The sequence below is a fragment of the Grus americana genome, chromosome 4 (genome assembly GCF_028858705.1).
Source record: "Grus americana isolate bGruAme1 chromosome 4, bGruAme1.mat, whole genome shotgun sequence".
Classification (NCBI taxonomy): Eukaryota; Metazoa; Chordata; class Aves; order Gruiformes; family Gruidae; genus Grus; species Grus americana.
In genome coordinates this window covers 27,368,395-27,512,573 of record NC_072855.1, presented here as the reverse complement: position 1 = coordinate 27,512,573, position 144,179 = coordinate 27,368,395, and the positions used below count along the sequence as shown (strand labels likewise).

At 38.7% G+C, this 144,179-nt stretch overlaps 1 protein-coding gene across 1 annotated transcript; it reads left to right on the top strand.

The window, feature by feature from the left end:
* Nucleotides 1-34,550: 34,550 nt before the first annotated feature.
* KCTD8 (potassium channel tetramerization domain containing 8) lies at nucleotides 34,551-134,544 on the top strand. Its single transcript, XM_054824476.1, has 2 exons — nucleotides 34,551-35,409; nucleotides 133,243-134,544. Exons 1-2 carry the CDS (start codon nucleotides 34,566-34,568, stop codon nucleotides 133,701-133,703), a joined length of 1,305 nt encoding a protein of 434 aa, XP_054680451.1. The 5' UTR covers nucleotides 34,551-34,565; the 3' UTR covers nucleotides 133,704-134,544.
* Nucleotides 134,545-144,179: the final 9,635 nt, after the last annotated feature.

Below are 144,179 nucleotides of genomic sequence, written 5' to 3'. Positions count from 1 at the left end.
AGCATGCCTAATGCCTTGTAAAAAGGACCACTTCTCAAAAGAGAAATTCACCCTGGAGACACATGAATTTCTGAGGGCAGACATTGAGGTGATATGTTTAACAGAGCACTTTGCAGTTTGCTTCACCACCACAGCTGCCTATATACTTGTGTTCTCTCTTTCCAGCACACCAGTCTGATTATTGATGGGGTCCTGCTGCAAAGGAGGAGGCTCCGACCAGTTGCTAAGGGCAGTTGCCAAGAATACCCTGAGGTGCAGCAAGGATCTCCATGTAAGTGTCCACCTAAGCCACAACCTGTGTTCGGTGAATAATGTAAGGACATTTTTGGTATGATAGATCACACCTATGTTGCTGATGCCTCTCTCCCTACTGCTCCTGGCCAGAAGATATATGTATGCCCAGCAGTTCAGCCTCTGTGCTATGGCTATGGCTTACCAAAGAGCTATGGTCCCCACGTGACCACAGCCCTTACAAGTCCTTTGTCTGGTTCCACCAGCTGAAATATTATATGCGTGTTACATGATTGAGCAGAATGAAAGACATTTTCCTATGTCAGATTAATTAAAACTGAACTTTATAACCGCTATAGCTGCTGAATAATTATAGATTCACAAAAAATCAGTGTAGGAAAGAACACTGAGAGGCCATTAGTCCATCCTCTGCCTCAAACAAGGACTAACATAATTTCTGACACCATGATATGACAGGGTCACTTTCCTTTGAAACTTCACTCTTTCTGTTAGTATATCTTGCAAATGACTATACTGAAGATCTGCGTCTTTTAAGGGTAGGTGGCATATACTGGACAGTGTATGGTTGTTTTGTGTGTGTGTGTATATATATATATATACTGGCGGGGATATTAAAGATACACTAACAATAGCCTGTTGGTTATCTGGTTTTGAGTCATTAAGTTGCAACAGAGATGATGATGCAAATCAAACTGCTAGAGGACACCTGCAGAGTCTAGTTTCAGATTTCACGTACATACTGCTGATTGCTAGAAACCCAAAGGCCATAGCAGGGAAAGAGTCACTCTACACATGCCTGGTTTCTCACGTTTTTTGCTTAAAAATAAACTTCTGACCACTGTTAGAAAAGGGATACTGAGCTAGATGGGGCTTTGGTCTGACCAAAGACCGTAATTCTTATGTTTATAATTATTATCCTCATCCTCATTATCATTATGTAGTGCCTAATGGCTAATCAAGAATGTTACCTAGGCAAGGTGCAAGCAAAGAATAGTGCCTCTTTCCCAGAACAGCCTATGTCAGTAAAATATGACTGCTGTAGCAGTACGCAATTGATGGCAACATTGCATTAACACATTGCAAAGCTTTCCCTCTGTATAGCCTGACTGGTGCACCACAGAAAACATTTTGCTCTGTAATCACTGCAGTATGGTACTAATGAGCTTGTTAGGATTTGTGTGCTTTACTGCACAGTTTGCATACTTTGTGTACTTGGGATACTTCAATGTTTTCTAGCTCTGCCAGTCGTATTTGCATTCTGATTGCTTAACAAAACAATGCTGCACATTTAAGGAAGGTCGTAATGCAAATACAATGCATGGTGACAATAATAATATCCTGTGTGCCTACAAATCCCAATGCACGCGAAGTTGTGCATTCGGATGTGAATGAACGGGACAATGTGAAGCTACAGCCATCAGTTTATACATAAATTCTGTATACATGCGTTTACCAACATTTTTTAAACAGCTCAAGGAGTTAAGGGAAGAAGGTTTTGTCTGTAAGAAAGAAAGGATTGTGGTTAACACACTGGATTGAGACTTGGTCCACACGGGTTCAACTCAGGCACGTTGCTGGATTTCCTATGGAACCCTGGCCAATGATTTGGGCCTTGAATCCCAAAGGTGTTAAGTGACATATCCCACTGATTTCCCTGGGAGGCAGGCATCACTCAGGATCTGGCCCCATGACTCCTCAGCAATGATAACGATACTTTCACATTTCACAAACGTGCTGTGAGGAGAGTTTTGCTCCTTAAAGATTACTGGGTACTCAGGAAACAGTCCCTGAAGTCATCTCTCACAAAATAGTCAAGTGAAGTGCCACTTCCTAGACTAGCAAGTTATCTTTTCACTGGGACACAAGTCCCTCATACATATGACCCCAAACTTTTAAACCCAATGGACTGCATATCAGATGGGACTGCCCTAATAACGAATGAGACTTCTAGCCTGGTGGAGCCAGATCTAGCCTGGTCCAGCCACCAAAATGCTCTCCTTCCTGCCACGTTCTTCTCCTCCTCTGCCTTTTCCCTGTCACTTCTTCCCAGTGGCCACATCTCCCTCGTGTGGGGAGGGGGAAAAAAAGGCCTCAGAGGCAGAGCATCTCTTTCTCTACCTTTGACGATCCTCATTAAAACCTCCAGGGAGCAACCTGAAGAGTGGAAAACGCAGATGTCCCAAGGCCAAGATGGGTATGAACAAATGTGAAAACTCACATTCCTTGCTTGGGAGTCTTGATTTTAAACTATGGAGGACATAAACTACAGCAGGACTGGGAAAGGGTTACGTAGTTTATTGACACGAGGGATGCATCCTATATGGGGCAGCTGAGAGCAACAGAGGTGTTTGTGCCAGATCTTAACCCAGCACTCACACCTGTGTACATTGGCCAGTGTACTGGCAGGCAGGATGAATTGCAGGAAGACTTAGCTGTCTGTCCTACAACAACTAAGTGTTAGCAAATGGACTTTACCAAAAAACAATACTGCTGAAATCCAGACTCCAAGTCTGGGCTACTGAGTGACTCTTACCCAGACATTCAACATCCCCAACGTATTTCTTGTAGGAAACCCAGTATGTCGTAGGATCATAGAATCATAGAACAGTTTGGGATGGAAGGGACCTTCAAAGATCATCTAGTTCCAAGCCCCTGCTATGGGCAGGGACACCCTCCACTAGACCAGGTTGCTCCTGCATGTCTCCTGACTTTTCAGTTCACAGTCACTGTCCGCAGCCACGAGTCCCAGCTATGCAGCATCAGCCTGGCTGGCAGAACTGGATCCCGCACATTGCTCCCTGTTAGACGGAGCTTGGTAAATGGCTCCAGTGACCTCAACAAGGTATTAGTTCAGTAGCTGTGAGCTAACTCAATGACGGGCTTTATTTTATAAACAGTCTGTAATGTTTTAAATAATCAAACATCTGTAACTCTGTCAGTCAGTCTGTTTCTGCAGGTAGTAATCAGTTCAATGAGTTCCAGAAATATTTTTGCAGTAAAATCCACCAATACTTTTATCCTGCAGTCCAGTGTGACAAGACAATGAGCGTGGTCAGCAATAACTCTTTACAACAGTTAATCCATCATATGCTGTTGATATTCTGTTTATTACTATTTATAGCAACTTCTTTGTCCTTGATAGGGCATACTCCATTTTAGCAAATAGATGCACATGTGATTCTTCTGATAGATCTGGTGGAAAGTTTTAATCTGAGATCATTTTTTCTGACAAGTCTGCCTATTTGTTCAAAGCAGAGATCAAATCCCTATTCCATCTGAACAAACAGCAATACAACCTGAGTGCTGGAAATTTGAGGGAGAATTAGGGTTTCAACAGCCATAAAAACTTTGGAAGAATTGGAAAATCTTACTCTGATTTATCTCCGTATGTCCTAGAATGTACTTAATTAGACCAGATTTTTTTAAAAAAATTAAAAATAAAAAAAAATCACTGGTGGACAGCAATTTTGGTGCAGGCATAGGCACAAGTAGGTAAGATAACCAGAAAGGTCAAATGACAAGGCTGGGCTGTTTTCAGTTTCAGGAATACAAAGCTGACTTAAGCTGCTATGTCTCACATTTCAGTTGACTTGGATCACTGAAAAAGCATTGCATAGCTTTGTATTACTTAGAAGTATGGAGAAGACGAAATTGTGCTAGTCTCTATACTTTTGAATATAAACACAAAGAACTGGGTCAATGCCTTAATCACAGGAGTGCTTGTATTATTCTGCTTATCCCTTTTATACTGCAGTGGGCATTTTATAGTTGCATTCCATTATTAAGTAGTTTGAACTGAAATCAAATAGTGACGAAAAGGAAAGATAAGATTTTCTGTCAGTCCAAAATGTTTCTTTCATACCAATTAATCTGATCCCAGACAAATATTTCTATAACATCAGAGCAATTAGACTGAATAAACTATTTTCATTATTTTCAAGTCAGCTGTTCTTTAGATCAATTTCTAATAAACAGCAAGCAGAGAAAATAATTTTCTACCTCATTTGGATCCTGATCCATTGCCCATCAAAGTCAATAGAAATCATTTCACTAGATTCAATGTAGAGCTTTTATTGTTCATTATGAAAACTGAGAACATATAAATTCCCGGTAGTGACGGTGGATACCATTTCAACTGTTCATAAACTGTACACCAAACACAGTACAATAGATATCATCACATATCCCAATATTATTAAAACTTTTGTACAAGAAGTCAGTGAACTTTGGAAACCTTTATGAGGGAGAAGGGAGGTTTGTCTCTCTTTTTTTTGTTCGGCTTGCTAATCAGTTTGATTGGTGGATAGGCTGGGACCAGTCCTTAGGATTTTTATACCGGTGATGACTGGTGATACTCTTGTAACCCTGCTGTACTGGGTCATTTTGTTCAGGCACCATTAGGCATGCACAAAGAGATGCTCTGATCAAGATATATCTAGATCATTCGTTGTCTAATGGGTGTGAGAGATGCCTAGGGGACTCAGGGAGCTGCTAGGCTGGCTGAGCATGCTTACTACACCAAGACGACACCTGAAGAGTCTCTGCTGGCCAGTCTTTCTCCAGTTGCTGTCCTCCAGCTCCTTGTGTTTCCCTTTAGGAACTTATACCCTTCTACGTTTTCCCTGGCCGGGCCCCGAGATACCAGATCATTTGGTATTGTTCAACGTCATATGCATTTACAACGGAAATGCTACTATGGCAGCAATGCCTCACTCACTGTACTCTTACAGCTGCATCCTCATTACATGTAAATCAGTGTATTCTGGTGAAGCCATACCATCTACACTGTCTGTCAATCTGGCTCACCATTTTAGAGTAACAGGGAGCGCTGATCATGTAGGCTGACCTCCAAGCTGGTGCAGAATGTACAATTCCATCCACAGGCTCCTGCAGTAAGGGGAACTACTCTTCCCTCCGAGTCCAAGAATGATACTAAACATAATTTCTAGTGCTCAGGACAGGAAGCTAGTGCAAAGAAGATCAGATTTTACTCTGAGTTACAGTGCAGTAAAATTGTCATTAGCAAATATCAGTGGGTGGATTTTAGGAATATCAAGACCTGACACGTCTGGCCAACATCACATTGCTGGGGAACAGCAGGGTTTAGGTTTAAGGATAGAAAAAAAGGACAGTTTTCGACTTTCTGTGGAGTGTAAAATAGCTGTGACATGCCTGACAAAGAATAGTTTGTGTTAGCAAAATTGCTTTCACATTTTTAATGAAAAGACTTGAAAGCAGATTCCTTCTGGTTCAGACAAACATTAATCAGTAGAAGCAGGTGCTTGTAAATAAATTAACTGATGCCATAGACTCCTCTACACCTTTTTCTCTTCGCAAGCAAAGAAATCACAATATACCTCAGGGAAAATGATCTTATTTGGTGTTAGAATCTAAAGAGGTACTTGGGAAGAAATAAATACAAATCAGAAGTAAAATAAAATGCTTGTCTCTAATGAAAAAAGGGAGACTTTGATTGGTTTGTGATTCTTAGCATCTACAAAATTGAGGTCACTATTGTGAAGGGGATCAGTCAGTTTCTAATCTATTTCTTTAGTGCAGTACTACCAATTCATCAGAAATTTATAGGGAAAAGTCCAACAGAGCTTGAGGCTTGGGCAGAATTCATTATTCAGTACCCAACTTTCTCTTCATGAGATGCATATTTAGTGCAGCAGCTATATTTTTATCCACCAAAGGACTCTACTTGGATCCAAAAGCTTTTCCTTGCTAAAGCTCTGAAAGCTCTCTTGGAGGTGTCTACTCTACAGTGAGTCCATATATATCCTAAAGGGAATAATGAAGTATGTCTTTATTTATTTTTAAAGCTATTTTTGTAAACTATCAATGCAATGCAAAGATTTACAAGTCTGCTTACTGATCCCATAAATCATGCCTGTAAAATCCCTTTCCCAAGCAATGTTTAATGTACAAAGTACATATATTTAGTCCAAGAAAAAATTAATTCTTTAACCTGATGATTTTTTGCTGTCTTGGTGAACGCCAGCCTTGATGTCTTCCTGTAGGTTTTATTTGCTTCTTCACATGAAACTTAAAAATAATGCACCATATGCACACCTTCTTTGTACAGCACATAGGGCAGCAAACACACACTGCATTCCAGAACGTAATGGCCAGTCTCTGAGCCCACACTGCTTCTAGTGATCATTGGCTAATAAATCAGTCATGCTTCTTGAATAATGGGAGGGTAAGAGGCAAAAGAGGATTTTGGAGAGAGACTAAAACATCCCTCATAAACATCCAAGACTCAGAGTTTCAGTCGTATTCCCTTTAGGACCTAGGGCTCCATGTAGCTAATTGTCTCTGCCTTTCCGTCATCACCATATTTTTCACATGCAAAATGGAAGAATGGATTTGAAGCTTTACTGTACAACCAGAATCCTTGTTGCTTTTCATGTATGTGCTTATTTTTTGTAGAAAAAACACAGTTCTGTTAAACTATTTTAACAATGAGCGTAATAGTCTACACTGACTTAAGAAGGGAGAATGACAGAATCACATCACAGTCATAGAAAACTTGTTTGGAAGTGACATCAGAGGAGCGTGTTGTCCAGCCTCTCCCTCAGAGCATTACTATCCCCAGCACTGGGTTATGTCAGCCATCGGTTTGTCTAGCCAGGTCTTGAAAACTTCCAAGTGTGTCTGCATCATCATGGGCACCTTGTTCCATGCTGCACCATGCTCCTGGTGAAGTTTCTCCTGCTGTCCAACCTGAACCTGTCCAACCCATGATTCATGGCTATTGCTTCTTGTTGTGCCATCTGTGACAGCCGAGGAGAGTTTGGCTCTGCATTTTCGTACCTGTCCTTCAGAAAGCTGTAGGATGCTATTACGTTGCTCCTTAACCTTCTCTTTGTCAGACTCTGCTGCCTCCACCTCTCTTCATGGGACATGTGCTGTAGGCCTGCAAATATATCTTCTGTCTTCTAACGTCAAGATAATTATCAACATTTTGTGGAGAACATTTTGTCATTGTTAAAACTGCCAATAACTTGACTAAAGTAAACATCTGAGATGAGACATGAGGGTTTAACATCATGGCCTGCACAGTATACTGAAATATCTGAAGAGGTCTGATTTAATGAGTCTAGCCTTACCACATTTTAGTGAACACTTAAAATTAGATTGTCTGCTTTTCTTATGGGAAGTGGTCGTACAACACAAAAGATTGTTGGCTGAATAAAAAGCAAGAAAGAAACTATGGCAGATATAGAAAATGTTCAGATCAACACAAAAAAGCAAGTCTCTGTCCCAGGAGGACATTATAAGAAGACATCAGCACATCGATAGCAGCATGGAAGCCACTGGGAACATTATAGAAATTCTACAACTGTTTAATTTAGCAGAAAATAAATGAAGCGTTATGAGGTTCCCTTTACAAGTGGAAGGGGGGAAACTTAAACCAGAGCTTGCCACAAAGTATGCTGCTTCTGTAATTTCACAGCAGGACAATCAGAGACCACTTAAAACGGCAAAGCTGTGGAAAACCTCAGTGCTTCTAAAGCACATATCACTCGCTGGGGCGTTATTATACTGAAGGTAACGTAAAACTGTAAACAGCATATGCTAAGCTTCTGAAATGTACAACAAATTCTGTGTTGTGTATCGTCTTCTATTTCGGAAAATGGCTGTAAGAAGTTCAGCTGTAATCAGCAAGGTATAAAATTCCTGCAGATTACAAAAAATTATGAACCCAACCCAAAAGTTACCTGTACTCAAGGCAAGGCATGTGGGGTCTTTCACATTACAACTGGAACTTTAACACATACGAAAACCGGACATGTGCTTGAGTTTTGACAATGAAGCTTGCACATTCAAAACTTATATACTCCAAATTTCCATGTAACCCTGGTGAGGCTATCTAAGCAACTCTAGTCATAAACAGAAGACTGGTAGACATTCATTCTCATCCAGTAAGTATATAAGTATTCTGCACAAAATATATTGGAAGAGATCAAGAGACTTCCACGTGGTATAATTTCTTATTATGCTGTGAGAGATGTGGGTCTAACTCAGGTAAGGAACAGAACTGCCCCTGATCCTCCCCTCCCACATAACCATCAACAGGATTGATTAAATATATGGCATTATTATTTCCGTGTGGCAGCTATCAACCATACTGAATACTGAATTTGGCTTAGCATAAGGGCCTGAATGTTTCTCAGCATTTAGGACTGGCTCGTTTAGCTTGCTGGCCTTCATAAGCCTATTTTTTTGTGAGCTTAGATGTCTAACTGAATATGGATTCTGCTAAAAGTTAAATAGCACAGCTGTTATGATTAGTCCACCCCCTTCATGTATTCCCTCACCAGTTTTAGGGAAAACACCTCACGTACCCCTACTTACCACAGAAAGAAGTCAGGCACACATATGATCAGAGCAATAATGGATTTATTTTCCTTCTCCAAGTGGGATCAACAGAAGGCTGCCCAACAGGTACCCCTACACAGCTAGTTAAATGATACACTTCTGCTTATACTCCCTTTTTCTCCCTTCTTTGCTTCTCAAGTTCTTCCCTTTACCACCCTCATCCACTCCCACATAAACAGTCTTTCCCTATTTACTCTTTCCTGTTGTCCCTAATTTTGGTACTTTATACCTCTTCAGTATTTGTGATATGGTTGCACTGGTAATTTCTACCTCCATCAGCAATTCCTTTAAGTTAGTGACCCCCTTTTGTTATCAATCATATTTCTTGTTTCTACTGCTTCTTGTGTTGCTAGCTTATTAATGTAGCCATGTCAGAATTAGATATCTACATATACATCACCTCCTTTTTGCTCTCTGTAGTATCTTATAATTTCTTGTGTTGTTATTTTGTTAGTGCAGCTGCACGGCAGAGCTGGCCACCTGTGCGTATACCCTAACAAGTGCCAGGCTCATCTGTGTGGTGACTCTAGTACGTTTTAGATACGTTCCTTACTGCGGTGGAAGATTAATCCCTATTACATGAGCAGTACTCTGGGAGAGCTCAGTTGTTAGGTCTCACTGTTGGTTAGCACACCAGGAATATTGCCTCCTTCATACTGACTTTCAGATGTAAGATGTTGGTGCACGCACCATCAGAAAGTTTCTGATAGATTCAAGAAAGTTATATCATCCCAACCTGCCGTGATACATTGAAATGAAGTTAAAGTTACTTTAAGCTGATTTTCCATATCAAGGCAGAGTACTAATTCATACATAGCAGAAGATCATATTCAAAGGGCCATTGACTTTGCTTCTAAATCTTTTGCAGATTTGCCCAGATTGACAAAAAGGATCTTAGGTCTAGGGAGTTAAAAAAAATTAACCAAGACCTGTATTTGGCTGCAATTAATCAGTTTCTTGGGGGTTTGTTGGTTTGTTTGTTTGTTTGTTTGTTTGTTTTTAAAATAATAATAGAAAAAGATCAGCAGCTGTCTCTGTCCTCATTGAACTATCTCTGCTTGGAAAATTACTGCTACTGGCTTTGGGTCCTCATAATTGACTGTATGCTTGCATTCATTCAAGCCTTGGGGCTCTGTCACCCTAAAACATATTCCCTGAATGCCCTTTGGAAGTCAATCCCTATGCCTAGCTCCATGATGAGGAGTCCACCCAAATTACATGGATTGCTGCTAGAATATATATATCTATCTCATAAATATACATATATTTTTCTGTAGCAGATGACTAATGTAAATGGCTTGAATTATTCCATATGAATTCAGCTAATTCAGCCCACATGGTGAATTCTTAAGACTCTTGTCTTCAAGGACAGAGAGCTTCTGAACAGATTGTAGGTGACAATAGAAATCAATTCATGTTCAAAGAGTTTCCATTATTTGTCAAAAGAAATTATATCAAACATGTCACATCAGCTTTTTACTGTCCTGCCACAAACGGGTTGACTGAAAGATCTACTCAGACATTTCAAGCAAGCTCTACCGGTGGTAAAGCTCTCCTGGAGAGAGCTCGTACTACCTTGTGGTTTGAGCTGTCTCTCTCCTCCTGTAGAAAAGCAGTAGATAATTAAACAAATTATGTCTTAGAGGTATTTTTATAGAACATAATTTAAGGTTTTTAACATCTGATTAGCAGAGTGAGCAGCAGTGTGTTCAACTAACTGAACAACAGCAGGAAACTGAGTACTGTCATTTACTGGTCCACTCTCTTGTATAATTTTGTCATGGAGAAGGTACATAAAATATGTGGTTATGTTATTTGGATACTTTCTTTTTTGTAAAACAAAATATTCTGTGTTTCAATTCTTTGTACAGTATATCAAGTATGCTAAGATATGTGTTGCTATTGGTTGATGAATCTGCTGTGAATATGTGAAAAATTTATTAGGGGTTTTTTTTTGCTCATGATTGAGCTTATAAATTGTTCACTCTGACCCCTAATATATGTAACTTCAAAGCGACAACTTATATGCTTAAATTTTGACATACTTTGCTGAACTGCAGTTTGCTGTGACAACATTATTCATGATGAGAGTAAAAATTGTAAGAATAACTTCATGAATGGATGAGTGAATGAACAAATGAATGAATGAATGGTACTGTTCCAGTAAATTAAAAATATACAGTGCCTCTCATTATGTCTACATGCCTATTTCATGTGTTCTTGAAGGACAGCTACTTTTATGGATAAAAATTTAAGTACAGATTTAGCCAAACTGAACAAAACAGTTGGGGGGGGGGGGGTGTGGACTGCAAATGCTCTTTTGTTGTCTTTCATTGGCTCCAATAGAAAAAATCTGGTGACATTTTATAGATGACATGATGGATCTCTCAACTGAAACAAATGTAAGATGAACTTTCCTCTGGAGATGAACCTATGACCAAAGATCTTCAATAGTAGAAAAGGAGCCTAAATGCCCTGATGAACTAGGTCTGCTTGTTTTGAGGTGGATCGAGTAGATTTACGTTTATTCCTCAGGATATGCACCATCTTGAGAAACTGGGGCCACTGAAACTGGCCAACTTGCCTTAGACTTGCTGAACAATCAGAAACAATAGTAAAAAAACCCCAATATCTTTTAATCTTGAATTTTCAAGCTCTATATTCAGTATTTATTAGTAAAAATATCAGTTAGAAAAATTGTGATTAAAATAGTAATTTAAACCAGCAATTGTTACCATTGTCTATATGACTATGGACATGAGCTGAACCTGTCTGGACATTACATTAGTTGCTGAACCGTAATGTTTAATGGAGAAGGGAAGGGATTCCACTGACTGACTAGGGGGAGAATGGATGTAATAAATACAGTTCCAACAGCTTATTTGAAGTTGTCATGCAGTGTATTTTAACATTAATTAACGGTATAAATACAGTTTAGTAAATGATGTATGCATAAAAATAGAGTTTTACTGATTGTAAGTTATGATTTGAGGTACCTGTATTTATGATCACTCCAATATCATATATTGCATCACTTATAGTAAAAAGGGAAAGAACAATCTAACCCTGAGACATCAAACTACTTTAATGAAAAGTAAATAAAACCGCAGTTATATAGGATTTAATTCTTTCAGGCACTCAAAAGCTCCATCAAACTATAGCATCACTATACCATCACTAAAACAAGATACTGAGAGGCGTAGGTCATCACGTGCTCCTCTGCAAAAACCTCTTCTCCACGCTGGTACTTCCTGCAATGAGACAGTACGGGATAATGAGCTTGCTCCCTCTCACTGTGGTACTCTGAATAACAGATTAATTTCCATGGGGATGATTCTACTTGTCATCACTTTTTATCGAGGGATATATACTTTTATAGTACAACAAGATCCAGGCCTTGGTTAGCAAAGAGAAGTTCAGAAGAAGGAAGAATCAAGTGGGTATCTCAGGCTACGTCTGCATCGTGGGATATGGGAACCCTGCCCAGCCCTTGCACTGTGAGGGATGACCTCCAGGCTTTCTGACTCCACGCCAGGATGAGACCTGAGCATCCATCCCCCGAATCTGCACACCTTGATTTCCGCAGGGGCTGGCCAGGAGGCACCCGCCAAGTTCCCTGCTGGGTACCCGACCAGAACCATCAGGGATCTCAATGGCACATCAGGGTCATCTGACCTGAAGGCTGAATAGATGTTTCCCTCCCATTTTTGTGCTTCTTTCCAGCAAGGAATTTAAGTATATGGATGCCTCCTCCCTATTCTGAAAATCCTGTACATATCAAATAGCTGTGGACTGCTGAACTGGTTTTCTGTATAAACATCCCCCATCCCTTTGTCAGCTGGGACAATGTAGCGTTTCCTCAAAGGGAAGGAAGATATTGTTCCATGCCAGGGGGGGAGGAACTAAGGAATGTTATCTGGTTCATAGTGGAAAATTTATAACGTGATTTTGATTGGTTTGATTATAAATCATCAAAAGATTTGATTAAATGGCTCAGGTGTCTTTGTTTTCTTGATTTAAACAGTTTGCTTGTTTCTTAGTGGAAAATACACGTTAAAGAATCACCTGTTTCTGTAGACTAAAAACTTATCAACACTTCATTATTTTGGGGGAAATTTGGGAAAAAATCAAGCATGTTATTTAATAAAAATAAAATATTTAATAATATTCTTTTAGAGAAAACCAAAATCAAACAATACTGATCACCTCTGCTGAGATGTGATTCTTGGTGAGAAGATGAAGTTATTTTTTTATAAGCATATTTGTACTGATAATATTTGAACATGGCTCATTTCATAAAAGCAAACATTGAAATCAAGTCTCTCTCACCAAACCCCATGTCTGAAAAACGATAATCTACTGTAGGATAATTTTGCAGACAGTATATAATGTAAGGAATGTCATTCCTATTACAAAAAATCTTTACAGTAGTAAAGTATTTTAAAGATAGCTACTTCTGTCAGTAATTACTCTGTCCCCTTTCACTACTGGGTAAAAGAGTCAGGCTCAGAAATATAAAAAATGGCATATGTACGTAATTATTCATCTTGAAGTTGCAACAGAAGTGGTAGATAGCAGCTAGTTTATACTCTTTTGTAGTGGAAATTGATGGTAAGTACATTTAATGTGGATAATTGGATTGGTTTGCCATTTAAAATATCTTGACTGATTTTTTTATAATCTTTGCAGTAATTGTATGAAATAAATGACAAATGATATAAAAATAATGCTTAAGGTAGGACCAAATAAACAATTAAAAGTTAGTTCAAGGAGAGAAAAATCGTTTACAAAACATAACTATTTTTTTTTAAATTCACAATTATTTTGCTATCTATTCTTTCCTCCAGTGTAATCTGGGTATTGAATTCTGCTCTGCTTCTGTTGCTTTCACAATTGTTTTTTAATGCAAAGCCTATGAAAGCACACACTTATCTTGCAGGGGATTATAAAAAATAAAACAAAAGGCAAAGAGCAGTAATTTGTGTAGTTATTTCATTTTGCTCAATAGAGAAAAATGGAGTTACTAAAAAATCCTATATAATTTCTGGTGTGTATCACAAGAATAATATGTGTCACCATAACTACATAATAGGTAATGCTCTGGTATTGCGGTGTTGTAACTGTCAAGTTTTACATAACCCCTGGTTTGTTCAGTGTGTTGCTCCAAGTCATGAATTACTGGTGCTAAAAAAAATTAACAAATTAATTTTTGGATATTAGCAAAGCAGAACACATACCAAAATTGCTTTTTCTTTGCTCTTTTTTTTTTTTTCTTCACTGAGGAAATGGCATAGCAGGAACCAATCTAATACTTATGCAGAACAGCATCTATTTTTAGTAAAGCAGTTTTCACGAGATATAATTTGGGCATTCTGAATAGAATATGTGAACCATTACAAGTTTAACTCTTCTGGGTTAGGAAATACAGCCCATAGTGTATGTGACTAAGGTGATTTTCTAATTTTAGCGTATGATCTTGGTTTTGATCTGTTGTTGCAAGGTCACAAATTATAAGAGACTCTGTATTAGCAAACAAACACAATATTCAGGTATGTATCCTATATTGCAAGAGTACACATAGATAAACCATGTGACGCAAATTAATGCAAATTTATGTAACTCGTTTTCATTAGGATAGATTAGCCCCAAATATCTGTGCATGGAGGAGGCACCCCAGCAAAGCATAGATATTTTCATTTTGCATAGCATGAGCATTCTACGCATTCCACGTCTGTTTCTTCCATCCCCAAATACAGCGTAAAAGAAGTGGTTTGTCCATTGTGGGTTCAGCCTATTAACTCTTATCTATTTATTTGCCTGTATACGTAGATTTTTCATATGAAGCCTGTGAAAGTAGTATCTAAGCAACAGCCTGAACATTTCAGCTTTGTCCTGAGGACTCTATTCAGCATTTAGAATGGAGCATAAATGTAGGCAAGTTGTAATGGCTATGGGCAGTTTAACCACCATATTATCTTACCTTGGTTTGTGCTAAGCAGCTGTAAGCAGTGTGTTATTTAAATGGTTACTATTTCCTGCTTGAAACAGCACTCTCGCTGTTGTTAACACTAATGAAACTACCTCAGAGGTGCTCACCTAGAGAAACGTTAGGAGAAAGACGATACTGGAAGCAAAATCACATAAGAAAAAGAAAAAAAAATAATCAATGCTATACTCCGTTATAGTCTCTGCATCTGGTTGCAGGCATATGTGGGATTTAGCAGGATTTACTTTTCAGATATTCAAAGCAGGCTAAGTTTTGAGAGCTTATGATGGTATTTGGATGTTATTTATACATCTATTTCAAGGACCTGCTGTATTTTCTCACCTATAGACCAGTGTGTTTCTTGGAAGGCTTCTCTAAGAATTCCTGTTAATTCATGCCCCTTCCCACCAATACCCGATACAGTGTGGTCCTCAGTACCTTGGCAGATTTGGTTCTCTCGGCTAGAAGGGTTATGTATGAAACATGAGCTCTTTTCGTTGGCCATATACCATGAGAAAGCTATTTGGCAGACCCATCCTGAATTTTTACCAATTGTGATGAAACATATAGGGAAAAATTTTTGCAAGATGTCATGAAAATAGCTGCTAACACAGATGTGCGAGACTGGGTTTTCTGTTGGCTGATTCAGTTGCCGCTGGTTTTGAATAGAAGAAAAAACCCGCGGTCTCAATTGGGTAAGCAGCAAAACAATTTCCTATACATAGATCTCATCTGTATTAGAAAAATCATACTGATTGTATTGCAACTTTGATAGTGCTTCCACAATTTTTGCTGCAAAATGTGGGGACATCAGACGTGAAATATTTCCAGTTTAAAGAAGGACTGGAATATCGCATGAAAAAAACTGGCCCTAGGCTAAAGCAAAGCTGAAGTTTAAGAATATTAAAAGTGAGGGCATGAACTTAGGAGCTTAAAGCAAGAATTTCTTCTATAAATAGTGGGCTTTTCAGTTGGAAATGTCAGAGTAGCAGAAATATTTGGTTTTCTATTAAATAACTCATTGCACAATACCAGATAAAGATAAGATGCCAATGTAATATTGCCATGAAAAAGAAATAGAGGATTTATCTATGAGAGGAATCTAAAAGACTTGGTTTGATATTTTTGCCTGCAATAACGAGCAACCAGTATTGATGTCCTGGGAATTTTCACCTAACGAATTCCCAGTCACTACATGCCTCTAGGACATTGGTGATTCTTTGGACTCTGCATTTTAGCCCTTAGATACAAATTCTTAGTTTGTACATATACGCAGAAGCATTTTGTAGTTTTGTGGTGAGAGAGCAGTACAGATGTACATACACACTTCTGAACTGAATATTTATAACATAGGTTTTTTGCAAAATTTTCTGGGAGAAAAAGAAAGTTGGTTTTGAATGACCAAAATTTTCATGGCCAAAATGTCACCTTTGTATGTGGGAGTCCAAAAAAAAAAAAAAATTCAGCAAAGCAGAGAGAACTTAAGGATGGTTAAGAGAAATAAAGCTTGGAAAATTACGCTTGAATATCTTGGCAAAGGTCCACATTTTTACTGTGCCAAATAATGTCTTTGTATATATTGACAAACTTTGATTATAGCTACACTCCCCTGTAATAATTAATACCACAACACCCTGCTATAATTTTCCATCTTCTTCAATAGGAAAAAAATATCACTTAAAATATATGTTTTAAAACTAATGATCATACTAGATAGCCAAAACTGTGGCTATTGTGTTATGAAGACATCACTGCACTGATGCACAACAAAGGTTGAAGCACCACAGCAAGAAAGTAGTAGTGAGGGAATTCCCCAATAATCTAGAAAAATACTACTTAAGATACCTGGCTAAAAAGGAAAAAAGAAGTTACTCTTCACAGAAAAAGTATGGCAAAGAGTTTAATTGGTACAGGGCAGGAAAATACCAAGGAATGAAAAAAAATAACATAAAAGGGTGACAAGCTTCTCTTACCTTTTTGTCGTACTGGAAATTATCTGCCAACATAACACTATTTTAGGATTTAAAAAAAAAAGTCCCCATTTTTTCCCCAACAATTTGCATTTTAAGAATTTTTTCTCTTTAGATTTTTGCTATTTTCCCTGCTAATTTTCTGTTCACTTCTTAATGTCTTATTTATTCTCCTGTGCTGTTGCCATATTTCTTTCCTTCTTTTCTATTTCATTATTTCCTACTTTGTCTCTCAGTCTCTTTCCCTTACTCAAATCTTTTTTTTTTGGCTGGCCTCCATAGAAAATACTGCAGTATTTTTTTTTTTTTTCATACTATTCTTGCCAGTAAAACACTATCCTTGACAAAGAGAAAAAAATAAGCTGCTGCTCTGGAGGTGGCTAGAAAACTGGCATAATACCAGTGAACATAATCCAAGCCTGGCACTGGACAGACTAGATGACCTAAAAACTTTTCCTTATATTGAACTTCAAAGTTTTTGTGGAAGTAGTAAGGGAAAGGGACCAATTCCAAAACACTAAAATCTGTCAAGATGTTTTAATTGTGAAGGGCTTAAGGGGCTCCAGAGAAACTCTGTCCTAAACCAGACATTTCACTCTCAGTGCTTATTTTGCATTTCATCTTCTTTTAAATTAACTAACAGTAAGATGCCTACTTTAAGTACCTCAGCTCAGCCCGTTACTTTTGCTAAGCAGATGAGAAGAGTTGCTGTGCCAGGGGCAGAGGCAGCCACTCTGAAGCAGGCTTTCCTCTGGAAAAAGCAGTGTACGTCCTGGATCAGCACGACAGTCAGTGCGCATGGGCAAGCCTTCTGGCAGCACACCTAAGGGGGAGGAAGAGCAGAGTCGAAGATCAAGGCAGAGCCCAGAGAAGTTAATACCTTGGGAACTGCAGCACATCCAGATACTTCCTTTCCTTCCTTGCTTGCCTGTTGTCAAGCTTAGCCGCATGTGCCAAGCACCGACTTCAAGACTGTAGACCTGTGCAGAGGGCTCTGAGGGGTTTCTTCTTGCCTTTGTTTTGTGGATCCACGATTTGTCTAGCCTTCAAGAAAAACTACCTATGTGTGTTTGGATACGTCTATTGAATGATTTCAATTCTTGTTTCCAATATTTTGAAACACATGCTTCTGAAAGACTGCAGAGATATGCCATATTTAATAGAAAACAAAATATCCTCTCTCATCCAAGGTCATACTGTGTCAATCCCTCGGGAGACCTCCAGCTCATTTATTAGTACAGGAGCCAGATAAATACATGATAGAAGCCACCACTGACACTGGCACATTAAACAGTCTTATGAAAGTTCAACAAATCTTCAGACACTGTAATTCGACATCTTATTTTTCTTCGTCCTTGGTCAGCTATCCATCTCTATGCAACTGAAGTATAAAACAACCATTTCATTAAGAACTCTTATTGATAGAAATTCAAGGCTACAAACTGTGCAGAAATAAAACTAACAGCACTTGAAAAAGTGAGGGATTCATCCCAGATTTGGAGCTAGTTTGCATTGCCATTTCTAACACATAGGACTGAGCCTTTTATTTTCATATCTTGCTGTAAGTCTTTGCCAGCCTGCTTATATTCCCCAAATAGCTTCTGCTTCACTACATTTCCATCTGTACAGAAAGGGCATGGACATAAACACTGATAAACAGTGAATGAAATCTTCCCTACCTCCCAGCTAAGGCAGGGTACTGGCAGGCCATATTTTTCTTTTCAGAAAGTATTATGCTAGGGATTGAGTCTTTTATTGTGATTTAAGAGGGATTTTTACTAGGAAGCTGGCAGCATCAAGCATTTTTTGCTAGATGTTGCACTGCTCTATGACATATAGGTGTGTGCCTTTTGGCTGCTGTAACGACCTTCCTCGACACTAACAAAGTACCATTAACTATATCGTCACTATTTAATCTCTGTGTTTAGGTTTTAGTCTGGCATTTTTTGTCTGAGTTTTCCTCTGATTAAGAACAAGATGAAAGATTGTCATACGTGTGCCTGCATAAAGGAGGGACGGATTGCAGCAGGGACACATCATCTGGCTGTGAGTACAAAACAGATTTCATGGGATGTTATTTCCCACGTGAAATAAGCAAGAAACACTTGGAAGGTTAGGGTTGGGTGGAATCCTGACTTCTGTTTGCCTATACCATTGCTATACTGGTAATAACCAGTACAAATTTATCTGAGCCAGTCGGACAACAATTAACACAGTTATCCACCCATCTACAGCAGAAATCAAGCTCCTAAATTAGCAGAATTTTAGGACAACACAGGTATAAGGTGTGGTTAGGGAATCATAACTCCAGGTAATAACAATTTGATACTGAGTTTTAAAAATCAGCAGAAATAGATGAGTAACTGAAAAAAAAACCACTTTGCATCTGTAGTTCTGTTTCCTTCGGGAGGAAATTTTCAATACGAGTTCATTCCAATGAGGTGCAGGTGTATCACATATTCAGAACCAAGCTGTTCCAAGTGATAAGAATAACAAGGAAATAAGGATAGTCCATACTATATGTTGAAATGAATACCGTATTGTATTTAGCAAGTGTTAGTGCAAACCATAGGCACATCTATTGATGAAAAAAGGGTACATGTATGTCCTAGAAAACTACAGTTAGATTGCTTAGAAAAGAAAAATGTTTTTCTAAACTAAATTAATATCACCATAACTAAGCTCACATAATTCTCATTAATATCAATAGGAAGCTGATGCCTCGAAAGAAGATAATAGAACCCTTACGCACTTATAAGAAGCAGATTTGCAGCTGATTAATTAATAAAAATGATTAAGCTTGCTTTTATCCTCTGATCCTACACTATACACTTGCAAATGCATGTACAGTCTGTGCCTTGCATTCTCATAAATTAGTGTCTGTTCCTGAGGCCTGAACCTTCTCCTGACATAGTATAATGGTAGAAAACTAGGAAGAAGGGCAAATAATATTCTCCTCCATTTCACTGTTTCCCATTCACTTCCAGCCTGTTCATCAGAGCTGCTCGAGTCTAGGTGCTTCCCCACATGTTCTTCAGAGTCGTGTTCAGACCAGCCCTCCAAGAGTCCCCGCGACGGGCAGCAGAGGCAGCTGCGGGAATGCACGCCACAACACGCTGCGGGTGTCTGCAAGAACGGCAACGCTGCAGTTAATCCAGTGTTTGAGGAAATTATTTTCTTAGTTACTGTAATGAAGGAAAAACACACTGGGGAGCAGACCGCAAGAAAGATTTGTATACTTTAACGATAGATGCATGAATTCGAAAAATATCTGGACTTCAACTCTGATTTTGAATGAAAATGAAATTGTGATTGGAGAGGCTAAGAGTGATAGTTATGGCAAAGGTTTTAAATTGTCTGAAAGATAGATGCCTGAACTGTTGCTGCTGTTTGCCATGACCTTATGATGGAACATGAAGGAAAAGACCATAAGCACTTTAGACATATTATCTTAGTGCTGTTCATTTTTCAAAACCATGGTGACTATAAATCCCCATACCAAAAATCAGTGTGGATCAACCTATCCTTTGGATGTGATTTGTAGTTATTGGGGGTATCCGAATCTCATTTAAACAGAGCTCTGGCATGCACACATTGCCTTAGCTTGTCTGAACATGATGTCCTTCTGCAGCTACACAAGAGCAGAGTGCACAACATGCGCACACCGCAATATGTCATGTGGTGGTTTGACATTGTGGACAATGGTGCTTCGTGAAGTCCTACAAGACTTGTGTCATGCGTCAGTGAATCTTCAGCCTGTTGAAGCCAGAGAAATTAGGAGTGATCAAAACGCTTCAAGGGATGAAGAAAGTAGAAATCTCCCTACCCTCTCCACTAAATTTTGCATGCTTCAATGTTTGGTGAAGTGCCAGACAAAGTAATCCCAAAGAAGAGCATTAATTTTTCTGTGAAGGTTTTTGGCTTCTCAGACTTCCTGCACGTATGTCGTGAAGCAGCAGTCTGTGCCAGGAAAAGAGGAATTTTGTAATTTCTTCTTCTAGGACAACCTCTGTCCTGTCTTGTTTCCTCCTGCCATGCAGGTCCAAAAGGAGTTGAGGACACCGAGGAATTGGAAGGAATTGCCCTGCTTACAAACATTTTGTCCAATTCTTGAAGTGAAGAAGCCAAAAAAAACCCCAAAACCCCACCATTTTCACCTGTTGCTCCTGTAGAAGGTCTCCTGACACTCCCATAGATAAGTGGGAAGTCCCTGAAACTTAAAGAGGAGGGGCAGATAGTAAGGGAGGAGTGACCAGAGACAAAGGTGCAGACTGGGAGAACAGGTAGAGCAGGAACCAGAGAAAATGCAGAAAGGATCTTCTTATGCGTTATATCATGCATCCTCCTGTTGGTTTCTCTCTTTCACCATTCATTCATCACTTGCCAATTGGTTATTTACGTTACCGATATAGTAAGCATGCATGCAGGATCTGCCTATTAGACAAAACATATTCAGTTTGTACTATTGTTTTTAAGTGCCATATTTGGACTTTAATTGGTTTGCCCATTCTCTTCCATACAGTACAACATATGTACAGTAATTAAACTTTTTATTTTTTAAGTGTTTATGGCAAGCTATATCCTACACTAGGAAAAATTTAAAAAGATATAGGAAGAAATGGACAGAAAGAGGAAAGTTAAATTGGAGTGATATACTCAGCAAACCAGGAAGACAAATTCCATCCAAAATACAGATTTAATTGCCAGATATAAAGCCCCATGGCAAAATCCTATGATAAAATATACCTGATTGATATAATGTTCATGATTCTGTGGAGGAAAGGGGCTGACAGAGACTGGCCATTTCTGGTAGATGAATAAACAAACGTAGTTATTGACGCACACAAAGCAAAAGAAACCTTCCTATTGCAAAGACTGATACATGTTTGTTGGCATCTCACTAGGTAGTAATTACATTTGGTTTTTATTTTTTATAAAATCTTTTTCCTGTCCTATCTTAAAATCTCTCAAAACGTAGGAAATTGCACCGCAATTACAAGAATATCTAAATATAGTGAAGACAATTTGGCTTCCTAGTTTATCATACCATTTGTTTTTATAACAAGAATAAGGAAGATGGACCCATGTGTAGTACTTTTCTATCTGATTTTCTAGATCTTCAGTTAGCGAGATGTGCTAAATAAGTTGGACTGAAAAGCGATATTTTTCTGTTTAAGCATTAAACTTCCACTTTTAAGAAGAGCTTGTGGATTGGCTTGGTGTCGGGTTTTTGGTGGGTTTTTTTGGCTTTGTAAAAGGAGATCAGGAAAACTGGGTCAATTAGGATTTTGAAGTTAAACACCCTTGGAAGTACATGACTTTAGTTTCATTTAATAGCCCTTTGGATTAATTTTACTGTATAAAATATCCCCACTGCCTAGTGATAGGATGTTGTTCCAGAGGCCTTATGTTGACAGCATTCTGAACCATGCCTAAATTAATCCTGACCCTGCATTTGTAGTTTCGAGAGCCACTCTAGGTGGGTTTTGTAATTAGACCCTCCCAGGTAGCAGGAAGCTAGAGCTTTGGCTCCTTAGTTAGCAGCTGTGCTCCCAGCTGGGTGTGTTTATTATAAATGAAAAAGACTCCTCAAATTTCCATTCTCGGCATGACCATGCTTGGCTTCAGTCTCCGTTTCTGGACGTCACTGAAGATAAACATTAAAGGCAGTCTGAATGCTGCCTCATAAAGATTTGGTTGACATAATGTACCATAATGATATATTTCTAATCAGGCTATTTAGCGCTATCAAAGGATCTTTTAAAAAATGAATCATGACTTGTCATTTGAATATAAATGTAACCTAACTCAGACAACTCTCTGTATAACGAGCCTATGCAGTATAGCAACTGAATATGAAATGAAATATTTGCCTAAAGCGTGCAGGTGATAACAAAACAATGGGGCATTGTTGACCCATGGTGAGAGTGTTTTACTGCTTATTTGAAGAAAAAATTACTTGTATTTCAATCTCATTACAAAAACTGGAAAATGTGCTCCATAGCATTATTCACAATAGTGCACACAATTTTATTGTCTCACACCCAATTTGGAAGGTTTAAGTGAGATTTAAGGAGTACATAGGCCCAGTACTGCTTTTTAACATGGGAGGATTTCATCATTAATAGCTACAGATCAGATATAAACCTCCATAAAAGCAAGACATGGAAAAACGGCATTTAAAATTAGTTTTCCCTAAAGTCTCTAGAGTATATTTTTGTAGAGCTGGAGGTTTTTGTTTCAGGTGATATTTTTATGTGTTCAAAAAATGATTCCTTTCCACTCTCCCTTCTATTTAATTCTCTAACAGGCAATCTTTCCCTCTGCACCTCCTAGCACTTTCACTGCTTTTTTGCATGATTCATTGAGCTTTTTGTCTCACATATTTCATCCAAGTGTAAGAAATCCCCTCAAGCCAGCACTGGTCTAGAAAAGGCTGAGGATGGGAAAGCAAGTTATTTCATATCAGGGTTAAAGTCTTTAGATTATTGTTCTGCATTATAATAACTATGAATTTGTCTACTTAGTGGTTTGGTTTTGTTTTTTTGTTGTTGGTTTGTTTGTTTGTTTTTTAAAAATAATCAGAGTTCTAGCTGAGATACACACTAGATTTCTTAGGCAAAATCCTATCAAGGTAAGTGGTAATTTTGCAGCTAATTTTAGGAAGGCTAGGAATTAGTTCAATTTCTTTACTTTTTAAGTATCTAAGAGATAAATCTCTGTTCTGCTGTCCTACTCTGCTGCATTCTCCTTTTCTGTCTCCATATGGTTATTCTTATAGATCAGCGAAACACCTTCTTCCAAGGTGACTTCCATGCTATCAAAAGCAATCACTTTCTTCCCTAGAAATATGCCTCCCAATGACCAGGCAGTCTCAATCAACTATTTAGGAAGTATTATTACCCATCAGTCTGAAAATGTATTTGATGCACTGTTCTGTTAGGAATACATCTGGTCCACCACATAATTTATTACCTCTCTTGAACGGTAGGCTCCTCTGGCCAGCATCCATTCTGATCTATGTCCTGAGATCATTAACGTCACTGAACGAATGAAGTAATGCTAAGCATAACCATGAGAAAACTAAACTGGGAAACTTTCAAGAAGACCAAAGGTGTTTTGTCTCTACTTCTTTCCAAATAGAAGTGATTAAAGCTGTTGATCCTTTGATCGTGACACCGTAAAAATGTAGTGTTGTGAGCTCGTAGGTAGGACATTCTCAACCACAGATATTATGTAAATATATGTGAATTTGACACTATCAACAATTTTTCTTTTAATGCAGTAAAAATGCATGAATGGCAGCCAGCCTCTCTACCTCATCTGAAACCAGCCTCTATGATTAGCTATGCAGTAGAAATCTAATTATATGTTGCAGTATAATGCCTACAGGATGAATAAACTGGTGGAGACCATATTCCTTCCACACATGCAAAGTTTGGTCACACTCATTCCTTGTTTAACCTTACTGAAAAAGGTATGCTTTTTCTCCCAGAGATAAACATGATCCCATAGCCCAAATTCTCCTCTGATTTACATGCAATGCAGTCTCTGTGGGTTAAATTATTAGAATATGCTCCTTTATTAGACTGTGTCTCAGCCCAATTCTCTTTTTCTCTCATGCATCTTAGAAATAAGATGTATTTCACTTTGGAAAGGTGAATTCACTCTTGTGTGTGCCAGCAAAACCTGTCATCAGCTTGGCAGATAGGAATTAAACCAAGAAACAGTCCCTAAGTATTCATGTAGGTCACAGTCTGAAAAATTAATCCATGAAATTATACTGAAAGTTTTTTCTGCTTCCTTGTCCACTTCAGTTACAAACAGTGTTTGCAGTAATTTGTTGCGCAACACTAAACCACATGAGAACTAAAGTTAGTTTTAGGTTAATGTAGGCAACTGCACAATTTTAAAGAGCCTCTGGACTACTCTGAATTATGCTACCCTTGAAGAACTGCATACCATATCCTTGCAAGAACAGATGGGAGCAGTGAAGAATTGTCCAATAGATTCTTCTGCACAGAGTTGCCACAGTTGTTGCTACAGTACCTTTCATTACCTAAGTGATGCAAACATCCCACAACAGAACTGAGGACCTTACTTGATAATTTTACATTATAAAAAGCTCTGAGATGATAAAAGTAGGCCACTGAGACCTGTTGTGAGGAAGATAGATCTTATATTCAGCTAAGGTGATGGTTTCAACTTTTTTTTGATTAGCATCCCCTACAAAGGGGTATGACCTACTATGTAGTAAACTTCAAACTCATAACATTAATTCTGCTTAGCCTAGTCACCTTTTAGTGACCCCAAGAGCTGACAGAGCGCAGGCTGCCAACCACTGGTCTAAGACACATTTACAACATACACAAAGAATAAATAAATAAAGCATATATAAAAAAAGAAGTCAGTTTGAAGATTTGAATGTTTTGTGGGTTTTAGGAAAATGATCCTTCAATTCCCAGTCTCCAGCAGACGGAAAAATGAGCAACACTTGCAATGTTTCATGATTTATAATATGAAGTGCGTTCATAAAACCGAAACCAATGGTAAGACAAGGTTTACTAGTCAAATCCAAAATTAGTTGGCCATGTTCTTAATTCTGTGTTAACACTTTATTAGTACCTTTTGTATAGGTATTTATATTACATTTATTACCTGCCTGAAGCACTAAGTACCTTTAGTGTGTTCAATAATTGTATTGAAATCTTTTTGTATTCCCTAGTACCTCAACCCATTGGATTTTAATTATTAGTTCCTGAAACATGTTGGTTGGATGTTTAATAGGAAACACCTCTGTTTCACCTCTGGTTTTGATTTTAATCTCAGGTTTATGCTTGACATCCTCCATACTTACTTCTCCATATTTGTGGGTTTTGTGATTCTCAGCAGTATTTATGCTAAAAGTGTTGTGAAACTTATTGCGTAGAAAATAGCGGCTATGTTTTATTTCCACATATGTACTACCAACTTCATTCCTTCCACTTGATTCTCTCAAATCTATGACTAGGTTAAGAAAATCTCCCATTACTCCTACAGCTTGCTTGACCTTTCCATCTGCCTTTTCGTTTACTCAGCCATTTCACACTCGAGCTACTGTTTCTGGGGAAGGCAGAGTAGAGTGTATTCCTGTAACTAGTTTATTCTCTGAGACTGATTCAGACTCAACCCTGAATGACGGTGCAGCCTTAGGAATGACCAGGTCGCCACTGTTCTTCGCTCAAGGAAGAAGCAAATTGATGCCCGTACAAACACCTGCCATGGGAACGCATGCAGAAGGAACCCTGTGACCCCCCCCTCTGCCTTTTCTCACAGCATGGAGTGGACCAGCTGGAAGGAAAAACCAAACACCTCCTCTCCACATTTAATTTGCTGGCTGATTTAACCTGATATTACAACATCTTTTACCCTTCTCCAGGTTTTCTGCCCCACAGTGAAAGGGAATGAAATAATCTCATTCCTAAACGCTGTTGCTCATAAGGAAGGCACAGGATTCCCATTTCAGAGACTTCCTGTTTCACGTTTCTGCTGGCTTCATCTAATCCGTATCTTTTATTGTTAATAGCCCAGTTAATGTAATCTTCGAGCCAGATTTAAGTTAGGCCCATAATATCCTACTTTTCTTCATATGACTGGCTCTCTCATTCTCCTACCTACTTTGTTAGACTTCTTTCCATTTTTATATAGGCATTGTAACAGCTTGTTATTATTGAGCTTACATTATGGTATATTAATGTCTAAAAATTCCCCATTAATCTCTTATATAGCACATTTCAACCACATAAAATACATTTCCCTGTTAGCATTTACTCTACCTTTTTGTTTTCATCTGTTCTATGTATATTTTGTTAGAGAGGCCACATTCAGGAAAGATTTGGGTTTGCTTGGATAGGTTCAGCTGACTATAAGATACTACCTTATCGATCATAAGGTGTTCTTCTAGCAATAGAATACAAAAAAACCCCTCAGTTACTGGTGCACTCAGATAATTTCTAGAAGTCTTTCCTCCCCCAGTCAACATATTAAATCAGAAAGGGTCAGCAGGAATCAAAGGAGCAATTCACAGTAGACAAGGCAGTTGGGTGGCTTTTATTACATAAAGCCTTAAATATACATATAATATAGTTGCCTATTTTGATATAAAAACCTTGGAACAGTGAAGCAGTTATTATTCTATATCTACCTACTTTAATATAAAGAATATGTATATATTTATATATATGCCTGTTAATATGTTTGTTCCTTACAATAACAAAAAGTCTGTCAGTCACAGCATAAAACAATCAACATGACAGCAAGGAAAAAACATGGTACAGTGTTTCAACTGAAATATGCCTTTTATGGTGTCATTGCCCCCTTATACATGTGTGTTCACGTGTCTGGTTTTGTCTATTTTCCCTAGCAGCTGTGAAAATCCTGACTTTTTTTGTTATGGTCTTCTCAGACGTGGGAGGCAGCCATTTCTAAATCCTTTTGGGCAGTCCACCACTACAAATTTTACTTTATTCTTTTTCCTTTATGGCTTTTATTAATACTATTTTGATCATGACAAAAATTTGGTTGGCTGCAAAACCAACTGCACGTTGTTATTGGTACTTAATAGTGACTTTTGCATTCACATGTGTTAATTTACTGTGCTATTCTTTGGAGCCTTGTCACCTTCATAATTTTTCTTTTAAAGCTATCATTAATTTATAATTATAATGCCTTCTGCAGCTTTCTTTTGTGAATGCATCCCCCTGCGTGACAAAGAAATTCTATCTTTATATTCTGATTTGGTTCTTCAGTGCAACATCAGGAAGAAAATATCAAGTACACAAAGAAAGAAGAAAAAATATATGGAAGTTACAAACAAATATTCATATTTCACGATGCTATTTTGTCTCTTGCAGAATGAAATGGGTAGACAGTAAGCTCTAAAGCATTATGAATTATTATTTTATGCTCTATATAAATATTGTTTCGTACTAATGAAACATCAATGTAACTGACTCGGAAGCAAAGCCCTGGTATAATCTCTGATCCTGCATTGCATGTGAATACTTTTACATTGATCAGTACCCTCATCCGAGCCAATGGGGCTCTTCAAAGATTGCAAAAGTGTTTATGCGTCCAGTGCCAAAATGGTATTGCAGCACTTACGTCTCTTTAGGCACTTCACTCATATTCATTTCAGTGAATCAGGATAGGTTCTTGTATATCCTATTATAGATCTGGCCTTAAGTGTTTTGCAGAATCAGACCCATGCCCGACATTTTCTCTTCCTTTTTCACTTAGCCAACATAAAAGTTGACGTACAATCAAGCAAGTTAGAATATTACCAGAAACGTGACATTTCTTGGTTTTGTGCATTTAAAGACTCAAACACAATCTTACACGGAAAAAATATTGTGTATGATATTTTCTTTGATATTTTCTCCCTTCATGAAGAAGGAAAAGATCATTGTGATCGTCCATTCCGATATTAGATAACCTACAGCAAACAGGAAAAATCCATACTGAGTTTAGTGGAGCCATAATTTGTACTACTGTAGGGAGTTCCTGAAATAAACACTGCTGCATTAATTTCTGTGTGCTAGACTGTAGATATATACCCACTCAGACATTAAGTGCCTACTTATCAGAACTCCTGAATACCACAAACACAAGCTGAAGCCAAAGGGAGCTGCGACTATGTAGACTCTATCAAAATACAGGAAAATCAAAATCGTTATTGACAAAACAGTTACAGTCAGACTGTAGCTGCTCCAGCACAAGCATGTGCCACTGCACAGATGTGCTCGCAGTACCTGATGTTTCGGGGTTTGATTCAACTGAGGTTCATGAAGAAGAGGCGATGAGAGAATATGAGATTCCCCGTTCTGAGGACAGCAAGAAGGAGCACAGTTGCATCAAATCTGTTGCTACAGCAAGTGACCATATTATAAGTTTAACATTCAGGAGCCAAGTGTTAATGAAATATAACCTAACTTCACTATAATGAAACAATATGGTACCAGATAGATATGTTTGTTCCGTCGGGCTGCTGATTTTAGCAGGCTCTGGGAAATTGCTGCTTGAGAATAAGAAAGAAATGAGCAGCTGAGCGGAACATCAATACGCAGTACTTCTATGGAGATCACTTCACATTGATCAACATTTAAAAGATGTTTTTTTAAAAAAAAAGATAGATGAATGAAGAAGGAAAAAATAGTACATTCAAATGCTAAATACAGCCTACACTGAGAAAAGTGAGGAAAATGTCATTGTCATAGTTGGGATACACTTGCATAACTGTTAAGGCTATTAGGCCTAATTAACAGCAAGCTAACAGATTCTTGCTATGGGGGGTTTACACGCAGAATATGCTAAATGTAGAGGTTGCTACACTGAAGTTAGAGCTTTGTTAGGTTTAGGTTAGTGTAAATTCACATAGAAGACACACTTCTGCTCTGAAAAGGAACTATGAGCCTAAGTACTTTGGGAATGCTAATTCTGAGTGCTCATCTTAATGACGAAAGAGAGTTTCTGCATTCTTCCCAGAACAAATCAAATAACATAAAATATCAAATTATTCTCATGTATTTTTGGATAAAATAATATAATGGAAATATTTTAGTGAATCTAGACTGGCTTATAATTCCTGGGGTTGCTCTTTCTTCTGTTTTTACTTTGGTATTGTAGCATAGTGTAGGGAATACTCCAAACAGCTACAGTATGACAGAACAGGCTTTATTTTAACTTTCATAAATGATTCTGGACCCAAGGAACTCATCAGATAAAGCTAATGCAGCTGTTGCTGTGAATAATTCAAACAAATCTCTTCAGCCGCAGTATGACGGAGCTGACTTCACAGTGGTAACCTCCTTAAATACTGTCAGAAAGCAGATATGTTAGCTATCAGTGACGGAAACTTCCAGTCCTTGGGAAGCAAAACTTGCTAAATTCTTTCTTGATTAGCCTGACTGACAAAGCTTCTCACCGAACCTTTTTTTCCTGAGAATGCGTCTTCTTCAAAACCTTAATAACTACTTGCTATGTTTCAAATGCAACTTAAATTAGAGCAATGAATTACTGTGGACTGTAAAGAAGAAAGTTCCCACGTTCTCAGAATCAAGCGTGCAGACTAATTTCTTCTGATTTCAGTCTCAGCAGTGCAACTTAATAATCTATAAAACTAATCTAAATGTATGCAATGTTGTTTAGGTCCTGAATGTACAAATTCCCGCAGCGCTAACTTTACATGTATGAGTGCTTCTGTTTAACTCTGAGAATTAATTACATAAATAAAACCATTTCTAAATTCTTGTAGGACAGAGTTCTGATTATTTTGGAATAATGCAATGTTACAGATAAATACCTTTAAAGTTGAAAAAAGATGAATTTTGGGACTAGAAGGAAAATGTGGTATGGAGAAGTGCTAATAAGGAACAAATGTAACATAGATATTGAAATGATCACTGTTAGGTGAATGAAAAATTGACAAGCTCAGAGTCTTTAGAAAAGCCATTTTTTTGGAATGACGCTTTGTTGCCAACAGAGAAAAAAGTGTAAAGGAACAAGTAAGATCTGAGAATTCTTAACAGGAAAATAGTAATAACTAGGAAAATGACAGATATGACAACCAAAAGGAGAAGAGAATCATAAAACTGGCCAAGACTTTTAGGGCTTACTGAGCCAGAGTACAGAGTGTTAGAAATATGATTCTGCTGGCAGTTTGTCACACTCTTGTCTACAATTTTAATGTCATTTTTTGGGCCGATGACTTTTTGAAAGACAACATAATCATCTTAAATGCTTATTAGGTGATTTCTGTAATTATTGCAGACCTGCTCATAGTAATCATCTGGAACTTTTTCTGCATGATGAACTACTCTTCCTGCCTGATCCTGCAATTCAGGACAAAGGAACAATTCCCTTTGACTTCCCTGGGAGTCTGCCAGAAGAATCTTCTCCTTACTAAAAAAATTCACCTAATTTATTCACTTGTTGGGATTACAGAATTGTCATCACTCTCTCTCTAAGAACCTCTGATTAAGTGTCCAATTTCAGTGTTTGTTCTTCGCCTACACAATATCCTCTACTTTGTTGTTCAGTTTCAGTAGGGAAATAAGATGTGTTTTACAATTTAATTTGAAAAGTGGTTATGTATCCTTCATTTCACGTTATCCAGTGACACTAAAAAATAAGACTGCAATAGCAGGAATCACCTTGGATTGTATTAGTGAACACTTTTTTTGGTTTTAAGTAATGTTGAAGTGTGTCTTTAAAACAAGTCTTTTGTGAAGGAAACTCTCACTTCCACCTCTCTCCTCAGAAACCCTAAATGTCTTAACAGTTTTTACCGAGTACAATTTCACAAGAGATTACTGAAACATTTTTAAATTGTAAAAAAAAAGTTACCTTTTGCCACGTATATCAGCTCAAAACCTGACTAAGCAATAAGCCAAGGAAATATATTAATTCCTGATATCCTAATTTCCATTTCAGAACTGGACAGTCTGAGCAGCAGTAAATGCGTACTTTTATCTATATGAATTTTTCATAAGAATGACCTGGTTGATCTACATGATGTGGTCTGGATGATCTTCCTGACCCTCCTTTCTGTCATTTCCCCCTCTCTCAGCATGATCCTCTCAGTTAAGTCTAGATTTATCATGTAGCCTGGTCAAACCTGACTGACTCCAGGGCAGGAAGGACTACAATGAAAAGAAGTTTTTTGCTGAGGAAGATGTCCTGCCTGTGCCCCTCCAGGCTGCTGTTGTTGCTACCTGTTGCTTGCACCAGTGTATAATCTGGAATCTAAGGGAATCTCCAAAGGAAATTCTCCTTTACATGAAGTCTTCAGCCCTATCTCAAAACAGTCCCACAGATAAGGAAACAGATCATGGCAGATTTTCATCTGCAGTTTTTTTCTGTGCTTTAAGCATCAGAAACCCTCACATATGTGAAGCTTAAGGTTAATTACTTATGTACTTGCAGAATTACTTGTTTCCATTGTACTGGCCTTAGATTTCACTCAAATGGCACTGCAGGACGTTGCTGCACTACACATAATGTAAGCATGTAAGAAGGTGCTTCTTACCCTACAGAGCACAAATATGTTCTTTAAACCCGATCTCATGAAAAATTACCTTTGTCATCAATTCAAACAAATGTTTGGGCCTAGCATATACATATTCCCAGAGGAAACCATAAGCTGACCAAATAATAGGCAGCATACAGGAGCTTAATACAAAAGTGACTGCAAGCATTTGGTGTAAGGATTTCTCAAGTGCTTCAGGCAATGGCTGTTGAGCCTAGAAAGAATGAAGCACTGATTCTCCCTTCTTTCCCTGATAATCTTGAGAAATTTCTTCTTTCCCCAAGTAATATGTTAACATTTATTTTATGCATGACTTTTATGCAACCTGCCAAACTTGGGCAATCCTATGTGGTAAATGATCTCACTCTAACATTTCTCAAGCTACATATCCTTAAATATACATATACACATATCCTTACAAACATAGGTCACTAGAGAGAAGGTTTAAGATACAGTTCTGCTGGGGCCGTGGGCTTCTGGAATGAGAAAGAAATGCAGTTGTCCCATTGCTAACGGCACTGTGCCGGGTATGGCAGTAGCTCAATGCTGCTCAACAGTGCGATGCTGCAGCGTCACAGCCATGCAGCGCTCTGGCACGAGTTGTCTTAGACATGGGCAAACTGTTATTCCGTATTACACAGAAGAGGGTGGATGTGAAATTTATCCTCTTAGAAATCAGCAGAAATATTTCAGCTGAATCCTCAGGAGAAACAATATCCCCTGCAGGCAAGAACAAGACAACAGATACTGTCTCCTCTTGTGCCTTAAGGATTTGAGCCTCAAGAAATATATGACAAAATGGTCAATAAACAATGATGTCCTGCTTTCTTGGTGCGCAGCAGTTTGAATGATTTTTCTGACCTTTAAGAGCATTTCAAACAAAATAACCATGGAAAGAGAGAGAATTTTGCTTAGTTTCTAGCAGTCATCCTCATTTTTAAAACTATTTATCAGGTTCAGTAAGTGGTTGAGATGGGCACTGCAGAAATCTTTCCTGCACATTTGTTCTCTGTTAGAAGCCCTTTCGCTCCCACATAATTCTTATGTTTGAAGCACAACTTACCTAGTTTTCTAGGAGTCTTTGCTCAGTCTGTTCAACACTCCCCACCCAATGGGTGGGTGGTGGATGTGCCTCCCCCAGCATGAGCCATGTAAAGCTACGAGTTCTCTCTAAATGTAGATTTAGGGTTTGTCAATGGCAAATGGGGGGAAAAAGGTAGTGCCATAGACCGATTCATCCCACCTTGAAAGAAGTATCTCAGATAGGTGGGTGAAGTGCTGTAGAGACATCTATGTTACCGCTTTGAAAGTGAGAAGTCTACACCAGTAGTTTAAAGAACGTGACTAAGCTTTGGATGACTGGTTTTCTTGATCACCACGCACTAGTGAGGAGGTAAGGCTGCAACTGCATCTGCCTGCGAACTGATGACTTTTACCCCTGGGCCTGAAGTGACATTGTTTAAATGAAGAATAAGTTGGCCTTACTGTGCCTCTGTGTGGCACAATTAAGGGTTTAAACCTTAACTTTTAAGGGATCATAAAAACCTTAACTTTTAAGGGATCATAAAAACCAAAGTTAAAGCGTTAACATGCCTGAACCACCCAGCACCACAGAGTCACACTTGGATCTGTCAGAGAAACGCAGGTTTGGGCCACGGTTTCTGCTGGCAAGAGCAATTGTACATCTCTCACCCAACACATGGGCACAAGTCTGTGCTCTAATACATTCCAGCAGCACAGCCTGAAAGTACATGCATCAGAAATCTGGAGGCAGGTGAGTTGCAGCTCTGGCTAAAAACAAATAAATAAAAATTAAAAAATCTACCGCTTAAATAGAGTACAAATTTAGTTGCTTCATGGCCAAGAATCCAGACGTTAACGTGCTCCAAATCAAAATGTGTCTGGCATTTGGATCCTAATGGCAGCTGACTTTCTTTTCTGCTCTGAATCACTCCAATCCCATTGTCAAGCTAGAGAGCACATTAAGCTTCTCTGAAAATCAAGATCCCAGTGTGCCGTGCCCCGGCGAAGCAGCAGGACATCAAATACAGCATTTGTGTCCCACTTGGGCCTGTTAGATTTCTACCACCAGCACAGCTGAACACTGGTTTCTTTTGTGCCCTCAATTAAATCTCCTCCTTCCCTTATGGTAAAGGCATGCTGATATAGGGAAGATGGTGAAAAACGCTGTCACAAGCATCCTCCCGGATGCTACTTTTGGACGGACGACCATCATTCTGTCACTCTGCAAGTGCCGACCGGAGTGACAGTATAAGGGAAGCAGAGGGATTTGGGGGAGGCTGGGAGGTTTTTAAGGGGGGAAAAAAAAAATCCAAAGCGAACCAAATAAGCCACCCAGCCGAGGGGAGGAGCCGAGGTAGGGGCTTGGCTCTTCCCTGGGCCGAGCCTGGCAGCGCGGCAGCGCTTTGCCAAGTGGCAGCCGGCTCTGGCAGCCGCTCGGCCTTGAGGCCCCCGCGCCCCCCGCTGCCGCCGCCGGAGCGCGCTGCCGGGCGAGGCGGGGCAGGGGCAGCGCTCGGGTCGGCTCGGGTCGGGTCGGCTCGGCTCGGGTCGGGTCGGTCGGGTCTCGCCGGGGCAGCCCAGCTCGCAGCCCGCAGCCCGGCCTGTCCCGTCCCGCCGCCGGGGCAGCGAGGGGGCGCCGCGGGGCAGGTGAGGGCCGGCGCCGCTCCCGGGGCTGTGCCGCCCGCCGCCGTGCCGGAGGGCGGCGGGAGCAGCGGCTCCGTCCAGGCGCTTCCGGGCGCGCCGGGCGGCGGGGGAAGGAGAAGAAGAAGAAGGAGGAGGAGGAGGAGGAGGAGAAGGAGGGGAGGGGTGGGGTGGGTGGAGGGGAGGGAGGGAGGCCGCCTTTTTTAGGAGGGAGACCCTCCTTCGCGGCCGCCCGCTAGCAGCCATGGCTTTGAAGGAGGCGGGCGGCAGCATCCTGCCCATCAGCGATATGGTGTCGGGGCCGTCGGGCTCGCCGTTCCCCGAGGTGGTGGAGCTGAACGTGGGGGGCCAGGTGTACGTGACGAGGCACTCCACGCTGCTCAGCGTCCCGGACAGCACGCTGGCCACCATGTTCTCCCCCTCCCGGGGCGGCCCGGCGGCGGCCCGCCAGCTGCCCAGGGACAGCCGGGCGCGCTTCTTCATCGACCGCGACGGCTTCCTCTTCAGGTACGTGCTGGATTACCTGCGGGACAAGCAGCTGGCGCTGCCCGAGCACTTCCCCGAGAAGGAGCGGCTCCTGCGGGAGGCCGAGTACTTCCAGCTGGGCGACCTGGTGAAGCTGCTCTCGCCCAAGGTCACCAAGCAGAGCTCGCTCAACGACGAGGGCTGCCAGAGCGACCTGGAGGACAGCAACTCGCAGGGCAGCAGTGACCGGCTGCAGCGGGCGGCGCTGGACAAGCGCTCGGGTTTCCTCACCGTGGGCTACCGCGGCTCCTACACCACGGTGCGGGACAACCAGGCGGACGCCAAGTTCCGCCGCGTCGCCCGCATCATGGTGTGCGGCAGGATCGCCCTGGCCAAGGAGGTCTTCGGGGAGACCCTCAACGAGAGCCGCGACCCCGACCGCCCCCCCGAGAAGTACACCTCCCGCTTCTACCTCAAATTCACCTACCTGGAGCAAGCCTTCGACCGGCTTTCCGAGGCGGGCTTTCACATGGTCGCTTGCAACTCCACCGGCACCGCCGCCTTCATCAACCAGTACAGGGACGACAAGATCTGGAGCAGCTACACCGAGTACATCTTCTTCAGTAAGTGCTGCCCGCGCCCCTGCCGCCCCCCATCCCCGGGGTGCACGGCGGTGTGCAGTTAAAAGTACACCTGCACCCCCACACTCCAACCCTCGCTGTCCCAAAGCAACATGTAGCTCGAGTGAAATTGGGGCTGCCCCCTTTACCCCCTCCTTCGGCGCTGTCACCGCCACAGTTCAAATCTTATTTCGTGCATGGGAGGGGGGGCGGGAGGGACAGGGCTGCCTAATGCCCCCGGTGCGGAGCGCGCCCCGGGAGCAGCTCCCTCCGCTCCTTAGAGCAGTCGGGGATGCCCCAACCTTTTGCTGCCGAGTGTGCGCCGGGGAGGACCAGCACCCCCGTACCGCACCGCCTGCCCCGCGTCGGGGTCTCCCAGGGGGGCGTCCCGCCGGTGCCGGCGCGGGGAACTGCGGCGGCGGGAGGGGTCCCAGCCCCGCTGGCCGGGCGGGGGGTGCAGGCTCAGCGCTGGCTCCGCCGCCGAGGGTTGCGGCGCTCCCTCCCAGCGAGGCGGTGCAGAGATTGCAACGGCGGAGCCCCGAGCAAGGAAAGGTTTTAATATTTTATCGCTGCGTTTCCTTCCCAAGTGAGCGCACTGCGCCTGGGCACGGTCTTCGTGAGGGAAGGGGCAGCGAGGGGACAGCCAACTTCGCGAGGAGCAAGAAAGAGTCTGGCTCCAAGGTGGAAAAAAACATGGAAAAAGGAAAATAAACCGCTCTGTAGGCAGTACACTGAGCAACTTCCCTAGTTGGCTTTGGGTAGCCTGAAAGGTTTCAGGTCACTTGCAAATAGGAAAATTGGGTGATGACGAATGAGTTTCAATCTGGCAAAGTATGTAGTGCTATATAGGGCACTGGCTGGACAGTGGCTTTGGGTAATGAAGCTGCAACTGGATGGAGAACACCAGCCCCTGGCAGAGGTTTGTCTTTGAAAGGCAGAGGCAGCCTTAAACGTTACAGATGTGTCTGAGAGTCGAGTAAGCCTGTGGGAGAGAGAGGTGTTCTCCATTCGCTTCTTTCTTCTGCCTCTGTGTGGTCTCGTGCTCCCTGAGCGCAGGAGGGATGCTTTGGGAGAGCATCCGCCTGCCTCTGCGGTGAGGTGGGAGATGCCGCCTCTAACTAACTTCACCAGTAGGGCAGCTAAACAGAAGCAACCTGTTCTGCGTGCGAAACTGGACCTAGGCATGGTGTTTAATAGAGGAGGGAAATGTGAATGGTTTTCTGCTCGGAGGAGAAATTCATTAAATAGTTTACATTGCTGTATATTATATAGGTGGTGACCACCCTTTGCCGAGCAGACTTAAGTACTTCTAATCAGTCTTCAAAACTGTATTAAAACAGTTTTTGAAGATTCATTGCATAACCTATTGCTGGTCATGTTTCATTAGGATATGTAAAAACTGAGCTGTGGAGGAGCTTTACATTCTTCTGGGTGGACTTTTATCAAATATTTCACATGATTATTGAATATCCTGAGAAAAATGGACATAGTGATTTTCTAAATAGTAGAAATTCCTTATTGTTAGTATCAAAACTATGAAATAGTCTGTTCTGTTTGCTCAGAAATAGATTTGTAGGTGCATAATTATTTGTGTGCATTTGTGGTGCTCGAAGTGTTTTGGGTTATTTGTGTGTGTGTTATGATGAGGTTGCTGTATAGAACAGTGCTCTAATTCAGATCAGTGTTCCAAATTAATCCCTAGTGCAATACCACTGATTTATGTGGAATAATGCCAGGGATGAATCGAATGTTGTGTATCATCATTTTTGTTTTGATTTTTAGTCTGCCAGCTTACGATGTTGTGAAAAGTAAACCAGTTAGTTAATTATTTAAATTGATACAGTTAACTGATTTTTTTTTTCCTAATGTTTTTGGGTGGGTTTGTTGGGTTTTTTTAGTTCTGAGTGCAAAAAATGGCTGAGATAAAAGTAGGCTGAAAAGATGGGGAACATATTTTCATTTTGGTTGCTTGTTATGCATTTAGCAACCTTTTTGTTTAATGATTTTATACATTTTCATATAATTAAATAGATTTTTCTGAAAATAGCAACATGGAGACAAAACTTAAAAAATCTCCAAAATGGGAAGAGAAACAAGCAAAACACAATACCTGAAGTAATACTTTAGGGGTTTTTTGTGTGTTTTGTTTTTTTTTTAAACTAACTAAATGTCCAATTGATGGAGACCGTTGATAAAACAGTACTTTATTATTATTAAATGCCCTGGATTGGGTGTTTGCTGTTGCATTGCCGGACTGCTGCACAAGAATCCATTGAAGGGAGAGGAAACCTTGGAAGCCTTAGAGCTCTGCACCAGGGATGAGAAGAGTGGTCAGGGTTACTGGCTGTAGTTTCTCCAACAACATTTCCCATTCCTTCCTCACTCACAAACACAGCTTAATACACAAAGAGAAGAGCAGACATTCTTCAATTTATTCCTTGCCACATGTCCCCATATGAACCCCTGAAATGAGGCAGTTTTGTTTGGGAGGTTGCTGATTTCAAGAACTCTCTTGAACAATGTCCAACCTTGGGATGTACCTTTCAGACAAAAATACAAAGGCAAAAAACTTTGGGGAGCCTATTCTGGTTTTGGCCAGTGCCTGAGACTTAATTTGGTGCTAGCGGAGAAGAAACCTAGTTTTATGTTTCACTGGAAAAAGCCCTAGCTGCATTTGCATTTGTTACTCACAGCATGAGCATCTGCATCCAGCAACTGTATTAGTTGTTGGTCTGTAATTCTATAGCAGCCACACAAACTTCTCTTTCACCTTTTCTCCTGAGGACTTGTGGACAAATCTATTTACTAGAAATGGTAGATAGCAAAGCAACTGGAAAAATATATAAGGATATATACATTCTGCCCATTTCCTTAGGTCATGAGTAGCTGAATGAGTTTCTCACTGAGAGCTACTAAGGAATCTTTGAAGGCAAAAGGTGGCCTTTAATTGATTGTTGTGGAACAGATTTCAGGTTTGTTTCTAGTATCTCTCAAACTTCAGTAGTTATTTTGAGTTGAAATGACTACCTATCACTTTTTTCAAAAATGGAAATTATATTTTCTCAAACATTACTGCAGATGAAATTCACCTGTGCCCTGTATTTACTTAATTTCTTAATATCTAGGGATGGATTGCAGACTAATTCTGATTGAAAAAACAGAGGTCATTTGAAACCGCTTACCAGGAAATAATGCTTCAGCCTTTGGCAACATGTTCTGACAAGTACAGAGACAGAGTTTCCTTCTTAGCATGCATAATTCCTATAAAAACATGAGGTTATTTGCCTCCAGTGGTGTGCAAGCTATCATATAAGCAATGACAGCTTCCTTTGTCTATGCAATTACAACATGGCCAGAATTTAACTTGCACCTTGTATTGGTGGCTTAGTTCTGCAAAGCGCTCACAGATCCGTTCCATGTGTCTAGTACAAATCCTCTCTCTTAACAGTCAGTAAAAGGAGTGACCCTTTATGTGGTACTGAAAAGGCTCTACCAGAGCGTACCATAAACTTTTCCCTTTTTGATCCTGATGGCTTGGCTGCATGCCTGAAGGCTAACAGGGATCTCTAAGCTATTGAAGCTCTCCCCTTAGCACGTGAGGGTGACTTGGGTCAGTTAATGTCACATTAACTGCATATGCAGTTTGGGAAAGAGGCTGCAACTCTTTTGCTGCTTAGTTTCAAGCTGCCATAGAGGACCACTGATTAATTACCTGTTGGTGTGCAATAGGTGATGGCTTTCACAAAAGTTGCTTCTAGTTGAAGACAGGATACTAGAGATAAGGAGACCTTGCATCACGTGGCTGCAGGTAACAGAACAGACTTTCTGTTAGCTGGCCTCTTTGTGAGGAAAAGGTGTGATTTACATTTTTAAGGTTTTGTCTTTCTTTTTTTTTGTGGTTCACTCTGTCTCTCAGTACTGTTGTGTAATGCAGGATTGCCTCTGCGTGCTATTACTATTTTTTTCTTCTGTAGAATCTAATTGGTCTTAATGGATTTTACATTTAACATCTGCTACACAGTCTGACTTATGGGTGTTGAGAGCATCGTGCTCAGCTGGAAGCTTTCTGTGCTGAACTGACATGTTTATTGTAAGAAGAATGCAGTAATACTTCATGAAAAAGACCTTTGACATGTATTCTGTTTTGATACTCCCGTTTCACGTGACATTTTCTGTTTCCTTGTCTCCTGTTTTTGTTTGTAACAGGTGACATTTGCATGAATTTATGGTGCTTATTTTCCCCTTGAAGTCATAGCACTGTGAGATTACATTGGTTGCTGTGGAAATTGTCATAAGCAAGTGATAATAATTTCATAATCAGTGGGGAATAAGCCGTTGGAAGCAATGGACTTTTAGGAAACAATATGGTATTTTGAAAATAACCCCAGAACCAACAACAAAACCAAACCCAACCCTCCAACAGCAACAAAAACCCCAACTAACATTGTTTGTGTCTTTGCAATAAAAAGGAGAAAACAGAAGGTGACACTTGAAACATGGGGAACAAACATATACATAAAATATTTTGAGATGGTAATTGCTCTGTGAATGCCAAATCCAGTTCAACAACCCACTGGGATAGCGAGGGGGTGGTGGGTCGGCAGATAACCCTAAACTGCTCTTCAGAGGGCAGAGTGCTGAGAGCGCCATCCTGCAGGTGGTTTCTGTGACCATGCCAAGCTGCTCTCCATCCATCACTGCTTATTTGGTGGGGTTTTTTGCTACGTGGAGTATGTCTGTGCTATTTTATATGGAGCAAATATATCTGAAATGTGCTAGGCTGAGGAAAGAAAGGAGACAGAAGCAAAAGTAAAACAAAGGGTATTGCTTCTTTGTGGAATGTTAAGGTGAAGTTGGACAATTTACTCTGAGCCTGAATCAGAGCCTCAGAGATTAGAGTACAAATTTTTGGTGATACGGGAAGACATGAAGGGTTAAATCAGTATCACAAGCACAATGTAGAAAAGCTGCTGATTTCTGACAGTACCAAGATCTAGGAACATCGTTTCTGGTAGGACTATTGAGCAAAGCCCTTTAAGGAAAGATTCTGTAGGCAGTCCTGCAACTTGGGAAAACTGACATAAAACTTCAGGATATTCTGCCTTATGATTCCAGCTCAACTCTAATACAGTTTAAAAATAAATAAATAATATCCTACTCTTTATCTTGTTATTCTCCCAAAATATATGTCTCTGAACGTAAAGGGATGAATCAAAGTGTACAGTGATAAATTACTAATATAAGAATAGCTTTCTTATGCCACCTGTTGACATAATGTGTGATAATCTAGACTACTGAAACTGCTATTCTGATTTTAGTCATCATGTCAACCGAGAGACTCTATTTGAGAATGATTGTAAAACATGAGATTACAAAGAAGTTTGAACAAATTCAGCTTTTTAATAAATAAATAATGAAAACAATGTCTGGTGTAAAGACACTGCTGCAGTAAAAAACTATGCCAGGAACCTTTTTATTTTTCTTACATTTCAGTAGAAATATGCAAGACTCAATACAATGATTTGTTATCAGATTTTAATCATTATATCCAGTTTCTGTTCTTAGTACTTAAAAATATAATTTTGTTGTGATATAGAGCCACTTTAATGTTGGAGTTGAGGATTAGAATGGTTGTGCAGTATTTTAAAAGTAAAATTAGAGATTAACTGAGAAAATCAGCTATCGTGGATATTATATAACAGGATCAATACTGGATAAGCAATAAGCACCTGTATACAAGCAGCTGTTATTTCTGATGTCAGGAAATTGAAACACACTGATTTTGCTCTTATCCCAGATTTGTACTTCTTGTGGATTCCTTGGGAACAAAGTAACAGTGTTGGAGGAGCTGACTTTGCTGCGTCTGTAATATTTTGCAGGAAAACTGCTTCTTGGCATCAGATCGCTTCATACATTTTCAAGGATTTATGACAGTAGTTGCAGGGAAATGTTTACTTTTCTACAGTAGGATCAGCAAATCATATTTTTTTTTTCTTTATTGTCAACATGAACTTCCAGTTATCTACTGTTCAAGCACAGAATTTATGTGTACAGAAGTTTTCTGTATAATATTGTTCCAGGTACATGATTTAAAATTAAAACATTACTGCTAATAAAATGTATTTTGCAGTATATTTGCTTTCTCAATATGATATGGCTGGTATTTCACTGTTGGTTTTCTCCTTTGCAGCAAATACCAAATTTGTGATGAGAACTTGAGTGGCGAGCAAAAATTCACTAAGCATTGCACCAAGAGGCAGTTAATAGCTTCTCACATTATCCTCTTTCTGCCACAGTTCCACATTTAAAGTTAGGTCTCCAGAAATGAAAAACTGCTCAGGCAGTTCTCTCAGATGTCGGAAGTAATATGCTATGGGAGAGACCAAAGTGGCAGAAAGAAAGGCCCACTTCTTGGTCCAGCTGAACATCAGCATGGCTTGAACAAAGCGACCAGAAGTAATCGGTCATGTTTTGGTGTGTTACCAGTTTCAAGGCGAGATCTGTGGTGAGCCAGATACCTAGATGGGCAAAGAAGGAAAGCGTACACAGTGGCGTGCACCCATCTCACACTTCTAGGGTCCTGGGCTCCATGAGATCGGTGTGGTGCCTGGAGCAGCTTGCAGCCAGCTGAGCATTGCCCGACGTTGTTTCAGCAACTAGGCAGATCCTGGCTGTCACTGCAGGAGAAGTGAATAGCACGGCCATGCTCTGGACTTCTCATCTGTTTTTCTGCTTCCGGTTTTGGGTTACTTTACTGCCACTGTCATGTAAGAAGTCTGTCACAGAGTTAAGTTGACCAAGGTCATGCATGCGGGGCTTTTCCACGCCAGGCTGATTATTTGGTTGGTGGTTATTTGGCTTGGTATAATTGTTGAAAAAGCTGGAGTTGCTGTACCTGCTAACATCCTAACCTGCCAAGCAGATGTTATTCTTATATCCAAGGATGATTTTATTCCATTTCTGCTCACAAGACCTTTATTTCTTAAAGCTGGTGGAGTACTAATGGCACTCTGAAATCATGGCTCTTTTATAAACTGAGCCACTGGAAGTCCAGTGGAAAGTCCTTAAAAAAAGTTATGAAGTGTCCTGGTTTTGGCTGGGATGGAGTTAATTTTCTTCCTAGCAGCTGGTGTAGTGCTGTGTTTTGGATTTAGGATGACAATAATGTTGATAACACACTGATGTTTGTTGTTGCCAAGCAGTCAAGGATTTTTCAGCTTCTCATACTACCCTGCCAACGAGAAGGCGGGGGGCACCCAAGAAGCTGGAAGGGGGCACAGCCAGGGCAGCTGACCCAAACCGGCCAAAGGGATATTCCATCCTATGTGACGTCATGCTCTGTGTGCAGCTGGGGGTTGGCCAGGAGGCAGCGCACTCAGGAACTAGCTGAGCATTGGCTATGAGTGGTGAGCAATTAGACTGTGCATCACTTGTTTTGTCTATTCTTTTATCATCATTATTATTATTCTCTTCCTTTTCTGTCCTATTAAACTGTCTTTATTTCAACCCACGAGTTTTACCTTTTTCTTTTCAATTCTCTCCCCCATCCCACTGGGTGGGGGGTAAGCAAATGGCTGTGTGGTTGTTTTAGCTGCTGGCCAGGTTAAACCATGATACCAGGCAAACTTCATTCTGCTTTAGCAAATCACATGCTTCGTGATGGATTTTCTGGGGAGGTCATTCACTCCAGCTTGATAAAACTGCATGTTCTTTTTGAGAAACGGTAATTTATATTCTATTTAAAATTCATATATTGACTAAATGTTAGGAGAAAAAAGTGCTGTGTCTAAAATGAAATTATCATTCTCAGTAGAGTTTAAGTACTTTTCTTTAAATATTTTGTATGATTTTTGTTTTGACCATCGCACATTTAGCTTTTGCCTAATATAAATTTGTGATTATTCCATGAATTTCTTCCTTTTTTTTTTCTTTGACCTAAATGGGATTAATCATATAAATAAACTCACACTCAAGTCCCATTCACAGCTGCAAGATAAACCTTCACTGGGAGTGAAGCAGCAAATAGTCTTTGGCTAGTCTTTCACATAAAAGTGAAATTCAAACTACACAAGTGATTATTTGGTTTCATAACTGTTTCTAGTATACACAATCCTGGCAGAAGGTAAGCAGTGATGTTTTGTAATTTTCATGGCACTCGTAGAAACTAAAGTCATTCCATTTTGGTTGCATTTTATCAGATTGTGGCAATAAAACTTGTCATGTTTGTTACAATTTGACAGTTTAGCTTCAGAAGATGTATTTAAATTAAAGAGTGCATCTTGCTGCAAGGTGTCTCTCCATTTGTATCATGGCATCTCTAAATATTTTCAGGTCTTCACCACACATCTGTAAATATCACAGTCACGTTAATGAGAGTTTCCTGCCCTGTGGGGTCTGCCTGGCCATAAGCAGCGTCTGGAGTGCTCTCAGTTACAGCTGGTGCAATGATTCCTTCATCAACATTTTGCAGCTGAGAGTAGCTGGGTCAAAATTTAGTTGTTCCTTTTCTCATTGCTCGCCGTATGCCTGATCCCCCGCTGCCTCTGGAGGACTGCCCCTGCCTCCGTCTGGCTGCCACCGCCTCCAGGCTGTGTGCGCCTCAGGTTTGCTTTGTGCTGCTCCAGTCACCTGCCCTGCGCCTGACCTGTGCTCTGTTCCAATGACATGCTCGTGGTGAATAAAGAATACTAGAGTGGCTTATAGAATAAAAAATAACAGTACTTCCTTTTGAAGGGAATAATATTACAACACTTTTTAAAAAATACTGTGAATTACTCAGTCGAGAGATGACGACTCAATCACAAGTGCGAGTACACACAGCAACAATAACTAATGCATGGAAGTAGATTTAGTGCACATCTCTTTGGGGGGAGGAGGACCAGGTTGGGAAACTGAAGAGAGAAATTAACACCATGATTAACTTTTATTAATGAAATTAAATATTCCAGGTCTTCACTTAGCTTACGTTCAGTTATACTGTACTTAATACATACAGATGCTTTGCATTAGCAGAAAGATATGATTCAGAAATGAAAAAAGTCAATATATTTTATTTTTTATATAAGCAAACAACAATAATCTTCAGATGCATTTTTATCTTTTCATCCTTACTGGGTTTTACCCTTTAGTAGTATTAACAAATATTCCCAAAGAGAGATGAGTTGGTGCTCAGGGACTCTTGTCACATTTTGTTGTAAACAGTCTCCTGCAACTTAAGTTAACAGTGAAATTATTTTATATTTTATTGAACATAGATGTTTAGAGGTTCTTGTAAGGGTTACAACTACATCAGTGTGTTCCACGGAAGTTAGTAGAAGTGTGCTATCATTCCAAAGGCTTTTTGTCAGTGAATATTTTATATATGTCTTGAGTATCTGTGAAGCTCTTTATATTTGTTTAATAATAGGAGGAAAAAAGACCATATACATGATTATATAAATAAATTGTGTGCAAAACAGTTACTTTCATAACCTCTTATTAACGGTTTAATTAAACCAGATTATTTTTGTGTCTGTTACTCAAATCCCCATTGGAATCACCATACCTGTAAAACTATAAGAGTAGTGACAAATGTCTGGTTTGTGTATACAGAAGTATTCTCTAACACTTCTGGTTCTTAATCCAAGGTTCTTTCATTCTCATTGAAACTCATGAATACAAAATAATATGAAAATCAACTACAAAAGGGTTAGAAGGCAGATAAAATAAGTCAGTAAAATAGAGTGCCAACAATTTAATCAGTGTAATGTGTAGATAATACAGTGGAGAAAGACTAAAACTAAACAACACTTTTTGCTAGTTTTTCTAAATAAACACATTTTTCTTTCCCTTTCTTCTCACAGTCACCCATTTATAGCCAGTCACTTCTCCGTATTGTTCTCTTCAGACAGCTGTTACTATTTCTGTTGTTAATGCCTACTGTGGCTTTTGAGCTAATCTGAAACAAAGAGGAGGCATGGCTACTCTTGCCTTTCCACCTATTTTTGTCTCTTTCCAGTATTTGGGAATATAAATATCACTCATACCATCCTTCTAAAAATATCAATATACAGCTTTATAAAAGTGTGATCAATGTTGCTGAAGCTATGTGGACTTCAAGGGTGGAAAAAAAAAACCAAAACAATTCAGCTATTTATGGTGCAAGATAGAATGGGACCATTGTTCAAGTAAGGTTGTGTCTGTCCTCTCTTATTTGCAAAATTTTGGTGTCAAGTCCCACACCTGCCTTTCCAAGTGACTTACCCATTCGAAGTACCCCTTCTTCGGAGAAGAAACTGTCAGCATCTGTATGTGTAAATAAGCCATATCATATTAAAAAGAGTAAACCAAAATTACATAAGGAATATTACTAAGACTACTGCAATTTGCAATCCAGTTTGGAATTTTTACTTTCCCAGTACTTGTAGACTTTAATTTTCTCTGTTAGCAATCCCTCAGAAAGCTGTGCATATTTAGGCTTTTAGTGTTATCATAGCTCACAAACATAACTTTCTGATCATTTCCTTTTTCCTGTGAAATTTATTTACGCTGTCAGTTTGTGTCAGGGGATATAATAAATGTATATAACATTTCTAAATGTTATAGACAGAGATAGACAAAGTCTATGTGGTTTTGCTCCCAAAAACCATCTGGAGTAACAGATAGTGATATCCTTTGGCTTCAGAAAAATTCTGTAATTCTTTAGGACAGAAGAGACAAACTTCAGAAATGTTTCAGTTATTCAGTATGTGATATTTTGAGGACTATTGCAATTTTTGAAGTTTTACCTCATAACCTGCTAAGTTTGTATCTGCCTATGACTTTTAGCTGCCTAGTAACCTAGCCTCCAGTCATAACAACGCTCACATTTTCATTCCCATCCTTTCACTATTTACCTTTCCCACCTGCAGCTAAAGTAGTTTGGTGTCTAAATTGGTGGAATTATGCCCCTAAATAATTGCATCTGTGATCACATTTAATTACAGGAAGAAGAACGTGCTCACGGTAGAGGAGATTAGGTTAAACGCTGTCTGTCTAATCAGATCCCTGGTGACTGACTTCTGGCAGTGTTTGCTTCCTAAATCCCGTTGCTGTGGATGTGATGAATAAAAGCGGCATGGCCTGTGCGAGTCCACGTCTTCAGAAGATGGTTTTGCTTTTCTGATTTGATGGGAATGGCACAGGCTCAGGACCAATGCTGAACGTCATTTGCCCCTGCCATGGCACTTTTGGCTGGGCCTGGCTTCGCGGGGCCTGCGGCTGGGCAGGGCTGGGGGGAGCTGGAGACTGTCCCTGGCATTGGGACTGCCAGCCCTGTGATGGGGGTGCTGAAACGGGGTCCTGGGCAAGGTTGAGGGAGCCCCAGGAGGACGGTCAGGGTCGGTACAGACTGGTGGTGGCCCTTTGGGGCCTGGCACGGTGGTGTCCATGTCTGCTTTCTGTGAATACCAGCAAATTGGCCAAGTGCAAGGTCTGCACATGGGTTGGGGCAATCCCAAGCACAACTACAGGCTGGGCAGAGAATGGATTGAGAGCAGCCCTGAGAAGAAGGACTTGGGGGTGTTGATTGATGAGAAGCTCAACATGAGCCGGCAGTGTGCGCTTGCAGCCCAGAAAGCCGTGTCCTGGGCTGCATCAAGAGAGGCGTGACCAGCAGGTCGAGGGAGGTGATCCTGCCCCTCTACTCCACTCTTGTGAGACCCCACCTGGAGTACTGCGTCCAGCTCTGGGGGCCCCAGTACAGGAGAGACATGGAGCTGTTGGAGCAAGTCCAGAGGAGGGCCACGAAGCTGATCCGAGGGCTGGAGCACCTCTCCTATGAGAACAGGCTGAGAGAGTTGGGATTGTTCAGCCTGGAGAAGAGAAGGCACAGGGGAGATCTAATTGCGGCCTTCCAGTACCTGAAGGAGCCTACAGGAAAGCTGGTGAGGGACTGTTTCTGAGGGAGTGTAGTGACAGGACAAGGGGTGATGGGTTCAAGCTGAAGGAGGGTAGATTTAGATTAGATGTTAGAAAGAAATTCTTCACTGTTACAGTGGTGAGGCACTGGAACAGGTTGCCCAGAGAGGTTGTGGAGGCCCCATCCCTGGAAGTGTTCAAGGCCAGGCTGGATGGGGCTTTGGGCAACATGGTCTGGTGGAGGGTGTCCCTGCCCATGGCAGGGGAGTTGGAACTAGATGATCTTTAAGGTCCCTTCCAACCCAAACCATTCTATGATTCTGTGATTCTAAATAAGCCAAGAGCTGTGTCCTCCAAGGACCTCTGGCCAGTCATCATAATTACAGGTCTGCTTCAGGGCCTCAAAACGCCAGAGCAATGATCCAGGGTGGGTTTTTTCACAAAAAAACATAACATAAAATACAAGAGAAGGAACTCCTTGACTTATTTTTATGCAGGAAAAGCAAGGGGTTCTTGGTCAAAGACACCAGCAAGGCAAGAGTTGCATCTAATATTTATTCAGTGACATCACACATTTGTATTTCTGCAACCATGTTGCTGAAGCAGTATAAATTTAATAGTAATAAATTCAATACAGTTAATTTAAATATTCTTTACATTTGGCTGAAAATATGGAGGAAAAAAGCACCTGTTGTAAGCAATTGGTAACCTGGAAAAAATACACTGGAAAAAAATTGTTTGTTTTTTACACTACATAAAAATGTTTTCTTTATTATTAGTATTAATGATGTGACTGCATGCAAGCCTTTCTACATTGTCACACTTATGATGCATAAAACGTGCGAAGGCACTTGGGGGGTTGTTTAGCTCTACTTTCTGAAAACAGTAAAATATTCTGAAGTTTGAGAAGATGCAGTTTTTTTTAATATTTTAATACATGTTTTTGGGTTATCCTCTATCATCAGTAGTGAGGCTACTAGCAAAAATAGTTATACTTTTTAATGAACCATATAACGAATCACATTTGAGAATAATATAAGTCTAAAATTGACCTCCAAATCAATGCTTGTGATCTTGAATGTATTTTCAGAAAATCCAGCCAAGTTCAGTGAAAATTTCCATCTGCACTTTGAGTACCAGACAAGCAGCAAGGATGGACAAATTTGAATTTAGGCTGCTGGTTTGCAGAATTTATTTCTTCTTATCATCCCTGTGACTGGCAATATACCACACTTATTTCTCTTCTTCCTTATCCTGTGGTTATATTAGAGGTTTAGCAATACAGAAATTGACATTTTACCAAAGTTCACCTTGATTTCTAGCAGTGGTTAGCTCTCAGTCATTAATTTGCTCAATTAAATCAGTTTATAACAGTGACAGCAATAGTGGTAAAAGCTATTTACTGTATTATCAAGCAGTCGTATAGCAAGAATATTGCAAGTTACTAGATAATTACTGCTGATTCAGAGTGGGTTGCCATAATTTCTATTCAAGAAGGTATGTGGTGTTAGACTGTGGATCAGTAAATTAAGACTATTAAGTGTTACATGTGGTAGCCATATAACACTATTAGCTTTCAAGCTTCTTAATAGATTTACAAGTTCCTTGATAGAAAGAGAAACATTTCCCCCATTAAGGCAGTCAGGTGTTGGAACAGGCTGTGCAGTGATGCTGTGCACGTTGTGCATCCTTGGAGGTTTTCAAGACTCGTCTGGATCAAGACCCGCTAACCTGGTCTGATCTCATAACTGACCATGCTTTCAAGCAGAAGGTTGGACTAGAGACCTCCTAAATTGTCCTGTGATTCTCTTCTCTGATGTGATTTGAGTTGGCATTGTCTATTTGAAATCACTTCTCGGGAAAGGAAGAGTAAACCGCTGCAGGTAAATGAAGTAGGTGCTAGAGAGCTATAAATTCTGATTATTCTGAAAATCACAAGCTTCAAAGCCTTAACTTTATGTTATCTTTTTACTTACTTTTGTGTGTCCTACTTGTAGTCAGAATTGAAACAAATGCTTCAGGAGAAAGTTTCTTACAGGACTTTCTGGCGCAAATTCAAAACCATAGAATGTTAAATAGGCCACAGTTAAGAAAATATCTGAGAAAATGTTCAAAATTAATGTCAGCTAGCACTGTGGTTGTTGATCAGATGTTGCTCAAAGAAAGAAATCTCAAGAATTTAGCAGATCACCATTGTTTAAACTTCTAACCATTTTTATTGTCATTCTTTAGATAGATTGTGGTGCTATGTGTCACAAAGGTGACAGACCACCTTGGATTTCTTTGAGTTTTTCACCAGTTTGATATTTTTCATCAGTGTTGAGTTCCTTTAATGTGACATGGTTTTTTGCTTGAGTTTTTCAGCCTCTGTATTTTTCCCCTAGCATAGTTTGAATAAATTTGCTTAGCAACTGCAAAAATGCTGAACAGGATTTTTTTGGTAGCCTGGAAAACTTAAAAAAAAATCATAAAGCAAACATGAACAATGCTGAATTACTTTTTAGTAATACATTGCTGAATGAATGCATAGCATAATAGCAATTATTAGTATATTTAAACAGTTTAGGTTTTTTCCTTCTTGAAATTTTAATGTTAGAATGGAACATGAGGCACTAGTAACTAGGATTACACAATAAAAGTTGGATGTTCCTCTTGCTTTTCCTACATTACTGAAAAGATTGCTGAAGTGATGTGTCTAGAGACTCTTTTAGCTGTTAAAAAATCTCTTATGACAACAAACTAAAACAGAAGTATTGCTTGCATTGACTGACACCTAATAGATAAATATACATATATAGTCATAGAGAAAAAGCATAATAAAAAGATGCTGAGACAGGTCTTATGTCAGTTGTAGGTTGTCAAAACACTTTTGGTGTCAATGAAATTATGTCAGTTACTCCTGGTAATATGTTTTCTTCTCTAAAGTTATTCTCCTGGGCAGGGCATGTGTTGTTAAGGGACAGTATATTTCCACCGGCTTTCATGGTGATGGAGGGATCGGGCAGATTGGTACTGACATCCTTGTTATGAGCTCACCTACATCCACTTAGATAAGGTTTGGATGTCTTGATGGTGTTAACTAGTCTGTCCCTTTATGTACACATTAAATATGATACAAAACTTATGTGACATTGTATTAAAAACCCTGTGGTTTGGCTGAATTTTGCTTCTGGGAGAGTGGTGGAGATGGGTTCTCTAGAGAGGATAGGAAGGGATCCTGAGGAACAGCAGCCGCAGGGTTTCAGCTCATCCCTTCTCCTCCTCCTGGTGTGGTGACCTAGAAGCAGTGGATCATGGAGCTTAGCCCCTCAGTGATTTGCATGGGTGGCCTCGTCATTTCAGGACTTCTTTCAGGCTCTTCTCCAATCTTTAACTGGTCTCTTAATTCTACCTATGTCTTTCATGAGCTACAAGCTTTTCTTCGCAACCTAGAGGGCCACGTAATGGCTTTATATTTTTAAAGTTAAAGCTTGAAATTCATATGTGATCATATGAATCAGGAGCCTAGTATCTACTGTGCTGTTTTCACTACGTTTTCAGTGCCCTTTTCCCCCTCTTATTTGTAGACTACCATTGGAACTACATTAGAAATTTAGCAACACAGTATTCCCAAATATTTCTTAAATCTACTATGTCATAATCTTCAATCTATGCATCATATCTAATGAATATATATTTATCTATATTTCACAATCTAAATATTTAAAGAAAAGGCATTAGCTGGATTGTGACATCCTGGCTCAATATTGTAACTGAGTCATATTATAGTGGCTTGGGAGGCACATAAATAAAGTTCTTTATGAAAAATATTTTTCCTTACAATGTTATTGACAGGCTTTGAATACTTGGCAAGATACTTTATTTCTTTTTTATAACATCCATTAAATAGATAGTTGTACCAATATAATTCAGAATGGTATTGGCATATCATGTATAGTTGTCATTATTTTGTACATTTTAAAACAGTTTAAAAAATACCTCAGTGATCTGTGGCAATTATTAGAATGTTTAGAATGTTGAAATTGTATGTTTTGCAGGATGACTTGCAATACAAAGGGATTCCTAAATTATTTTACACAAAGTAAGAAGTGTTTGTTTTGTCTTGGTTCAAAGCTTCTTGAAGTCTTTGCATTCAGTTCAGTGATTTAATATGTATGTGTGAAGATCCAGGGTACATACAGTTACCAAAATATGAATATTGATTTAGTAATCATTTTATGTAGTGCTAAATCCTACATCAAATACATAAGAATTATATTATCAAGTATAGAAGATTATTCTAAAGTAATTCTGCTTTTTATATATTCTTCTTTCTGAGTTCTACTTTTTAAATAGGATTTTCCCTGCACACATTTCTCTTTTAAGATTGTGATGTTCCAATCTTTATTGCATAGGAAGGTAGTCTCACTGCCACATAAAGCTATTTTCTCTTTCCTGTCTTGTTCTCCAGATTACCAGTGTTTCTCCAGCATTACTGGAGACAAAAATGACCATATTTTCATCAGGATGCAGAATCTTGCTATATGGACTTTCAGTCATTGATGCAGTTTGTATTCTAAACAGGGTTTTGTTGTGATGAGGATGATATGGAATATCTGCACAGCCAAATAGTATATAACACTGTCTTGCTACAGTTCTGGAAAGGAGCAGACTACAGTGTTACTTGAATACTTAAAAGCCTTGATTAGCACAGTGGTAATATAGAGAATACAAGTTGCAGAAACAATAAATAATATAAAGATATTTATAATCATTGATCTTTATGACAACACTGCGAGTTTTGTAAAATTATTGTATCTATGCTCCATTGGCTCATGTCATGTGTACTTAACCTCATCTGTATAAAGTCGGTCCAAATGAAACAGTCAGATCCTTTGTATGTTCATTGAACAATTGTAGGTAATTGCACAGGACACAAAACAATGGAAACTTGGGGCCGTATGGACAGGAATGCTCTTGGAAGATAGGAGAAAATCTTCAGCTTGTACAGCTGCAGAGGCAAAACTCAGAAGTTCCTGATTTTCTGCTCCTGCAGACTGTTATGTTGCAATGCTTTCCATATAACATGAATTAGTAAATAAAGTCTTGAAATTGTAAATTTGCAATAAAATATGTGGTAATTAAGAAAAAGCTCTTTTCTACCAAGAGATTCTTGCCATTGAATATGGTAGAATTTTATTTTTAGTTTCACAGAGTTACTCCAAATGAGGCTACCAGGACGAAGGGCTCTGCTGAGCCTGTCTGACATGACACAAGTACAATCTAATGGAAGCCATTGCAGTCTATCAAGTCAGGGAGTTTCCTATAAAAGGGAGGGCTTATGTGTGTTTTCATAAAGTAGAATGACTAATGTTATGAATATGTGTAGGTGTTCAAAATGTTTGATGGAAGCCGACAGAATTTCATCTGCCATGTTGCAAATACCCTTTCTCTTTTTTCCTCTTTCTTTGTTATATTGATTTTCCACACTAGATGGCAGTGCCTTAGCACTAGTGCATGATAGGGAAATTGATTTAATTTGTCCAGGGGGAAAGAAATCCTTCTGTTTCATGTTTCCTTTTACATACATAGCTCAAAGAATCGTAGAGAGGAGACTAGATTATGATTACCCACATACGGATGGGCAAAGGAAGATGCAAATTATTTCCCCTCTTCCTTTGTACAAATGAAAATCTAATCAAGCTGGTTGAACCAGGCTTGCATTTGCCATAGGTGACATGAACTGGGGCCATCTCTCTGTGCTGTCCCCATAGAATTGTGTTCGTGGAGATGTCACATGAAACGCTTTATCGAGTTAGAGCTGAGAGTGCATCCAGACTCTGAGCAGATTGCCTCACAGTTTTAAGCCATATGTTGTCTATACTGAGAAGTCAGTGAGAGAAAAACACGGCTTCCTTTCCAAGAAAACCACGTGATGGCGAGGTGGGGATGGAGAACTGAGAGATGATGGGGTGCACCTAGATACTGCTGTGTTAGAGCTAGAAGATAGCCAGGGCACATACACACACCTGTGAGCTGGGATACACTTCTGGACTGCATGTTAGGTGAAGAACTGGAAGTTAGTATACTAACATGAAGTATTTTAACTAACTGAAAAGTCTGTGAAACTCTTAACGGTGAGGACTGAGGGGAGATCATGACTAGAAAGAAATGAGCTCTGGAAGTGAAAATGTGGCAGTAACGGGTAAAAGCTATAAGCTCAAAGCTTGGAGTTGAAATTCAACTTGAAATTAAGGTACAGTGTTCAAAATTTATGGATGAGGTTGTTAAAGCAAACAAACAAAAAACTCTCTGTAATTTGTTTTTTTTAGTCTCCAGTGTTTGTATTTTCAATCTTGTGTTTACAAACTTGAAGGAAAACCTCCCCCTAATCCTGTGAAAGGAAGAGACAGGAGTTTGAAAATCAGCAAGTATCAGTAGACTGCAGTTAAAATAAAAGAAATAGTCACATAACATTATCAGGGGAAATTAAATACCTTAAAAGGCAAGTAACAATAGGAAAAAAAATAAAGGCCTGACATAGGAATGACTGATTGTATGAGAAACAGCTGAAAGAAAGAAGGTATAAAAGAGCCTGAAAAAAAAAGATGTCAGGAAGTCAAGAACTGCTGAAGAAATAGCTTCCTCAATATAAAATTCCTGAAGAGTCTTTTCATGGTAGGGTTTGCTCAAAAATAAGATCATTGTTTCAAGTTTTGGTCCAATTTATACTTAACAGGAGGTAAATTTGATGCAATACTTATCTTGCTCACTGGAGTTAAACTTTTTAAAATCAGTAAAGCTCTTGCCCAAGGCTGGGAAGAATACTGCCATGAATACATTTTCTTAAAGAAAATTTCACTAAACTTGGTGTCTCCTGGGACCTCACTGCATGCAGCTTCTGCCTTATTTATTCAGTTTTATTTTATTTTTTTGCTATATCCCTACTGAATGAGTTGGATAAAAACAAATTGAAATACAGGAAAACAATTTTTTTTCTCACTGGTTTTTCCTGGATCTGCCATAGTAGCTGAGATTTCATTAATACTGCTGGAAGGAAGGCAAGCCAAAGGAATGTTTACCTATCTTCTACCACAACATTCAGAGAAACTGAATCTTTTTGCAAAGTACGCTGCTGTTATTTGCTGTCATTTTTTGCATGTCACAGAAAGTGATAGTCCTGCTATAATTTATTACATAATTCTGCCAGAGCAGAAGATGCAGATGGCTTACTATAAAATTGCAATGCAAATTATATTTGATAGTACCACTTAGATGATTCCTTATTAGTTAGTGGAAGCAACAAATGGTGCTAAGTTGAAATTTGTCAGGAAGTTGGTGCTGGAGAGTGAGCCTCATGCTTGGGACAGTTATGTGGGAGGTAGAAGTGGCCAGCTCTTTAAATCAGAGAGAACAAATGATTGAATATAGACCTCCCACCTCCCAGATGAATTTTCTAATCACCAGGTTAGGTTGTCAAGGGAAAGACCTATTACCTTGCAACAATGATTTTTTTTCTTTCTGAATCTGAATATAAATATCTTGCCTTGAAGGTTTTCATAAAACAGAAACTTGTTTTCCAATGAGGCTTCTTCACATCAGTAGGAAGCGTGACACAGGCTTGTTTGAGGAAAAAGGTATGAGGTGACTTGAGAAAAAATGTGTATTTATATGAACAATATTATGCAGAAATGTAAACTTGGGGAGGTTTATTGTTGGGTTCAGAGGGGTTGTTTTTATGTTCTGTCTTGGTTTGGTTCTCTTTCATCTTGTGGTTAGGTGATAAATTGAGATTTTCCCTTTGTACAGATCTTTGGGAAGTCTGAGAAAAGGAAGTCATATGGAGAGTAAGTTAATTCCTTCCAGGGTTTCAGTCTTCCTGAGCACACAGTTTCACAGACTGGATGATATACAGTATTGGGAGATATAGGGGCCCATTGGGTACCCCAGTGCTAGAGTTTCTTCATCATTAACTTAATACATTTTCAGAGACCCCTCTGACCAATCTGTGTAGCATGCAGATCAAATTCCTGTTAAAAAGAAGAAATGTAATTTGTAAACTTTTAGTGTAAGTACCAAAGGAACATGACATCTATATTTTAAAAATAATTGGAGACTCTCATTAAAATCTGATTATCTCATCAGTAGTTCTGTAGCCGTTTTCACTTTTTTTTAACAGCCATGCCCAGCACTTTGGGAAGCAACAGAAACCCTCTTTTTTCATGCAAGCCAGGAGCAACTGGCTCTGACAGGAGATTTTTATCTTGCTCGTGTGGCTGCTCTGATTAGATCTGAAGAACAAATGAATGACAGGATGCTTCAGACCACCCAAATAACTTGTCTTTACTCATATCCATGATTTAATTGGAAGCAGTAGATTTGCCTTCAAGAATCGGGCTTTGTAAACGTAAGGACTACCCTTGTTAGTTAAATGTTAACACCCATAATTCAAACTGTATTTCCTCAAAAAGACAATGTGCTCTTTCAGACTGTTTTCTTGGGTTTACTATTTTATTTTGTTTCTGAAAAACAAAACCAAACAAAATGTCAAGTCTGTCCAGTTTTGATAATCTGGCATTCATGAAGAAAACATTCAAGGTGTTCTCTTTAGACAGTGTTGCTTATGAGTTTGTACTACTGCTTCCCGTCCCCGATATTTTGCTTACCTCCTGATTCTGAAATGTTGTCTCCACAACAGGAACAAGAGTTGCTACTCTTGCTAAATTAAGTAGCATTCATCATTGCAGCTTTTATGCTGTCCAAACACTCATTAGTCAAGTTTTGCGGATTGCGCTTGTATTACTCCAGCCATCATCTGGAAGATATACTTCTGACTCATTGGACTTGGGCAACGTATCCTATCATAAATTCAATTTTGAATGGCTTTTTTTTGTCATAGATATTGTTGCAAAATATTCATTAAGCACTCCTGTCATCTTCCCGATTTTTGCCTTTTTCTTCCTTACTTGGACCTATGCAGCTTTTTTTTCTCCTTTTGCCATCATCTGCCTCTTCAGAGGCTTATAAATGAATTCATTATCCTTTCCACTGTGATACTGTTTTTCTTCTACCTTTCTTTTCTCAGTTTTGAATTTTGTGTGCACTTTGAATTTTTTATTTTTTTGCTGTTACTATTAATGTCTGCCACTGTTTTGTCCTTGCTCTTTTTTTTCTGTTTCTTTAATTACCTTTAAGTTTGGGGTGTGTGTGTGGGGGTTTATTATTATTTAAAAATCTGTGTTTCCTTATACAGTTGCTTCTAAATGGAATACATTGTTTACCAGCAATTGAAGACTGTGTACTCACTGGTTTTTTAACAGGTAGTCCACTCTATCACATTTTATTTCATTTCTAGCAAAGTTAAAACCTTTGAAAGACAGCAGCTTTGGTTGTTTCTTAATTGTCTTTGTTTTCTCATCTCCATCCTGCCAGACGTATGGAAAACAGCTGATTCCTCTGTTTGCATTCCTTAACTATTGCTTCCTATGGCCACATGCTGTTCCAAATGAAGGCAAGTTCTTTAGGTGGTATAATAGAGATAAGAGATTGGTATTTTCTTTATAAAATGCCATGCTTCCTTTTTTTTCTTTATCTTTCAATTCAAGTATTTTAAAATAGGAGCTGAAATATGTAGTTTCACTGTTTAACGCTTTCTTATTTCACTGCATTCATGAGTAAAATTCTGCAACATACTCAAAATCCCTCACTTCCATTTACTACTTTTGGTTGCTGCCGGAGATTCAAATCCTCAGTGCAGCTGAAACCAAGTTGGCTGCCAGAGAGAAGGTTCAGATGCAAGTGGAGAAATGAGAAACTTCTGCTATGGTCTGCAGAGCTTCTGTGAATATGTTTTGCCAGGGGACCTACAATAGCCAAATTACCATATTTCATGCTATCATTGTAACTGCCCTGGATTAAGCACAGAGCCAGTCTGCTTCATCGGCAACATATACAGATCCCTCGCTGTGTACATGAGGACAATTTCTCATGGGGTGCAGCCCCTTTCCTGAAAAATTGAGGAAGGGAGCTGCTGGGCAGCAAGACCCCTCAGGATGTCTGAATTCCCACCAACCCAACCCTCCAGTGAATGTTTTCCCACTGTACAGGCAGATGCTGGCAGCAGGTCCAGCAAGACGAGTGTTTGGCCCTCTGCTTTCCCATCCTTCTGTGGCTACTCCTGTCATTTGGAAATGCTCATTTAGGTGTCCTTTTTTTATTTACCAACTGCCTATTTCCTTCAGATGGAAAGCAGTTACGTCAACTTTCTACATGAAGACCTGAGCACTGACAGGACATACTGCTCAAAGGCTGGTACATGTGGTAAATTGTGGCTGCCCTTACAGAACACAAGTAGTAAAGCTTTATGCGTTTTTATTTCTGAAGACAGACAGACAGACACACACACACACACACACAAAAAGCCAAAAAGATGAAATAACAGCTAATAAGATTTTAGAGTCTATATTTTTTCCATTTTGTTGTTCATTGCAGTTTTTAAACTTTCTGCCTCATTTCAGAGATTCACCACAATTTATGTAAATGTACTATGTAATAATAACAGCAAAGGTAGTGAGGTAGATTTATGTCCTTCCCACTGTTAGAGGCAATAACTTTTAAAACTGAGATGCAATAATTTCTGTGCTAATGTTACTACATAATTATGTAATGAATTTTTTTCTCTTCAAAGAAGTCTCTAAGAAATTAAAGGGAAAGTGGCTGATTTTGCCCAACTTGAAAATTATTTTACTTAAAAAAACCACACAAAAAATCCTAAAAATTAGTGTCTATCAGCTATTTTTATTCCCCATCCTGTATTCTGTAGACTTGATTTTCCTGTTTTAAATATGCAATTGCCTCACTGTCATTTTAACTTTGTGAAATTTAATACTAAAGGGAATGTTTATGGAAAATACTGTTTGCTACAAAGTTGGCAAGAGAATCATGAAGCATTAAAATTCAAGAGTAATTGTTTGAGGAGGAAGGGAACATCATATTCAATCGTGCTATGTCATAAGAAGTCAACAACAAAAGACACAGGATATTTATCTGGAATGATCACAGCACTGTATACAGACTGCAGGCTAAAGCAGAACAGGCATTTTAATTTAAATATCCAAAAGTGCTGGTCCTGAGGAACCCAGTTACCACTATTAAAATTATTCGCTTTTCGTACTTCAGAAGCTCATTACTGACAGTCTTCACTTTGGGATACTGGGTATTGTCACTGGCTGCGCAGCTCACGCCTGGCCACTGCTCCTCCATCGCTGACATACAGTGGGTGGATTGCAAGCAGCTCGGTTTCTCCTGAGGCTGGCGTGGGCAAAACGAGCTGGTGTCCGCAGGAAGGGACCTGAGATACTTTTTAGAGACAGAATGTCAGAGCAGATATAGGAGGCTGAAAATGAGAGCAAGATGAGGTGAGAGAAAGCTTTTCCATTCTCTAAGTGGCTAAGGATGATTTAATTGATCGACTGGTAATACAAACCCCAGAACACAGTGTATTCATGTGTACATTCCTGTTGGACTTGATGGCCATGCCTAATATTTTATCATTTCAGTTCTTAGTGTACTCGTTTTACTATTTGACATTTAACATATCGGTTGAATTAAATCTTGCAAAATGGAACTTCCTCCCTAAAACATTCTGTTCCATTAGCTTCAATCCATACCTCTTAGTACTAATCGCTATTTATTTACTGTATCAGACAGACCAATTGAAAATCCCTCAAAACAGCTACAGATTTTTGTATGATACAACGAAGAGACAAAATCCTGATTTCCCCATATTCTTTCCAAATGTCCTCACAGTTTTCCCTCCATTTGCAAACCACGTATTGTATATTTTTCCTCCTTTCTGTTTGCATTTTTTAAATCATTTGCGAAGGGGGTGATATTAATTTTTATTTGAAGTATTTGCCAAAAATCTCTAGGCAGAGATTGCTGAATCTCTGATCTGGCCAGTATTCTGAGTCTGTAATTCTCCTTTCCCTGCCTGGAGGGTGGAACTTGTTTCTGAGTATGATGGGTTTTGGAAAAGGAAGTCAGAAATGTTACCTCACTCCTTCCTTTTGGATCCTCCTGAAGGACTTTAAAATAGGATTTTCTAGGAAATGAAATGGATTGCCTGTAAAGAAAAAGGAAAAAAAGAACTGCTTATTAGGTTTCCATAGTAACACATATAGAATATTTGCAAAAGTTTGATTTTATTACATAGTTGTGTTGTCTGGTATGAATAGATCAGTTTGGCATCGTGAGTTATGCTTCACGTTTTACTGGGTTCCGACTCGTCATGGCAATATAAACAGCAGTCAGTGTGACATGCAGCTGAAGGCAGTAGTGTTTGGTGGCAGTCTGTATAGACAATTTAACTTCTCATTGTCATAAAAGTTTTATTCATCTACTATATTTTTTGAATGGAAGAGCCTAGTGAAGAAAGCTGCAACCTTTAGCTTTGTTTTGTTGCAGACCCCTTATGAAAAAGGTAGCATAATATATAAAGTTTGAAATTGTCTCTCTCACGTATTGGTGGTACGTATCTTTATGTTTCAAAATTGCCAATATACGTTCCCTGTTTGGCAACATAAGGATACACCTTATTGATCTCTGACAAGTAATACCTGTGAGGCTGCTGTAATTCCGGGAAATACAGCAGTGCGCCCCAAACCTGCACATTCGTAATTGCTTAAGTAGTTCTGCTGAGGAGGAGCATGAAGGATTGGATCCAACTAAGGTCCGACAATGAATCAGTCGCAGTCTGATGCATTTTTTGCATACCTTAAAGGGTATGTAAATTAATGGAATACAATAATAATTTTATTTCTGTGAGCTAAAATACACTTGATCAGACTCATTATGATGTGGTCTGCAGAGATTAGAGATTCTCAGTTCTTTATAGTGTGGCTGCAAGGGAGGGGAGTGACAGTGCCTTTATTTTCTCTTGTTGCAGGATCTGTCTTCCTTCCCGCAGGTTAGTAGCAAACCTTAATTTCTGTATATAATCCTACATCTCCTTTTGTAGGAAGTATAAGGTAACCCAAATGTTATCAAGACATTTCACTGAAGAACAAAATATAATTAACAATCAAATATCACAAAGAATTGGATGAGGTGGATTATTTGCTCTCTCAGTCTTCATTTAGGAATACATTCTGTATCTTAAGACCAAGGGTAAAGATAAAATAACAGACTTCCTCTAGTAACCATTAAGACATCTTTAACTGTCTTATTGCTCTCTCTCTGCGCAACTTTCAGGAGTCCTGGTTGGCTTGTAGGAAAGTAGGACGTAAGCGTGGGAGTGACATTCCAGATGTTGATGATCCAGTCCTTTGCCTTAATAAGTAAATGCACATCATCCTGTTAATACATCTGTATCAATTTAAAACCTATTACTTTGTTCACTATCACTACTTTTGTTGGTTAGAAACCACTTTAAAATGTCCAACCTCAGCTTTAGTCAGAATCAATTTATTCTTTTTGTTACGTGCTGATACTGCTTCAGTTTAAGTAAGTCTTCTTGTTCCATTATAAAGAACAATCATATTTTTTCCATGTGTTTAACTGTACGTTTTCTGAAGAAAGATAGAATTGTATAGAGTACATTCGATGAGATTTTTATCGTTGCTGTGGCATTTACACATTTTAGGATAACATTCATTATTTTCACAAAGCCATATCATGCAGACATTAGTTTACCAGATTAAGATAGTCATATCTTTCTCTTCCTTTGTTTTCTCCAACTGAGAAATTTCTTGTCATTAGCCTAGCAATCAGTTCACTTGATAGTATTACATCTCACCTCATTACATTTCACACTACTTCAGTTCTTTTATGATATTCTTATCTTAGCTTATTGACTTGTTTGAACCCTATATTTTCTGTAAGGTTTTTCTTGATCTCTTCTGTTTCTGGGTTGGGTTTTTTTTCTCTCTTTTTTTTTTTTTTTTCTTACAAGCTGTTGTGTCTTTTTGCAACCGTGTTGCAAACATGCTGCATCCCTCACAGCCTAGAGATCCGGTGTGGTATGGCCGGAGTAAATGCAAAGCTGCTTGTTTGGTTGGTTGTTTTTTTAATTTTTTTTTTCTTAAATTTCCTTTCTATAAACTATTTCTTTGACATATGGTTCTAGCTTGAGTGGGTTTGTCCAGGTACTTTTTCATGTTGCTTTAGATCAAGTCTTGATTGTCATACTGTGCAAATGCTTTGACAGTCAGTCCTCATTGGTTTCTTGGCATTATTTTTATAAGAATATAAACCATATAAAGCTATATCTTTTTTGAAAACCAGAGGGAATATATTGGGGAATAGAGGCCTTTAACAATAACTTTTGGACATCATATATATATATTTATATATATCTGATCTCCACACCTGCTAAGATTACAAAAGAAATTTTGAAAGGAAGGATTCTATAAAAGGCAACACAAAATCACTGACTGTGGGGGTTTTTTGTTCTGCAGCAAAACATCAATATGTTACAATACACAGGCTCTACTTTCTGTGCTGTGTTTATTCCATCAGCAGATAATACTGACAGGCTGGACAGCTGACATTCTGATTAATGTCACTTTATTTTATGTAGAATTAAAAGCAACTGTAGATAAGAGCAGCTGACTGTGGGATTTCAGAAGTTTCTTTTTGACTGTTCTGGTGCATAAACTGCTGAGCACTCCGTAGCTATAAAATCTCCTTGCTCTTTGAAATTGCCAAAGCTACTTTAGAAACAATGTTAAAGGGGCTTTTAAAAAAAAATACATACTGTAAAACAAAATGCCTTACAACGTGACCATTATAAACATCAGAGACAAAGTCAGCATTTTTCAAATTATGAGTGCAATTTTGTTCTTCCTCAGGGAACATAGTTTTCCATTCTTTGAGTTTTTCAGTACACTGAACCCCTGATCTTGTATCTCTGGTGTTCACAGAAGGGGAAGAGGAGCCCTGATGAATGCCAAATTGAGCTATGGGTAAAATTAGGCTGAGAATAAAAGAACAGCAGAACATTTAGTGGCAGATAAGATGTTAGATATGGAAATCTTATGATAAGTACAGTTTAGTGTTTTTTCCAAGAGAATTCCTTGGTTATACAATTTGGAATAATCTAGAAATTGAGCACAGTGTCCATCTGCATTACATTTGATTTTCAGTCTGTTACTGAATAATGTGCTTTGTCACAAAAACCCCCTCTCATCTTGTTGCATACTAAAAGGTGTAGAGTGGTTATGTTAGGAAGTGGAAGAAACAGCTGTGTCAGACTTTCACCCTTTCCTATTCAAAACAGTGTTTCTTGTATTTAAAAATCTATTAAGTGCTTAAGATTGTCACTGATACATTTTTTTGTAGAGGATTTTTTTTTAAAGTGGGTTATCTATGAGACTATAATATATCATGCAGTATAACTTAGAATTTCAGCATAAACCGAACTCATACACAAGCGTTTCCTCAAGTCTTTGTGTTTTTTTTCAATTTTCATATGATTATTTGTGTATTACTGATAACTGAGAATCTTGCATCATACCATTACATGTGGCTTGAATAATTTGTAACATTTATGCTTTTCATGATTTAATATTTGCTGCTCTGTGGATTGTTTTGTCCTTTAGCTTAATATAAAATTGCTTTAATTGTATCTTGAACTCTACTTGTTCCTTTTACTGAAGCTAAAGATACCCATTAGAAAGGAATGCTACATTTCCAACAAAAATTGAGCAACAAATTTGATACCTGCTGTGAGTGTTCAGAGAACTGCTCCCAGCTGTGATATTAATATTGCATTGTTTATCAGGAAGGTAACTTGCTGAGTTATTTCAAGTTAAAGGCCAGGGTTATCTCCCACTGAGATAATGGCAGCATATTTCTTTGTACAAAAGTATTGGTCTAATTATGTTTTTAACTGTGCTACTAAGTATGGTAGCCATACAGCTACATACATTAGGGTTAAAATGACTTTACATTGTACATTTGGCTCTAAAGTATCCTGGTTTTAACATCCATTTTTAAATTTTTACACAGTAGCTTGTTGCCTTTTTTTTTTTATTTCATTGTTACTGAACTTTAATGTAGTGATTCAAGAAAATTAGCTGCATAGAATTCTTAAGCATTTGAACATTTTAAAAGCAAAGTATATTTTTGTGTGTGTTAAAGAATGGTACTAATTATATGATTTATTAAATATTAGTAATTTTAAGAGAAAGTTACAAATTTAGCATATGTTGGAGTGGAAAGAGCATTCTAGGTTGTAGTCTGTCAGAATTCTACATTTTGCAGGGGTAAATAAAAAATAACACTAAAACAATATTTAGTCAACTAGGCAGTAAATTCAGCAGCACTCTTGAGTCATATTGTACGTTTGATAGCTGTTCCGAAAGTTTGTAGTAAAAATGTTTCTAGATCATTTAACAGAAACTAAGCAGATAGGTTGCCAGCATAGTTTGTTCTCCACCAGAGACAATGGTGGTATAATGTTATGAGGAGCTATAATAGCAATTAGTCTTATTTCTCTTGGTGAGAGTTAGTAATAATATTTTAAACTTCTGTAGTCCCTCACACCTGAAGAGTTTAGTGCACTTTAAGTATATGATTTAGTGCTCACATCATCTCTAGGACACGCGGGATTACCATTTCCTTTAAATATAGTGTAATCCAATCAAAGAAGAAAATATACATCTGCAAGGCATTTTGAAGGGCTACACTAAGCATGTAAGTAACTGGAAATCGTAGTGCTTTTCAGAATTAAAACTAAGGTGAGGAATTACATGAATAAATTTAAGTGTTTGAAATATTAAGAAGAGAGTAGAAAGAAAATACTTTTAGTCAATCAGTGCAAACTACTTCTTCATGCTAAGGTTATGTAAAAAATTGATAACTAACAGTAGCAAAATGGCAGGCTAAAGCAGCATCCATAATACTAGGTAAAAGTTTGTTATGAGAAATGTTAACTTAGTCTTGAATAAGCAGCTAACACACTGAGGATCTGAACATTTGAACCCCATTCAATAGACACCATATGGCAAGAGAGAACTTCCCTTTGCTTGTTGTAGCCACAGTTACAGGTGATATTTTTAATAAATGGGCTCAGCTCATCCAGATACAGTCAGCTCTTGATTATCCGAGGACGAATTATTCAGTCTCAGGGTTAAGTGTGCCACTGATGCGGAGACACCGGAGCTGGCTCTTCATGAGCTGGTTTCATTTCAGGAGGAGTGCAGGCATGCCCAGGCTGAGCGCACAATATGTTCTTGACTCCTTGCCGGGTGCCAGCTGGGGGATCTCCCTGCTCCACGCTCATCAGCAACGCTGCCCTTTTCTTGCTGCACCCTTGCTGTGTGTTCTTATGGCTGAATTTCACGTGTATCTTGTATCATATGTGGTTTTGGGTAACCAAGGTTATCCAACCCCTTCAGAGACTGAGAGTGTATAATCAAGAGTTGATTGTTGCCTGCTGTTTCCTCTTTGCATTTTTTTATGTACCAGTTTGCTGGGAAACTATATTAAAAGTAGGAATAAAATTAAAAATGCTAATTTTAAAGTTATAACTTGTATGTGACTTCAAAACTAGGCTTACTGCTGCGTTTTAGTAATAGGATCCATTATCTCTTCTAGTGGCAGAAAGACATTCCTACTACTAACTTAGACATTTTGCTCACCTTGGGCTTTTGGTGCAAAGTGAATTTAAACCATTCCTGCAATGTAATTCTTCTGCACAAAATTGATAAGACCATCCGCTTCAGAATTTTATGTGAAGTAGATGCACTCTGTAATAAATAGGAAGTAGCATGAGATTTAAATTTCACACGGTTTTATTTCAGATCCCTTTCACAACAAGTATTTATTAAGTTCCACTTTATGATATATTTACATCTACGTTCAGAATTTTAAAATTTTCATTGGTTGTTTTCAGTGCTTCACTGTAACATGCCATGAGTTTTGGAGTGGCAATTATATGCATATATTCACACGTGTAATTTTTGGCTCTGAAACTATATTTTATTCTGACAGAAGGCATCGTTGGCACTGTCAGACCCATTGATTCTCAACCACAAAGCCCAATCTGTGTCTCGTGAGTTGGCTTTCTATTTATAGACTATATTAGATACAGTCATTTAGGAATAGTATAATGGAAAGTCACTTACAAGACATGCTCATGTTGCTTTTAAATTAAATTACATTGTAAATTGTACTACTAATATGTAGGTTTTGGACTACCCTTTTTTTAAAAAAAAATAAAAAATTTACAATGTTTTAAAATGTTTAGCATAGTCATTTATACTAGAGTTATATTGCAGGATGTAAGCTCTAATCAAGCTTCCACTTCATGTAAAAAGCTTTTAGTTTTTTGGTTACTTCCATGATGGAAATAACAATGTGTCAAAACACTCTGCCCAGGATGACTTTACCTACCAGGTTAAAGATTTGAAACCTTTCAGATTCTCTCTGTGAAACACCTATAATTGAATTAATGATCAATCAGTGGCATTACCTCTGTAATCATAAGATGCTATTTGTTTCATCAACATGATCAACTGCCTTCCAGAGAAATATGACAGTGTAATATTACACTCAGTGAAATCATGTGAAGTAGATATCTGAAAGGTTAAAATCTACATTTTCACCATTTCTGCCATATCTGAGTAAGAAAAAAAGAGAAGAGGATTTTGAATAGTAATCTTTTCCTCTGGCCTTTAGTTCCACATAATATGCTAAAACGATAGTTGCTTTTAAAATACCAAGCAAATTTTTCTTTGAATGATTTCCAACTTTTCATCTAATATGTAATACCAGGCTCCTGCTGAAATGGAACTAAGCTGGTATCAGTATTTTTACCTATTATTCCACCTGTAATTCAAGCCACCTGCATATGTCCCTCTGGACTTGGCTATAATGTGCAAGCTCGTCTTTTTGATACAAGGCCAGGGCATTTTCTTATTAATATATGTAACTGTGCTTGTGATATATTCCCAAAGGCTTTGAAGAGCCTTCCTCTGTGTCTTTGAGCCAAATGGAAAATGTAAGACTTCCACAAAAATTTCAAAAGCTTTGATGTTGCTAGTAAGACCATAGGTAGCATTTGTTTTGGAACATATGGCAATAAAGATAAGAAGGTGTTTCATATTTAAATCTTTAGTTTTTGGAATTCCTCATTACCAGCACATAACCACCAGTAAAGTTTCTGTTCTTAAAATGAACTATTTGTCTTCAATTTCCAAGACACTTTCACTGTAATCTTTAGCAAATGATTATATATAAAGGAAGAATGGAGGGAGGGTATATATCCTTATTTCTGTTATGAGAGCACTTCACACTCATACCCCTGCTCAGATTCAGACTTCTGACTCTGCCTCACAGCAGAACATGCTCTGCTCATCTTTCCCATGCTACTTCAGGCTGATGCAGTTGTGACCTATTTTCACACTTGTTTCAAGCAGCTTTTGTAAAAATAATAAGTTAATTTCAGCTGTGTGTTCACAAAGATTGTCTCTTGCTGAGTAGCTCTCAGTGGTTGAATTATTGTCCTTCTCAACCATAACCAGCTGTCTTTCATCTATGCCAATTTGTTTAATCTGCCTTTTCTCTTCCATCCCTACTTACAGCCTGTCAGCATTAGTGACTACTCTTCCAACCTCAGCCTTCCCATTCCCATGCACTGTTGGTAAAAATAATTGTTTTATTACGTTTTACACCTTCCTGTGCCCTTCCCTCCTATTAAGGTTAATCTGCTATCGCTGCCCTCAACAGTACCCATCCAGCATGTATAGTTGCAGCTTCTTGTTTGTTGTAAGACTTCCTTTATGTTGATTTTAAGAAGGTTTAAGTTGCTTCAGTCCAAGACAGAAAGATGGAAAATTAGCTATCTGAGATGCAGTTAAACACCTCATGCAAGCTGAGTGCCTACATTTGATCATTATGCAGCTGCTTCAGACCAGATGGGCTAATTTCACTGTACACAAGATGTACTGGAGAGACATAGGCGTCCACCTCAAGTAATACTGTTTCCTTTAGGCTCACCAAAATGCATAAGCAGATACAAGCCTGTAAAGTGTGCACAGAACACACAGAAAGCAGAGATGCAGCTCTCTGTCTCAGCAGTTATGTGGTGAGAGTCAGACTGTACTTACTGATCAGCTTCACCTTATGGATGCTGCCCCAGTGGATTGGTGAGCTCCATACCATGAAGGTGTCACCAGAAGTGTACAAGGCATGGACACGCTGACAGGAATAGGAGAAGCAGGGTGGAGAAAGAGGAGGAAGAGGGCAGAAGTGGAATAAGAGCTCCAAAGGACCCTGTACCATGATTCTCACTTTTTTTCCCAGTCTTTAGAAGCAGAAGAAATAAAATTCTTAAAGATATAAATCTTATCAAGAGTTTCCATCAATAACAACCCTTCCAAACAATTACTTTTATTCCTTCTTTTTTGCACTCACTCTTAATACTTGTATCTTCACCTTTAGCTGCAACTCCTCAAGCCTGCTACAGGGCTCTGCACATGTATCTTGATTTGCTATTAAGTCTGTTGTTTCTGTCTACTTATTCCTGCAATGATCTCCCGCCTGCCAACAGCTGGTGAAGAGGCATGCATTAAACTCTACTCATCTGTCCTGGCTCTGAAACTACATGGGGCTGAAATGTATCTCTCATCAGCACATGTTTGGCAGAGGCCCCTTACTGAAAGAAAAAGTGGGTGGGAATTGGAAGAGATGGCATTCTCTCCTCACTCGCCCCAAGTACTCCCATGCTCAACACCATAAGCACGGAAGAAGAATATAAATCATCGGGACAGTGTTTGGTTCCTCTAAACGAGATCATGTGAAGGAACCACAACCTCTGTTTTCTAAAATTTTTGTCCTGTGCTCCCAGAGTCTTTGAAACCTGTAGTGCACATGCCGACAGCTTTCCAGCAGCAGTGGGGATAAAACCTCCCCATCTCTAGTCTCTCATACCCTAGCTAGGACCTTGGCCATTGATGACAGGACTGGCTCTGCTGCAGATCCACAGAGCTGCTCTGCTACAGAAACTGCATGTGTGATTCACCCACATGCAATGAAGCTGAAACGTCTGTGCAGGGCAGTTCCATGCATAGCCAACTCTACACCACCACTGAGATGGTCAGCAGTTGTACAATTGCTCACAGCATGCAAAACTATACATACTAAGTATGTATAACTTCCTATTTCCTCTTTCCTGCCTCTACTGCTTGGTGTATCTAGGAGGTTTCTGGGACAATCTTTAAATCCAGTTTTACCTCTTCCACTTGCATTTTTATTATCTCCCTACATGCTGTGTAAACTTTCATTCTATCAATCAAAACTGTAGTCTCCCTTGTAGATAAATATTCTTTTTCCTTATATGGAATACCCATCTCTATAACATGAACATGCAGCACATATGTGCAATATTTCTACCTCCCTCGACTGAGCGTGTTTCTTGGGAGACTGCAGCTCCTCACGTACCCCAAGCACAGGAGCAAAGTGTCTCTTGAGTAACAAGAATAAGGAGGGTAGGGCTGTGAACTGGGGCCACTCAGTGGTGGAATAAAACCCGTACATTCAACAGAGATGCAGGTGGAGTCCGCATTATAGCACTGCTGTTCAGAGATTGCCTTTGCCCAGCTGTGGAGATGACCTGCTGCGACTGAGGGATCTGACAAGCCTTGTTGGCCAATCTCCCTCGGGACTTCTTTATAAGGCACTTTCAATTGTCTTCATCATTTATTCAGCCTGATGGTGGTAGCTTAAATGAGTGAGGTTTTTGGCAAAGTCCTCAAATTCATTAGAAATGCAGGTCTGTTGCTGGATATGACAGAACCTGGTAACTCATTAGTCACACCTGACAAAGAGCAGAAACTGCTACAGTAGGTGTTTGTGATCTCGACTCATTTCAAGTAAGAATCTGCCACAGTCTGGGGGTTCTTTTTCAAAAACACAAGGGCATCAATGCAGATTCGAGACAACAGCTTCTTGGATGGCATCTTGCATGTCACACAAAATAATCTGTCTAGTGATACACTCATTTATCACTTCCTTCTGGATATGCTTTCAAACAGAATTTTTTGGATGTGTTGCAACATGGCTGCATATCAACAACTGATATGATTTTTCCCTTCTGAATATTTTTTCAAACGGTTTTTCCTCTTAGTGTTCAGGGAGAACATGTTCTGGTTGTAGATGTGGCAGTCATTTTTAGAACTTGGTTGGCTAAGGAGGGAAGTGAATCTCCAGACTTGCTACAGGTAGAATGGCATGATCTGGCAGCACATTCCAGTGGTGCATCACGAGGATGGATGGCGATGAAGTACTGCACAGCTTCATAATGTGTAGTTGATGGAATGGCCAATATTGTAGCATTCCGTGATTCATCAGAACTGAGTGGTGGGGGCAGCAGTACCCTCATTGGTTTGCTGAATTCATGGAACTGAAATATCCAGTCAATGACAGATGATGTAGGCAGAAATGTAACTGGCTATGATATCATCTTATGCCTTGCTCTTCAGCACAGCAGGCGCAATAAGCGCCTATAATGGCAGACATGGGCAGTTGAAAGAACAGCATGTTTTGGTTTGGGAATAATCTCTCTTGTTTCAAAATTATTCTTGAAGTCAGAGAATTCTAAAACCAAGTCCCATGATGCAGAAGCACTTCTGTTGAGTTGCTCAATGCATCCCAGCTGTGCTGATCAAATTTCCAGGCAAGCACGCTATTTCAGTGACTGCAGCAGCCCTTTACGGTGTGAGTGCTTGCTGCTTGTCCTCAGGAGCACAGCTTCCTTCTCTGAGGAGCAGCGCCACGCTCCTGCTGGTTGTCCTCATTCTTCCCCAGGATTACACCCTTCCTGTCAGAGCCCCAGTGTTGTGTTTGTGGAGTGGGACACATCTTGCAGAAGAAGCCAGCAGCAAAGAAATGCGTGACTTTTTGTGGTTAGCAATGTGAACAAAACCACAGCAGCTGCATCTTCACAGGGAGGAGCTGCGCAAGACGTTATTTCTTCCTAGGCCAGAAACAATATTCTGCATATACAGCAGTGGCATCTCATCTGGATAGTCATACTTCAAATAATTTAAAGTGGCCTTTTATGCGTACATCACATTTTCTGCCTCCTGCTTTTGTTTCCCTGTCTGTGTAGGAGTCTCCTGTCCTTTTCAGACAGAAAAATAAGCAAGTCCAACATTACTGCTATTGTTATTGCCTCTTTCTTTGCATTTATCAATACCAAGATTTTTCTTCACCTTTCCTTCTTTAGTTCTTGCATCTCTTCAGGAACCCATCAGCAGCCTGACATGGCAAACGCTGGTTTTGATTGATTGTTATAACGTTGCCCTCTTTACTGTGGACTTACCCAGTTGCCAGCTAGCAGCCTATCTGGTTTTGTCCATATGTCATTTCTTGACCGGCACTGAAAAAGCAAACTGTTGGCAATAGATATATTTGCTGCTTACCAGTTGCCTTCTGTAATTCTTTGAAACTTGACTGGTTTTTTATAAATTCATGAAAAAGAATTATAGTAGTGCTGTTAATATTACGCTGCTTTTCTAAAATGCTTAGCTAACACCACCAGTAGATCATTGTTATAGCTGGGCACGTGCTCTACATTAAAAGTAACACTATTAAATTAAACAATATACAAAATATAGCTAAGGTAGTACGCTACGTCACCAATAAGTATATCACCAACAGTGTTCCATAGTAAAGTATGTAGATGTCAAGTCTTGCCATTGGTGTTTGAAAACTACACCCTGTTCCTAAATAACATTATTTCTGGAAGATATTGCATGTGCTTTGTTGAACTGTTGCTACAGAAAACTGATTATTCCACCTGGGCATCCTGTAGTCATGGCTGTTTGGAAATGCTCTGAAATAAACTTAGTGGCTTTTTCCTTTTAGAAGACCGAATTTTAAGATACTTGGGTGATTTTACTTGTTTATATGCAAAATTACAGTCCTAGTTGGGAATAGTTAATGGTTTCTGTTTCCAAGAGGTCTATAATGAATAAAAGGAAAGGTTCTCATATGAAAAGTATGACATTCTTGGGGAAATTTGTAAAACATCAGGACTTAGTAATTTAAGTCCACTCGAGAATTAATTTAACTCATGGTTTAGAAAACAGGAATGCCAAAGAACATTCAGTTTAGTAGCTTTGGAGATGAGATGCAAGCTTTAGTGACAACAGTGTCACTAAAGAGCAATTTACTAAATTGTTTCAACAACAGTCTCTGTTGCCTTCATGAACTATGTCTATAAAGATTTACTTTTCATTCTGTTTACTCCAATACTGTAGTTTTTAGTGCTGCTAGAGCTCTCTTTTTTGCTTCTAACCTTTTTGCTATATCTTTCAATATGTAAGTATGAACCAGCAGAATAGAGAGAGAAGTGGAAAGTACAAAGGAAATCGAAAGTTCAAAGCTTTCACAGAATGCCTTTAGGTTCTTGAAGTCTTTCAAGTAGAAAAGTATGATGAAAATTAATTACTTGCTGGTGCTAAAACATAATTAAGGAGTAATAATGGATAGCACAATATACAAAGTTTAAACAACAGCCATAATATATTAATAATATCTGAAATATTTATCTAGAAGCAATTTTTCAACCACCTCCCAATATTTTGTTTTTTAGGTACACGGATATAATTTTAATGATCAGAAACAAAGGCTTGCTAGTGAAAATTGATGGCTTTGGAGCTATGATATTGTTGCATTTAGGTCACAGTTCAAATAAGGCCTTCTTCACTAGTAAATTCAAGCCATTGAAACTTGGCTGTCCTATTTTAATTTGGGTTTAAAAACCTTTTTGTTATATATGTCCATTCCTCAATTTTTGCTAATAAATACCGACAACTTTATCTGAAGTAATGTTCAAAGACATGCTTATGGCACGAATGTGTGCATGGTGAAGCTTCACACTGCAAACTTTAGGCTACCTTTACGTATCCAGTCTGAGTAAGGTTTAAAGCGTCTGTGTTTGGTTTTGTATAGTCGATGGAGAGAGATACCTCCAGAGGAACCTGGAAGGATTGAAGTTGCACACCTATTTTAAGATAATGAGATTACCTCCTTTAGTATTAACTTGATTTCAATGGGTGGTAAGTTCATGCTCTCAAGTGTAAAACTTCATCTGAATAGAACTGTAATTTTTTTAAATAGGTCTTAAATATTTTTAAGAGATGATATGAAACTAGTCATAATGTTGTAATACAAAATGAGCTGTTTAGCCATTTGGAAGAAATAGAGTTTGGAAGTATCAAAAGGGATGGTGGAGAGTGTCACATAGGAAAATGAAGTACAGCTTGCCTTAAAGCTTATGCTACAAAAGAGCACAGTGGTTGCACTGCATCAAACCACATGTCTGTGTAGGCCAGTATCTCTGTCCCGAACAGCAGTCAGTAGCCCCTTTTTTGTGCATGGAGGGGGTATTTGGTCAGAGATGCATATGGATGGCATGGGTAGTTAGTTAGAGAGAGGCATCGAAAACAAGTGAGATCAATGTCAAATAGCAAATGCCCAGAAAAGTGCATGAATACTGGTGATCCTATAGTGATACTTCCTCTACTTATATATAAAGATAGAAAAATATTTTGCTGTTAATAGTTGAAATGTAGATGCTGGCACACCAAAGCATGAGGCCTGGAAATAGAGGTCTGGGTACACTTTGGGAAATAATTTTGCGAACTATGTATTTTCCCCAGAATTTAATACCTCCTGCCCAAAAGAAAATGTCTCACCAACAAAAGGTAGATGATTTTGTTGGCAAATGATAAACTACTTATTTTAAAGCCAACGTTAAACTTTACCTACCTAAAATACCTTTGAAGTAACTATTATTCACAGATCCTTTGTAATATCTTTATGACTTGTTCATTAAATTTTAAAATATGATAATGTTTTATGTTTAAAGCAGAGAAAACTTTGAGACACCAAAGCACATCACTTGATGTCCTGAAAAGAGCTGAGAAAATAATTCATAATTTATTTGCAGGATTTTAATTTTATTTTCTCTCCTTCATGAATACTTCACATAGAACAGTTTCCCAGTATCAAATTTTTAGGTCTTGAGAACTAGGTTAGTTTTAAAAGTTCATAATTTTTACTTAATAGTTTTTTTGTCAACAGTCATTGAATTTACAAATGCTTGACATGTTTGAACTAATAGTATATTTTTGTCCTTTAGCTGTAACTCTGTACACCACTCTTCTAGTAGAAATGAGAATAAATAATGATTTTTTTTTTCGTAGTCGATAGCATCTTGGGCTTCAGATGTCTCCGTGATTTCCTGCCTGGAGTTCTGAGGTCCATGACCAATGACACTGAAATTCTTTCACTGGAGAACGTTCACTAAAAAAAAAAAAAAAATAGTGTCTTTTCCCCGTAAAAGGAGTAAACATTACAATATTTGTGACAGTGAAAAAGAGTATTAAGTGTAGATTTTTATAGACTTAGAACAAGTTTGTTGTGGGATCAATGACCACATGAAAAGTAGGATAAGAGAAGAAGTTATAATCAAATGATAGAGACCAGTAAGAGGGAACTACAAGTGCTTTTAGAGAATTCAGGAGAGATGGAATTTCCCACCCTCATGTTTTCTTCATAGTATGAAAGAGAATCCACAGTCTGAGATGTTTATTCTCACAGAGCAGTGGCACTGATCAAAGTCTAGTTGGTTGTAGATGAACATCTGACCTTGAGAATGATAAATAGTCTCCTAGTTCTACATAATATTGCTATGTGCTTGAATGTTTTAAAAGGCAATAAGATGGTGAAGAATATTAACGTAGTCTGCAAATGAAAAACATTACACTCCTTTCTGCATTTGATTGTAAAAATGTTTGTAAGCTCTCTAGCTTTACATACATAGTTATTTAAATTTGATGTATGTTTTTTCAGACACCTACTTTTACTTATAAAACTAGGCACATAGTGTTTGTTTCCATGCAGTGTTTCCACTAGCATTCGATATTTCTTCACTTCACTACCAATCAGAGATTTATTTAATTTATTTGTTTTGTTCTAAATGCTCAGAGCAAAGTGGGAAATAATTGTTTCTTCCTTCAGCTAGTTGCAACTCTCTCACTTCAGGGCTGGTCCAACTGTGCTGGAAGGCTTGCCCAGACCAGTAGTTTGCACTTTATACCTCAATGATGATTACAACACCATGTCTTGCAAGGGCCATTTCTAACATAAACTAACCCTACTGTTCTTGAACATGATCTTACAACATGAAATACCCTGTATCACTGGTGATCTGAAATATCTGTAATATGCATGGTACTTGTTTCTTTGTTGAAGTGCACTTAAAACCTAAACCTATTTTGAAATACCCAGCTTTTGAAATAGAAGATGCGTAACGGACAAAGTGACTTGTAAAGAATTAGCTGTATGAAGCAAATTACACATGGTTTCCCCTCTCACAATTTAGAAAACATTTTCCCAGGAAAGATGCATACCTTGGCAACTGGATTCAACTGACAAGGTATTAAATGCAGCTGAAATGTAGATAGCTGAAAAAGCTGAAGCGGCTTTTTCTTCTATTAATTCTTGTCATGATCTTGCTCATGAGAGTGTGGTGAAGATGGTACAGATGTGTTGCCCCAGCTCGCTGTCACAGGCAGTTCCTTTGGGACCTTGCATGTCTGTGATGCGCCACAGCTAGCTCTGAGCTGGTACCACGCAAACATAGGTATGGGGGCCACACACAACTGTCGGAAACTTCTCTGCCCTCTCATTCTGTACTGAGCCCACCTCGTTCCACAACTGGTTTAAATGAATAAAGAAATAAAAACTCAGGCAATTAAAGATTACAGGTTTGGAAAGGTGTCTGCAATTACTATAACAGAGTATTACCTGAGCTTCTGTGGGTGTGTATTTGCCTAACTATTGAAAACTTGATGTCTCTGAGTATTTACCTTGTGAGATCAAATACAAAAGCCTCATTTATGACTCAAATTCTGTTGTGCTTTGCACTACTGCAACTTTACACTTTGTTTGGTTGGTTGGGTTTTTTGCATATGGTGCTTTAATATTGGCAGAACAATGCAGGTTTTTACCCAGACCTTTCCTTTGATGTAGGTGACAGAGATTATTCCATCATTAAATAAACATTTGGGGTGGAAAGAAACCCAATGTTTTATACACCTTGTTTCTGTTTTCAGCTGCTAGTTTTTGTTATGGCTTTGCCTGCTACAACTAAAAGCAAAGTGTTGTCAGCCTAATTATTCCATACACCTCTTTCCATTTTCTGTAATTTTCAAATTAAAGCACATGAAAACTTTCCTTTTGTAGGATTTCATGACACCTCATTTCTTGCCCCTAGAGCCAAATTCACCATTGTGAATAAGCTTATCTGCCAACAGTGAATTGTCTGCCGGAGTCTTTCTCTCTCGACTATGTTTCCTAGCTTAATTGCTGTGAGTCAGCAGTAGGAAATTAGAAACACGCTCCATAATGAACGGAAGCTGTCTGTGAATACAGTCTTTTTAAAGTACAGTTGAGCCTTTACAAGTATAAGCTGATTTTTATGCTTTATTTTTTAGGGCCATGCTTCCGTTCAAATGTTTTTTTTTCACTTTCAGAACTTACTGGTTTGTCATGTGACAGGTCATAGCTAGGCAAGAGTTGTAACCTGTAAATAATCAGCCAAATGATCTTACATGTCAGAATCACTGAGATTTGTAAACAAGAGCTGTAATTCTGAAAATTCTGATTATTCTCATGTCCAGCTTTTCCTGTGTGAAGTGTTCTTGTGAGGTTTTGGAAACCTTGTCAGCCCTTGTGGTCAGAGTGAGCTTTCAAGATAAAGTTCCTATTCCAAAAATAACGACAGTGAAACATTACTTAATAGAGTGACGCATTGTTTTATATCACAAGCACTAAATAGATGACTCAGACATGATCCCAAAGATTTATGTACACTATAAACTTTAGGCATTTGAGTAAATTTAAGTTTGCACATAAGTCTTCCCAGGATTAAATCATAAAATTTAGGTGCTGATTGCCAAATATTTACACTAAATCATGACAGCGTTCTACTTGATAAACTCAGTTTAATGATATACCACCCCTTGATTTTTTCCCTTGCTTAGGGCAAAGACATTGAAATGGTACTGAAAGGGGGATCTTAGTGTATTGCATTGCTAAACTAGCAACAACTGTGCTATGGCTGGTTCTTCCGATGATTTAAAGTTTTACTCTGTCTTGATGACAAATAAATAATGAATCTAATCATTACCTTGAAATTATCCTTTCTACTTTTCTGTTCTCTTTTTATACTTTGCCCTTACTTAATTTGTTGGGTTTCTGGGTGTCAAAGACAGAGAGTCAAAGCAATTAGAATTTGTTTGGTGTGTTTTCACTCTAATTTAAGGCCTGAAAGCTTTACATATTCAGAAAGACGATATTAACAGGTATTTATATTTAGATCAGATCTGAAGCTTGCAGAAGATGGTTCTTATCAGGTGGTTATGCTAAGCACTGAAACAAGATTTTTAGAAAAAATGTATGAGCAAATTGCAAGATACTGCATATAATAACAAGATGCATTTTATTTATCTTGGACAGTTTGCTATCTATGACTAAAATCTTTAAGCATAGAGGTGCCTCTTTTGGGATACTATTGGGTAAGGAAAACATCTGTAGGATTTTTGAAATATAAGGACAATATGAGGGCATTGCTGGATGCTGCCTTGGTCAGATGGTTTCAGTCCTTTGTGTCCCAGTTTTTGCATCTGTAAAGTAGTTGTACTGATTCTGATTACTTTCATGAAGTGTTGTGATATCTATTTATAAGACAATGTCTTTAAGAGCCACATACAATTAGTAGTCTATTAGTTAGTATAACATTAATGAATATATTTTTTTATTAAAAAATCAAATAATGTATCATTTTACCCACCCCAAATTATATGACAGGTCCCATGATTTACCAAGAATCCTCAACCCCCACCCCATCTTGGTTGTCTTCCTACAAAAATCAAACCCAAGCTCCTGGATTCATCTGGTTACTCAGAATTTAAGCTTTGATGATGATGATGATGATGATGATGATAATAATAATAATTAACATTATTACTGGCTTTTGTAAGTTAGACAGAAAACATGGACAAGTGTACCTCGGTAAGATGAAAAGAAGACGACACATCCTATTGCCTTCTTCCTGTCAAGACTTTAAAGCCAATGTCATGATTGTAGACTTATCTTTTGAATTTGGATGCTTGGAATTGCTATTATTTGTTTAAAAATTCTTTGTCTACCCAGACTAGTCATTAAGTACCTGACTCCTGAGTACAGTTGCCCTTTGTGGACTTATGGCACCTTGTGTTTCATGGACGAGATGATAGAACCTAAAAGTTCACCTATTGAGTAAGTCTATCTGTTAAAATATACTAGAATAGCTCCATCATGTATGGACACTGTATTGAGAATTGAAATATTCCATGTTTTCATAATCCAAAATGGTCAAACCACTGTGGAAAACCGGTAGTTATTAGGGAGTAGATACACTTTTAGGGAGAAAGACACTTTCAGACTGCTAGAACTAATAAGGAGACTGACATAAGGACTTACGTTGACAAGCTGTGTTAAATTGTAAAAAAGGTCATAAAAATTTAAAGCTGTATTTTTGTTGTTTCCCAAAAAGTGTCAGGTAATTAACCTTTCTGGTTCTGTGGCTTTCAGCCTCCCTCGTTTTTTTGGCAATGCGGTGAGCTGTGAGGGATATCAACTACCTGCTGCCCACTGAAAACTTTGGTGCAATTGTGCTGAATTGCTTCAGTGTGTTTGCTTGAATGCAAAGAGGACTGCTGAAACTCAGGGGGTTCAGGAAGATCTGCATGCACCTGGAAACAGAACTGGATACATAGGGAAAGAAGAATGGTTTAAAGAAGAATTCTTGAAAAGGAAACCTAAAACTGAAAAAAATGGCATTCTGGAAACCCTACTCAAAATCAAGGCTGTTACACACAATCCTATGAAAGAGCACAGGGGAAACCAAGTTGTTACAAACTCCTGTGATGAATGAAATTTGCAGTAAAATGAGCAAGTTCTGAAGTCAAAGGAGGGCTTTTTTAAATTTAATAAAATTCAATTGAGCATTCCATTAATGTCACAGTATCAGCTGATTTCATTCTAGACACAGATGTGAAAATAACCCAAAATCTTGAACTGGCACAATGCTGATCCTCACATTTTTACCGAGGTGGTTGGAACCCATTCTCCTTTTCTTGGCAACTATTTAATGTCAGATTCAGTGCTTTGTAATGAGGTTTCATTATATGTGTCCTCTTACTTGGGCTGGGGTTCAGATCAAAGCATTTACTCTTTCACGGTCTGTCCTTGCCTGTGTCAAAATGTGTCCATTTGGCTCTACTCATCTTAATTGGTGCTCCTGAGCTTCAGTTGCCTGCAAGTACCACAAATTAGAACTTTTTACGGTGAATATGTGGAAGTCTGAGGCATTAAAAAAGGGCTGGTTTCATTTGCTGGCAATTAAGATAAGGTTATTCATGCATGTAATAGATTGCTTTTTTTTCTTCTTCTAACTAATTATCAAAGGTCAGTTTTAGCATCAAAGTCCTGAGTATCTCCATAGTCACTGGCTTTCCACAAAGTCAAAGAAGTTCACATCCTCAACAGTGCTGAATGAATGATCCCAAGGCTTCCATTGGACCTCTCAGAAGAATAAATCTTCCCTGAAAAGGGAATCTACATTCAGTTCCATTTCTGTGTAGGTTTGTTTCTAACTTGGGAACTACTCAGAGCACATCAGAAATGAGTGATGAATACATGAAGAAGACATATATTACTTTGGGAAGTTTTCCAGCCTTCTTTCTAAAAAGAATAAAGGCAGTCCTGCTTATGTGTTCATCAGTTCCATCTGCTATCTACTGATAGCAGGCCTTTGGGATTTATTTCAGAATAAAATAATAGCATAATGCACAATAAAAATACAGTGCATGTATCTAATGTATCATAAAGAAGCATCATTCACATCTGTAGAAAAATTACAGCAAAAGGAAATGGCTTTATTATAAAACAATGTTAATAATAACTAAGTGATTAAATGAGATATGAGATTTGTCATTTGTAAGTATCAACAAAATGTTTGGCTTGTGTTGAGGAATTCTGGAGTAAGGTTGCTGTCAGTGGGACGTGATTTGATAGGCATTACTGGTTGGTACTATTACATGTGTTTTTTCCAATTTCTTCTTAATGTGTAAGTTTTCTATCTTTGGAAAAGACAAGCTAGTTGATGCTAAACTTTGTTCTCCATCTTACAAATTGAACAAAAATCTGTGTCAATGGAATGATCCATGGATGGGAAAGTGTATGTTCTTTCTTACAATCTTTTTCTAATGCATACTTGTGATTTCATGATCTATAGAAATACCGCAAAGAATTTGTAACAACCCTAAAGTTGAAAAAGATGACGTTTGTGGCCATTTCAGATAGTCAAGATATCCTACGTGACAAGCTAAGGATTCTCCTTAACAGAGATTCCCCATCTGACAAAAAGCTGACTGTGCTACAGCTAAGAATTAAATCTCAAGTATTATGAAAAAGAATTAGCTATGAAATCATGTGTACTTTATTTCTTATTTTTAGAAAGTATTGCAAATATTTGTATCCATTTACAAGAAACTGAAAACAATCCTCTATGTGTGTGTACTTTCATGTGTATGTATTTTGGCAGGTGCTTCTGCATGCATGTGGAGACAATGAGAATGAACCAAGGAAAAGAGTTGATTTTGCAGTTTCTTATCAATATGGTCCACAATAATTTTATATTTCTTCACGTAGTGAGTTCACTTATCTTTTTCTGGTTCCAGTGAATGTATAGTGTCTTGTATTCAGAAAACTTTTCCTTTACAACTTCACCATTTCAGGGGAACGGAGCTATTGTAAAAAATCACCATGCTTGGGAAGGGAAGAAGGGGAAAGGTGGGAAAAGTCCTCCAGGAGTGCTCAAATGCCAGGAAACAGCAGATGAGTGAGGCACTGTTCACACAGGGAGCAGATAATTATCATAGTATCTTCATAGGCTTGTGTTACAATGCAAAGTTTGTGCCTGAACTGGAATAATTAAGTCTGCAGCCCACAGCTATGGTTGATCACTCTATCCAGTAGTGATATATAAAGCACTTGTTACTTGAGCAGCCATGTCTAGAAATGATCACTTTTTTTTTTTCTGAAAGATGTACCTACTCAGTGACCGTGTAGAAAAAACTACTGATTAATGAATTACAGGGAAGTTACAATAGATTGGTACCAGTATAACTGAGGTCAAAAACTGGTCATAAGAATTTTTAAAAAGTTGCATTTAATAATCTGTTAGTTTATGGGTGTATTAGATTGTTGTATCTGTAACAGGAACTGTATCCACTTCTCTGTTTACAGGATACTCAGAACAGTGTGGCCTGAGCTGTGGGGTTCAGAGCCATTACTAGTCAGTACTGTAGTGGCATATTATCAATTTAAGGCTGTTTTGGTGGCCATACCGGCATCATGCCTTCACAGGTGACAGAATACCAGTCTAACACTACGTGCTTCTAGCCTCAAGAGAGCTGAGGGCTTTCCTATATCTCATTAACTGTGAATAATTTAAAGTTGCTGACAGCTATCATAATTTAGAGCGATGAACCCAGTTCACACCAAAGCAAACACTGGGAGAGTTCAAGGAAACCTTTGCAGATGCTCTGTGAAAGCTTAACTGGATTTAATGTATAGAATGAGGGACAAAATTTTATATTTAATATTAGCTTCATGTCTTTCTGTTGTAATTATGCAAATGCTTTTTTGTATCAAAACATCATTAAACTTTTAATCATATATATTATGTTATTCAACAAAATGAATCATGCTAGGACTGCAAGATGTTTTATCCGTAAGGAAATAAAGATCTGGAGAGAAAGCTTGTTTGGGCAGGAGAAGAGCATTGTACGTGGTTACAAGTTGCTTGCATGAGTGATTTTTAGGGCAAATTCATGTTTATTTTGTCCTGCGTCTCAGTGAATACTGTATGGGAGCTCATGGGAGGCTTTTTGATTATAGCTTTATCCTTGGCAGATGCAGCTAAAAGAAGCATTTTGTACCGAGCAGTGTTGGCCTGTTGGGCAAACACACTGATCACATTCCTGGGCACAGCCTCTCCTGAGACATGGCGATTTGCTAGTGTCTGCTTCCTAGCATCTGTGAGCCCAGGGTGATTGATGAGTTTATAATGATTTTGTAAGATGGGAAAGAGGAAATACAGAAAGGAAGTAAAAAGAAACTTAAAGACATACGAGAACCTCCTCATCTTTTACTCCCTTACCTTCCTTGCCTTCATAGCTGCAGTCACAGCACTTGATAACCTGCTTTGACTTATACCATTGACTGGAGAAATGTTGAGCTGCTACAAGAAAGTACATATATGCCAAGGGACATGTAAACACCTAGGCAGAAAGGGAAGTATTCAACTGGAAACTGTCTGCTACAATGATTGCTTTTAATTGGTATTAGTATTACTTTATCCTGGAAAAAAAACCCAAAAAACCAACCTGATTTTTAGGGATAAAATGCACACGAAATATTTAATTTAAATGTCATTAGATAAAGTATTTTAATAGCAGAATTGCACATTAGCTTCACATTTTTAATTCCTCGGGCACAATTAGGGGAAATTCATAAGCTTCGTAAGTATTTGAGGCCAAGACAATAAAAACTACTTCAGTTTTAATAATTGATTTGATATTGTTAAGGAAACATTTTTTCCCCATGTTTTGATCTCCAATGTATAGTTGCATTAGAGGATAAAGATACTGGGTAGAAATATGACAATAAAATAGGTGTTCTTAATGAGCAGAAAGGAAAAGATGAGTGAACTCTGCGGTCCCAGTTCACCACTATATCACCACAAGCTTAGTCCGCGGAAGTAAGAATTTTCCTGGTCACAGAGCAGTCACGTAGCAGTTACTCAGCTTTAGAGCTGCTTTACTGCAACTATTTTTAGTAGGCAACTTTAGTAGACATGGTGGTGTTGGGTTCATGGTTGGACTTAATGATCTTAGAGGTCTTTTCCAACCTTAAAGATTCTATGATTCTATGATTCTATGATTTTTTAAGAATGCGTTGGAGGTTTTCAGTTTCTCGTCTTCTTCAGTCAGCAGTGGTGCTGTATATTTTTGGTGGTATAGCATCCACCTGCGATATAACTGACAGTGGAAATCTGTCTGGCACTGTACTATGAATACACACATACCAAAAAATACGACTAGGGACTCACCTGAAGGAAATTGCTATCCGGCTATTCCGGCAAAAGAAGTGCACAGAATATAAAAGGGCAGCATTAACTTTTCCTGCAGTTCATAACAAATGAGAAATCATTAAAGGGTGCTACATAGGAAGCTCTGGGATTCACGGGGAATAGTTACATGGTTAGAGATATAAGTAAAGTTTAAAACACCTGCATGAATAAAAGTTAAAGCTATACTGTTGTGATTTCTATGTCAAAATATTCATTATGATTACACAGAAACTTTCCAGGTGCATGTGAAAATTCTTGGGATGTAAGAATATTTTTTAGATTATTAATTGCTTAAAATTCATATCAAAATGACATTCCTTCTGTCTGTTATTTACTATACAACATCTCTACAAGGAAAAATGCACATCTTAAACCTTAATTTAGGACATGTAGTAGGCATTTTGGTAGGTACTTCCTGAAAAACAGTTACGTAGTCTCATTCTCTATTTTCTACTCCTTGGTTTCATTATTGACAAATAATTCCAAGAATTATGCCAAAAATAAGGAACAAAAGCAGTCCAGGTAGGCTGTTCATGTTTTTTTCCAGCAAAAATATACTCAGCTAAATTGTCTGAATCATGAAAAATTGAACACTTTTGGAAAATGTACACCTACAAATGCTCTATTGTCTCAGAAAGGGCTTGCCTAGATTTGTAACGCGTATACGCTCTAATGAATATTTAGCTCTGTGGTTTCAGCCACCCAAAAGTGTCAATCTGCACTGCCCAAGGTAGCTTTTTTCCCCTTGATTCAGGCAGATGTGGCAGTGTTCTATTCTAACACAGGGTGTATGAACACATTTAGTTTGTTCCTCATATGATACAATCTACTAATCTTCTGAGGGCCTACAGGAGATAATTCTGTACTCGGCTCATTATGAACTATTTTTTTCTCAACAGTACAGTCTTTCATTCATTCTCGCTTAACTTTTCGCCATAGCTGACAGATGCTCTGTGATTGTGAGCTCAATTACTAAAAACATTGCTCTAAAATAGCAACCCAAAGTGACTCGCTCTCCCTTTGCTTGCTGTGTTGCAGACTTTGCTATATTTTCTCATTGTCTTTAAAGTCTTTCTCTTCATTGTAAAAGTTCTTATCGCAAAATTATTTTCAACATAAGATGATATACATACAAGGGTCCATTCCGAAAAAAATGAACGTACATTGGTGCTTTTCTTAGAAAGGTTTGAGCACTTCTGGGTTTTCATTGTAGCCCTTTTTGAGGACAAAAAGCTGCCCTACTGCCAGCTTCAGGAAATTTTGATGGATCTTTTGGGTAGGCAGTCCCAGAACCTCTGTCCTAAAAATGCTGAACCTGTATTTACTGGTTGCTATGGGAGGTTTTCATTGTCAATCTGAGCTGTCTCATTGGCCTGGAGGGTAAAGACTATGCTAATATTTGTAACTTATTTAGAAGTGACAAGTTGTCCTCTTTTAGTTGTGGAGCAAAAAATTGCCTCTTCCCAATTTCCCTTCTCTTTTTTAGTGTAGCTGGAGATTTACTTTCTCCCAGATTCCTTTACACAGGAACATCTGAAAGGGGGAAGGTCAGGTATAGTTACACTTGACTGTTACAAGAAACAGTATTTTAGCAAACGCAGTGTGCCAGTTTACTTCCCTTTCTTCTTTTGAATCTTTCAGAAAAATCCCTGTCCTTTGAATGACCTCCCAAAGGCACAGCATGCAGATAATGTGCACCTCAAGCAACATCTGTTAAAAGAGACCAGAAAATTCACTTCCTTCTGCCCTCCCAAGGATTGTCCAAGCAGTCCAGAGTGTTCTCTCGGGGCAAAAATGCAGAAAGAACAGCTGCTGTTCAGTATCTGCTGTTCTTCCCCGATGGGTGCACAAGAGAAGATACGGAGGATTTATTCCTTTTTGCAGCTCTATGCAGCTTCACAGAAGCCAGGCACCATCTGACCCATAATTGCTCTTTGAAATATGTATGTAAAGTCCTAAGAAGCTGCTGCATTTTTATTTGAAATGTTCATGTGTCTCTCCTGAAACATCTAAAAGTAACAGACAATACAAATCTACATTAAAAGAAAAAAAAAAAGCATTAAGATGGTTTCATTATCAGTATGTCTTTGCCCAGAAATTTTCTGATTACTTGTAATGACTAGCAAGTCAGGCAGGCAGCGTTGGCCTCAGATTGATCACAGTTCTTAAAAAAAGGAGGAATCTTTCTTACCTATCTATGAAATTATTCACGTGATTAACAGTTTCTTCATGGGACTTTCCATTATCTCGCTGTAGGTGATAGTCATCTTTTCTTCTTCAGAGATAGGAACAAGGTCATAAAACTGAACAGAGAAGACCTTGCCAGATTGAAAATGCATGGGTAAGAATAAATATAAAGTATAGGTTCCAAAATAGCTTTATATGAAGAATTAGTGTAGCTTAAAATGATTTGTTTATTGTCTCTGCTTTATATACTTCTAATAGGAGTAGAGAATAATATTTTGCATAAACAGGGTAATCATGTTTTCTAATATGTCATTGACAGATTAAAAGTCCATGGACATCAAATGGAGTCTCAGTAATTATTACATTGAAATCTAACTTTTTGAACTTTTGGAGTTGCATACACAGCAGTTTCTAGAAGGGATGAGATATTTATTGGCAGTTTTATTTATGGAAAGAAAATAATTTCAGAGTTTCTTTTGAAAATATTTATCTTGTAAAGAATTTTCTAAGTAGATAAGAGAAAAGGAAATTCATAAATTGAAATCAGCTGAATTGCAAGCAAAATCATCACTTGCAGAAGTCTACCATCCTGCCTGATAGTGTCCCTGAAAATTTCCTTCCAGGCTAAAGGATCTCTGTCCATTTCTGTCTCTTGAACAAAGATTTCTGTAAGAACTGCAGAAGAGGTAAGAGAGGTAATCCTTTGTTATTTAAATTCAAGTAGTTGTTCCTTGAATGGATTCTAAATCTTCTACATGTTCAAGTCTCCAAAGTGGCATAAAATAGTCATTTTTATACTTCTGCCTGTTGGGTTGCTTCCTGCCCCATAAGACTAAGTTATTACTTGAATGTTTCTTCTATTTTTATTTCTTATCAATAGGACAATCAGAACAGTGGGTTATAATTGATGATTATGTCCTTTAGACTTTATTCGAATTCAGGATTGGTATTTTTATATTTTAAAAAAACAAACTGATGGATCAGTATCTTAGAAATAAGGTTTAGCTCTGAGGACACCAAAAATATCAGTACTGTCTACAAATACCTTTAAATGCCTGTCATGCTAATTTGAAAACAGAGTTCAAATTTAAAATTTAATTTAAGTTATATACTTTTGGGTATATGTTAATTTTTTAACTTTATGTGACTTTTTGTATTATTTCAATGTTATTTTCTAAGCATTATTTTTATGAAAAACTCTTTTAAACTTATACATTACTGTTTAAAACTTCTAATACTTGTCCCATAATATTATATATTATGGGATGAAAGAATGTTCTTTTTGATTCTCATTTATGTTGCTAGATCTGCAATATAGTTCACGCATATTTTAGTCATCTGATAGAACATAAGATTTATTTTTCATTAAACTGTTACTCATCAGCAAATTGACTAAATCCTTTATTGACCTGTCTTTTTAAATTTTTTTTTGAGATTTCAGGAGCTTTAAAGAGTTGCAGTTCATCATCCTGATCTTCCAAGATCAGATTCATCTGACTTTTACTCTGTGTTTAGCAATACTCTAATTCTTTGATTCAAAGAATCCCATATTGTGAAATACTGCTTTAAATTTTTCTTCTCCTGTCAGTCAAAGGCAATATCTGCAAACTATATTGATAAGAAAGCAGAGGTCTTTCCACAGAATTGATCTGTTCATGTTCATTCTCTTACTATGTTAAGATGCTCCAGTGCAATGGTTCTCTATTCTGCTTATGCAAAGTGGAGTTTGAAATAACTGTGTCCTGAAATAACCTGAGATCCAAGAGTTGCTCCATCTTATCTTACATTAGTAAGACAGTCTGACATTAGATTACTGATGTTAATTTTTCAAATTACTACCCATGGTTAAATTCCTTGATTGCTTTACTGAGGATAATGAATTCTGTCAGACAGTATTTTGATGAATCTTCAGTTGAAAACTACAGTCTACTGGCATAACAGTGAAGTCCATTCAAAGTTGTGCCATTCCCTCTGTAGCTTTTGACATGAGAATCAAGTCAGTCTAAATTTCGTATAAGTATTTGCTCTTCCACCTTCCCTCGTTATCAGTAAAAAAGTGGATAATAGAGAGTGAACAAAACAAATGGGGGTAAACAAATTCTGTTTGTGTTTGTTGTTCTCCATCCTGATTATCAGACATTAATTTCACCGCAGTCACCACTTCTACTGTTACCTGTTGCAATAACTTTGAGTGAATCCACACATCGCAGTAGCTCTGATGAGCCTTTGTTTTTAGCCAGTAACCTCCTTGTAGTTGTTGGCATTAGTTCAGTTTTCATTCTGCATTACCATTTTGTTCAGCACACAGAACAAAACTTTGGTTCCAGGTCAGGAAAAAAAAAACATTTTCAAACTCCTCTCCTCTGACTTGGTATATATAGCCACTCTTTCAAAGATTTCTTGCAGGACAATCACATTATTATTGTCTGTCTTTCGATGAAATGCAAAACCAGTACTCAGTCCTCCATGGCTGCTTGCTCTTCCTCAGGCATCCTTGAGCTGTCACAGCCATGTGTTACTGAGCGTGGGAAGGGGAAAGCCACTGTGTTGCTGCGTGCTGAGCCTGAATCCAGCAGATGAAGTCTTTTAGGGTGCTAAAATAAAAGAATGTCCAATTCAGACTAAACAGGTACTTAGCTCAGCCTGGTTCAGTTCTGTGCATCACGAGAAGCAGTGGATCTGGACTCAGAACAGTGAGTTTAGGAATCTTCAGTTGCCAAAGAGAATTTTTGGGATGAAGCTTTGGGTGGAAATACCTCCATTGTGCTCAAGTCACATTCTAGATCCTCATTTTCATGGGACAGGAAAACTGCAGAAGCCAGTCCAGCTCTATCATTAGGCATGTATAAGCACACATTAAAATGTTCTACTTGCAAGTCAGAAACAAGTATGACCAATCAACAACCCACTGGAACCGGGGAAATGGCAAACAGCGGAACAGGATTATTAGGGATTTCTGAGAATGATTATTCTGATTGTCCTCTGAGCCCACCACATCTGAAGCTCTCTGGAATACAGAGCAGCAGTGTCCCCAGGTTTGTTCCCAAACATCCTTAAGGCGTACCTTGGCATTGCTATTTCTGCAGGTAAGATTAGATCCCTGCTAGCTTCCCTTCTCCTGCAGAAGCTAACTTTCTGTGGTAAAGAAAGTTTATCTAGGTAGTGGCCAGGTGTGATGGTAGCCCAAATGAATCTGATTATGGGCTGCCTTCTCAAATTCCCTTTCTGTACCTAACTGCTGCTAGTTGTTGTTGACTCCGGTATCCATTTAGCTACACTTTAAATCGAGAGCAGGAAAGGATTAACTGTAGAAGGCCATTTCAGTTCTCCTGTAACCTTAATGCAACAGCAGTGCTTTTAGAGTGTAATGCTTGCAGACATGGGTTTAAAAATTACTCAAGGGAAAGCCTGGGAATTGTTTAAAAAACAACTACAAATCATCTGCTTTGTTTTAAAAGCAGAGTTGCTGATTTTTTTAATTCTTTGAAATTCAACCTGATGGTTCCGAGAATTACTTGCAAATGAATTCCACTGTGGTTTAGCATCATCAGTGGGAAGAGGAGTGTGAAGCTGAGCAAATCTCTTGCCATCTGGAATGTAACCCAAGCACCTGATAGTTCCATTCTGAGTCCCCTCAGGAAGCTTACAATTATATAAAATGTTTAATCAAAGCTGTTATGCCAAGTATAACTGCAAAGCTGACATCAACATAGGAATAGAAAAGTTAAATGGCTCCACATGAGCTGTTCTTTTCACTAGAATTTTTAAAAGACGGGAAGAAGAGAGAATCCCAACTTTGTTTCCTTTATCTGTGAGTTATTAAAATCACTCTTTTAGTAAATAGTGTCCTTCGGCTATGCTACATTGTTATTGTCACTTATGGTAATTACAGAATTAATGCCCATAGATATATGGCTCTGTTTCATGAAGACTAAATGTTTATTCAGTTGCTTACAAGTGTGCTAATTTCCCTATTCTAACAGTTAATCATGCAAAGTTGACTTAAACCCAACTGGCTTAGAGTGCATATTTTTATTTTTTCATTTCAGTTCTTAAACAGAAAAGACTGAAACAGTAGAAGCAGAGATTAAAAAATGAACACATCTATTGAGCAATTTTCATGTAATATGTATTTTTAATAGAAAATTGATCCTTGGGTATTATAAATATTTTATCAGATTTGAGGGGGTGACAAAAAAATCCCTTTCTTGAGAAAGTTCTGTGTAAAACTTACTTTAAAAGTATTTCTTAAAATATTTGTTGGAATTTATGTCCACTTAGGGCAAATTTGCATTTATTAAACTGCTGGAATGTAGGCTTGTCATATTTGGGGATAGCATTTTTTTCATAACAGCCTGGAGAAGTGTGCTAAAGCGAGTGATATTTTGAATAGATTCAGTTGGAAAATTGCTTGCATAAACAATCTTTCACTAAAAATCTGTTGGTTTTTTTTTTTTAACTAGGAAGAATCAACTTAAATATTTTTTAAGCATCACTTATTTTCAAAAATAATATAATTCTAGATTTCCAAAGCAAAATATAAGTTAGTGAAGAAAAATATTAGCCTAAGAGAAGTGATCTTCTGGTTTATTGTTCTTTTTGGAATGGAATTCTATGAAGCTGGTAGCTTCACAACGTATTAGACACACTTCAGGATATTTGAAAATTACCACTACTTAACTGAAAATACCTCAAGGAAAGTCTGAATCTTTTAAATACCTGCTAAAATAATTTTAAATATAATACATATGTCTTCTGCATTTTCCTTATTCTCATGTTTGCAATGTGGACCACAAAATCTAAAGGCTTGATCCTCCAGAGCAAGAGACTGAAAATGTTGAAAATCATATATGTTCAGTAGTATAGGTAAATTTCAGATAGTAATTGTTAAAATACAGGTATGAGAAATTCCAATTCAGGAAAAAAAAATTGTCTGTTAGCTTTTTGCATTGTAACAGGCTCTGGCATTGACAATGGTTTTAAAAACATGAGGAACGCACGCAGATCTCATGTTCTCAAATTCACTGAGGGAGCTGCAGTTTCCTTAAGGCTAAAGCTTTATTATGCTAACAAACTTAATAGTCCATTTTGATTGTTGGATGAATATCGGGACATACTTAAAGAACCTAGTTAGAAATAAATCCACAGTCCCAAAGGTCCTACAAATAAGGAGCAGATTCAAATGCCTCCGTACTGACAGTTCTACAAATATGGCTCCTCTTGTTGCCTTAAGGCGTCCAACTTGGCCTTTCTAAGTGTATAACGCTCACAGAATGTTAGAAGTATTGGTTGGAAGGAACGTCACACGGGCATCTAGCTCAACTTGCTGCCTGAAGCAGGACTGTCGCCAACCTCGTATAAGGTCAGCCTAGCTTTGTCTGGCTGAGTCGTGAAAACTGCAAAGGAAAGGGTTTCACAGCTTCTCTGTGCAATGTGTGCCAGTGTTGCACTGCCCTCCTGGTGCAGAAGTTTCTCCTAATGTGCAACCTGAACCTACAAAACTGCAGCACGTTGCTGCAGGGTTGCATCATCTTATTACACTATCTATCAGGAGGAGTTTTGTTCCATCACGTGTGAACCTAACCGTAAAAGAGCTGTGGGGTCAATCAGTCTCCTCTTCTCTTTTACAGGTGTTGGAGGAGATGGCAGGTATTACTAAAATCCTTTCTCTTCTCGAACTAGCAGTGAAGGCATAGCACCATGACTTACTTTTATAATTACTTGTAGGAAGGCAGAGGAGGAATGCGTACAGAATGAGGAGAAGATGCAGTAATGACTCTGGTTTTGTGGAATGTCCTTTTTTCCCATCAGGAAAAATTCAGTTGTCCCAGGGAGCAAGGAAATCTTGACCTTCATCCAGAGACAGTGTGGTTCAGAGGGGAGGGAGCATGGTTAGATCCCACCATGTGGTGGATGGAGTGTCTTGTACCATCTGTGCTTATTTTCAACAGGAGATTGACTTGAAATTCTCTAAGCCCTTACAGCTCCCTGGGAAATTACAATGGCCTAATTAGAGCTGTACCAGAACTTCACCTACCACCATTTCTTTTTTAATAAGCAGGCTGAAATTTCCTTTAAGCTAGACTAATAGCAGATTTATCCTGCTGCTTTAAGGATTGCTTGCATTTCAGTCAACGTGAACTCTGAAGACAAACTAACAACTTTCAGATCAGATGGAGAAGGTACATTAGGCACATCTGTACTAAAAAGGAAGTGGGCTGCTTTAACGAGCTTTCAAAGAAACCTATACAAACTGAAGGTATTTAGATTAGCCATCACCTGTCGTGAAGCTATATTTGAGAGTTACCAATATTAATAGAAACTTCATATAGTTCTGTTCTTACCGCCTAGAATTTGAAACATGAAACTGGGTAATTAGAAGAAACAGAACAAACAACAAAAAAAGCCCTCAATAGTGGCCTGTGAAAGTTTGGGCAAGAAAAGTGAAAAATCTCAAAGAACTTGAGTGGTTCTCTCTGTTATTTTTTAAAATGTAAAGCACCTGATCTGCGTGCCAGTAAATATCCACTAAAAGGTGCAGAAGGTAAATGCTATCATTTCTCTCTTTCATGTCTCTCTGCCCTTTCAGAAACTCCCCAAAGACTTGTGAAGTTTCCCATTCATCTTAATGAGATACTGCCACGCAAATGAGAACATCTCAGGGGCATGGGTACAGACAGAAACCATCCCTGGGATGTCTGCACTGCTGCATTCATTTCAGCGGCTCTTCTCATTTTCCCTACTTCAGTTTCATCTTTTGTGAGCTTGCTGATAATTAGAGCGTAAGGCTTTATATTTAGATAAACAATTTTGCATCATTTTGATATGTATTCTGTTATTCCAATGTTTTATAAGACTGTTGTATGCATGTGCATGCATTGGAGAGAGGAAAAGGAACTCCATTTATTTACCATTAACAAATCAAATAAAGCACCTGAGACAATGTTCCATAGTATTGCACAAAAAAACCCTCCAAAAAAAAACCAAACCGAAGAAATGAGTGGAAAATCAGAATTTAAGCTACTGCATTTTCACTTCCATGATATCTTCATACAGTATCTTTTTGCTGACACACAAGACCACCTGAGCTGTGTAAGACATCCTGCATGTTTTCATCAGTAAGAGAACTTCAACCAGTAAAAGAATCTCAACTTATAACTGAAATATTGTTTGCAGCCTGCTTCATCTTATTGTCTAAGTCTCTTGGTTCTTCTAGTTTCTGTCTTTCAATTCTCTTTCTTCTTATGCTGTTAATAACTATTTTCTCCTAATTATCAGTTATTTTTTATTTGTGAAACACTAGAAATGTGCTAGGCAATCACTGAAGTGATTTTATATCTATCTCTAACTACTTTCATTTCCATTGCCCTTTCTTTCACCTAGGATTTTAATCCTTCTCATTTACCTCTACTGACTGCATTAGATTCCTTAAATTCTATTCAACTTACTTCATAGCCCTGTCATATTCCTTGACAATCCTTTGTACAAAACATGCTGTCATTTAAATTATGAATGCTTCTATTGCTTCTTTGTAGCACTTACTCTTTTGAATCTTACAGGGTACACTTTCAGGTGAAATAAATTCAACCTTGTTTAGTGTGATCAAAGAGCAGGCAAGGCTTTAACTGGAATTAAGAGCAGCTTCATCTCTAATGCTGCCAAGAGCAAGGTGAGACCATCTGGATTGTTGCCTACAAAATAAGGTCAAAAAAGTCAGCTTCCGAGCCCAATATCGAAACCTCCTATCTGCTAAAGGGCTGAGGTGATCATAGCAATTAAAAGGAGTTGTTTATTTCATTCATATATATGTTTAAGGAAATAACATCAAACAAGCTGTCTCTGCCAGGCATTCTTTTCCACCTAATCCTACCCATCGATGGTGGTAGGAGTTGACTCAGTCTTTTCTGAACATACTAGATTCAGTTCTGCAAAAACATACAACTAAGGTCGTAGGATCAGTTCAGTTTTTTAGGCACTTAAACCCTCTGATCTTCTGAAATGCTCGTCTACCTGTTTGAATTGTAATTAGCACACCACAGCTGTTTGGTTTGAGATTGTACGGACTTTATAGAGCAGTTCCTAGCTGAGGAAGCAGTTGTTAATTACTACTCTCTTTATTTGTCTAACATAACAGGACTTGCAAATTGGAGTTTATTTATAAGGATTTTGCTGTCATTAACTTCAGACCCTGATAGAAACTTAAATTCACCTAAAACTTCCTTGGAAGTTTATGGAAATCCAGACCCAAATGGTGGGGATTGAAAAGCTTGAAAATCTTTAAGCCATGATTTTCAAACAGAATATAGCTTTTTTAAAAAAAAATATTACACAGGTGTATTCCACTATGTTAAGGATCAGTTACCACTCTCAAACGTACATCTGGACACAGAAAACTGCTGCCCTGTTTTGTCTTTTGCCTCCATCAGCTAATGTGTAGATTTCCCAGGGAAAATCCTGAACTCTCAAGGATACATCTTGCCTTGTCTTCAAGAAATATCTTGTTATTTTACTATGACACCACCAAATGGAAGAGGTTGAAAAGAAATGATATAGGAAATCTTACCAAAAAGGGAATGCAATTCTAACAAAGGCTAGCAGAGGTGGGGGTGTTTTTAATATGAAGAAATATTGTTAATCCTCATCCTGGAAATACTTGAGAATATATTACAGCCTACAATGAACACTGTGTAAAGAAAAATATCAGAAGTAGTTATCACATTAAAAATATAACTCTTTAGGCCAAATACTTTTAGAAACTGTCTGATTTTTTTTTTTTTCATCTTAAGGATTAAGAGATTTTGCACTGCATGAAAGTATTCTTATTTCAGGCTATCTGCCCCTATTGCTTTTTTCGTTTTGATTGAGTGTCTAGACTTGTATCTCTCCTCTTGTAATTAGGATTCCAAAATTGATTTGTCTTCTGGTTCCTGTAGATAAAGATAGAATTTATCTGAAAATGATATTGTTTCTTCAAGGGTGCTCATAAATCTTATAAAATAAAAGGAAACATATTAAGACTTTAGTGAAATAAAACATGTGAAGACTTTAGGGTTAACCTCTTGGGCTCCTTCTGTAGTTTTTACTGCTGTTCAGTTGGACTTTTTCTTAATCTTCTGTGAAGAAATACTTGCATAACTACTCTGACAGAAGAATCTTTGCCAGTATTTTGGTACTGAAAATTGCACAGGTGGAGTTGCTCCCGAGGCCCCTGGGAGATGCATTAAAGAGCTCCTAGTCTGTGCATCCCTACTGCAGGTCATCTCCGTACTAGGGTAGTTTTCCCTCTTAGGCCAGAGGTGATAGATTTCAGGGTGATGGAGGTGAAACCTGCCCAAGTTCTGAGCAAGCTCTGATCCAAACATTGCTCAGCGTTTGGCATTGCAACATGTGCCGAGTCTGGTTTAACAGAAATGCACACTCTCTCAGCAAAGCTTCCTATCCTGGACTTATATCCCTCTCACGCCACAGTTTCACATCTGGTTTTGGCTCAAAACAGAGGTGACAAGTGCAGTGTGTGTGCACGCCTGTGTGTATCAGTAGGAAATCTGCCAGTCTACCAACTAGTGGCTCTTGATCTTTCACAGGGAGTCTTCACATGAGAAAATTGGCAAAGTCCTATAATGCATTGGAAATCAATATCTAATGCTATATTTCTGTATCTATAGTGCTTTGACTTTGCTGGAGTCCTGCTTACTATATGTTTGAGTTTAGCCAACACTTGAATAATAAGATACCAGTAGGTTTTTGCCTCCTTTACAGGCGATAAACCCCAGAATCATCCATTTAAGAGTTATGAATATAATGCTGTCCAAGTTCCACTGTGATGCCTGTTTTATGGTGTTGGGTTGGGTTGGGTTTTTTTGGTTGAGTTTTTGCTCCTTCTCTCCAGCAAATTCTTTCCTTGTGTGTAGATATTATTCCTTTAAAATGGTTTTGCATCTCATGCTACAACAGAGGATGTGGAATATTTCTCATTTCGCTTGAAGGACAGATTATTTTCAGACAGACTCCGTAGACTCACCAGTTTTAAAAAAATTATACTGTGTTAATCTTCCTTCTTACAATGAAGTGGCCAGAAAACTAACAAAATATTATTTGGTGACAGATCCAAAAGGCTTCTTATTAAGCTTTATTATTACAGTAGCTGTAACGAAGGGGGTTCTTAACTGTATAAATAAAAAAAAAAGGAAACCCTTTCCTGAAGTTGCCACTTAATTTCTGTTTCTATGCTTTCTTTAAAGAAAGATAATAATAATAAAATGGGTTATAGAAATATATAAGTTAATTTCTTCTGCTGGTAAAATGACATAATTGCTTGGTTATGTCAGTATTGGCTTGGAATTCAGAATTTTTTTATAATTTGAATATGTATTGACTGTTTTCTTAAGGTGGAAGTGACAGCAGTAAGCATTCATGAAGCCTCTGGTTTAGGAGAGAAACGTGTCAGTGACCTGTTGCTGAGAGACTGTCCTGTCTTTGGGGCTGAGGCACATGGGGAGCAGGAAAAGGAAGTTGAGAGAGAAACCCTGGAAACACCGTTTCAGAGCTTGATCATTTTGGGTTATACATTATACTTTGTAATTCCTTTATTTAGCATATTTTATAGCAAAGAAAAAATTAATCTATCATCTGCTCTTCAGTCTAAACTAAGACTAATCAAATACATTTCTTTCATAAGATGGTTGATTATACGGCCTGATCTGAGAGGATGCTTCCTTATTGCTTGAATAGCAAGAGCCAATTTCAGTAGTACTGGGATGGAGTGGACAAATAACTGTTCTTCCTGAGTCAATTCTCAACAGAAAGACAGCCGGAAGCATTAATGAAAGTGAGTTACTCCTGGTTTATGGTTTTTATTTACTTATGATAATTTAAACATTCCTGATCTATCAGCTTTCATTCCTAAAGTGTAAATCTGTTTTGAATTACTGTGTTTTGATAAGAATATAAAACTTAACATATCCTCCTAACAAGCGCTGCTCCTTGAGAGTTAAATCTCTCTGACAGCTATTTTGCTTCTGACTGCAACACAAGTTGGAATTTACTTTGGAAAGTGCCATTTCATAGACCTCAGCCAAACTACTCATTCATTTCTCAGCACTATTAAGTCAATAGTTGTCTCTTATGCACCAGAGAGGAGAATAGGAGGAATTTCAGGGTGAATTAATATTTTTTCCTGTCTCTCAAACTGAAGATGTTGAGAATATGCTGCAAGATTTATATACCTCTTCATTGCTCTAGTCAACTTGACACCTTCAGTGCCTTCTTCCAGAATAGGGTTTATTTCTTTTGCAGTCTTTGCAGTTCTTTGCTCTGACTGTGATACAGGGTTTGTAGCTGTGAGGTTCACAGCATCACTCAAGGAACAGAATAATTTCTTTGGTGTGAGACTGGGCTGAGCTCTATGCTAATGTAATTAGATGTCTAACGGAATACGATTCAGTAGCTTAAAGTTAACTGAAGCTAAACTATGTGCTTCCACATTGCAGTGCAGTCACCGCTGACTTTAGTATTGATCTTTAATGGTGGCTTTTCCATACCCTTGCACTGTTTAGCATTGGTTGTTTATTACATGGAGTTATTATAGAATCATGGAATTGTTTTGTTTGGAAAAGACCTTTAAGGTCATCAGATCCAACCATTAACCTAACACTGCCAAGTCCACCACTAAACCATGTCCCTAACACCATGTCTACACATCTTTAAATACCTCCAGGGATGGTGACTCAACCACTTCCCTGCGCAGCCTGTTCCAGTGCTTGATAATACTTTTGGTGAAGAAATTTTTCCTAATACCCAATCTAAACCTCCCGTGGCACAACTTGAGGCCATTTCCTCCTGTCCTATCACTTGTTACTTGGGAGATGAGACCAACACCCACCTGGCTACAACCTCCTTTTAGTTGCTTGGGTCAGCCTGATAGATCAGGCTGGGTCACACATTTGCTATTAGGTTACATCAGGTATAAAGCTATTATTTCATTATTTTTTTTTCTAAATCTGATGGATGTATAGTTACAAATATAGTTAAGGAAGCATGTTTTCTCCTGTTCTGGTGAGAATGTTTCATAACTGGAGTTCATGGGATTTACAAAACAGGGAACTGAAAATTTGAAGCTATTCTGTCTCTCAGGGACTGCATTTATAACCTGATTTTGAAGAAGGCAAGGTATCTTTTGGTCTCACCTGTAGCCCCTGTTCAGGAAGAGATTCAGTACTCAAATAATCCCTTTCAGCTGTTTTTCTCCATTCATGCTCTTGTCTCCTGACAGCTTACCTGCTGCAGGTGAGTGAACTGTGGCAACTGGTGGGATAGTGGGGAGAAATGGGGTGTCTAGGATTAAGCATTTTGGTGACTAAAAAGCATAAGATTATTGTGCTTCAGTTTCCCTTCACTGCTGTGGTCAAACAGGTGACAGGTATTCTCTGACTCTTCATTAATAAAGGCTTTTGTGTCCAAACAATCTTATCATACAGGCTGAAAATACTTCTGCATCTGGACGGAAACAGAAAAATATGATTGCCACTGCTGATTACTGGCATAATAGAGTGGCAGGCATGAAGTAGATAAGCGTATATAAGTGAGACCACTTGAACAGGATTTTTAATTGCTCTGTTTTATATAAAAGTGAAATGATTCTTTTCAAAATATGTCTTTAGGATATGCTGGTGCTTCTCATGCTACTAAGTTTGGGTGTTATAATAAAGGACTTAGCATTCTTGCCTTTTAGTCCAATTTTATCATATTATTTTGCTATTTTCAGCATCCAGAATATAACCACAGTAACTGTAAAATTCCTGAGGATACCAGCCTATTATTACTAGACACTAGATTTTTTCATAGTTAGTATTCACTGTAAAATTCAGTAATTTAAATTAACTAGAATTCTTTCTATAAATTTCTATTATTAGACAGTTTATCAAACCCTTAGAGGAGATTTAGTTATTGGTATTATTATTAAGCGTTGTTTGAAATTTAAAAAAAAAAAAAGTTTAACACATCTTTTTGGATGTGGTCTCCACTGTGGGGTTGGAGATTTCTTATTTCTTCAGTTCAGCAGTTTTTTAAGCAGACAGACTGCAGCAGAGATCTAAGCATTACCTGTGCACTATGGCCCTACCCATCACAATTGGGAAGGGTGACATCTTGCTCAATAAACAGTTGCAATTAGTTTTCTGTAAATATCTGGAAGCATTCTTTATGTAATACATTTTCACTTTTCAAAGGTTCGGATGTTTAGGCAGAACATAGCCTGTACAATTTTGTTGATATAGCAAAGTGTGTAGCTGTTTGAATACTCAAAGGAGTTTATCCTCAGCAAAGACATTCCAACTCACGTTTTTCCACACAATTGAGTTAATAATGAGCCAGTCAGCCTGTCTATGGATAATTAGTAAGGAGGAAATAAACACCCATTGCACCACAACAGTGCTCATTTTGGGGTGTTTATTCTGCACTAATTGTTGATAAAATTTGGATTGAGGGCCTAAAAGTCAGAGTGTTGATACCCTAGTCCTGTGACTCCTTCAGTCTATAGTCACTGGGATAAGTTCTGTAAACTGGAAGGTGTTTGGTAATTAGCCTTCTTCCTTTAAGAAGGAGATTTCTAAATATTTAGAAATGTAACTATTTTGGGTGTCCAAAGAAGAGTAACGAAGCTGGTGAAGGGTCTGGAGCACAAGTCCTGCGAGGAGCGGCTGAGGGAACTGGGGTTGTTCAGCCTGGAGAAGAGGAGGCCAAGGAGAGACCTTCTCACTCTCTACAACTACCTGAGAGGAGGTTGTAGCCAGGTGGGGGTCGGTCTCTTCTCCTGAGTGACAAGTGACAGGACGAGAGGAAATGGCCTCAAGTTGTGCCAGGGGAGGTTTAGATTGGATATTAGGAAAAATTTCTTCATCGAGAGGGTTATCAATCATTGGAACAGGCTGTGCAGGGAAGTGGTTGAATCACCATCCCTGGAGGTATTTAAAAGACGTGTAGATGTGGTGTTAAGGACATGGTTTAGTGGTGGACTTGGCAATGTTAGATTAAGGGTTGGACTTGATGATCTTAAAGGCCTTTTCTAAATGATTCTGTGATTCTATAAAACTATTTTCTCATTAACCTTGTTGCCCTTTTTCACTTGTAGCTTTCACTATAGCATTCAGTTTATTACATCTAGGAAAATATACCTATATCTATATATTGAGTTTGTGCACTTGATTACATGCTCATTCTTAATGTTTTCTTATTTATTTAAAAGACATGAGAAAATGAGACTTTTATAAAGTCTGTATTTGATGAACAGATTAAATGAAGATATCCCAATACTATAATGATTTATCACAAAGGATATAGCTATCAACCTTTTTTACTCATATGTGGTTGTGTGACTCAAACTGTTTAAAAATTTGAAAGTATAAAAAGCATACCTCAAAAATTTCAAAATATTACTCTGTACCTTGTACATATAACTTTGAAGTCATAGTCTGCAGCCTACTTCATGTCATCCAGCGTAAAAAAACCTCCTTCAGGCTTCCTGTATCCTGCGATTTTTTATTAAAAATTTCTTTAAGCTTTAAAACCTTCAGAACTTCAGAAAGTACTAACCTTCAGAATTCTTCAGCTTCTTATAGAAGGATCACTATTGGGAAATTGGTGCCTCATCTACAAAAAACAGTATTCAGTCACAAATTACAAACTTGACACCACGCATGGATAATATCAATTTCTCATCATGAAATTTGTCTGGATGCTTATACTAGTTAGGTAGAACAAATGAATGAATATGTGCCCCAAAGGAAAAGCATTTTCCTTCTGAATATTTATAGGTGTTAAATTTAATTTTATTAGAACATACTCATTCATATTATTTGGATGAACAGTCGATGGATAAAAGAAATGAACTGTTATGTGTAACATTCAAAATACTTCCAACAGGCGCTGAATTCACTTATTTTCCATTTTCTAAATAGATGTTTATTGCCCATGTTCCTCTATTAGTAAATAAAACACTTCTCTTTACAGTACAGGAGTGATGCCATATAAGCAGTGATATAGTGACACATGGGTACCATAGATAGCAAAAAAAAAGATACCTAAACTTTGAACTCTTTTCTGAAGCTCACATTTCCTCATCTTTGTATTTATCTGGTATGGCTGTTAAAAATGGTTTAAAATTTTGATAGAAATGACATTTTGACAGAAGTTTTCCTTCCTTACAACTATTAGTTTTTAGAAATATCAAAGTATTTTACTTCTTTATCTGAAAGAAAAGTTAAGGAAAGCATAGGTGTTGGGGAGCACACTAATAGAAGTATAGAAAGCTTTCAAGCAAATGCAGTAACTGTGACAATATATTAAGTTGTAAAGTTTCTTGAGATAAATAATGAAATAACCTATTAGGACAATCCTTTATCTCCTGCCCTTTCCTGTGTTCTGTACTAGAAATAGCGACTAGAATGATCTGCTCCTCCCTGCTCTCCCCAAAGCTAACATACATGGTTTGTAAATTTTGATGAATTGCCAGCAGCCCGACAAAGGTAAGAAGCAGCTGCTTGGGTGGTCACCTCTGTCGTGAATCTCCATGGGAAAGCTGTCAAGAAAGCTCTTGCTTCTCTCCCCCATCCCAGCTCTTACATTAATGCCAGCTGCGGGTGGAAATACAAAGGCTCTGTATCTGTGTGCGTGCTGTCTGCTAAGGGTAGTCCCGACGCTGACTGGAAACCAGCGTGTGCCACTGGTTTTCTCTACGAGCCTGTAGAAACCACTACAAGCCTGCTAAGACTTGCCTGAGTGCATTGGCTTGTTGGCACATGTGCTTGCTCATCTTCTCCTGAGGCAGGCTCTGAACAGAAGGTGAGCAGGCTGTGGGGAACGGGATGTTTAGAGCTACTCCGGAGGATGCTCTCTAAGTGTAATAGGCATTCAACCTAGCGCTGCTGTTGATGTAGCCTATGCAAAAGCAGTGGAGAAAAGCTGAGGCAATAATCCTCAGTACCCGATCCAAAACATCAGGCTAGACGCAGCGGGAGTGGGCACCCTCCTCTCACAGCAAAGAAGCTCTTTTTAAAAAAAAAAAAAATCAGTAAGTCACATTCTGATCCAGGAGGTGATAGGGAAGCATTAACTGGGATTGCATATCCAAGTGGTACCTGGGTGGCTTTGATAGCTCTTCCTTGAGTCCCCTCTGGTTTTCCACAAGGTTTTCTCCATAAGGATACTGTGCAAAACTCTTGATAGAGAAAATGTAGTTAGAAGTTATTTATCAATTATGAGAAATTGTTTGCATTATACGTTTAGATGATTTGCTTTCTGACTAAGAAAAATAGTGCCCCTTTGTGCCTTTACTGCTTAGTTTGGAGAATCTGATTTTTCCTGCCAGTGTGATATAGAATTCTGGTAACACGAGTAAAAGCAGTATCATATGTTTTTCAACCATTTAGTTTGAAATTAATTAAATCAAGCTGCATAAAGCTAACAAAAGAGCAGAAATTAATAATAAAATCTATTAATGATTGCATCTTCATAGTTCCGTGTTAAGCATAATTTCACAGTCTTCCATGAACCCACTATTGTCACCTCTAATATCAAGGGATTCAAGAATATGCTCAAGTAGCAAACTCCTTTCTTGGATAAATACCTAGGATTCATACTGAACACTGCTCAGCTGCTCAGCCCTGGTGAGACACATCTGGCATGCTGTGTCCTGTGGTGGGCTCACCAGTACAAGACAGACATGGACATACTGGAGAGACCCCAGCCACAAAGATGATTAAAGACTTAATCTGTCTCATAGGAAGAGGCAGAGAGAGCTGGGACTGTTTAGCCTGGAAAAGAAAAGGCTCAGGGGGGATCTTATCAATGTCTATAAATACCTGGTGGGAGAGAGTAGAGAAGATGGAGCCAGATCCTTTCAAGTGGTGCCCAGTGACAGGATAAGGGCAATGAGCACAACTGGGAATACAGGAACATCCATTTAAACATATGAAAAAACCTTTTTTACTGTGGGAATGGTTGAACACTGGTTGCCCAGAGAGGTTGTGGAGTACCCAACCTGACTGGACACAGCCCTGGGCAATCTGCTGTAGTCGACCTTGCTTTGAGCAGGAGTGTGGACTAGATGATCCCCAGAGGTCCCTTCCAACCTCAGCAATCCTGTAAATTTACTTCAGTCTTGCTGAGGATTATGTAGGTAACCTCTATGGGTTAGCTAAACAGCTCTGGATCGTGTAGGCACACTTTACATTGAGTCTCTAGTTTTTGTAGCCTAAATAGCTTTTCTTCCATTACCAGCAAATGCTTCAGAGGTACCACTGGAGGTGATTTGGGTGGTATATGCTGTTCATTGTCTGAATACAGACTCAGTTTCAGAAAACACCAAATAAGTTTTCTTTTTGGGGTAGTTTCTATGGTTATTAAAAGACTCAATACCTGCATCAACAGAAATGTATGAGCAATTTTCAGTAACCATCACCAAAGTGCTTCCTCAGCTGGTTTACTCTGTCATGTATCGATCAGGTCTAATGGTGCTGTTTGTTTTCATTTTTTACTTCTGTGTAAACAGCTTGAAACAGAATTTAAATGCCAAATTCTCCCTTAAATAGCCAATTCCCACTAGGCAAATAATTTGTAATGATTATTTAATTAATATACAGGATGGTTTGCAAGCATCACATTATACTTAATTCTTGTTCTGTAACTTCGTCAAGAAAAGTTCAGTGCAACGTTTTTGTGAGAAGCAAAAACTGATTTAGGTGAGAGTTTAATGCCCTTTTATTCCTCAAAAGTTATAAACCAAATTATTTATTTCAAAAAATGTGACAGTATTAGTAGAATTTAATGAAACACTTATGAAAACACATCACCAAACGTAGGCTACTGTACATAATTTTAATCTGAGCAAATATAAAGCACTCTATCACAGCAAGGTAAATCAGCAAATTATTCTCTACTGAACTGGAATTAGATAATCAAACTAATTAAATCCTCAAGTTAATACCAAAAATATCCTATCTTGATATGTATTCTAAGTGAGTCTAAGGAAGTGGCTGCATGTGTGGGTTGCAGATCCTAACTAAAGAATTTTCCCAGAGTTGTTTCACTGAATAATTTGAATAGGTAAGCACTTTAATACTGCCAGAAGGCTATACTTTAACATCTAAATTACATTCTTAAAGGTAATACTAAAAAAAAATCCAACAAATAAACTTGCATGGCAATTTAAACCTTTCCCATATATTTATCCAATAGGAAAGAACACCAACTTTACCAGGAAAGTTATTGAAAAATAGTTTAGCAGACCTCATTTATCAGGTCTTATTTGTCAGGTGACAAGCTCCAGTCTTCCAAAACCTGCACAACATCAAGGTAATCATTGAGCAAATTCTCCCTCTCTGTGTGGACTCACTGGTTGCTGACATAATAGTAATGCATATAAAACATAGTAACCATGCAGAAGTTGCATGGAAACACTTCCATTTCTATAAATTGAAAATATAGAGGACATCTCCAAATTAATAAAAACAAAATGAAGAAGAATGAGCTGCTTAAGGCATAGTGGAACTTGGACACTCTTTCGCTCTCATAGGACAGGTCTACACAGTGCAGTGGAGCACATCTCCAAGGCAAGCGCTGATGAAGCTTGTCCGATGCCAGAAGTGATATACTTGATGCGTGTTAGCACTGCCCTGGTGCTCAGGTGTAGTACTGAAAATATATCATAGATAATTCTCAGTGTAATGTGTTAGCTGTCAGTAACTTGGATAGTCTCAAACCGAAGCGTAGCACAGAGCCAGTGGTTGTTATAGTTTTGTACGTAAGCTAAGAAAATCGTAGAATCATAGAATGGTTTGGGTTGGAAGGGACCACAAAGATCATCTAGTTCCAACCCCCCTGCTGCGGGCAGGGACACCCTCCACTAGACCACCTTGCCCAAAGCCTCATCCAGCCTGGCCTTGAACACTTCCAGGGAGGGGGCCTCCACAACATCTCTGGGCAACCTGTTCCAGTGCCTCACCACTGTAACAGTGAAGAATTTCTTTCTAACATCTAATCTAAATCGACCCTCCTTCAGCTTAAACCCATCACCCCTTGTCCTGTCACTACACTCCCTCAGAAACAGTCCCTCTCCAGCTTTCCCGTAGGCCCCTTCAGGTACTGGAAGGCCACAATTAGATCTCCCCAGAGCCTTCTTTTCTCCAGGCTGAACAACCCCAACTCCCTCAGCCTGTCTTCACAGGAGAGGTGCTCCATCCCTCCAGTCAGCTTCGTGGCCCTCCTCTGGACTCGCTCCAACAGCTCCATGTCTCTCCTGTACTGGGGCCCCCAGAGCTGGACGCAGTACTCCAGGTGGGGTCTCACAAGAGTGGAGTAGAGGGGCAGGATCACCTCCCTCGACCTGCTGGTCACGCCTCTTTTGATGCAGCCCAGGTCACGGTTGGCTTTCTGGGCTGCAAGCACACACTGCCGGCTCATGTTGAGCTTCTCATCAATCAATACCCCCAAGTCCTTCTCCTCGGGGCTGCTTTCAATCCATTCCTCGCCCAGCCTATAGTCGTGCTTGGGATTGCACCGACCTACTTGCAGGACCTTGCACTTGGCCTTGTTAAACTTCATGTGGTTCACACGGGCCCACCTCTCCAGCCTGTCAAGGTCCCTCTGGATGGCATCCTTTCCCTCCAGCGTGTTGACCACACCACACAGCTTGATGTCATCAGCAAACTTGCTGAGGGTGCACTCAATCCCACTGTCCATGTTGTGAACAAAGATGCTGAACAGTGCCGGTCCCAGTACTGACCCCTGAGGAACACCACTCGTCACCGTTCTCCACTTGGACATTGAGCCGTTGACCACAACTGTTTGAGTGTGACCATCCAGCCAATTCCTTATCCACCGAGTGGTCCATCCATCAAATCCATGTCTCTCCAATATAGAGACAAGGATGTTGTGCGGGACAGTGTCAAATGCTTTGCACAAGTCCAGGTAGATGATGTCTGTTGCCCTTCCCTTATCCACCGACGCTGTAACCCCATCATAGAAGGCCAAGTAAGGAAATAAATCCTTACTTCTGGCTGGAGCACATTACATTAAGCGCTACTTTTGTTCTTAAGGTAGTGTTGTAGACTTAGTGATCCATGTGGTTTTGGCTTCTGGGTTTGAGGCATGGCACTCACTATGTGAAGGAATGAAGCGCATCTGGAAAAACAGCAGCCACAGGAGCCTGTTCTTCTAAGTGGACAGAGCGTGTACTTTGTAAAGCATGGAGTCAGCAGTCTGGACCTGGTGAATGTGTGGGATGAATACCCAGTCTACATCTATACTGAACTCTCCAGGACCACTTTGTCCTCAGTAAATATGGTTTCTCTAGAGAGGTCAGGTTTTCACAGAGGAAATCACACTGATGTCCAACAGAGAGGGAGACTTAATGTTTGCAGGAAGCAGATGAAGATCAGTTAATTAGTTTAAAAAGAATACAAAATTTCTCTTCCTTAATCAACTTTATGCAGACATCAAGTGCAACTATTAAAAAGGCAAATATTCAACTTATTTTTACAGCAGCTAAAGAAAGTTAATAGAGATGGGTTATTAACCTTCAGTTTTAAATACTTTTGATAGGACATTAAGGCAATCACACACAGATGTAAACTGGGAGTTTACAAGATTACAAATGGAAAGCTTATTTGCTGCTGCTTTTTTCCATTATTCACTGCTAATCACTGTTCCAGTTAGAGTTTTACCACTGAGCTAATTTCATAGAATATTAAAGTACAGTTTATAAAAGGCAAACGCAAAGTAATTAGTTAAATCCACAAACACTCGTAGAACTTTGCCTTTCACTTCTCCTCCTCCTCCCTGTATTTTCACAGAGGGCAGATTAAGACCAGAAATTAAAAAGAATATAGAATTTTTCCTGAAAACCAAAAAACCCAGAATCTTCTTCCCCTCTCACCAGTCTCATCCTATTTGTAATGTGCAGACTAAATGCCTGTGTCCGTGCTTAATGCAAACTGTCATAGCATCACTTTTGAATAAATGAAGACTATTTATTGTGCTCTGCACATGACTAGAGCAAGTCTAGCTTGTGGGAAACGGCACCCTGTGTCAGTTCTCTCTTTATCCCAGTTTCATCAGATCCCTTTTAAATAGAGTAGAAATGGCGACTATTGTGATTAGTTTGGGGAAAAAAAAAAAAGAAAGAATCAGTTGTTATTTTCAGATTTGATCAGAAAGTGTGTTTTCTTGTATCCTCTTATTCCTATTATGCCTTGGCCTCCACCAAACAGTTACACAAAACCTCCCTTTCTTTTGCTTCCAGGTGGTTTCGTTTGCTTTTAAAGCTTTTTAAAATGTCACGTGCTCCTTTTCAGACATCTTTTTAATGAAAAGCTGAGAAGAGCTATGGAAATATAAAATCCCATCACTGGTCACAACCTAAAAGCAGAATTTTAATTCAGAGGGATATATTAATTCTATGGGCTTTTCACTCTTCAGTGTTGCAGTAATCCAAGAAATACTGCTTTTATTTTCTCGTAGTCATACCCCCTCTGTCTACTTGGTTTTGTGTGTTCAGCCAACGTGTGTTTCGCTTGCTGGTCTTCTGCCCTGATTCTGCAAATGAGGCCGCCGATTCATTTGCATTTCATTTTCCATTCATGCCCTGTGAACTATAGGTTTTAATCCAGTTGATAGTGTGTACAGAGGCGGCTACATGGAGCCCTGCTGATCACAGGGTGAAGCTTCAGCGTCCATGTGCCGCACACTAATTTTTATTGCTTTCCAGAACGGGGCTGTGTGAAAGCAGCCCAGTTTTCCAGTCTAGTGCTTCCCTTCATTTGAATTTTTCTTAATACTTTTTTATGATATCAATAAATGAGATCATAATTAAAACCTGAGCAGATCAACAGTGCCTTTAGATTTTCATGTGTAATCGCTTAATCCTGTACTAATATTAGACATTGGTCTTTTTTTCAAATCCTCTGTTTAACATGTCCGTGCTAGTTCTTAATTTACCCAAAGATTAGCTTTGGTAAACCAACCCATGAGTGTTTCACAGCAGTCAGCTGATTTCCTTTTCAATTCTTCTTTTACATGATTTATTGCTTGCTGAGAGAGCCTAATTAAATCTAATGGACTGCTGGTATACATCTATTGGAATATTGACATTTTATCACCAATTAGGCTGTATTCCTTATCTTATTATGCTGGCTTTTTATCACTTTACCTTATAGGTTTAGGAAATGTTTCTTCCTCTGTTTTTCAACATACTTGTTTTCAGTTAAGGTGTTGATATTTTTTATTTGGAAAATAGAAGCTTTACATGTCAGAAGATAAGTATACAGGGCGTGAAGATGTACATAGCTGAAAGGCATAATCATCTTAAATAGCCTTCTTTCTGCACCTGTATTCTCCTTCTTTCCAAAATACATCCCACAGTTTGATAAATTAAGCTCCTGTATGCAAATCTGCCTTCAAGCTAGAATTGCTTTCTTTTTTTTCTGAACCATTTTACAATAAGAAATTTCCAATGATTTCAGGTGTAATGTCTTTCTAAACTGTAGTGCACGCTTCTTTCATTTGGAGATAGCGCTGCAGAAAAGACTGTCCCCTCACCTCTTGTCCTGAGTGTCTCGTACCAGTAGGTATCTTTAGGCTTCAGAAGAGTGGCTATGATGTGGCACACTGCAGCATTAAAGGCATGGGGGGCTGTTGTGGGAAGCTTCACCCAAAGCAATGGCTGGGAGTATCATCAGAGCTGCTGTAGGGTTACTTAACGTCTGTTAACTATCTGTCTCTGCGGCTGGCCATTAGAGAAAAACAGCATCAAAGCAGATATGGGCAGATGTGCTTGTACAACACCACCATTTAGATCGTATGTTTTCGATCCCTCATGAAGTATTTCTTAGGTTCCTCAGCAATGGAATGGAAGAAAGTTTAGCAAAAGTGGGTGCTAAGTCAATTTTGGACATCTGGACTTTGTTCATCTTACCAACTAAAAAATATAATAACTCTACCTGAGACCAAAAGTCCCCATTTATATACCAAAAGTCTCTTCTCCCAAAACCACCATGGCCATGTGCAACCGACCTAGTGGGAACAGACCCTGACCCATGCTCTTTCCAAAGCCGTGTCCACACATTGTCTGGAAAAGAGCTTGTTGGCATTGGGTATGACTGTTCAAAGATGACTGCTAGCTGTTATACACTCTGGACAGTCCTTGACCAGTAGCTGAGTGTTCTTATATTTACTACTATGTATTTGTCTGTGGAGGTTTTCTTTGCACAATTGAACCTTATGCTACAATCCAAAGATTTCATTTTATTTCATTAATTTAGGTTATAGGGTGAAGAAAATCAGCACTGAAATGTCTGTACAGAGTAGTAAAAGTGGGACTGAGCTACATAAAAATTTGAAAAAGAAAAATAAGGCCAAATGGATTTCTGCAACAAACAGTTATAACAGCACTGATATCAGTTAAATTGAACTATTTTTACATAGGCACTATCCAATATTTAGCATCCTGATACAAGTCATAATAGATAATCTTCACAATATCTTTCCATAATATACAATATCTTGTATTTCTGTGGGGTTTTTTGCACACTGTGATGCTAATTAATGAGGTGGTATACCTATCTACATTTTCTCTTAATTTTCAGTAAGTGTTAATGATGAAATTACAGAGAATATGAAGCCATTATATAAATATATTCTGTTATGAGTAAAGTATTTGCTACATATCAGGAGACTTGCTCACCAAGAGTATTATCTATGGACTACAGGATTATTGAGCAAAACAGCCTGTAAAAAAGAAAGGATATAAAATAACAGGCTGGGCTGATGTTTACATTAGAAAAACATGGTATCTCAGTGGTACAAGGAATATCTCTGATGTATGATGATGGAACCAAACAAGAATGATATTAATTAGCAATTATTACTTTAAACCAACAGTGAAACTGGTTTTTATTAATAGATTTGTTTATTGGGCTGTGATCTGAGGCAGCTGAGGTGCCAGCACATTATTTTATTTACTGTTTCAGGGGGCAATAACCTCTTCCAGAGGTGCACAGAGAACAAGAGAGAATTTAAGCTTTAGAATTTGTGTCCCCTTTCAGCAAGATCCACCAGCAGATGCCTGTCCTTGCTACTTTTATATGTCCCTTGAATTCTGCCCCTGTTGATGACCACTTGTGTCGATGTATGCTGGTGTCTGCCCTACAAATGTACTAGAAAGAAGAGATAAATTGCTTTGGCTTCCAGAGGGATTGGGAAGTCTGAGTCTCCCCGCCCAGAAAGAGCACTGGTGGATAAATTTCAGGGCTTCAGGATGAATATGGAAGAAACCTTTAAGGTTCCTCTCCCATGAACAGATGTTTAGGGTCAAGTGGCAGTGAATATTGTATTCTACTCAGTTGCTACTGAGTCCTTCAAAGCACCGAAGTATGTTACATTTTGCCCCAGAAGTGCACACAGTATACTATCTTTTTCTAAACAGAGTAACTGATACCTAATACAGATAAACTAAGGAAATGCACAGGTTATTAACATAACCCCAAAAGAGTTACCTTACTGAATTACAAGACAGGTTTTCATATGTGTTTATGAATTTACTTCATAACCTGTAGCACTAATGATACTGGAATACAATTATTTGGTTTTGTTCTAGACTTACAGCCGGCTCTATGCAGATTGCGGTGATGATGGGAAATTAACTGTACATTAAAAACACCATTACTGAATAGTTCTTATATAATAGACTGCTTCATAATGTATTATTATCCTCATGATGATTTAACAACTTGTATCACAGATGCATTAGATGAAGTAGCGACAGCAGCAGAGAGAGCAGCATAAACATCATGCTCCACTGCCCGCCCTGTCCTAAAGAAATTACTGTGGGAGGAGGAAACATAACATTGCGAGTGCTGAGACTGACAGCCACGGAAGTGATGAAGTCTTATGAAATCAACAGCATGTAGGATGCGTACTCACCAATTGTGATGACAGGGTTTCACTAAAAGGTGGGCCCGCTATCATTACACCCAAACAGGGCTGTTAAGACGGTTTCCAAAAGATCAAGAGCAGCATATATAGTTTTAAACAGATAATAAAAGTTGGTTGAATCCAGCAGCTCTTCTAACGCAGTCTCATCCTAACTCCTATCAGTATGAAGTTTGAACTGTGAAATATTTTTTCCATTCCGGGTTTGGATTATTATTCTTATCTGGCTTCAAAATAATTTGTAGCCCCTTCTTGTCAGGGGTGGCACACTGTCTCGGACCCACACGCTGTACCGAGAGCTCGGCCGATACCACCACGTTCGTAGCACCATGTGTGGAATACGTGTGCTACTGCCAACTGCACAGCAAATTCCAGGAAGACCTGTTGGGTAGGGGGTTTTGTTTGTTTGGTTTTCTGAGCAGAATGGAGGATTTATAAAAATTATTTTATGTATAACTGACCAGTTTCATTGTGAGGCCTGACAGAATGCAGGCTGCATTTGTTCGTCCTTAGCGGGTATGCTGCACTGTTTTACGTAGGCTGGGAGAAGGGAGGAAAGGTTGCTTCTGCCTGGTGCCCTCACTGGGTGTACTGAGGGTGGAAAAGCTCTGCAGAGCTGTGAGGCGCGCAATTCCCAGAAAAAAATTTGGTAGCCCACAGCACAAGGAATTCAAGGAAAACCTGGTTTTGGTTTTGTTTCTCCTCTCATTTTTTCTCCTCTCAGTTATCAAAAGCCTTTGAGAAGTACCTATAAGGAAATTATCTAGGCAGATCCACCCCAAAGCTGTAGCTGATTTGGGGATCTCATCATAGATGTGGCTGAAAGACAATTCCCAGTTTACTGAATTTGTATTATCACCAGCAACCACACATAATCCTGTTTATATACTTATCAAACTGCAAAACCTTGTTGTTTTGCTTGTTAAGAAGCTTCTGAATTCATAATTGGTTAAAATCAACTTATTTTTGTACCAACACTGTCATTTCTGTTTGCATTGCTTTTTCTTCTTTTGGGCTTTCAATTTTATTTAATAAAAAAAAAAAAGAAGAAGGAAAAAAGCTAGAAGCACTTTCTGTAGTTGGAAATTGTCTTTCATAAACATGGAAAGGCATAATTAAACACAGTATTCTGGGTCAGGTCTTACCTTTACCTTGTAGAAGCAGTACAGTATTTCCTTCTGGGTATGCCTCACTTGTCATGTTCTGAAATCTCATACAACTTTTTCTTTAATGACTGTACTACTTTGTTCAGAGGAACCGTGATCATTTAGCACAACGAATTCTTTCCTCTCCTTTTGTTTTCACTCAGATGCTTAAAGAAGAAATTCTTGTTAATAATATCCAAGATGAGTTTTGTACCATTACATTTCATCCTGTTTCTATCATTTAGGTCTTCAGCATCACTTGATTTCTCCGGCATGATATCCTGATCTTCCCTCTTAACAGTAATATCTTACAGCTGTGTGTCAACACCATGTTTTAGCAGCATGCTTCTGTGCAGAGGTCATTACTACAAATGCTAAATGAGATTCCTCTCAAGAATGATGCCTAACAAAAAACAATTGTCACTTTTCTCTAGCTCAATAATTCAATTTTTAGTGCATCTTCACCTTCTATTTACTCCAGTTGGTAGCACCTTTGTATTCCTCTATTAGCCCTCTTCTTCTTTGGCTTTTTGCCGATCATTGCTGCACAAGTTTCACAATACTCCTCAAATGAGTGAGAAGTCTGATGTCTTAGCAAAATATTTATTGCTCAGAATTCATCTTTTCATGCAGCTGCAGATTCTATTCCTATCAAAGTATTTATAGCACACCCATCACCAAAGTCCAAGAAACCCATGGCAAGCAGAAAAAAAAATAAATGTATTTACACAAAGCTCACTCGGAGCTGCATTTAAGCACTGGAAGTTTTTCCTTCATTAATATAATTTTGGAAAGCACTTAAGGATTTGTCATACTTAAATACCTAAGGAAAGCAAGGCATTATTTATATTAATTATTGTGTAAAACAGTAAGAAAAATCAATGAAATCCTGGAATATCTGGAGTAGCTTTGTTTAATGCTTGTTTATACCGAGCCACACATGTGAGGTCATATTCATTTTATGATCACATTAAAAATAAGTTCATTCAAAGAATATTATAATAATAACATAAAGGGAAAGTGAAGAGAGTTTAAATTTTTAAGTCTATCTTGTATTTTTAAACTCCATGACAAAACTGGTTAGTACCATTTTACAGCACAGAGAATAATGCTGCCACTGTTCTGTGTACAGTCCCGACTGAGAAGCAGCTTTTTTCCCCTTTACTTGGTGACATTTTCTTTTTGGTTATTAAAAATAGAAAAGGACAGCTGCATACTTGGATTTGCATTAACTCCATAAATTGTTAATCCTGAAAAGACATGCTGCTCACAGTGGGGGTTAGTTTAATGCTGCTGACTGCCATTCGGTGACTATCTCTGTTTCTTACGTCTGAAATCGTGCACATCAGGCAATATTTGCTTCTTTATAAATTGAGCCTGTTCTCAGGGTGTCGCTTGGTACGAGCAAGAGTTTCATTTGTTTTTTTTAAAAAAGCTCAAGTAAAAACAATAGACATAACTGAAATGGCTGTCTAGCTTGTGTCCCTGAGCAGAAATGAGTGGGAAGCAGGTTTGCAGCATGTCTTGAAGGTCAGCGCTGATGCTCCTCCTCAGAGAGCATTAGCTCCCAACTATCCCCGGGCGGGCTCTCGCCTCGGGTGACCCTGCCTGACACCCAGGCTGGGCAAGCGTTAGGGCATCCAGCCACGCGTTGAGTACGCTGAGCAGGACGCCTGGCCCCACCACCGGCACGGTCAGCGCTGCAGCGGACATCTTTGCGGGAGGCGGGCGCCCGCTGTCCTGCATGGATGCTTCAAAGCAGAGATGGACAGGCACTGCAAAGTGACGTGAGGAACCTGCGGTGCGAGGCAGGGTGGGAAAAGAGCACAGCACGTTCTTGTGGATACTTATGTCCCAGTTAAGGCAGGATTTCACGATGGATTCCATCCCATGTTACTTTTGTTAGCTTTGTCTCTGATCAGCTACTGCATATGCTACCATTTCCAAACCTCTTTCACTCCCTCGCTTCCTGGCCATAAGCTTTTGCTTGTATTTTCATTGAACTAAAATTCTCAATGTGCTTAGCTAAGTCTTTATCAAAGAAACATGAGGGAGGGGAAATCTTAAAAATTTTTCATTGCTTACATGACAGGAGAGTAGCAAATATCTCTAAGGTGTGTTCCAGCTTAGGGGAAAACTGATAGCCACATCAAAAAAAGAAGATTTAGGTATATATGCTGGAACTTAGACAGGTAAGTCCAAAATGTCATCCTAAGAAACCTGACTCAGCTGTCACTTCGCTCTGGAAACACTTGCAATCTCTAGCAGAGTTTCCCACTTTCCAGGCTTTTAGCTTTCCGTGCGCATGTGCCTGGATCACCTACTGAGGTTGTTCCACAAGGCAGAAAATAATTCATCATCTCAAAGTGATGAAACCTTTCCTAGCAGCTATGTTTTAAAAAACATCTCGAAATATACAAACTATAAAAAATGAACCACAAGAGCAACACAATGGTTCCAATACAGAATATAATCCTAAAGGTGCTGTTTGATGATGACCATGGAAACATTTCTGAGTTTTTGGAAACCAGGAGGTTTTAGAAGGTGCTAAAAAGAAGAGGAGCTGAGAACCTGCAGGTCCAACTGTAATGCTCCTGAGTATAAGAGCGTGGCTCTCTTGCGCATATTCAAGTTAATGCATGAGAATAAAGGGGACGTGCTCACTGAGCCTAATCGTGTTCTGTTGTGAGCATGGTGAAAGACCAGAGCATCTTCATCAGCTCTGCTAAAGTGAAGCTGGATTCGCGGCAGCATAACTCCGTTCAGAATCTGAGCCACGCTATCAGAAATGTATCCATATGAATGTGTCAGAATTTAAATTCTCATTATTGAGCGCAACAATAGCAGTAGGAAGCGAAGGAAATGATGATTGTAAAATAATTGCCTGCCTCCACCTGCTGAGGAAAAAAGTGGCATTTTCTGTGTTATATGGATATATTATATAATTTAGTGCTATTAGTAGAAATGTATTTCTGTATCTATATTTTTAGTACTGTATCTGCATTATCCATAGATACTGCATAATCCATAGATACTCTTATTCTAATTACTTTACCATACATATTAAAATTATTCCTATTCTTTGTCCCTTTCTCCCTTTTATTCTTTCTTATAAAGACATTAAATAGCTTCAAATAAATATCATAAAAGTGATCTGTGGAACTATCGGTTCTGTTGTGTCACAGACATAGGGTGATGTAGGATGGGGAGGATATATTTATAGCACTGGTTGTGTTCAGAAAAATCTGCTGAAATATTTTTTCAGTGAGAAATATGTGTTTCATCAAAAGCTAAAATATTTTAAGCACATGGATTTAATTTTTTCTTTCCTAAAAGAAAAAACAGGTAAATTCCAAAAGTATTGGAAGTTAATTTAATAACTTTAAATTACTATTTTTTTTTTTTACTTATGTGGATTTCCGCACTTTCTTTATTGTATAAAAATACAAGAAACATCCTACTTGCTGGAATGGCAAAGCTTATGTCATAAAACAGAAGATAAAAGTCAAAAACCACCCTGAGCAGAAGAAGCAATTCTGTTCTAGACCCTTATATATTTTTAAAAAAGCAATACTTCCACTGTGGTTAGAATACTACAAATACCTGTGTTTTCTATTTTGTTATTCTGAACATCTGCTGAGGAGGATAAATTATAAACAAAAAATATCAATGGCAGAAGGTTGAAAAGTAAAGTCAAAGAAGCTATGAAGTTTGCTGTGAAGAATAGTCTTTTATTTTATTTTGGTTTTTAGTAAAAGGAACAGTTGGTGGCATTTGTGTTGGAAAATATTTCTCAACTGGTTTAAAGAATCCTGTTGAAAGTCTTTAAAGAAGTAGAACAAAGAGCCAAGATTGTGCCTCTTGCTTCGTGTTAGTATAATTACAAAGAACACACCTAGCTAGAATAATGAAATGCCACCGTATTGCAGTCACCGTTCCCAGTTCATGAAGCCCCTAAGCTTTGATTGTGGGGAAATGGAAGGATATATCAGGAAAGGGAGTTTTCTCTACACATTTCCTTTTTTTTGTTTTGTTTTGTTTTGTTTTATTTTAAATGCAGACAGTCTCTTTCAAAGGAAATCTCAAGGGTTTTGTTCTGTCAATAAAATTCCCTGCCAGTGCTCATCTCCCACCTGTGACCTTGCCTGGAACACAGGCAGCTCTAAAACTCGGCCATTCGTGCATACTAAGGATAACACGAAAGCTGGATCTGAAGTGTGTAAGTTACAATATCTTGTGTGAAGAATATAGGACTTCGTATCAGCACATTTTTCTTCCTCTTTTCCACATTTGTTTACCCTCTTTAAGGCTAATTAAAAAACAAATAAGAGGGGATAATTTCATAAACTTTTGACTGCAGAGTGAAAATCAGACAAGGTCAACCAGAAGCAGCCAGAAGAACCAACATTGCGATCACTGGATCTTCATTCATCTTTTCCACTAGGGACTTTGACTTCCTTTGCTTTCCGAAATTTGTCCAACCACAGTAATATCGTGGCGCACCATGCACTAGCAGACCAGAAATACTAGTAAGAATGTACAAGAGGGACCTCTTCTACAGTCTCATGAGATAAACCTGTTACCTAGTTTATGATCTTGATTTGACTTTCTCTTGCCCTAGCTGTACTTTATTTTGTAACCCCAAAATAAATTTGGAATTTATTTGGTAAGAATTCAGTGGGATTTATTCTAGTATATTATTAGTATCCAGTTGTCATGTAATTTTTCAGCAGTAGATCTTGAAGGGTTTCACAGAAGGGACGACTCACATTTTACAGATGGAGAAACTCAGGCACCAAGACAGACGCACATTGACTTCCATATTGATATTGAAAAGCAGAAGAAAATGACATTTTCAGACACAAAAACAATTTGTTCAGGATAACTGCCTTGTATTTGAAAGCTCAATGGACAGCTGAATAAGCTGATAAGCTAGCATATAAGGGAATCAAAATGGTAATAGTAGGAGAAACAAGTATGTAGGAAGCAAAATATTTCACTATAAGAAGCCTGAGACCAATGACTGTTAACAACAGAGTATTTCGATCCTGGGTTCCTTTTTGGGGAATACAAAAAATGAAAAGAAAGGGCACACATAGCCCTTTTCCTGATTAATAACTGTACAGATTGCACTTGGAAATCTGTCACTAAAGTTACATCATTGGCCCCAGACAGTCCTTATGCTTACAGAGAGGTCTTTTTTGTTGGCTCTGGATGGCGACAGAAAAGAAGCACCATCTCAGCTATCATCAGAAAGAAATTTCAGTTTGGGGTGCTGTTGGAAACTTGCAAATGCAGAACTGCAATGGTTATTGTAGTCTCATGTCAACATCTGTAAGGCAACAAATGAGTCTTGTATTCTGAAAGAGTAAATATTCCCAAGCCTTATGGCTATTAGAAGAAAGATGTGTTTTCATATCAACTGCCATTTTTCTTTTTCTTAATTTTGTACAGTTTAATTTTTTGTACAACTAAAATATGACAGCTCTTACATGAATGCAATGAAAATACCAATTAATACAAAATAAGATCATATTCGTCATAAATAACCACTTACTAAAATGCATCAAATGCTGCTTTTCTAACTCTGTGATTTTTTTTTTTTTTGGGGGGTGGGGTGGGGTGATAAAATTCCAAAGTAATTATTCCATCTGCTGGTCAATCTTCTGTTGAGCCCATCAAAGGTGGGAAAAGTAAAAAAGACAAAGTAAATTAGTTTAGCTTTAATGAAATTCTAGTAAAACTATTATTGACTGTGCCTTTGGTCACACTGAGGTAGAACTATTAGTGAAAACCAGAGTGAGGTTATTACTTTCTGTGTAATGTTTTTACTGTAAGGTAGGTTACTATGATGAAATGAAAATCACTCAGGTTTCTTTGGCAAATGAAATTTGACGTAAAAATTTTCAATGGTACTGTCTATTCACTCTCCCAAGATGAATTTTAATATGTTTTTTCCTTCCTGCTCTCATTCTTTTTGTTCCTATGCAAAGCTACAAAAGCCACTCAGCTCCTAATTGAAACATTCTTTAGATAATTTACTGGAATGTAGGATTGTGGTGAAATGTATAAATAAATGTGTGTTTCTCCTCTAAAATTCTCACACTTTTTCTCATAGGGCTTTTTTTGTTGTTTTCTTTTACCTCCATTAGAGCTAAATTAGATGTCAACTAATAGTACCTATATTCCAGCACTACTAAGACATGTTTTGGAATATCTCAAGATTTGGTATACTTTATTAAAAAAATAATTCTAAGAATAATATAAGAAATGAAATTTTCACTAAAGAACACCATCACCCTCTTTAGATAACCTTTTGTACTCATTTGGTATTCAGTTTCCAGGATAGTACAGTTTTATTATTTAACATTTTTATTATTTAAAAACTTTGCAAATGTAGTTAATATTTCAAGAAAGCATGAGTTTAAACAAACACATTTTAATCTGAGCTGGGCATAATTTATTCATTACAAACTGTAGTAAGTGATTAAATATCCTGGTTATGTATATTGATTGTGTTTTCTGATAGATATCTGAAACATTTGGAATAAGAGGAGGACGAACTCTTCTTACCCTTTTTCACCTGCGCTAGGAACCAGATTCTTTGTTACTTGGTGAACATGGATACATCACTTGTAAATGCAATTATTGAACAAAACTAGCAGTCTATTCTGCTTTCATATTTCATATTTCTGATGAGAGATTTAAGGAATAAATAAACATTGCAGGCAAGATCTCTTGGCTTACAAATTATGCGTTGTATGTGTAAGCAAATTTAATGGGAAGGGTATATAGTATCTGCAGGACCAGCATTACAAGCCTGAAGTTGCTGAAAACAGTTCTGGTGTCATTTATCCCTTGGTTTCTGCTGCAAGAAGATAGGAGGAGTTAATTGAGAAGAACCTGGGTGAGGCAAGAAAGTTTTGTAAGAATTGTTGACGAAAGCATGGAAAAGCCAACCAGGACCCGGCTGCTCCATAGACCTACGTAGCTGCTTAACCAAGGACACAGAAAAGTCTTCTGGAAAATGGTATTTTCAACTATATTCAAATGAAAGTCAGATACACTGAAGAAGCAAGGTCTTGTGTTTGGGTGGAAATTGCTCATGGGCACTTTTGTGTATATTAAAAGCAACATGAATTTTTAAGTATTAAATGGACTTGCTTAGAAATATGATTTCTAAGAAAAGGTCTTCATTTTCCACCTCTTCCACCCAGACTTTAAGTATCCCTTGTTTCTCAATCCCTACATTAAGTATCCCATTTTTATGTCAAACATGGGTTGCTTGTCCTCACACTCAAGTCTTTTTGTTGCCTGTCCTCACCTAGCCCCTATCATTTGCTGTTGCAATGGTAACTCTTAGCCCCAACTGGACCACGGTGACTTTATTGCTCACATTCATGTCATCTCTGATGCTGCTTCTTACTTAAGGGAGAAGATACCATTAACATCTGCAAAGCTATTGTGTTATTGTCCTTCAAAATCCTCCTTAAAACTCTCTGGTTTTGTGCTGCTCATATAAATTTTGACAAAAGATTAGACAGCTGGAGATCTGAGACAACTAGCCTATCATGCTGACCAATATTGCATTTTTTTGGTACTTTCCCATCTGTCTGTCTCTTACCATCTGTTGTTTCTTGTCTTTTTCTTAGATTTTAACCTGTTCAGGGCACAGGTCATCTATCTATTAATGATGATGCAGCCCAACTACATTATGCACAATGTAGCCTATTACTAGAACATATAGTCTGCAAGAGAAATAAAATGAATATTAATAACAACAACCACCTCAGTAATAGCAGTAAATCCTTTTCAGACTTTCCTTTTTACTACTTTTATAGGGTTAATTGATGAGGAAACATTTAGGTTAGTTGAAGATACATAACATTACTTTTATCTTCAAGTATTATCTAAGAAGTGTCTGAAGAAATTTTGCAATATTTCAAATATTGCTGTTAAGAATTCCTGTATGTTTTGAATTTCAGTGCAATCCTGTCCCTGAAATGCTGCTGATTCTGTCTTGTCAAAAATGTAGTTTGTTCTGCAAATACTCAGGATTTCTGTTAAGAACTTCACATTGTCTTTACTACACTGTAGTTGTAATCTGTGTGGTTTCATTGTTTCCCAAGGAGAATTCATTTAATGAATTCAACCATCAGCTTTTTTATCAGCTTTGTGACAGATATATGGTCATAATATTTTGTTTGTGTAAGTATGGATATATAATATATTTAGATATAAATGATTTGCAAACTAATTTGCTTTTTGCACAGGACAAGATGTTGTGTGTAAAGTGTATTCATTATCCTTTATATATTCAATAATTTTTATTTTACTTAAATATATACCATATAAATAAGATTAGTTTTCTGCATGTTTTCATATTTTCTGTAGCTATTTACTTGAAGTGAATGCTTTGAGTGTTCCGTAAGGTTGATCTAGGAATTTGGATCTAAAGATAGTGTGTTGTTATCGGCATGTGTTTACATAGTTTAGGATTCAATGCCCCATTAATTTCATATTGGTTTACTTTATTTTTCATGTACCAGACCTTAATGATAAAATAGAGGAATGGCACTGCTACAGTTGAAATGTTAGTCTGAAATGTACTTCATGCTATGTACACAGAAGCGAGAAAGACCTCGTTGATGACCATCGCTGTTACTTAGCGAAAGCTTTCAGCAAACAGTTCTGGTCTTTTCACGGAATTCTTGCAGATTGAAATGTTTCTATTAACCCAGGGACCAGTGAGGAAAGGCATAAAACTATACAAATATAATCTGAGTATATTCTGAATTGCTGCCCTCTTAGTGCTTGAACCCTTAGGATAATTCACTGTGGACTCTTATCCAGTTCATATAATTCACTGCTAGTTCTCAGTAATCAAAAGTAAAATGCAGACTTGATTCGAGTGTGCATTTCCCATTGTTTTGCACTTAGTTATTGCCTCAAGTGCTATCGTAAGTATCATGCGAGCCTGCCAAGTTTGCTGCTGTCTGAAATATTTCTTTAATGTGAGACTTTTTCTTATGCCAAAGCCAGTGCGTGGTATTTTGACAACTTTCTGCTAGCATTTTTTATATGCATTCTGTAAATTCACATTAACATTAATTTATTTTTCATGCCAGTAGGAAGGAAACATGTAAAATTGAAAAAGCTGGAAGGAAGAAAAGAAGACTACACATTTTATCTAAAGCGATTGACAAAGTAATTGACAAAGCAAAGCAATGTGAGATGATACTAGACAGAAATAAAAATTATTAAGAAAAAAAGTTTGGTTTAGTATCTGAAATTGAATGGGGAAGTGAGACACAAAGGTGGTGGTTGATTCTCTCCCTTTTTTATTGTTTGCTTTTTTCCCTGTTGCTGATACTGTTAGAGCAAAGTAACCAAGACTGAGGCCACCGACAGTCCTCAGAGAGGAGAGTTCTTACCAATGAGTTGTGAATGAACTTTTCCTTAACAGAAAATTTCAAAACAAAGATTCCTGATATCGCTGTGTTATTCTCTCTCCCTCTGCTTTAACTCAAGTTGGACCTTCTTCTTCTTCTAGGAGAGAAGCAGGGATTTTGGGAGAGACTGAGGCCCTGAAGTCCCACTGAAATATGTTTCTGTCTGGTAGACCTTATCTGAGATGGCATTTTTTACCTTCCAGTGTACTTTTATTGAAAGTAAACTATATTTTGATGAGGACATTGTTAAGTCAGTATATTTAATGTATGTGTGTGTCACGACAAGGCAAGTAATTGATTCACATGTGTTTCAAATTGCCATGAGCTATCACTGAAAAGTGCAGTCCCTTCCCTCGAATACTCTTTCCCATCCCTCTGGTGCCTTTTGTTCTGGCACAAGCATTTATGTTGCCACACAGGGAGCCACATCTGACAGCTGAGAAGTTAAAACTAATTTAGGAAAAATGAAATGCGAGTGGTTCACAGAAGAGCGTTGCTTATCTGGGTGAGAAGAGATTCAGCTTCACGTTGCCTACAACTGATTAGGGCTTTGCCAAACACAGACCCGGTGGCTAAAAGACTATTTCACAGTTGAGCAGATGCCCAACCAATATTAATATTTACAAAGCAGAAGGCAGCTGCCAGCAATGGGGTTGACAACAGACTGAAATTCCTGAATGACTTACAAATAAATATGTCCTTAGAAGAAAGGGGAAGGGAGTGAGGAAGGGGAATGATAATACCTGACAACCTCAGAGGGACACCCAAGGATCGGGGTGTGTGGGGGGGCTATATCAGGGATAAACAGGGATATGAAAGTCAGTGTCCTTCCCCAGCCCAACAGCTGTTTTCTCTGAATGCAGTCTGAGGACACTGAATTGGAAACAGGAGTCTCTAAACCCACATGTTAAGCCGTCATTTATAGTTTGTCCTATAAATCCCGGCAGGGCGATGCATCTGGGATGTGTTTCTGCCATGCGAAGATAGAGTGATTATCTTTGGGTTTTGTCACTTCTGCCCTTATAAAGTGATTGCAAGCATGTTGTTGACTTTTTTTTTTTCTTGTAACTTTCAGCCCATATTACAGGTGATTTCATGGAAATGGTTCCGAAAGCACAATTTGAAGCCATTTGCATCCTTGACCCTGAGATTCTCTAGTGGTGCCCAGCACCCTGGTGTTGAAAGGATAAGAATGTACTTGTCCTTTCAGCTGCAAGGGGTAGAGTGGGAGCTGGAAGATTGGCATCTGGGTCACTCTTCCAGTGATCAGCACTAATGAAGTAAACTTTCTGCCAGCGCCAGTTAGGGGAAAGAAGTGCTGAAGTCTTAAGGGAGTTTATAAGAGCAACATGGTAATATGTCCTGCTTTTGATACCATTCTCCTAACTCCTTTTTGTGGTAAATTGAGAATATAACTCTAAATAATTCTAATTAACTTTCAGATGCCAAATTAATAATTTGAAGATAATTTGGTGGAGTTTAATATCGATTAACAATTTCTTTAATGGAAAATATTGCATCTAATAAGCAACTAATAAGCATTTTTCATGGACAGAACAAAAGACTTTAGCTCTTAACTGATAGCCACTGCAGAATGACCAGTCCAAAAAAAGGCAAATAGTACTAGCACACAGAACTGAGAATGAACCTACTTGACAGTTTGGAAATGAATGACAAGCTCATATACCGGACGTTGCTGAGATGTTACTGAAATACAAGCATTTTGAGCTGCTCACTGTAGCAAGTGGAGTTGTGGAAGAGGCATGCTTTTTATGAAAGTTGTTCTCATTTGTCATGTATACCAATGTTTTTATTTTTTAGACTAACATCAAGCATCATAATTGTCTTAAGTACCTACATTTTCAGATTTGGGGCAAGGGAAAAATATTTCTACAAGTGGAGAGACAACAAGCCAACCATTCTACATGTAAAATGTATTTGTGTCTTTCATTCTAAAATAACCAAAACCCTCCAGTCTAAAGATCAAGCTCAGTCTTACTGCTGCTAGCATATTTTTTTGCTATTACTGTGCTATTAGTGGAGATTAATATAGCATGTGACCATCACTGAGAAATGTGATGACTTATCCAGAGCTTCCTTCAGGAAGAAAATTCTATACTGCTTCAGTGAGTCCTTTCTCCAAATAACTTACATACAAAATCTGAAGCATCTAGTTGACTCTGGAAATTTGTGTTGTCTGTTAGGAAATTGTGGGATAACTTTACAATATTGCTTTTGCTGTGAGCCTTGTGGAGGCTTCTTAAAATTTGCTTCTGGGATTTTGCAGTAGGTCTTGCAATCTGTTTGCTAAGCAGTGGTCTCTTCAAGGATAATCAGGAGGGTTGACATCTTTGGCTGTAAAGTATTGACCTAAAGATGTAATCTTGAAATGGATAAAATCTGTCATGCATTATACACAGGGGATGGATATTGGTGGTTTTCTGACTTTCAGTCTTTTGATGTTGATTCAGCTTATGTCTTATCTATTCCAAAAAATTAATTTTCTTCTTGTATCTCCAGCATAGCATCAATGCGGTAGCCATCTCTAACTCCACAAAATAAAAATATCCTCTTCAATATTTGACTCTATTTGTGGCTTATCTGCCAAGAAAAGATACTTCTCAGAATGACTACAAAATTTTCAGATTAATACATTTAATAAAACGCTGTGGACTCTTCATTGGTTTTACTAAAATGCAACAAATTGTCTATATCAGAATTTCACTGACTCTCTCCTATTTAAGTACTGTTTTGCCTGTCATGAAACCCAGTTGGAAAAGTGACAAATGAAAGGAGTATTTTTTTGTCATTTGTTCAAAACAAGATGAAGGTGAAGTATCTAGTGAATTCAAGTTGGGCACAGGACTGTTTATTGTATATCTTCTGTCATTCCAAATAACAAAAATAGTTCCCTCTCTATATATTAGCTAGTCTTTTTATATGGTGAATAATGTTAATATTTAAAATATAGCCTGACTGGAAATAAGCAAAGACATTTTCCTCATTGATGTATTTAACTCATTCTACTGTACTCTTTCTAGAAGTTAGTTTAACATCAGGTGGTAGTAAATGTGACAGAAAAATATTTTTATGTTGTTGTGTTCTTTTTTTTTTTTTCTTTTGAGATAAAGCACTTATCACTTATAGGCATGTGGTCCTAATCTGAAAGATGAATCGGTTCATTCACTTCAAGTACCACATAACTATTCACACACCATCGAGCTTAACACTATTAAAGGGTAATTTCCCCTGTGGGAGCTATGCCCAATACAGCCACAGTCTCTACATAGTGTCTTTTTATCTTCCCATGGCAGGTAAGGAGATTTAAATAAAAGGCTTCATCAAGAGTGCAATCACAGAGATATTCTTCGTATTGAAATATCCATGAAACAGCAAATAAACACTCCTAAAAATCTTAATGCTCCTAAACATTGCCAGGAAGACTTCAGTGTACAGATCCCACTGTGAAATTTTGTGTTGGAATCAGAGCATGTAAGATGCCTCATGGACTTGACAGTAGAGGATAGGAAATATTATGGGAAAATTTGCATTTCCTATTAAATTCTGAATGTAGTAAAATGTTTCAGAATAATCAAGGAGTATATTTTGCTTTCATCTCTCATAATTGCCATGATTTTTTTTAATTTCTCATAATTTCTTTAGTTTCTCTACAATGACTCATTGAACACCCTATTATTATTGGTTCTATATTCTAGCAAAGATGATAATTAAGTCTACGGTGAGGTTTTCTTTAGAACATAGTATTTTCACATGTTCTTTCTCAAATATTTGGAGGCTAAAGTATTAGCTGCAATAATTTTGCTTGGTTTCACCTAAAAATGAATTTTCCAGGGATGCCAGTAAAAATATGTTTTCTGAGCAAAGTACTGAAAAGTTATAGAAATCATTCTAACTTCCTTTTTTTTGTTGGGTTTTTTTTTCTGTAAGAAGAGACAGTAATTTTTCACCCTTTCTGCTTTCACTATTAAATGGCTTTCCTTCAGAGATTTATCTTGCATTCACACTAGAATGAACAGGCTTTATTTTTTAATTAGTTTTTGGTAACTTAAGGTCACAGAGTGTGTTGTCTTTGATTTGAATGGGGTCAACATTGAAGTCCAAAACTTTTTTTTTTAAATGAGTGCAGTTTTGGACCCAGACTCCCAGCTCATAATCAGCTTGTTAGTGAAGCCAAACCAATTTACATGCCCTGTAGATATGAATTTGAAGCATTGCCAGAGCATAGAGCATATTTACAAAACCGTTTCGATAAAATGTGGGTAGCCTAAGTGCTATTCTTCATGTCAGGGAAGCCCTGCTGAGATTTGCAGGTCCTCTCTGTGGCAGCCTCATCTGCAAGCCAACTTGCTTGGCTTTCTTAGGTCACATAAAATTCAGGTTCTGCTCAAAGTACTGAAGTTGATAAGTCAACAGCGCTGGCCTTCTACCCACGAGTTCAGGGCTTAGCACATTAATAAATCAAAGCCTCCCGGATACTAATTCTCTCTTGTGCCTGAGGGAAGTTAACTCACTTCTTCCAAATGAATATGTTACCCTGAAGTAATTGAAGGTGAAGGTAACATTCTCTTCATTTTATTGAAGCTATTCTACATTGCATTGACTAAAGCCAAGCCTCAGCTGGGTCAAAGAACATGAAAGTATGAACATTTGGATATCTAGAGCAATCTGTCCCTCATCTGAAAGGATGAAGAAAATAGTAAATGATGAGTTTCAATCCTCCTTTCTGAAAAATATTTCACTATTATATACTAAGCATTCTTTGGATCAGGCCTTTAATCCAAAAAGTGGTTTAAAATTTTGTACCAGATGAGACACAAATTGAAAACTGAATTTTTTTTTTTTTTAACTTGAAGTGATTTGAAACCATGCAGCATAAAGACTCCCACAGAAAGTATTGTTCTACTGAAATCTCTACACCGAACTCTTCGATTTTTCCCATAAGTGCAAGCTGTCAAGAGCAGAGCTCGTCAAGAGCACTTAGATATTTCTCACATTATATGCTTAGTTGTTACAATTGTTTGCTTGGGATGTTCATAATGGATAAAATTCATCCATAGGCAGAGGGGGCAGCTAACGACTGTGTGCCACATAATTTCTGTGCAGGCCTGCATATTAGCCTTGAAATAGAAATTAAGTGGGGCATGGCCTCCTCTCTCCCCTCTCTCCCAATAGGGCTAAGTTAGATGTAAACTGTAATACCAAAAATAACTGGAAAAGTTTCCTTGGTAAACTGTATGGGGTTAAAAAAAAACCCATAAACTCTCACTGCTAAATCTAAGCAGTGGGTTTAGCTTGATTCTGTAGTACATTAAAGAGGACAGAGAACAGTGGTCAGAAAGTCCCTTGTAAATTTGCCTTCCATAAAGCTAGTTGTAACCTACAGCTCAAGTGGTAAGGGGCAAGCTGGATCCCTTGCTGGTCTCAGGGAGTGAATTCGTGTCTTGAGTGGGGCTTTAAGAACAGGATTTTCTTCTAAAACTGGAAATGTCATTAACATGCCACAGAAAATGTCAGGGATTTAGAGCTGTCTTTTTATAGCTCTTAAAAATAATCCTTTTAAAAAATAAAATCAAAGTTAAATTAGACAGAAAAGATAATCATTTACCATTGAAGTGTGATATTAAGTACTCAAAAGTCTGGTAATGAAAATGTTCCCACAGTAGCCATAACCTGTCATCAGATTTCACAGGTGACTTCTCTCTAAGCATTCAGTTTAGTGTAATACTTTGAATGCTGGTGAAAGGTAATAAAAAAACCCTAGATACATAAGATGGATAAATCCATAATAATGTGAGGTTTGATAAGTATTTTTTCTATGGTTGTATATTAATTATACCTAATTATAGTTAATTTTACTTAGATTCTTAAGATTAAATTATAAAACACAATCTTATATTCACTCTGAATATAATGTAATTTTAATATAGTAGGTAGAAGAAAAGTTCATTCAGGGATTTAATGTAGCTCTATACCAGACTGAAGGTCCTGTGTAGACTATAAAAATAAGGGTTTTTCCCTATGCAAAACAATGTGAAAAAATTGCATTTCATGCAAAAATCATGTGCAAATCACATACTGCCAATATTCTCAAGCATGCAAAAATTATGAATCAAACTGCAAATAGGGTTGTTGGATTAGAAAGACATTGAGGTGCTGGAGCGTGTCCAAAGAAGGGCAATGAAACTGGTGAAGGGCCTGGAGCACAAGTCTTATGAGGAGCGGCTGACGGAACTGGGGTTGTTTGGACTGGAGAAAAGGAGGCTGAGGGGAGACCTTATTGCTCTCTACAACTACCTGAAAGGAGGTTGTAGCCAGGTGGGGGGTCGGTCTCTTCTCCTGAGTGACAAGTGACAGGATGAGAGGAAATGGCCTCAAGTTGTGCCAGGGGAGGTTTAGATTGGATATTAGGAAAAATTTCTTCATCGAGAGGGTTGTCAAGGATTGGAACAGGCTGCCCAGGGAAGTGGTTGAGGTACCATCCCTGAAGGTATTTAAAAGATGTGTAGATGTGGTGCTTAGGGACAGGGTTTAGTGGTGGACTTGGCAGTGTTAGGTTAAGGGTTGGATTTGATGATCTTAAAGGTCCTCCTGGAGACTATGCTCAGGCACATAGAAGATAAGAAGGTGACTGGTGACAGCCAACATGGCTTCAATAAGGGCAAATCGTGCCTGACAAATTTGGTGGCCTTCTATGATGGGGTTACAGTGTTGGTTGACAAGGGAAGGGCAAAAAACGTCATCTACCTGGACTTGTGCAAGGCACTTGACGCTGTCCCGCAGAACATCCTTGTCTCTATATTGGAGAGACATGGATTTGATGGATGGACCACTCGGTGGATAAGGAATTGGCTGGATGGTCACACTCAAACAGTTGTGGTCAACGGCTCAATGTCCAAGTGGAGAACGGTGACGAGTGGTGTTCCTCAGGGGTCGGTACTGGGACCGGCACTGTTCAACATCTTTGTTCACAACATGGACAGTGGGATTGAGTGCACCCTCAGCAGGTTTGCTGATGGCACCAAGCTGTGTGGTGGGGTCAACACGCTGGAGGGAAAGGATGCCATCCAGAGGGATCTTGACAGGCTGGAGAGGTGGGCCTGTGTGAACCACATGAAGTTCAACAAGGCCAAGTGCAAGGTCCTGCACGTGGGTCAGCGCAATCCCAAGCATGACTATAGTCTGGGCGAGGAATGGATTGAAAGCAGCCCCAAGGAGAAGGACTTGGGGGTATTGATTGATGAGAAGCTTAACATGAGCCGGCAGTGTGCGCTTGCAGCCCAGAAAGCCAACCATGTCCTGGGCTGCATCAAAAGAGGCGTGACCAGCAGGTCGAGGGAGGTGATCCTGCCCCTCTACTCCACTCTTGAGAGACCCCACCTGGAGTACTGCGTCCAGCTCTGGGGGCCCCAGTACAGGAGACACATGGAGCTGTTGGAGCGAGTCCAGAGGAGGGCCACGAAGCTGATCAGAGGGCTGGAGCACCTCTCCTGTGAAGACAGGCTGAGGGAGTTGGGATTGTTCAGCCTGGAGAAAAGAAGGCTCCGGGGAGATCTAATTGCGGCCTTCCAGTACCTGAAGGGGCCTACAGGAAAGCTGGTGAGGGACTGTTTCTGAGGGAGTGTAGTGACAGGACAAGGGGTGATGGGTTCAAGCTGAAGGAGGGTCGATTTAGATTAGATGTTAGAAAGAAATTCTTCACTGTTACAGTGGTGAGGCACTGGAACAGGTTGTCCAGAGAGGTTGTGGAGGCCCCATCCCTGGAAGTGTTCAAGGCCAGGTTGGATGAGGCTTTGGGCAATGTGGTCTAGTGGAGGGTGTCCCTGCCCGCAGCAGGGGGGTTGGAACTAGATGATCTTTGTGGTCCCTTCCAACCCAAACCATTCTATGATTCTATGATTCTATGACTCTTTTCCAACCAAAACGATTCTGTGATTAGATATAATTTCTTTTACAGATACAAATAAAAATAACTTTTGTTCTCTTTGCTATTATGTTTCTGAACCTTCCAATATAGTCAGTTGCCCTTGTGTTTTTTCCTTTTTGATGAAATCAGTTAAAAAAATGGAATTTTTTTACTTCATAATTTTATTAACTATTTTGCTGCAATGTTTTTAAGATGTGTTCTCAATAAATATAAAGTATTTGCTAAAACTGTTTTGCTAATGCAAGACTTAGTTATGTTTATAGTTATATCAGTTCAAAGGAACCCTTAATTGGATTATTTGATTAATTCAATAGATTATATCTAGTAGAACTGGTTTATTTTTAATAAAATACATTTGAAGAAACAGAAAATTATGACGATAAAATACCCCCAAGAACTTTTTTTTTCACTAAAATTACATCACAGAAAAACTCAACATTTTGGGCTTGTTTGTTTGTTTGTTTGGGTTTTTTTAACTGGTCTTTGAGACACTGTAGGACTGAAGTAGCTGAGCGAGGAAGAAGTTAATTCGTGCATCTGTCCCTACACATACAATAAACTGGGCATTTGACCTACAGAGAGAGGGAGGAGAATGGAGTGGTCAGATTAATTGCATTTGAATATTATTTCCTTTATTTTAAGCCTGTTATATTAATAGTTAAGAAAGTAAGTGTGCACAAACCCTGAAATATAGATAAGCAGAATATCATTATTTTATGCTTTTAATGTTTCCAGTGTGGCATTTTTCTCTGTTGCAGGAGTCAGAGCTAAAGAAATATTCTATAGTTATGCAGATTGCACTTTATGAAGTGCAGTTTAGACCTATCTAAGCTTTATTTGACTTCCAGAAATACATGGTTACAATTTTCAACCAATAATTACTGGCCAGCGGATGGTTTGCTGTGATATTTGTCATGTTCTGTTCCTGAATGGAGCTTTCTTGCTCAGCTGTTGTTTGACAGGGAAGTCAGAGAGGGCTTCTGGCTCCTGGTTTGATTGTTGTAACTGGTAGAAGCAGATTTTCACTGCAGAGAATTAGGTTTATGAGTTTCTAGTTCATTTTCCATGAATATTTTGTAGTAATTGCTTGAAAGAGATTTTTTTGTCAGTCAGTTCGGCCAGGAAATGTTGACTAAAATGTCTGCAGGGAGTACCATAGATGAGGAATAAATTCAGTCAAAGTAAATGTAATATGCCTTCCTGATCTGAGAAATGTGTTTGAGATACTATCTCAAGTCTGCTAGACTTGAGAGTCTAGTAGCTGCTATGGTAGAGGTGGTGAGTTAGCCCAGGTGAAGGGAGTGGTTACTTTCTAGCTTTCTAAGAGAAAGGAAGCCATTTAAGAGCAATAAAGGAAAAAGAAGAAGTGGGAAGTTCAGTGTTTACTGGAACTGCCTGGAGGAGAAGCTGGAGAACCAGCAGCAGGTGGGAGATCCTAGAAAGGGCAGGAACAGGAGGGACAAGTCAGTGAAGGTTTTTAGTGTTATGTGCACAGCGGAGCAAATATACTTTCTCTGAGTTTTTAAGAACTGTTCTGCACTCCTGGAAATAAGTAGTCTCAGGTAGACTGAGCAATTTGAAGGTCTTTGGTGTTATTCTGGAAGGGCTAAGAAGGTACAGTGGAAACAGCATCCTATCACATGATCCCAGCCACAAATGAGTGTGCCAGCATAGAGGGCAATAAGGAGATGTTTTCTGAATTAGAGATGTAGCTAAATTTATCTGATAAACCCTGACGTTAAAAATTAAACAAATATCTTTTGAGGATGTATTCTTATAAATTCTTTTGGGTTTGAGCAGGCAGAAAATATTGTGAGAAAAACCTCCCCTCTAGCAGAACTGTTGCTTCTGTTAATAGCATACTGTGGGGAGAGAAGTGCAGGAGCATTTAAAGAATTCTTTGTGAGGGAGGATTTGTTAATTTTTAAAAGGAGAGGTGTGGGAGAAACCTGTGTTTGGATTAAAGTCATTGTGAATTTAGGCAATTCAGTGAAGCACACAGAGCTCAGTGCTGTAAGGTACTGAACCTCAGGGCTCTGATCCAAAACAGCATTTAAATACTTGAATAGTCTTGTAGCAGGAAATGGAATTTTTTATATTCTTGAGGGTGTATTTCAGTGCTTTTTTTGAAATAGATCCTTCGTACATAGCAGGTTTGAGCCCTTGAGAAGCAAGGAGTACCAATAAAGACGTAAGTATAAACAGTCCAACTAGAAATAATATCTTGATTTATGAAGTCCCAGCAAAAAACTGGGCAGGAAAGTGTTGAAGACTACAGGCTGTTGCTAACAGAAAACTTTAGCTTGTTAGTCATATACTGTGTTGTTACATTTGAAAAAGCTAAGATTGTAAACTAGATTAGATATTGATGTTAATCATGTTATTGAAAATCAGAGTAACGAGACTGAAATCACTATCTGATTAACTACTCGGTTTTATAATCACATGCTGCAAAGCCAGAGTAATTCCATAATGCCAGCTGACTCTCTAGATTTAGCATAATCATACAATGATTTTGAGGTATGAAATGAAATGCCAGATACAGCAATAGAAGGAAGGCATGTAAGTCTGTTTAAGAAGGTGAACATATTTCTGGAAGAGAAAGAGGAGAGAAATCACTGCATCCATGCGCTAAATATTTGGGTTGAATATAATGAAGTAGAAAATCGCTTGTGGTTTTCACTCTGAATAATGTAAGTACAAGCCCTGACGGATTGTTGTCTCTCCTCTTTGGATCTTGATTATTCATGGGTTTCTCTAGGTCAACTACAGAAATGTGACACAGCATCTTGGGATGCGGGCTAAAACAAAAGCAAAGCAGTTTGTTGAGTGCTGCTGTTGCTAGATTACTATTTATTTGCTTTTGCATTTTGCTTTGTTTTGTTTTCCCCTGTGTCTCGTATAAACTATTGAAATCTTCTTAGATTCCTTTGAATCACAGAACTGCAGTCAAAAAGTCACAAGAGTGTTCATATTGCTCCTGCATTTTTATAATTGTAATTATATTTCTAATTTGTAATTCTGAAAAACAGAATACTAAGTGGCTTAAAAAGGTCCCAGTAACTCAAGGTTGAGCTGTTATACCCTGAATTTTGGTACTGGCAAAAACAGGTAACTGGTGCTGGTGGTGTTTGGGTAAACTGTAAGGATAATCTAGTTTTTGTAAGATATTTAAATACCTAAACTTTTTGGACTCTTTTGGGATTTGTAGCAGACGCATAACTGCCACTGAAGTCCCATTCTTCATTTTCATTTAAGTGTTTAAACATCTTTAAAACTCTTCCCTTTGGTTTGATCCAATGCCTCCTGAACCCTGTAGATACTTCTCTCAGCTTTAGATAGTGTCCTAAATTAAGACTGTGACATTTATATGATGTCAGCATAGCATCATTTCACTTCCCAGCTGGAGTTTTGAAATAAGGCTTCAGAAATGAAAATGCTTTTACAGATTTAGCAGCTACCACCTAATTTTCACATTCATATTCTGCTTAAAACTTCAAAGCAAAAGTGATATCTGGAGAGAATAACAGCCGAGATCCGATTTTCAGGTGTGTGAAGTGCTGAGCAGTGCCTGCTGATAGGCCATCAGGCCGCTCTCCCTGCCATTGCCGAGTGCCTCTCTACTGATAGCTTCATAACCTTCTTTTCCCTGCCATCTTGTGCAGTAAGAGGTGTACAGCTGAATTCCGAGCGTGCACTGAGGCAAGTCTGGGATAATAACTGACAGTAAGAAGTGCGGCGAAATCACTATGGGATAAAAAAAAAAAAAAAAGCCTAAAGACTCTGTCAGTAGTGAGCGATCTCTCTGTTATTCTAGGATTAATACTCCTTTTTCTGTCCAGGGCTTCTGCAGAGTTGACACCTCCCTTCTTCCCGGGCTCAACTTCACTCTCAATTTGTCTCCCTCTGCCCCCCTCCCAGTGGCACAGGGGGATGGGGAATGGGGGTTACGGTCAGTTCATCACACGTTGTCTCTGCCGCTCCTTCCGCCTCAGGGGGAGGACTCCTCACACTCTGCCCCTGCTCCCATGTGGGGTCCTTCCCACAGGAGACAGTCCTCCATGATCTTCTGCAATGTGAGTCCTTCCCACAAGCTGCAGTTCTTCACGAACTGCTCCAGCGTGGGTCCCTTCCACGGGGTGCAGACCTTCAGGAGCAGACTGCTCCAGTGTGGGTCCCCCACGGGGTCACAAGTCCTGCCAGCAAACCTGCTTCGGTGTGGGCTCCTCCCTTCACAGGGCCGCAGGTCCTGCCAGGAGCCTGCTCCAGCGTGGGCTTCCCACAGGATCACAACCTTCAGGTGCCTCCACCTGCTCCCATGTGGGGTCTTCCATGGGATGCAGGTGGATATCTGCTCCACCATCATCCTGCATGGGCTGCAGGGGGACAGCCTGCCTCACCATGGTCTTCTCCATGGGCTGCTTCAGCACCTGGAGCACCTCCTCGTCCTCCTTCTTCACTGGCATGGGTGTCTGCAGAGTTGTTCCTCTCAGATCTCACTCCTCTCTCTGGCTGAAGTTTCCATTAGTGTTTTTTCCCCCTTTCTTAACTCTGTTATCCCAGAGGTGCTATCACCATTGCTGATGGGCGTGGCCTTGGCCAGCAGCAGGTCCGTCTTGGAGCCAGCTGGTGTTGGCTCTGTCGGACATGGGGGAAGCTTCTGGCAGCTTCTCACAGAAGCCACCCCCGTAGCCCTCCCACTACCAAAACCTTGCAATACAAACTCAATACAGTGAGGATTATGGATGCTAAATTATCTGTATTCTTAGGCAGGCAGAGGAGTTATTTTTGCCATAAACATTTTTAGGAGTGAGAATTTTGACAATTGAACACACATGTAGGACCAGACCTTCAAAATGTGTACCAATCTGGTATAGTTCTTTTGACTAAAAGGAAACACCATCAATTTATCCCACCCAAGACTCTGAGTCATGTTTTTCTAAATGGTAGCTGATCAATTTTCTGTGTAAATTAGTGCTTGCTTAATACTTTTTCTTTCCTGCCTTGTATTAGGGCCTCCCCAGCGAACTGTTTCCCCCAAGCAAGACCACGAAGAAAGGAAGCATGACAAAGTCTTGGACAAGGGCAGTGAAAGTGGGACTTCCTGTAATGAGTTGTCCACCTCAAGTTGTGACAGCCACTCAGAAGCAAGCACCCCTCAAGAAAATGCCACCAACACTCAGCCATCCACAGCCCACCAGCCAAATACTCTGACTTTGGATCGTCCGTCTAAGAAGGCCCCGGTGCAGTGGATGCCACCACCAGACAAACGCAGGAACAGTGAACTCTTTCAAACTCTCATTAGCAAGTCCAGAGAAACAAATCTTTCCAAAAAGAAGGTCTGTGAGAAGCTGAGTGTTGAGGAAGAAATGAGAAAATGTATCCAAGATTTTAAAAAGATCCACATTCCAGATTACTTTCCAGAGCGCAAACGTCCCTGGCAGTCTGAACTCTTACAGAAATACGGGTTATAGTAATCAACTCTTTCATGACGTATCTCTGGGGCATTTGATGTTTATTAAGTTGCCACTACCTTACTGATGTCCTCCTTCTGGCCAGCTCTGCCACCAGAGCTATTCCTGCTGCTTATTTCTTTCTGTGAACAGTGGATGTTGGATAGTACATGGTTTCTTTAAAAATATATATAGAAAGATAGAAACTTAAAAAATACAAAAGGCATCTCATCTAAACCACCTCATAATAGCAAAGAAAAATGTGCATGGTCAAGAAAGATGGTTTTTGAACTGTAGTCAGTTGAGCTTCATCGTCGTTTTGGAACTTACCGAATAAAAATCTCAATCATCGGTTAACACCTCGTTTTATGTCACCAATAAAAATGACTCAGACTTCCTATGGGTGAAGAGAAACAGGGTTTAAAATTCAGTTGAACTGGTTTCAGAACTAATTCCCAACGTTCTTTCAATGTTAACGCAATAAAGCAAATACCTATTTTGCATGAGCACAATGTTACAAATAAATCACACAAGAACAAGAGGTTGTCTGTTGCTTGGAGAATTATTTGTTTGATACCAAGCCTATAAACGTAAAACGTCTAAGAGATTGAATTTACTTTGTTCTGGATCTGTGATTTTTTTGTGTGTACAGTGTTCTGTATGTAAGGATGGTGTAAATATGCCTTATACTGTTTTATTATTGCACCAACAAGGTTCATCTATTAGTGCTTGTCAGGATTATTTCTGTGAAATGCAAACTTATGGCAGATTGTGAAAACTGGTTTGATGGTCTGAAAGTTTCTGTTATGTTAGTCGCTAAAATTGGAGAAAAATAAAAGAGACTTTAATGTATTTATTAAAAGAACCATCTGGTAGATTTTCTTGGCTATCGTTATCCCCTCTCTTTTTTAAAAATCAAGCAAATTGTTACTTTTTCTTTAATGTTTTCATAAATACTCTGCTGAAAAAAAAAAACAAAACCCAAAACCAAAAACAACAAAGATGTTTCAAGAGTGGGTGAAAAATATTTAGGATAGTGCCATTTAATTGGAACCACCATACAGACTCTCCAAGAGGAAGAGAGTCACGCTAAGAAGCAGCAGGGAATGAACTAAAAAACTGAGTGGTTTTACTAACAGAGCTGAAAGCAGTTCAATTTGACAAGTTCACAGAAATCAGCTTAGAAATAGAAGATTTAAAATATCACAGCAGAGTGCACTACATTTACAAATGAAAAGTTTTCTATGAATAGTTAACTCTATATGACAAACCTATTTTCTCAGCCCAGATACAGGAAAATCAATACCTTTCTCATTACAACACCAACAAGAAGATGACTGCGCTTCAGACAGCCATAGCTAGAATGGGTAAGGACCGCTGGAGTTTGCAACAGAGCTGCTGAGTTCTTACAAACTTGAAGTTATCACTGTGCACGCACACACAAACATACACATACCTACATATATTCTATAACAGGAACTGTACAATTGTGTCAGAAAAGATGTTTTATGTCTGATATTTAACTGTTTAGCTAAAGTGAAGAGGACTTCTTGTGTTGTAATTTCCAAGGTTATTCCTAATGCCTGTTTTACTTTTCAGTCTTCTAACAGGCCACTTTAAAAAAAGACTGCATACTTTTGATGATAGCTCAGCATCTTCATTCACTTTTTTTTTTTTTTTTAACCTATCTAGTTACTCTCCTACTCATTTAATCAGTTGGCTCTAACATGTCATCTTTTGACAACTGCTTTATAACTTGAAAGAGTATATCTGGGATAAGTCCAGTCTGAACTGATGCAGTCCATTTGGCTTCTTGGCTCTGCCCTTATGTTGCTGCTTGCTTGCTGCTTTCCCTGAGGTCCAAAAGACCCATTCCTTCTTTTGAAAGGTTCTTGCTTCTTAGGCATGTGTAGCATTTGCTTCCTCTCTCGTTTGTCATCTCTGGCTTCCTAGTCTTTACCTGATGAAATTTCCAACTATTTAACCATGACTTACTAACCTCCAGTGGACACAATTCTGTTTTTATTTAGTCTAATTTTAGATTATTATTTAGAGCTTTTTAAAATCTCACACTGTTTCCTTCTGGCCTTTTGAATCTATCTTCATTGCACTTCTCACACCTTACGCTGTTTTCTGTTACCTTTGTTTGGGCTAAGTTTCCATCTGGGATGATACCTTTTAGGTTCAGACCACATCTTGATCTTTCCCATTAAACCTCACCATTGAGTTTGGAAATTTGTTTTGCCTTCTTAGTTATTCTCAGTACTCCAGGCAGTACCTGCCTGAGGTATGCTTAGGTGTTTGTTTGTCCTGTCCATCCATTTTAATTTGTCTGTATATAGATGTTTTTATGAGATTTTTAATTTTTTGCTTTTAACATACTACCTTAAATTTCTCAGAGCATTTTTAATTCATTCTTGAGGAGAACAGAATATTATCTTAATATATAGGCAGCGTAAGATTTATGATAACCTTAACCGCTTTCCATTTGTTCACGAGGCAGATAAACTACATTGCTGTTACTTAGCAACCACGCTGGCATCTTAGGATGAATCCTTTTGATTTCGGAATTGCACGGTGCACACTGTCTTCCTTCCTTCAGAGTGAGAAATTGGGATGTGTTATAGTCGGAGAACGGGTAGGAGAAAACAATGGCTCTTGCGAATCCTTCAGTCATATTCTCTAATTCCCATCACACTTTTCATCCGCTTCGCCCAGTTACAGCTCCAACCCTATCTATATGGTTATTAATCTACAGATTTCAGATTCCAGCCTGTAATTAGGGAGAAAGCCAGCTGAGACACTTGGTGGAACAGAGGAGCTTGTGGGCGGTTAGATGGCTAAGGTCGGTAGGAAATTCCCAGGTGTTACAAGAGAATTGTGTATCAGTCAGAAGCACATGGGGGGTTTGATTGCTTCCCTTTGTCTTCCATTTTTCTTACCTTTCTATGATAGCTGCTTTTGCTTTTTTTCCATTTCAGTTCTCGTTTTCTGTTCTTTCCAGCTATTCACTTTGTTACACACAGGAATAGTCTGCCATGGGAATCTGTGCCTTTTATTGGACTTCAGTGGAGGTGGTCAGTGCATTAAAATTCCACTCCATATGAAGTTTATGATTTTTAAAAATAATGTTTTTCTGGAAAGGAAAAAATAAAAATACTGATATTTTTCAATTTTAAGTTAAAAAAGGAGTGTAAATAATAAATAAAGTTTGTATTTTTTTCAATATTTCAATTATGATTTTTATATTAATTTCAAGTTTTATAGGGTTATGTTTTACAGTTATAACTATGACATATTTAGTTTAGTATCATTAAAGAACAAGTAGTTTTTAGTCAGCAGTTGCTATTACAAATCATAATTGATAACTGCTTTGATAAAATATATTAAAAAAATAACAACAAAATAAAAAGAAGTAATATAACATATAAATGAAGCATATTTCTAGAAGGAAAGTAATTCTTATAAAAATTGAATTATTTGTTTTTCAGAATTTTTTTCTAAATCAACACAATCCCTTAAATCATGGTCATATTGGGAATTCAGCACAGAATACATATCCCTTTATGGTTTTCAGCCAAGTTTAATTCTTAATTTTTAACATGTTCAGCAATAGAGAATGCTATATTCTAGATTATGTTTAAAGATTTGGAGCTGGTAAAAATAAAACAAATCTTCCTTCACAAGTAGTCTCCCAGCTAAGCTAATATTTCACAAGAGTAACATCAGAATCTGCTGCAAAAATAGTTATCATTGCCCATGTTTAATCACTATAAAACTTAATTTTAAGACCTCATAATGGATGTTATATGCACCAATTTTTATATACTTTATTGTTCTAACTGAACAGATGGGGAATAGAGATACAGTTTTGTCACACAATGATGTTTCCACCTTTAAAATGTGTGAACAAAGATCAGAATTAAATGGTGGACTAATTAGTCTATTGCTGAAGGAATATTTCTGAGCCCTTCTTCCACTAACAAAAATTTACAAGTCTTAGAATAATTGAAATTAATTCTGAAATAGAATTTTAGAATTCACTTTGATCCACTTTGAACGAATTAAAAAGTTCTAAATTGTATAAAAAGCATCATTTTGTGGGCTTTTTTTTAAAAAAAGTGCTTATGCAAAATCATTTGACTTGCTAATGCTGTCTTTGTTCAAGCAATGATATCCGAAAATATACTTCCTGCTGGAGGTGGAAAACCCAAATTAGTATACTTGGTAACGAGAGGGCAATGTTGGGTTCCTTCTACGAGTGACTCATGTCCTGAACCAAGCTCTTTGGGATGCTCAGAAATTCTCAAGAAGCCTTTAGCTTTTTGCAGGATCACACCACTGGTATGGCTCACCATAAAAATAGAATTCACACATTACTTCAGCTTATATACTGCAGGCCATCAAGTAGTTTCTTCTTTCTGGGATCTGTTATCTAGAAGTAATTTTCAACCTGTTTCATATTCTCCACTCTACTCCTCTCTTTTCCGTTGTTACTATGGACATTCATACAATCAATTTAATTTAAGAGCTTATCTGTTCCTTGCTTGAAGACACATATCCAAATTCAGAAAGGACTACCGTAGTCTTCGTATTGGAAAATGACGGGAGAAGCTAGGCACCCTGGGAGTGTTGCTAGTTTGAATAACCTTCAGCACTGCTGGCAAGAAGACGCCATAAAGCACAAGCTGGAAGGCAAAGTCACATCACCCTACAGCTCATGCTGTTTTTCAGACTGTCAGGCATCAGGTACCTTTAGCGCTATCCAGTCATCCAATGAAGCGAGCCACAAAGACATTATTCACTCATAAATGAGACGCTGATGCTGTCAGCATCCGGTTTGCCATCCACACCTGCTGTGTGTTGGTACTGCAGCTAAATCGGTTGTCCCAGCTCAGATACGGTGATGCTGAGTTGCACGAGGCTGGTGCAGGTAAGAGCTGTATGAGCTACTACTCATCCAGCATGTCCCTTCATTGAGATTTACTACTTATTGCAGTCTGCTGTAGTGGGTACCTGCCTTTGCAGAGGTACAGCCTGCATCGCTCTATCTGAACTGGGACCGTTGTTTTATTCTGCTGGATCAAAACAGCTGTCCTGTGGGACCAAATCCTGCTGTCCTTACACGTAGATCCCCAGCAGAAGGCGGAGATCTCTGCTGCTGTAGCCCACTGTTCCTTCTTTGAAACGGGGCTCGTGACAGTGTGAAATGGGGTGCTGAGAAAACAGAATACAAATGGTGCCCAGAAGAGAAACTCAGCACTGACTGTGCTCCCATCTGTTTGGAGCCTGGCAATCCTCAACTGCAGGCATTAGATTGCGTAAGACACATTAGGGAAAAGCACAAATGGAGTGAGTGGAGTTAATGATGACTATAAGAGAATCAATATTTGGGAATTTTCTCCTCTTCTTGTTGGGCCATCTCTTCTCCTCAGATAATAAGAAATGAAAAGGGATTGTGAAAAACAGTAATAGACTAGATGAAGGTAGTGGGAATTTCTGTGTCTCTGTGTTATACTGCCTTTTAAAATTCCTATATTTCTTCACAATGTTACTTTATATTCCTTTATATACAGAAAAAGGGAATGCAGAAGTAGCTTGATGGGATTAGTTCTGAGATCCTAGATCGTATAATCTTTCATACACATATTAGACGAAGTTCTAGTATTGAGCATGTTAAGTGTTTCAATTACAATGCAGTGTAATTTTTAGCAAGAAGTCACCCAAGAACAGATGAGTACCAGTAACAAGAAGTAGATTAAATTAACATAAAAGGAAGGGAGATCACAAATAGGCAATAAATAACCTTTCCAGATTCTGAAGCAACATTTAATGCTGAAATACTATCACTTTATCTACTATCTGCTTAACATCCATGCAATTAATTAATTTAATATTGATCAATTAATAATGTGCCCAAAGCTTAGATTCCACATGATAAATTTCTGAAAGATTGTTTTCTTCATGAATGTATACTGTACATCTTAAATGCAAGTTTTGACAGCGGGCAACACCTGATGGAATATTTCTCATCCCTATTAGATTGCTAGTTTGGCCTAGGATGAAGTGTGGAAACCATCAGTCAATGACCCTTAAAAGTTTTTTTCCTGTTTCTCTTCCTATTTAGGTGAATTGTGTGTTTCACATGGTGTCATTTTTCTGTCGAAGGTAGCATTAGATTCAATGCAGTACAAACCAGTCACTGACACGTTGGCCCTGAATCGTTCTGATTTATACCTAGCCTTGATTTAAATTACATTAGTAAGCTACTGACATCAGCAGCTGAGATGACTGCTGAGTGATTGAACACCTGCAATACGGTCGAGAAATGAGCTTAAAGAAGATGGGGTTGAAAAGAATCTTCTCCGTGCTGCTGTGGAGGTATCCCAAAGGGTTAGATGCCCCAGTCCCTGCAGGACACTGCATGGGATGCTTCCATCTCCAGACAGGGAGGGATGGGAAACACTTGCGCAGCCTTCCCCAAGGGAAAGCTTGGTTTCATCAAGCTTGGTCTTTGGGAAAAAGCAGTGCCCTCTGGGTCCCTGAAGAGAAAGAAAGCTTGGCTTCTATTTCTGTGACTACAGTCACTAAATTTATGTGAATAATTGCCTGGAATTTCCCTGACAAGTATCTGTACTGATACAGGGTGCAGGTCTGTCTTTTCAAACATGTCTCATTACTCTCCTTGAACTTCTTACAAATGTTCAATACTCTTTTGAGAAAGACGTACCTGCAAATGCACATATTCTAGTTTTGGTCAGTAATGGAAGGACAGAGGCATAAAAAGTTGTTCCCTTCCTGCACTGTGGTAGGATGTTTCCATATATAGAATTCATTATTATATGGTCTCTTTTTACTGCCTCCTTATATTGCAAACTTATTTCTGGTCTGAATCACTTTTCTTAATTTTTTTTTTTTTTTTTTTTTTAACATCTCTTTTACCTGGTTACTGCAGCCCTCTGGAAATACACAGATTTTCAATTATTTCTAACCAGGCCACTTTCTTCAAAAGTTCAGTCACATTTTACCTTTCTCTATGTTTCTAATTATTCATGAGTCTTTCTTTTCTTTTTTAAACCAAATTTCATGAACATCCCACATACTTTATCTTAGATAATTAGAGAAGCTGGCAAATAAAACCTATGAGAGAGATTTTCAAAGGCACACAGGTGAGAGGTCCCCAATTCCCTGTGGCGTTTACCAAGACTTGGGCACGTAACTCTGTTTTTCCCCATCTCTGAAAACCTCATGTTATCTCTGCAGTGATCCCTACGCCCTTCCCCTCATCTCAATAGGACCTGTCAATCATCCTTAACTGCAGCTTCCCACTTCCACTCCAAGTCAATTTGAATTAATTTTACAAGTGAGATTCTTGAAATTGAAATCAGGAATTATTATACTGTCCCCTTCCCTTCATCCACTAATTCTGTAGTGCTTACTGAAAGGAATAATCAAGTTTGTCTGACAGGAGCTATGTTTTAATACTCCTTGTGAGTCTGTCTCATTCTCACGCTGTGGTAAACAGCAATCGCCTGAGCCAGCCTGTGATAGGCATCTCAGCAGGAGGCAAGCAATGGTGCTGCTCTGTGGGGTACAAAACCGAGAACAACTCTTACACAAACAAACTTCCAATAAATTAGCTGTACATCAGTTTCTGAAAAGCCACAGAAGGCTTCTGCATCCCTCTGTAAGTCTACCCACAGAGAAGCTGTCGTGGAGGGGAAGGGGCGGGGGGGAATCAAGAACAGGACAAAAAGCTTCTCCGTGGCTTTGAAAGCAATTTGAGTGGTTTTCTCCAGTCTCCAAGTACCTAGGGAGCAGTGAGACCTTTAGATGCTTTAAATTCATCCTCCCCACACGGTTATCTTGATTGTCTGCTGATTGACATCCTGTGGGCTGGGGCTCCCAGCTCGTGCTCAGGAGCTGAGATCCTGCTTGACTTCCTAGCAGCTGTCACGGGCCTCATGTCCCAAACACCATCAATACCCCACCTTAGAAAACACAGATGTAATTTCATAGATCATGCCTTAACGATGGTGCAAGTGCCATGTACTACTCCTAGGAGTTATGTCGTTGGATGTGTGCCACATCCCATAATGATCTCGACTTCAGAAGATCTCAGCAAAACTGCAATATTATGCAGGACCTGTGTCCAGATTTATCATACCTAGTTTTTACTACAACTGTTAAAGAATTATTTTCAGCTGGTAAGGCACCAGGCTTTTAAGCGGTACACGTGCTTATGTGATTATCTGGTTGATGCTTCCTCGCAGTTCTGAAGAAGTGTTATTTCTTTTTCCTCTTCCCTGCTGATGCCTCAGTCACCCAAGGATATTCCGTAAGAATGATTATCGATGCAGTAGGTGTGTGCTGATTTATTTAATATCCTGGAATGCCTATCATGATTCATTTTTTATTTATTTTGCATGAGATGCATGGTTAGTGCTTTACAGTTAAGCATAAAGACTTATCTCCTGCCCCAAGACAATTGAAAATGACGAAACAGCAACTGGGACCATTGAAATGAATGTGACATAAATGCAGAGAGATTGGTTGTTCTCTGTAATGTCTATTAGTATTCCTTAGAATGGTTCTGTTTGAACTTTATTACACTGTGGGGTAAGATCACAATCTCTTCATACTCTTTTGTTTTCAAATCAAGGAAACTCACTGTGTGAGTTAAATCAAGTCGTGTCTAGTCCATGCTTTTCTACCCCAAACCTTCCTAATTACCTATCTTCCTCTTCGACACTTTCATATTTTAAAGATTTCTGAAAATATTTTGCTCTATTGTTTGCTCATCAACTCTGTGATCAACTAACCTAGAAATCATATCATGCAAATGCAAAATAGAGGGAAAAACCCACTTACACACAATTTCCATACTGAGCATTCTGGTTGGTGTGTGATAGCTGAGAAGTTTTGTGATGTGCCTCTAAGCAGGAAAGCTCTTGAATGAATGAGGGTGGTTTTTCATAGGCTGCAGCCTAATGTTTAAGCAAGACTTTATGGCTGGGCACAGGTCTGTTAGTATGGATGGGGTTCTTGCCCATGGGTATCCAATTGCAGGATTAATGCCTTAAAATTGAGTCCTTAAGCTTCCCATCTGTTCAAGTCCTAGCAGTGCAGAGCAATATTCTGATGCAGCTGGCAGCCATGAGATCTTACCTCATGGAAGAGTGATAGCTGGAAAAGTATCATGTTCCTCAGAAAGACTGGTTAAACAATTAAAAGAATGAGCATTCAGCAGGTTTTCAAGCTCAGCTACCTGTAAGAATGGAGACCCAGACCATGGCAGAGAATCAGGGCAGGGTCTCTCCAGCTTAGTGCCACACAGCTGAATTCTCCAAGTAACCGCATCCACCAGGCAGAAGTACTGGGGTAGGTGGCTGTAGAGCACTTTTCTGCTCACTGACTACATAGAACATTCCACCCAAAATTCTTCAAAGGCAACCTTGAAAAGGGGCTGCTCAGCCTCCGTGGAAGGCACTTCTCTGAAACAATTTGCTGGCTTAGCACTGCCTTTAGCTGTTGCAACACTTAACTTTTGCAAGTCCGTTATATTACCCAAGTGCAATGGTAGAAAATCACCCTTCTTGTTCCTTCTGTGCTGTGCTGTTTTGTATACAATCCAGGTGGGAAAACAAGCTGCTTTCCTGACATTTTTTTGAAAGAGCGAGCTATTTATTTCTGGCAGTAGGGATATTTTCTGGCGGTGGCATACTGCATTATCTGTAAGCCATCATCAGCAAATTCCTGTTTCCTTCCTCCTCCTTTTTCAGCCCGTAACTCCTGGGCTGCATAGCAGAGCCATGTAACTAAAAGCATTGCTCCCATCTGAGATTCTCAGTTTATTGGACACCACTGGAGGAGAGTGACTGCTTCTACTCTCTCCACCACAGGAGAAAATAGTTACAGCCTTAACCTGCTTCTCAGTCTCCAATGTCTTATATGGCCGAGTGATGCCAACTGCATAGTCTGCGGATTCAGCATGGAATTTGGGTTATTTTGTTTATTGGTTTGTGCTTTTTGCCTTCTGTAAGCTTTCTTCCAGAGACACCAGCTGCAAATCTGGGCCAGCAGCCAACTTTGTCTCTCCTTGAATAAAAATAAGACGGAGCCAGTGGGAAGTGCAGAGAGGGCAGCAGAAGATCACATAGCCACTTGTATCAACCACACAACACTCACCCAAGCTGCAGCGAGCTGCTGAGGTGCTGCCCCAGAGAAGGAGTCTTAAACAATGCCCGTATAGGCAGATAGGCAGATGCACCTCACTGATGACCTGATCTCAGCTTCTCCTGAACTTGCAGGGCACAGAGCTGCAGGAGGAGAGGGCTTACAGCCCCCTGCACCAGCTGTGCTTGGGTTCTCCCTGCAGCCCCATGACATACAGGTGGGAAAGTGGCCCTAGAGGGTCCTGGAGGGAGCAGAAGCCCGTGCAATGTGCTCGAAGAGAGTGATTTTCCTAGGCTACGGTGGGAATCATCAGTGGATTCA

Coding starts and splice junctions, on each gene's coding strand:
- KCTD8 (XM_054824476.1), top strand. CDS start 34,566: ATGGCTTTGAAGGAGGCGGGCGGCAGCATCCTGCCCATCAGCGATATG. Junction 35,410..133,242: donor CACCGAGTACATCTTCTTCA/GTAAGTGCTGCC, acceptor GCCTTGTATTAG/GGCCTCCCCAGCGAACTGTT.